We start from the raw sequence: 144,179 nt of genomic DNA, 5'->3' as shown, positions 1-144,179 counted from the left end.
GAAATAAATCATTCTCTCTAATATTATTCTGACATTTCACATTCTTAAAATAAAGTGGTGATCCTAACTGACCTAAAACAGGGAATTTTTACTAGGATTAAATGTCAGGAGTTGTGAAAAACTGAGTTTAAATGTATTTGGCTAAGGTGTATGTAAACTTCCGACTTCAACTGTATAATCTATGGTGTGTACCTTCTTGCTGACTCCATCCTGTATAACAGTGGTTCTGAACAGTGTGTGTGTCCAGTGTGTGTACCTTCTTGCTGACTCCATCCTGTATAACAGTGGTTCTGAACAGTGTGTGTGTCCAGTGGTTCTGAACAGTGTGTGTGTCCAGTGTGTGTACCTTCTTGCTGACTCCGTCCTGTATAACAGTGGTTCTGAACAGTTTGAGCATTCCCTCTTTAGACAGAGATCTGATGAGACGCAGGATAGACTTCTTACAACACTTAGTGTTGACACCATCTAACTTCTCCTCATCCTGGACCAACCTCTGGAGTCTGGAGGGAGGGAGGGAGAGGAAGAGAGAGGGGGGGACAGAGAGAGAGGGGGGGGACAGAGAGAAAGAGAGGGGCGAGAGAGAGGGAGGGACAGAGAGAGGGGGGCGAGAGGGAGGGACAGAGAGAGAGAGGAGGGCGAGAGAGGGGGGAGAGAGAGGGGGGAGAGAGAGAGAGGGGCGAGAGAGAGGGAGGGAGAGAGAGAGGGGGCGAGAGGGAGGGACAGAGAGAGGGGGGCGAGACGGAGGGGGGAGAGAGAGGGGGGAAGAGGGAGAGAGGGGGAGGAAGAGGGAGAGGGGGGAAGAGGGAGAGAGGGGGGAAGAGGGAGGAAGAGGGAGAGGGGGGCGAGAGAGGGAGAGAGAGAGAGAGAGGAGGGCGAGAGATAGGGAGAGAGAGAGGGGGGAAGAGAGATGGGGGAAGAGAGAGGGGGAAGAGAGATGGGGGAGAGAGAGGGGGGAAGAGGGAGGGGGGAGAGAGAGGGGGGAAGAGGGAGGGGGGAGGGAGAGAGGGGGGAAGAGAGAGGGGAGAGAGAGGGGGGAGAGAGAGAGGGGGGAAGAGGGAGGAAGAGGGAGAGCGAGGAGGGAGAGAAGGACAATAGAATCAGATTGAGAATTTAATTCTTTTAAACTACAAATCCCAGTGATAGTGTAGCAGGAAGTGAGACAGGAAGTGATGTAACTGACGTGAAGAGGCCCTCGATGATCTTGAGGCTCCGGACAGCTTCCACAATCATGTTCTTCCTTTTCAGCAGGCGGTACGTCTGGCGGGTACACTCCTGACCAAACAGAGACCAGGGGGGAGAGAGAGAGAGAGATTCAGACATGGAATTCATGTACTAGATCTGCAGAGATCTTACATAATCATTTTTGTTTGAGACACACAGCCACACCTTTTGACTGGGGATCTCCTCGATGACCGTGACGCTGTCCTCTGGTTGGCTGTTGCCTACTAACATACTCTCCGTCTGGTCCAATGAAACGTCAGGACTGAATTTAGACTCCTGCCCCTCACCAGTGCTGAGCCGAGATTCCAGCTCTAGCTCTTGATTGGCTCCCCCTTCGGTAGGGGGCGTGGTCTCACCTGAGAGGCAAGTGAACCAAGGTAAAGCAGGGGCATATTCAGGGTCTTGAAACGCTCAACGTTGCAGATAGAAATAGAATGAATAGAGCTGACACGATTCCCTTTTCTACCTGACAGCCAATCATATCTGTGCTACAACAAACATTTCAGTCTGAATGTTCTGAACAGGTTCAGTGCATTCAGAAAGTATTCAGACCCCTTCACTTTCTCCACATTCTGTTACGTTACAGCCTTATTCTAAAAAGGATTAAATAAAAAACACAACACCCCATAATGACAAAGCGAAAACAGGTTTTTATTTACATATACATTCAGACATTTGCTATGAGACTCGAAAATTGAGCTCAGGTGCATCCTGTTTCCATTGATCATCCTTGAAAGGTTTCTACAAGTTGATTAGTGTCCACCTGTGGTAAATTAAATTGATTGGACATGATTTGGAAAGGCAAAGACCTTTCTATATAAGGTCCTACAGTTGACAGTGCAAGTCAGAGCAAAAACCAAGCCATGACGTCTAAGGAATAGTCCGTAGAGCTCAGAGACATGATTGTGTCGTGGCACAGATCTGGGGAAGGGTACCAAAACATGTCTGCAGCATTGAAGGTCCCCAAGAAGGTCTCCATCATTCTTAAATGCAACAAATTTGGAACCACCAAGACTCTTTCTAGAGCTGGCCGCCCGGCCAAACTGAGCAATCGGGGGAGAAGGGCCTTGGTCAGGCAGGTGACCAAGAACCCGATGGTCAGAGCTCCAGAGTTCCTCTGTGGAGATGGGAGAACCTTCCAGAAGGACAACCATCTCTGCAGCACTCCACCAATCAGGCCTTTATGGTAGAGTGGCCAGACGGAAGCCACTCTTCAGTAAAAGGCACATGACAGCCCGCTTGGAGTTTACCAAAAGGCACCTAAAGGACTATCAGACCATGAGAAACAAGATTCTCTGGCCTGATGAAACCAAGATTGAACTCTTTGGCCTGAATGCCAAGCATCACCTCTGGAGGAAACCTGGCACCATCCCTACGGTGAAGCATGGTGGTGGCAGCATCATGATGTGGGGATGTCTTTCAGCGGCAGGGACTGGGAGACTAGTCAGGATCGAGGGAAAGATGAACGGAGCAAAGTACAGATAGATCATTGATGAAAACCTGCTCCAGAGCGCTCAGGACCCAGACTGGGGCAAAGGTTCACCTTCCAACAGGACAACGACCCTAAGCACACAGCCAAGACAACGCAGGAGTGGCTTCGGTACAAGTCTCTGAATGTCCTTGAGTGGCCCAGCCAGAGCCCGGACTTGAACCCGATCAAACATCTCTGGAGAGAACTGAAAATAGCTGTGCAGCGACGCTCCCCATCTAACCTGACAGAGCTTGAGAGGATCTGCAGAGAAGAATGGGAGAAACTCCCCAAATACAGATGTGCCAAGCTTGTAGCGTCATACCCAAGAAGACTCGAGGCTGTAATCGCTGCCAAAGGTGCTTCAACAAAGTACTGAGTAAAGGGTCTGAATACGTATGTAAATGTGATATTTAATTTTTTTAAATCTAAAAACCTGTTTTGGATTTGTCATTATGGGGTATTGTGTGTAGATTGATGAAAAAACAAACAATTTAATCCATTTTAGAATAAGGCTGTAACGTAACAAAATGTGGAAAAAGTGAAGGGGTCTGAATACTTTCCGAATGCACTGTAAATGGAGGTTAAATCTTAAGTGCGCATTAGTTAAGAGTGTACCCTTACAGGATGCCAGGGAATTGGGTGTTAGGGTGTAGGTTGCATATTTAGTATGCATACTCACTGTTGACGGGTGTAGAGTGAGTAGGTACCAGGAAGTAGAGTTAGGTCAGTATTTAGGGTGTAGGGTACTCACTGTTGACGGGTGTAGAGTGAGTAGGTACCAGGAAGTAGAGTTAGGTCAGTATTTAGGGTGTAGGGTACTCACTGCTGACGGGTGTAGAGTGAGTTGGTACCAGGAAGTAGAGTTAGGTCAGTATTTAGGGTGTAGGGTACTCACTGCTGACGGGTGTAGAGTGAGTAGGTACCAGGAAGTAGAGTTAGGTCAGTATTTAGGGTGTAGGGTACTCACTGCTGACGGGTGTAGAGTGAGTAGGTACCAGGAAGTAGAGTTAGGTCAGTATTTAGGGTGTAGGGTACTCACTGCTGACGGGTGTAGAGTGAGTAGGTACCAGGAAGTAGAGTTAGGTCAGTATTTAGGGTGTAGGGTACTCACTGCTGACGGGTGTAGAGTGAGTAGGTACCAGGAAGTAGAGTTAGGTCAGTATTTAGGGTGTAGGGTACTCACTGTTGACGGGTGTAGAGTGAGTAGGTACCAGGAAGTTGAGTTTCTCGCCCACTTTTTCCTTCTTCTTTTTCTTCTTTGCTCCCTTCTTCCCTTTCTTCTTGACTTCCCAGTCTCCCTCTTCCTCACCCCTCTCTCCATCCTTCTCTTCCTCAGTGTTTCCCAGAGGTTCCAGAAGCCATGGTGTTTTTGGGGTGGTCTGTGCTGGGGTTTTGGGGCCCCCTACAGTGCGAAGCTTGTCTGATCGGTTCTGCTCTTTGACTAGATGTTGAAGCAGGTCACACTGGTCTACATGCAGATGGCTGACGTACTTGGTGGTCCTCTGACGACCCTCGTCTTCCATGAAACCCTGAGGGACGGACGGACACAAGGATAACACACACACACACACACACACACAAGGATAACACACACACACACACACACACACACAAGGATAACACACACACACACACACACACACACACACACAAGGATAACACACAACACACACACACACACAAGGATAACACACAACACACACACGGACAACACACACACACACACACTTGTCTATTTCATAAAGAAATATGGGAAAACGTCATTTCCAAGGCAAACAGACACCGCTCAATAAGCTTTGCCATGACAACAAGAGAAAAGTGATAGATCAATGATGACTATGATAAACCAATGGTGACATCACAGTAGATGACATAGTCCTGTATATATATATTTATTTGACGTGTATACACTCTCTTTACCCTGATCATGTCCGTCCTCTCCAGCACACGGCAGATCATGCGAGACTCCAGCTTGCCGATGCACATCCTCGCACGCATTGCACTCTGGGAGATGCCCTTGGTCCCACTGGACACGACTAGATCAGCCAATCACAAGGCAGAGAGTAAGACATTCGACCAATCAGAAATGGAACCGTTTCCTGCCTAAAAATGGAAAAAGAGATCCATTTCTACACCAATATTCTGGCCAATAAGAACAGAGCAAACCAGAACGTACAGATCCCATAGGCCTGTGAGAGGAGGTCTCTCTCCATGACCCGCCCCTCTGTGGGGACGGACTTCCTGTTTGCTCCTCCCCCATCTTCATCGTCGTTATCATCATCATCATCCTCAGCCTCGACCACCTCCTTCCTAACGTAGGGTTTGATGAGCTTCAGACAGCGAGCCACCACCTTGGTCCCTAGAGGAGAGGAGACGACAGGAGAGGAGACAGGGGGTTAGGGAACAGGGCTTCAGACAGCGAGCCACCACCTTGGTCCCTAGAGGAGAGGAGGAGAGGAGACGACAGGAGAGGAGACAGGGGGTTAGGGAACAGGGCTTCAGACAGCGAGCCACCACCTTGGTCCCTAGAGGAGAGGAGACGACAGGAGAGGAGACAGGGGGTTAGGGAACAGGGCTTCAGACAGCGAGCCACCACCTTGGTCCCTAGAGGAGAGGAGGAGAGGAGACGACAGGAGAGGAGACAGGGGGTTAGGGAACAGGGCTTCAGACAGCGAGCCACCACCTTGGTCCCTAGAGGAGAGGAGGAGAGGAGACGACAGGAGAGGAGACAGGGGGTTAGGGAACAGGGCTTCAGACAGCGAGCCACCACCTTGGTCCCTAGAGGAGAGGAGGAGAGGAGACGACAGGAGAGGAGACAGGGGGTTAGGGAACAGGGCTTCAGACAGCGAGCCACCACCTTGGTCCCTAGAGGAGAGGAGGAGAGGAGACGACAGGAGAGGAGACAGGGGGTTAGGGAACAGGGCTTCAGACAGCGAGCCACCACCTTGGTCCCTAGAGGAGAGGAGACGACAGGAGAGGAGACAGGGGGTTAGGGAACAGGGCTTCAGACAGCGAGCCACCACCTTGGTCCCTAGAGGAGAGGAGGAGAGGAGACGACAGGAGAGGAGACAGGGGGTTAGGGAACAGGGCTTCAGACAGCGAGCCACCACCTTGGTCCCTAGAGGAGAGGAGGAGAGGAGACGACAGGAGAGGAGACAGGGGGTTAGGGAACAGGGCTTCAGACAGCGAGCCACCACCTTGGTCCCTGGAGGAGAGGAGGAGAGGAGACGACAGGAGAGGAGACAGGGGGTTAGGGAACAGGGCTTCAGACAGCGAGCCACCACCTTGGTCCCTAGAGGAGAGGAGGAGAGGAGACGACAGGAGAGGAGACAGGGGGTTAGGGAACAGGGCTTCAGACAGCGAGCCACCACCTTGGTCCCTAGAGGAGAGGAGGAGAGGAGACGACAGGAGAGGAGACAGGGGGTTAGGGAACAGGGCTTCAGACAGCGAGCCACCACCTTGGTCCCTAGAGGAGAGGAGACGACAGGAGAGGAGACAGGGGGTTAGGGAACAGGGCTTCAGACAGCGAGCCACCACCTTGGTCCATAGAGGAGAGGAGGAGAGGAGACGACAGGAGAGGAGACAGGGGGTTAGGGAACAGGGCTTCAGACAGCGAGCCACCACCTTGGTCCCTAGAGGAGAGGAGACGACAGGAGAGGAGACAGGGGGTTAGGGAACAGGGCTTCAGACAGCGAGCCACCACCTTGGTCCCTAGAGGAGAGGAGGAGAGGAGACGACAGGAGAGGAGACAGGGGGTTAGGGAACAGGGCTTCAGACAGCGAGCCACCACCTTGGTCCCTAGAGGAGAGGAGGAGAGGAGACGACAGGAGAGGAGACAGGGGGTTAGGGAACAGGGCTTCAGACAGCGAGCCACCACCTTGGTCCCTAGAGGAGAGGAGGAGAGGAGACGACAGGAGAGGAGACAGGGGGTTAGGGAACAGGGCTTCAGACAGCGAGCCACCACCTTGGTCCCTAGAGGAGAGGAGGAGAGGAGACGACAGGAGAGGAGACAGGGGGTTAGGGAACAGGGCTTCAGACAGCGAGCCACCACCTTGGTCCCTAGAGGAGAGGAGACGACAGGAGAGGAGACAGGGGGTTAGGGAACAGGGCTTCAGACAGCGAGCCACCACCTTGGTCCCTAGAGGAGAGGAGGAGAGGAGACGACAGGAGAGGAGACAGGGGGTTAGGGAACAGGGCTTCAGACAGCGAGCCACCACCTTGGTCCCTAGAGGAGAGGAGGAGAGGAGACGACAGGAGAGGAGACAGGGGGTTAGGGAACAGGGCTTCAGACAGCGAGCCACCACCTTGGTCCCTAGAGGAGAGGAGGAGAGGAGACGACAGGAGAGGAGACAGGGGGTTAGGGAACAGGGCTTCAGACAGCGAGCCACCACCTTGGTCCCTAGAGGAGAGGAGACGACAGGAGAGGAGACAGGGGGTTAGGGAACAGGGCTTCAGACAGCGAGCCACCACCTTGGTCCCTAGAGGAGAGGAGACGACAGGAGAGGAGACAGGGGGTTAGGGAACAGGGCGGACTCAACTATCAATAGAGGAAAGAAGACGGGTAGGGAGTAAGGAAACAGGATTTCAGACAGAACAGACAAGGAGACGGGTAGGGAGTAAGGAAACAGGGTTTCAGACAGAACAGACAAGGAGGCAGGTAGGGAGTAAGGAAACAGGGTTTCAGACAGAACAGACAAGGAGACAGGTAGGGAGTAAGGAAACAAGGTTTCAGACAGAACAGACAAGGAGACAGGTAGGGAGTAAGGAAACAGGGTTTCAGACAGAACAGACAAGGAGACGGGTAGGGAGTAAGGAAACAGGGTTTCAGACAGAACAGACAAGGGGGCAGGTAGGGAGTAAGGAAACAGGGTTTCAGACAGAACAGACAAGGAGACAGGTAGGGAGTAAGGAAACAAGGTTTCAGACAGAACAGACAAGGAGACAGGTAGGGAGTAAGGAAACAGGGTTTCAGACAGAACAGACAAGGAGACGGGTAGGGAGTAAGGAAACAGGGTTTCAGACAGAACAGACAAGGGGGCAGGTAGGGAGTAAGGAAACAGGGTTTCAGACAGAACAGACAAGGAGGCAGGTAGGGAGTAAGGAAACAGGGTTTCAGACAGAACAGACAAGGAGGCAGGTAGTGAGTAAGTTATATATTTTTTACTTAACACTTATTTTTTCTTAAAACGTAATTGTTGGTTAAGGGCTTGTAATTAACCATTTCACTGTAAGGTCTACACCTGTTGTATTCGGCGCATGTGGCAAACTAAATTTGATTTGAAGTGCAGAGATGACATGTATTTTTTCCCCTTCCCCTGTTGAGACAGGAGCAGGGGAAAAATCTAAACACATTTTTTCCCCCTCATCAATCTACACACCAGACCTCAAAATGACAAAGCAAAAACAGGTTTTTAGAAATTTGTGCAAATGTATAAAATAAAAAAAACTGAAATATCTATTTACATAACTATTCAGACCCGTTACTCAGTACTTTGTCGAAGCACCTTTGGCAGCGATTACAGCCTCGAGTCTTCTTGGGTATGACTCTACAAGCTTGCACACCTGTATTTGGGGAGTTTCTCCCATTCTTCTCTGCAGATCCTCTCAAGCTCTGTCAGGTTAGATGGGGAGCGTCACTGCACAGCTATTTTCAGGTCTCTCCAGAGATGTTCGATCGGGTTCAAGTCCAAGCTCTGGCTGGGCCACTCAAGGACATTCAGAGACTTGTTCCGAAGCCAATCCTGCGTTGTCTTGGCTGTGTGCTTAGGGTCGTTGTCCTGTTGGAAGGTGAACCTTCGCCCCAGTCTGAGGTCCTGAGCACTCTGGAGCAGGTTTTCATCAAGGATCTCTGTACTTTGCTCCGTTCATCTTTCCCTCGATCCGGACTAGTCTCCCAGACCCCGCCGCTGAAAGACATCCGCACAGCATGATGCTGCCACCCCCATGCTTCACCGTAGGGAGGGTGCCAGGTTTTCTCCAGACGTGACGCTTGGCATTCAGGCCAAAGAGTTCAATCTTGGTTTCATCAGCCCAGAGAATGTTGTTTCTCATGGTCTGAGAGTCTTTAGGTGCCTTTTGGTTAACTCCAAGCCGGCTATCATGTGCCTTTTACTGAGGAGTGGCTTCCGTCTGGCCACTCTACCATAAAGGCCTGATTGGTGGAGTGCTGCAGAGATGGTTGTCCTTCTGGAAGGTTCTCCCATCTCCAGAGTAACAATCAGGTTCTTGGTCACCTCCCTGACCAAGGCCCTTCTTCCCCGATTGCTCAGTTTGGCCGGGCGGACAGCTCTAGGAAGAGTCTTGGTGGTTCCAAACTTCTTCCATTTAAGAATGATGGAGGACACTGTGTTCTTGGGGACCTTCAATTCTGCAGATATTTTTTGGTACTCTTCCCCATATCTGTGCCACGACACAATCCTGTCTCTGAGCTCTACGGACAATTCCTTCGACCTCATGGCTTGGTTTTTGCTCTGATATGCACTGTCAACTGTGGGACCTTATATAGACAGGTGTGTGCCTTTCCAAATCATGTCCAATCAATTTAATGTACCACAGGTGGACTCCAATCAAGTTGTAGAAACATCAAGGATGATCAATGGAAACAGGATGCACCTGAGCACAATTTCGAGTCTCATAGCAAAGGGTCTAAATACTTATGTAAATAAGGTATTTCTGATTTTTATTCTTAAAAATGTGAAAAAATTTCTAAAAACCTGTTTTCGCTTTGTCATTATGGGGTATTGTGTGTAGATTGATGAGGGAGAAAAAAGTATTTAATCCATTTTAGAATAAGGCTGTAACGTAACAAAATGTGGAAAAAGTCAAGGGGTGTGAATATGAGGTTGTAAGGTAGTGTGTAGAATACATACCTTTCCTGGTATTGAAGGGGCCAACTGTAGGGTTGAGCTGTTCAACTGGTTTAATGACCACTTGGACCAGTTTGGCTGCTTGCATGTACTGACACACACGCTTAAAGGTCCTCTCATTGACACACTGCAGAGAGAACACACTACACGTACTGACACACACGCTTTAACCTGCATGTAACATGTACTGATACACACGCATACGTCCGCTCAATGATGCACTGCAGAAAGAACACACACACTGGAACACGCTGATCTCACCAGTTGGTCTCGTAGTGTGATTACGGAGGCCATGTGGTTGGACGTCTCTGACAGGAGGTTAGAGGTCGTCTCCATCAGGATATCATACTTACTACGCCTAGAGAGAGAGAGAGAGAGAGAGAGAGCGAGAGAGAGAGAGAGGGAGAAAGAGAGGGAGAGAGAGGGAGAAAGAGAGGGAGAGAGAGAGAGAGAGTGAGAGAGACAGAGACAGAGACAGAGACAGAGACAGAGACAGAGAGAGAGAGAGAGAGAGAGAGAGAGAGAGAGAGAGAGAGAGGGAGAGAGAGAGGGAGAGAGAGAGAGAGAGTGAGTGAGTGAGAGTGAGGCAAATGCACCGCCCTTGACCGCAAAGCGCTACAAAGGGTGGTGCGGAGAGCCCAGTACATCACTGGGGCCGAGCTCCCTGCCATCCAGGACCTCTATACCAGGCGGTGTCAGAGGAAGACCCGAAAAACTGCCAAAGACTCCAGCCACCCTAGTCATAGACTGTTCACTCTGCTATCGTCCGGAAGACGGTACCGGAGCATCGGCTCTTGGACCGACAGGCTCCGAGACAGCTTCTACCCCGAAGCCATAAGACTGATAAATAGCCAGACTGCTAAATAGTAAATGAATGGTACCTGAACTATATGCACTGACTCTATCTTGCATTGACCCTATGCACACTCACAATACTATATATACACACACACACACACACACTACATTGACACTCCCACACAAAACAATATCCCACACACATACATCATATGCTGCTGCTACTCTGTTCTTTAATTTACTCTTATTATTATTATATATCCTGATGACTCCTTTACCCTGCCTTCATGTAGCAGCAAAGCATCCCCAAACCATCACACCACCACCACCACGCTTGACCTTTGGTATGATGTTCTTACTGTGGAATGCAGTGTCTGGTTTTCGCCAGGCATTACTGGAACCATGTCGTCCAAAAAATTATACTATCTGTCCATAGAACGTTCTTTCAAGAGTCTTGATGATCATCCAGGTGCTTTTTGGCAAATTTGAGTCAACTTTTTGGACGAGATGGGTCCCATTATGCCTGGCGAAACCCAAACACTGCATTCCACAGTAAGAACATCATACCAAAGGTCAAGCATGGTGGTGGTGGTGTGATGGTTTGGGGATGCTTTGCTGCCTCAGGACCTGGACGACTTGCCTTAATAGAAGGAACCATGAATTCTGCTCTGTATCAGAGAATTCTACAGGAGAATGTCAGACCATCCGTCTGTGAGCTGAAGCTGAAGCGCAGCTGGGTCATGCAGCAAGACAATGATCCAAAACACACAATCAAGTCTACATGAAAATTGCTAAAAAGCAACAAATTGGAAGTTTTGGAATGGCCTAGTCAAAGTCCAAACCTAATCCCAATTGAGATGTTGTGGCAGGACTTGAAACGAGCAGTTCATGCTTGAAAACCCACACGTCACTGAGTTAAAGCAGTTCTGCATGGAAGAGTGGGCCAAAATTCCTCCACAGCGACGTGAGACTGATCAACAACTACAGGAAGCATTTGGTTGGAGTCATTGCAGCTAAAGGTGGCACAACCAATTATTGAGTGTAAGGGGGCAATTACTTTTTCACACAGGGGAATTGGGTGTTGCATAACTTTGTTTATGAAATAAATTAAATAAAATATGTAATTGTTGGGTTATTTGTTCACTTATGTTCCCTTGATCTAATATTAGGTTTTGGTTGAAGATCTGATAACATTTAGTATCACAAATATGCAAAAGTAGAGAAAATTAGAAAGGGGGCAAATACTTTTTCATAGCACTGTAGCAGCACATGGATCTGGTACTGGTACTCCCTGTATATAGCAGCACATTGATCTGGTACTGGTACTTCCTGTATATAGCAGCACATTGATCTGGTACTGGTACTCCCTGTATATAGCAGCACATTGATCTGGTACTGGTACTCCCTGTATATAGCTCCATATTGATCTGGTACTGGTACTCCCTGTATATAGCTCCATATTGATCTGGTACTGGTACTTCCTGTATATAGCTCCACATTGATCTGGTACTGGTACTCCCTGTATATAGCAGCACATTGATCTGGTACTCCCTGTATATAGCAGCACATTGATCTGGTACTGGTACTCCCTGTATATAGCTCCATATTGATCTGGTACTGGTACTTCCTGTATATAGCTCCATATTGATCTGGTACTGGTACTTCCTGTATATAGCTCCACATTGATCTGGTACTGGTACTCCCTGTATATAGCTCCACATTGATCTGGTACTGGTACTCCCTGTATATAGCAGCACATTGATCTGGTACTGGTACTTCCTGTATATAGCTGCACATTGATCTGGTACTGGTACTCCCTGTATATAGCTCCACATTGATCTGGTACTCCCTGTATATAGCTCCATATTGATCTGGTACTGGTACTCCCTGTATATAGCTCCATATTGATCTGGTACTGGTACTCCCTGTATATAGCAGCACATTGATCTGGTACTTCCTGTATATAGCAGCACATTGATCTGGTACTGGTACTTCCTGTATATAGCAGCACATTGATCTGGTACTGGTACTCCCTGTATATAGCTCCACATTGATCTGGTACTTCCTGTATATAGCAGCACATTGATCTGGTACTGGTACTCCCTGTATATAGCTCCACATTGATCTGGTACTGGTACTCCCTGTATATAGCTCCACATTGATCTGGTACTGGTACTCCCTGTATATAGCTCCACATTGATCTGGTACTGGTACTCCCTGTATATAGCAGCACATTAATCTGGTACTGGTACTCCCTGTATATAGATCCACATTGATCTGGTACCTGTACTCCCTGTATATAGCTCCACATTGATCTGGTACTGGTACTCCCTGTATATAGCGCCATATTGATCTGGTACTGGTACTCCCTGTATATAGCAGCACATTGATCTGGTACTGGTACTCCCTGTGTATGGCGCCATATTGATCTGGTACTGGTACTTCCTGTATATAGCTCCATATTGATCTGGTACTGGTACTCCCTGTATATAGCGCCATATTGATCTGGTACTGGTACTTCCTGTATATAGCTCCATATTGATCTGGTACTGGTACTTCCTGTATATAGCTCCATATTGATCTGGTACTGGTACTTCCTGTATATAGCGCCATATTGATCTGGTACTGGTACTCCCTGTATATAGCAGCACATTGATCTGGTACTGGTACTCCCTGTATATGGCGCCATATTGATCTGGTACTGGTACTCCCTGTATATAGCAGCACATTGATCTGGTACTGGTACTCCCTGTATATGGTGCCATATTGATCTGGTACTGGTACTTCCTGTATATAGCTCCATATTGATCTGGTACTGGTACTCCCTGTATATAGCGCCATATTGATCTGGTACTGGTACTCCCTGTATATAGCTCCATATTGATCTGGTACGGGTACTTCCTGTATATAGCTCCATATTGATCTGGTACTGGTACTTCCTGTATATAGCGCCATTCTTTTATTTTGTACTATTATATTTAAACTCTGCATCGTTGGGTAAGGTTCGTAAGTGGTGAGTGGGTGTTCTGACTGGTCTATGTGGAAGCGTTTGGTGAGTGAGTGATTGTTCTGACCGGTCTATGTGGAAGCGTTTGGTGAGTGAGTGAGTGTTCTGACCGGTCTATGTGGAAGCGTTTGGTGAGTGAGTGAGTGTTCTGACTGGTCTATGTGGAAGCGTTTGGTGAGTGAGTGAGTGAGTATACTGACCGGTCTATGTGGAAGCGTTTGGTGAGTGAGTGAGTGATTGTACTGACCGGTCTATGTGGAAGCGTTTGGTGAGTGAGTGATTGTACTGACCGGTCTATGTGGAAGCGTTTGGTGAGTGAGTGAGTGCACTGACCGGTCTATGTGGAAGCGTTTGGTGAGTGAGTGAGGGTTCTGACCGGTCTATGTGGAAGCGTTTGGTGAGTGAGTGAGGGTTCTGACCGGTCTATGTGGAAGCGTTTGGTGAGTGAGTGAACTGACCGGTCTATGTGGAAGGGTTTGGTGAGTGAGTGATTGTACTGACCGGTCTATGTGGAAGCGTTTGGTGAGTGAGTGAGGGTTCTGACCGGTCTATGTGGAAGCGTTTGGTGAGTGAGTGAGTGTACTGACCGGTCTATGTGGAAGCGTTTGGTGAGTGAGTGATTGTTCTGACCGGTCTATGTGGAAGCGTTTGGTGAGTGAGTGAGTGCACTGACCGGTCTATGTGGAAGCGTTTGGTGAGTGAGTGAGTGCACTGACCGGTCTATGTGGAAGCGTTTGGTGAGTGAGTGAGTGATTGTACTGACCGGTCTATGTGGAAGCGTTTGGTGAGTGAGTGATTGTACTGACCAGTCTATGTGGAAGCGTTTGGTGAGTGAGTGAGTGATTGTACTGACCGGTCTATGTGGAAGCGTTTGGTGAGTGAGTGAGTGATTGTACTGACCGGTCTATGTGGAAGTGTTTGGTGAGTGAGTGAGGGTTCTGACCGGTCTATGTGGAAGCGTTTGGTGAGTGAGTGAGGGTTCTGACCGGTCTATGTGGAAGCGTTTGGTGAGTGAGTGAGGGTTCTGACCGGTCTATGTGGAAGCGTTTGGTGAGTGAGTGAGGGTTCTGACCGGTCTATGTGGAAGCGTTTGGTGAGTGAGTGAGGGTTCTGACCGGTCTATGTGGAAGCGTTTGGTGAGTGAGTGAGTGCACTGACCGGTCTATGTGGAAGCGTTTGGTGAGTGAGTGAGGGTTCTGACCGGTCTATGTGGAAGCGTTTGGTGAGTGAGTGAGTGAGTGAGGGTTCTGACCGGTCTATGTGGAAGCGTTTGGTGAGTGAGTGAGTGCACTGACCGGTCTATGTGGAAGCGTTTGGTGAGTGAGTGAGGGTTCTGACCGGTCTATGTGGAAGCGTTTGGTGAGTGAGTGAGTGCACTGACCGGTCTATGTGGAAGCGTTTGGTGAGTGAGTGAGGGTTCTGACCGGTCTATGTGGAAGCGTTTGGTGAGTGAGTGAGGGTTCTGACCGGTCTATGTGGAAGCGTTTGAGCAGCAGTAGTATGGAGTGTTGCTGTGCTCCGCTGGCCAGTCTGATGACATGAGACTGCATGGTGATCAGATCATTCTGCTTCAGAGACTTCCTCATGTAGTGCATCCTCCTCGGGTCCGTCCTGCACCAATCACAACACAGCTTATTACATAGTGGACTGAGTCCTGACCAATCAGAGCAGACTATAGTGGTATATAGTACTAAAGAGTTTCCTGTCTAGCCACCTACTTGAATGAGCAGGAGTGCAGGTCTCTCTGTAACTCTCCCTGCCAGCGGGCCCTCCCCAGCCTCTCCAGGATACAGTAGGAGTGGTCAGTCAGCTTCACGTCCGGGTCGCCTCCGTCACCTATCAACACCCTGAACCTTACCCTCTGGGAGGCCACCATTACCAGCTTCCTACCCCACCTGGAGGAGAGGAGGAGAGGTTATCATGGGAGGCCACCATTACCAGCTTCCTACCCCACCTGGAGGAGAGGAGAGAGGTTATCATGGGAGGCCACCATTACCAGCTTCCTACCCCACCTGGAGGAGAGGAGAGAGGTTATCATGGGAGGCCACCATTACCAGCTTCCTACCCCACCTGGAGGAGAGGAGAGAGGTTATCATGGGTTAGGGGTTGTTTTAGGACCTTACCCTCTGGGAGGCCACCATTACCAGCTTCCTACCCCACCTGGAGGAGAGGAGGAGAGGTTATCATGGGTTAGGGGTTGTTTTAGGACCTTACCCTCTGGGAGGCCACCATTACCAGCTTCCTACCCCACCTGGAGGAGAGGAGGAGAGGTTATCATGGGTTAGGGGTTGTTTTAGGACCATCCTTAGTTAAGATCTACCTGACCAGTTCATGACAAGTTGTGGATTGATTCTACCTGGAGGAGAAGTTTCCATTTGGTGCTTTGACTGTCTGTAGTCGGCCCCTCCCATTTCACTCCCCATCTCTCCCCCTTGATGTTAGCATCTCTACAGGGTCTCAATAGGTAAGCAGTGGAGTAGAGGACTGAAGGGTCTGGATAGGTAAGCAGTAGAGTAGAGGACTGAAGGGTCTGGATAGGTAAGCAGTAGAGGACTGAAGGGTCTGGATAGGTAAGCAGTAGAGTAGAGGACTGAAGGGTCTGGATAGGTAAGCAGTAGAGTAGAGGACTGAAGGGTCTGGATAGGTAAGCAGTAGAGTAGAGGACTGAAGGGTCTGGATAGGTAAGCAGTAGAGTAGAGGACTGAAGGGTCTGGATAGGTAAGCAGTAGAGTAGAGGACTGAAGGGTCTGGATAGGTAAGCAGTAGAGGACTGAAGGGTCTGGATAGGTAAGCAGTAGAGGACTGAAGGGTCTGGATAGGTAAGCAGTGGAGTAGAGGACTGAAGGGTCTGGATAGGTAAGCAGTGGAGTAGAGGACTGAAGGGTCTGAATAGGTAAGCAGTAGAGTAGAGGACTGAAGGGTCTGGATAGGTAAGCAGTAGAGGACTGAAGGGTCTGGATAGGTAAGCAGTAGAGTAGAGGACTGAAGGGTCTGGATAGGTAAGCAGTAGAGTAGAGGACTGAAGGGTCTGGATAGGTAAGCAGTAGAGTAGAGGACTGAAGGGTCTGGATAGGTAAGCAGTAGAGTAGAGGACTGAAGGGTCTGGATAGGTAAGCAGTAGAGTAGAGGACTGAAGGGTCTGGATAGGTAAGCAGTAGAGGACTGAAGGGTCTGGATAGGTAAGCAGTGGAGTAGAGGACTGAAGGGTCTGGATAGGTAAGCAGTGGAGTAGAGGACTGAAGGGTCTGGATAGGTACGCAGTAGTGTAGAGGACTGAAGGGTCTGGATAGGTAAGCAGTAGAGTAGAGGACTGAAGGGTCTGGATAGGTAAGCAGTGGAGTAGAGGACTGAAGGGTCTGGATAGGTAAGCAGTAGAGTAGAGGACTGAAGGGTCTGGATAGGTAAGCAGTAGAGTAGAGGACTGAAGGGTCTGGATAGGTAAGCAGTAGAGGACTGAAGGGTCTGGATAGGTAAGCAGTGGAGTAGAGGACTGAAGGGTCTGAATAGGTAAGCAGTAGAGTAGAGGACTGAAGGGTCTGGATAGGTAAGCAGTAGAGGACTGAAGGGTCTGGATAGGTAAGCAGTAGAGTAGAGGACTGAAGGGTCTGGATAGGTAAGCAGTAGAGTAGAGGACTGAAGGGTCTGGATAGGTAAGCAGTAGAGTAGAGGACTGAAGGGTCTGGATAGGTAAGCAGTAGAGTAGAGGACTGAAGGGTCTGGATAGGTAAGCAGTAGAGTAGAGGACTGAAGGGTCTGGATAGGTAAGCAGTAGAGGACTGAAGGGTCTGGATAGGTAAGCAGTGGAGTAGAGGACTGAAGGGTCTGGATAGGTAAGCAGTGGAGTAGAGGACTGAAGGGTCTGGATAGGTAAGCAGTGGAGTAGAGGACTGAAGGGTCTGGATAGGTAAGCAGTGGAGTAGAGGACTGAAGGGTCTGGATAGGTAAGCAGTAGTGTAGAGGACTGAAGGGTCTGGATAGGTAAGCAGTAGAGTAGAGGACTGAAGGGTCTGGATAGGTAAGCAGTGGAGTAGAGGACTGAAGGGTCTGGATAGGTAAGCAGTAGAGTAGAGGACTGAAGGGTCTGGATAGGTAAGCAGTAGAGGACTGAAGGGTCTGGATAGGTAAGCAGTAGAGTAGAGGACTGAAGGGTCTGGATAGGTAAGCAGTAGAGGACTGAAGGGTCTGGATAGGTAAGCAGTAGAGTAGAGGACTGAAGGGTCTGGATAGGTAAGCAGTAGAGTAGAGGACTGAAGGGTCTGGATAGGTAAGCAGTAGAGTAGAGGACTGAAGGGTCTGGATAGGTAAGCAGTAGAGTAGAGGACTGAAGGGTCTGGATAGGTAAGCAGTAGAGTAGAGGACTGAAGGGTCTGGATAGGTAAGCAGTAGAGTAGAGGACTGAAGGGTCTGGATAGGTAAGCAGTAGAGGAGAGGACTGAAGGGTCTGGATAGGTAAGCAGTAGAGTAGAGGACTGAAGGGTCTGGATAGGTAAGCAGTAGAGTAGAGGACTGAAGGGTCTGGATAGGTAAGCAGTGGAGTAGAGGACTGAAGGGTCTGGATAGGTAAGCAGTGGAGTAGAGGACTGAAGGGTCTGGATAGGTAGGCAGTAGAGGACTGAAGGGTCTGGATAGGTAAGCAGTAGAGTAGAGGACTGAAGGGTCTGGATAGGTAAGCAGTAGAGTAGAGGACTGAAGGGTCTGGATAGGTAAGCAGTAGAGTAGAGGACTGAAGGGTCTGGATAGGTAAGCAGTAGAGTAGAGGACTGAAGGGTCTGGATAGGTAAGCAGTAGAGTAGAGGACTGAAGGGTCTGGATAGGTAAGCAGTAGAGGACTGAAGGGTCTGGATAGGTAAGCAGTGGAGTAGAGGACTGAAGGGTCTGGATAGGTAAGCAGTGGAGTAGAGGACTGAAGGGTCTGGATAGGTACGCAGTAGTGTAGAGGACTGAAGGGTCTGGATAGGTAAGCAGTAGAGTAGAGGACTGAAGGGTCTGGATAGGTAAGCAGTGGAGTAGAGGACTGAAGGGTCTGGATAGGTAAGCAGTAGAGTAGAGGACTGAAGGGTCTGGATAGGTAAGCAGTAGAGTAGAGGACTGAAGGGTCTGGATAGGTAAGCAGTAGAGGACTGAAGGGTCTGGATAGGTAAGCAGTGGAGTAGAGGACTGAAGGGTCTGAATAGGTAAGCAGTAGAGTAGAGGACTGAAGGGTCTGGATAGGTAAGCAGTAGAGGACTGAAGGGTCTGGATAGGTAAGCAGTAGAGTAGAGGACTGAAGGGTCTGGATAGGTAAGCAGTAGAGTAGAGGACTGAAGGGTCTGGATAGGTAAGCAGTAGAGTAGAGGACTGAAGGGTCTGGATAGGTAAGCAGTAGAGTAGAGGACTGAAGGGTCTGGATAGGTAAGCAGTAGAGTAGAGGACTGAAGGGTCTGGATAGGTAAGCAGTAGAGGACTGAAGGGTCTGGATAGGTAAGCAGTGGAGTAGAGGACTGAAGGGTCTGGATAGGTAAGCAGTGGAGTAGAGGACTGAAGGGTCTGGATAGGTAAGCAGTGGAGTAGAGGACTGAAGGGTCTGGATAGGTAAGCAGTGGAGTAGAGGACTGAAGGGTCTGGATAGGTAAGCAGTAGTGTAGAGGACTGAAGGGTCTGGATAGGTAAGCAGTAGAGTAGAGGACTGAAGGGTCTGGATAGGTAAGCAGTGGAGTAGAGGACTGAAGGGTCTGGATAGGTAAGCAGTAGAGTAGAGGACTGAAGGGTCTGGATAGGTAAGCAGTAGAGGACTGAAGGGTCTGGATAGGTAAGCAGTAGAGTAGAGGACTGAAGGGTCTGGATAGGTAAGCAGTAGAGGACTGAAGGGTCTGGATAGGTAAGCAGTAGAGTAGAGGACTGAAGGGTCTGGATAGGTAAGCAGTAGAGTAGAGGACTGAAGGGTCTGGATAGGTAAGCAGTAGAGTAGAGGACTGAAGGGTCTGGATAGGTAAGCAGTAGAGTAGAGGACTGAAGGGTCTGGATAGGTAAGCAGTAGAGTAGAGGACTGAAGGGTCTGGATAGGTAAGCAGTAGAGTAGAGGACTGAAGGGTCTGGATAGGTAAGCAGTAGAGTAGAGGACTGAAGGGTCTGGATAGGTAAGCAGTAGAGTAGAGGACTGAAGGGTCTGGATAGGTAAGCAGTAGAGTAGAGGACTGAAGGGTCTGGATAGGTAAGCAGTGGAGTAGAGGACTGAAGGGTCTGGATAGGTAAGCAGTGGAGTAGAGGACTGAAGGGTCTGGATAGGTAAGCAGTAGAGTAGAGGACTGAAGGGTCTGGATAGGTAAGCAGTGGAGTAGAGGACTGAAGGGTCTGGATAGGTAAGCAGTAGAGTAGAGGACTGAAGGGTCTGGATAGGTAAGCAGTAGAGGACTGAAGGGTCTGGATAGGTAAGCAGTAGAGTAGAGGACTGAAGGGTCTGGATAGGTAAGCAGTAGAGGACTGAAGGGTCTGGATAGGTAAGCAGTAGAGTAGAGGACTGAAGGGTCTGGATAGGTAAGCAGTAGAGTAGAGGACTGAAGGGTCTGGATAGGTAAGCAGTAGAGTAGAGGACTGAAGGGTCTGGATAGGTAAGCAGTAGAGTAGAGGACTGAAGGGTCTGGATAGGTAAGCAGTAGAGTAGAGGACTGAAGGGTCTGGATAGGTAAGCAGTAGAGTAGAGGACTGAAGGGTCTGGATAGGTAAGCAGTAGAGTAGAGGACTGAAGGGTCTGGATAGGTAAGCAGTAGAGTAGAGGACTGAAGGGTCTGGATAGGTAAGCAGTAGAGTAGAGGACTGAAGGGTCTGGATAGGTAAGCAGTGGAGTAGAGGACTGAAGGGTCTGGATAGGTAAGCAGTGGAGTAGAGGACTGAAGGGTCTGGATAGGTAGGCAGTAGAGGACTGAAGGGTCTGGATAGGTAAGCAGTAGAGTAGAGGACTGAAGGGTCTGGATAGGTAAGCAGTAGAGTAGAGGACTGAAGGGTCTGGATAGGTAAGCAGTAGAGTAGAGGACTGAAGGGTCTGGATAGGTAAGCAGTAGAGTAGAGGACTGAAGGGTCTGGATAGGTAAGCAGTAGAGTAGAGGACTGAAGGGTCTGGATAGGTAAGCAGTAGAGGACTGAAGGGTCTGGATAGGTAAGCAGTGGAGTAGAGGACTGAAGGGTCTGGATAGGTAAGCAGTGGAGTAGAGGACTGAAGGGTCTGGATAGGTACGCAGTAGTGTAGAGGACTGAAGGGTCTGGATAGGTAAGCAGTAGAGTAGAGGACTGAAGGGTCTGGATAGGTAAGCAGTGGAGTAGAGGACTGAAGGGTCTGGATAGGTAAGCAGTAGAGTAGAGGACTGAAGGGTCTGGATAGGTAAGCAGTAGAGTAGAGGACTGAAGGGTCTGGATAGGTAAGCAGTAGAGGACTGAAGGGTCTGGATAGGTAAGCAGTGGAGTAGAGGACTGAAGGGTCTGAATAGGTAAGCAGTAGAGTAGAGGACTGAAGGGTCTGGATAGGTAAGCAGTAGAGGACTGAAGGGTCTGGATAGGTAAGCAGTAGAGTAGAGGACTGAAGGGTCTGGATAGGTAAGCAGTAGAGTAGAGGACTGAAGGGTCTGGATAGGTAAGCAGTAGAGTAGAGGACTGAAGGGTCTGGATAGGTAAGCAGTAGAGTAGAGGACTGAAGGGTCTGGATAGGTAAGCAGTAGAGTAGAGGACTGAAGGGTCTGGATAGGTAAGCAGTAGAGGACTGAAGGGTCTGGATAGGTAAGCAGTGGAGTAGAGGACTGAAGGGTCTGGATAGGTAAGCAGTGGAGTAGAGGACTGAAGGGTCTGGATAGGTAAGCAGTGGAGTAGAGGACTGAAGGGTCTGGATAGGTAAGCAGTGGAGTAGAGGACTGAAGGGTCTGGATAGGTAAGCAGTAGTGTAGAGGACTGAAGGGTCTGGATAGGTAAGCAGTAGAGTAGAGGACTGAAGGGTCTGGATAGGTAAGCAGTGGAGTAGAGGACTGAAGGGTCTGGATAGGTAAGCAGTAGAGTAGAGGACTGAAGGGTCTGGATAGGTAAGCAGTAGAGGACTGAAGGGTCTGGATAGGTAAGCAGTAGAGTAGAGGACTGAAGGGTCTGGATAGGTAAGCAGTAGAGGACTGAAGGGTCTGGATAGGTAAGCAGTAGAGTAGAGGACTGAAGGGTCTGGATAGGTAAGCAGTAGAGTAGAGGACTGAAGGGTCTGGATAGGTAAGCAGTAGAGTAGAGGACTGAAGGGTCTGGATAGGTAAGCAGTAGAGTAGAGGACTGAAGGGTCTGGATAGGTAAGCAGTAGAGTAGAGGACTGAAGGGTCTGGATAGGTAAGCAGTAGAGTAGAGGACTGAAGGGTCTGGATAGGTAAGCAGTAGAGTAGAGGACTGAAGGGTCTGGATAGGAAAGCAGTAGAGTAGAGGACTGAAGGGTCTGGATAGGTAAGCAGTAGAGTAGAGGACTGAAGGGTCTGGATAGGTAAGCAGTGGAGTAGAGGACTGAAGGGTCTGGATAGGTAAGCAGTGGAGTAGAGGACTGAAGGGTCTGGATAGGTAGGCAGTAGAGGACTGAAGGGTCTGGATAGGTAAGCAGTAGAGTAGAGGACTGAAGGGTCTGGATAGGTAAGCAGTAGAGTAGAGGACTGAAGGGTCTGGATAGGTAAGCAGTAGAGTAGAGGACTGAAGGGTCTGGATAGGTAAGCAGTGGAGGACTGAAGAGTCTGGATAGGTAAGCAGTAGAGGTCTGAAGGGTCTGGATAGGTAAGCAGTAGAGGACTGAAGGGTCTGGATAGGTAAGCAGTAGAGTAGAGGACTGAAGGGTCTGGATAGGTAAGCAGTAGAGTAGAGGACTGAAGGGTCTGGATAGGTAAGCAGTAGAGTAGAGGACTGAAGGGTCTGGATAGGTAAGCAGTAGAGTAGAGGACTGAAGGGTCTGGATAGGTAAGCAGTAGAGTAGAGGACTGAAGGGTCTGGATAGGTAAGCAGTAGAGGACTGAAGGGTCTGGATAGGTAAGCAGTAGAGTAGAGGACTGAAGGGTCTGGATAGGTAAGCAGTGGAGTAGAGGACTGAAGGGTCTGGATAGATAAGCAGTAGAGGACTGAAGGGTCTGGATAGGTAAGCAGTGGAGTAGAGGAGCTTCCCCCATATTGTAGAGATGGGTGTTATGGACAAAAATCCATACTGCGATAAATTACCTAAATTGATGCGACTATAAATAGAATTACAAGTTTAGAACATTCATGTGCACCACAGTTTAGAACATTCATGTGCACCACAGTTTAGAACATTCATGTGCACCACAGTTTAGAACATTCATGTGCACCACAGTTTAGAACATTCATGTGCACCACAGTTTAGAACATTCATGTGCACCACAGTTTAGAACATTCATGTGCACCATTTTTTGTGTATTTCTTATCCTTTAAACTACTACTACTAGTTTGATGATCAATTGTCCCATTAACAATCACCCACATTAGCAAACTTATTTCATTTCAAACTTGACATTTCTCTAGTATTGGCTACTTATCGTAATGAACGATATCAGCCAAATGCCTGCAATAAGTGTTGGGTGATTGTCGGTGTCGATCATTTTTAGTTTATCATCCCAGCTCTACCATATTGCTTCCACCTTACAGATCTGCAAACATTGAAGCCAGAAGCCAGTCTCTTTGGCAATGACAAGGAGTGGAATGTTAGCTAAAGAGACTGGTACCCAGACTAGAGGCATTCAATCCCCCCCTGTTGCCTGGTACCCAGACTAGAGGCATTCAATCCCCTCCTGTTGCCTGGTGCCCAGACTAGAGGCATTCAATCCCCCCTGTTGCCTGGTGCCCAGACTAGAGGCATTCAATCCCCTCCTGTTGCCTGGTACCCAGACTAGAGGCATTCAATCCCCTCCTGTTGCCTGGTGCCCAGACTAGAGGCATTCAATCCCCCCTGTTGCCTGGTGCCCAGACTAGAGGCATTCAATCCCCCCCTGTTGCCTGGTACCCAGACTAGAGGCATTCATCCCCCCCTGTTGCCTGGTACCCAGACTAGAGGCATTCAATCCCCTCCTGTTGCCTGGTGCCCAGACTAGAGGCATTCAATCCCCCCCTGTTGCCTGGTACCCAGACTAGAGGCATTCAATCCCCTCCTGTTGCCTGGTACCCAGACTAGAGGCATTCAATCCCCTCCTGTTGCATGGTACCCAGCCTAGAGGCATTCAATCCCCTCCTGTTGCCTGGTACCCAGACTAGAGGCATTCAATCCCCTCCTGTTGCCTGGTACCCAGACTAGAGGCATTCAATCCCCTCCTGTTGCCTGGTACCCAGACTAGAGGCATTCAATCCCCTCCTGTTGCCTGGTACCCAGACTAGAGGCATTCAATCCCCTCCTGTTGCCTGGTACCCAGACTAGAGGCATTCATCCCCCCCTGTTGCCTGGTACCCAGACTAGAGGCATTCAATCCCCCCCTGTTGCCTGGTACCCAGACTAGAGGCATTCAATCCCCTCCTGTTGCCTGGTACCCAGACTAGAGGCATTCAATCCCCTCCTGGATCAAGATCCCAGTTGCCTAAATTGTTTTGTGTGTCAAATAGCACCCTTTGTGTGCACTTCCAGTAATACCGTATACCCCAGTATGGTACAGAAACGGTCTGAAAATCTGGATACCGCCCCAAACCTACACTGAAGGGTTAAGGCCAAGGAGAGGTGGAGGAATTGGGACCAGCTGGATATGAATGTCTTAGAGATATCTTAAATCTTCAGACAGTTTATCCCCCCCCCCTCCACACAGATTAATCTTCACCCAGTTTCTCCCCACCTTTTGTAGGCGTCCTCTAACGTTAGACATGGCGTCAGGTCGGTGGTGCGGATGATTGGGGTGACGTTTTTCCTCTCCTTGAAGAAGACGCACGAGCCCTGGATTCCACTCTTATCATCCAATAAGATCTGGACAGGGTAGGAGTCCCCTCTGACGTCCCAACAGGCTACTTCCTGAATCCCTGTGTCTGGATCGATGTCTGCAAACCTGAAGAACAGACAGATGGCATGGAGAGGGATAGTGGCTTTGGTAACTTGGCATGCAGCTAACTGAACATTTGGCACGGAGCATGGCTAGATATTTAGCCACCGCGGTTAGCTAACTAGTTAGTAGTGTCAGCTTTGGTGTCAGGACTTCTGAATGGTTTTACTAGCTAGTTAGATAGTTTGTTTATAATTCAGAGAGTATCAACCAATGCAATAACGCTACAAATGTACGATATAGGGAAACAATTTAGCAGGATTGATGTTGCATTCAAAACAACTGGGAAGTCGGGGAAAAACGAGTTCAGAGTGGGAAAAATCGTGACTGCATGATGCCAGATTTTCCTAATTCTAATTCCGAGTTGAATGACTGTTCAAAACAAATTTTCCCAGTTGGAGCTAGTTTTTTCCCCACGTTCTCAGTTGTCTTTAACGCATTGTAATCGGAGTTCGGATATTTCCTTGTTCCGAGTCATCTCGAACGCATCATATGATGGCATTGCTAGACGAACCTCGATCACACCGACAGTGTCAATACATGTTGGTACACCTGAAGTACATTCATTTCCAATGGGACGCTGCGTTTGCCTTGCAGAGGCAGTGCGTTCTGTTTGGTGCATATGTTGAATTTATCGAACACATGCGTCAAACTGTATGCGTAGACGGCTTGACAGAAATGGTAGCAGAAGGTGAATGTTTAACTTTTGTTGCACACATATCCAGATGATGCTGCGTCCCATTTTTCGCAAAGACACTGTAGGTGTTGATCGAGGCGTAAGACAACTCCAACCTACCTGTCGACGAGCACGACATCCGCTCTCTCTTGCGGCAGCTCGTAGAAGTCGACTTCGTGGTTATATACCAAGGATTTCCAAATGAACTCTTTAGTATACGAGTCTAGATTCAGTGGGAAAGCAGGGTTCCTCTTTTCCAACCGAATCCACAGAGAGGTGATAGTAACCCCGTCCAGTCCCTCCAACGCCACTTCGTCCAGTAGTACGTCTAGCGGGTCCATGGCTAGCGCGCTAGCTCCGCTACGAATTCGTTACTCAAAGTTGTCAATAATGACCTACTACTGTACAGCTCGATATGCATTCAGAGTATCTGCATACTATTTCCTTAGCATAGTATCCTGTTCAATTAAAACCCGCAAAATTAAACGTTAAATCAAGCACATCTCACTCAGAAATGCATGTTTTCTTTGGCAGCTGAAGTTTCAACTGTGTGTTCCCTTCGTGGCGTTACACATGTCAACTTTGACCTTGTGTTGTACGTCATTCGCGTCACTCGAACGGTTGTTTCGTGAAGGACATTTCCCAATGTTCCACAGGGTGGCGTACTACTCACATTTACCTGTAAACATAAACGGAAACTGTATAATCGTCATCACAACGTTTAATTGAGGGCAATAAACTGAAATCATCACATTTTATTGCAACCGACTCCTGATATTAAAGGGCTGAGCTAGAATATGTGGTGGAATATCTTGGGACTGTCCTAAAACGGTGCACTAAACTGGAGGGTGTAAATAGTCAGCATGATTGCCTGCATACATTAGGGGCCAGTTTCCCAGACACAGATTAAGTCTTGGACATAAAAGCATGTTCAAGGGAATAGGGCAAAGATGTAGGTTTTGTAAAAATAAACAATTAGCCAAGATTGGTACCTTCTGCAGACTCAATGTATAGATTGGTACCTTAAGCAAACTCAACATATAGATTGGTACCTTTTGCAGACTCAATGAATAGATTGGTACCTTAAGCACACTCAACATATAGATTGGTACCTTTTGCAGACTCAACAAATAGATTGGTACCTTAAGCACACTCAACATATAGATTGGTACCTTTAGCGGACCCCATGTATAGATTGGTACCTTTAGCGGACTCCATGTATAGATTGGTACCTTTAGGAGACCCCATGTATAGATTGGTACCTTTAGCGGACTCCATGTATAGATTGGTACCTTTAGGAGACTAGTATAGATTGGTACCTTTAGGAGACTCCATGTATAGATTGGTACCTTTAGCGGACTCCATGTATAGATTGGTACCTTTAGCGGACTCCATGTATAGATTGGTACCTTTAGGAGACTAGTATAGATTGGTACCTTTAGGAGACTCCATGTATAGATTGGTACCTTTAGCGGACTCCATGTATAGATTGGTACCTTTAGGAGACCCCATGTATAGATTGGTACCTTTAGCGGACTCCATGTATAGATTGGTACCTTTAGGAGACTAGTATAGATTGGTACCTTTAGGAGACTCCATGTATAGATTGGTACCTTTAGCGGACTCCATGTATAGATTGGTACCTTTAGCGGACTCCATGTATAGATTGGTACCTTTAGGAGACTAGTATAGATTGGTACCTTTAGGAGACTCCATGTATAGATTGGTACCTTTAGGAGACTCCATGTATAGATTGGTACCTTTAGGAGACTCCATGTATAGATTGGTACCTTTAGCGGACTCCATGTATAGATTGGTACCTTTAGCGGACTCCATGTATAGATTGGTACCTTTAGGAGACTAGTATAGATTGGTACCTTTAGGAGACTCCATGTATAGATTGGTACCTTTAGGAGACTCCATGTATAGATTGGTACCTTTAGGAGACTCCATGTATAGATTGGTACCTTTAGGAGACTCCATGTATAGATTGGTACCTTTAGCGGACTCCATGTATAGATTGGTACCTTTAGGAGACTAGTATAGATTGGTACCTTTAGCAGACTCCATGTATAGATTGGTACCTTTAGCAGACTCCATGTATAGATTGGTACCTTTAGCGGACTCCATGTATAGATTGGTAGAACTGACTACACAGAAGCAGTCATCAACATTTAGGTTTTCTAGAGCATCAATGGATCCTTATCATATAGATCCTGATGGCTCATCAACATAATGTCTCTCATCAACATAGTGATGGCCCTCGTCAACATATTGATGGCCCTCATCTGGCTCTCATCATCAACATAGTGATGGCTCTCATCTGGCGCTCATCAAAATAACAGTGTCTCTCATCAACATAACGGTGTCTCATCAACATAACGGTGTCTCATCAACATAACGGTGGCGCTCATCCACAGAACGGTGGCGCTCATCCACATAACGGTGGCGCTCATCCACATAACGGTGGCGCTCATCAACATAACCGTGGCGCTCATCAACATAACATTGGCGCTCATCAACATAACAGTGTCTCTCATCAACATAACGGTGTCTTATCAACATAATGGTGTCTCATAACATAATGGTGTCTCTCATCAACATAACAGTGTCTCTCATCAACATAACGGTGTCTCATCAACATAACGGTGTCTCATCAACATAACGGTGTCTCATCAACAGAACGGTGTCTCATCAACAGAACGGTGTCTCTCATCAACATAACGGTGTCGCTCATCAACATAAGTGTCTCTCATCAACATAACGGTGTCTCTCAACATAACGGTGTCTCTCATCAACATAACGGTGGCGCTCATCAACATAACGGTGTCTCTCATCAACATAACGGTGGCGCTCATCAACTTAACGGTGGCGCTCATCAACATAACCGTGTCTCTCAACATAACGGTGGCGCTCATCAACATAACGGTGGCGCTCATCAACATAACGGTGGCACTCATCAACATAACGGTGTCTCATCTTCATAACGGTGTCTCATCAACACAACGGTGGCGCTCATCAACATAACGGTGGCGCTCATCAACATAACGGTGGCGCTCATCAACATAACGGTGGCGCTCATCAACATAACGGTGGCACTCATCAACATAACGGTGTCTCATCAACATAACGGTGTCTCATCAACATAACGGTGTCTCATCAACATAACGGTGTCTCATCAACATAACGGTGTCTCATCAACACAACGGTGTCTCTACTACTCCATCAACAAGGACAGGGGTCGTATTTATTCAATGTATTTATTAACGAAGTACCTTTTTAAAAAGAAATGTACAAGTGAATCCAGCGCTCTGCAGTCTCTGTGTAGTCTGTAGTCAATAAACCTCAGAGACCGGCTGTCTGTCAACGGGTGAGGACTGAAACATAGGAAATATGGCAATGTACATATTTACATAGTGAAGAGTAGGCTTGTCCAGACCGACACGGCGTAATGTTGGTTGAAAATAATAAACAAAATGATGTAATGTTGGTTGAAAATAATAAACAAAATGATGTAATGTTGGTTGAAAATAACAAACAAAACGACAGTAATTTAAAAACAGCACCACCTATAGGCTAAAACATGTACTGACAGGTTCTATGACAATCAGTGATCTAAAGTTACGCCGGTATTAAAAAGGCACTGTTTTCACACCACCACGACTGCGGTGTCTGGGCCTGTATTCAGAAAGCTTCTCATTGTAGATTGGCTGGATCTAGGATCCCCGTCCATGTAATGTTATTCATTACGATCTAAAAAAAAAAAGAGGTTAAAACTGATCCTAGATCAGCCCCCATACTCTGTAGTGACCCTGTAAGGACTTAGTTAAATTAAATGACAATAATAATGACCGTTATAAAAAAGGACCCTTACAGCTTTCCCATTCATTTATGAGAATTACAAGGAAATGTCTCAAATGGCACCCTATTCCCTATATAGTGCACTCCTTTCAACCAGAGGCCAGTAGTGTGCTATATAGGGAATAGTGTACCATTAGGGACATCCCCCAATACTTCCAATAACATAGCATTAAATACCATTCAAGGGGGGCAATGTAGTTTACTACAAATAAAACAAACTAAAATCATGTATAATCGTAAAAGACATTCAATATAAAATAAGAACATGCTTGGAGATTATTGGACAGATATTATTGTATAAACACATTTATTTTCATCTAAAATGTTATAGTTCAGAGGGGGGAGATATAGTGGGCCACCATCTTGGATTTATAGTGGGCCACAATCTTGGATTTATAGTGGGCTGCCATCTTGGATTTATAGTGGGCCACCATCTTGGATTTATAGTGGGCCACCATCTTGGATTTATAGTGGGGGCCACCATCTTGGATTTATAGTGGGCCGCCATCTTGGATTTGGGGATGAAGTATTCCTATTGTGTATTTTACCCTCTTTGACCAGATCGGAGTACAAGTCACCTGTAGGCACTGTTTCCCCAGAAGGTGATTTAAAACCCAATACATTTAACTCCACATTATAGACTGGACTATTGGGGGCAATAGGGATAACCATGTTAATTTCTGCCATGCAGACAGATACACAATAAAACAAGATATTTCACGACGGGGCTAACTCTACGGACAGAGACACAGACAGTGTACGGACACAGACAGGTTATGATGTTCTTTGGCTGTTTACATAGATCAACGCACCGTAGATCAGTTCATTGTAGAAATACAACGTACTACATAGAACATACAGTCCAGGAACCTTGACAGGGCTTGGGAGTAAAAACAGATGCTAAGACAGTTCCACCATTTTCCTCTCCTGAGAGTGTGTGTGTGGGGGGGGGTTTGCATCCCAAATGGCACCATATACCCATCTAGTGCACTACTTCATACCACAGCCCTATGAACACTGGTCAAAAGTAGTGCACTAGATAGGGAACAGGGTGTCATTTGAGACACAACCTGGATTAGGGCAAGCTGCTCCTAGATCTGTGCTGTGCTATGGGGCAGCTTTTGATCTGAAACAGATACAGGCCCGGCCCTGGGACTGAGGAGAAGTTAGGGAGAGTTGCAGTACATTCACGATCGACAAGACAGTTTTCTGAATTCCAAACCAATCCAGAGCCCCTACTCCCAACCTAGGGTGTAAGGGTTAGGGTTCAACCTAGGGTGTAAGGGTTAGGGTTCAACCTAGGGTGTAGGGGATAGGGTTCAACCTAGGGTGTAGGGGATAGGGTTCAACCTAGGGTGTAGGGGATAGGGTTCAACCTAAGGTGTAGGGGATAGGGTTCAACCTAGGGTGTAGGGGATAGGGATCAACCTAGGGTGTAGGGGATAGGGTTCAACCTAGGGTGTAGGGGATAGGGTTCAACCTAGGGTGTAGGGGATAGGGTTCAACCTAGGGTGTAGGGGATAGGGTTCAACCTAGGGTGTAGGGGATAGGGTTCAACCTAGGGTGTAGGGGATAGGGTTCAACCTAGGGTGTAGGGGATAGGGTTCAACCTAGGGTGTAGGGGATAGGGATCAACCTAGGGTGTAGGGGATAGGGTTCAACCTAGGGTGTAGGGGATAGGGTTCAACCTAGGGTGTAAGGGGATCGGTTTGGACAGAAGTCAGAGGATGTGTCCCAAATGGCATGCTGCGGCACTGGGTGGCCTTTGGGACACACAGCCAGGAGGCAGTTGAATGGGATAACAGACATGACGCGGCTCCTGGAGAAGAAGCATGGAGTGACTGAAAACAAAAATGGCGGCCCTGACAGGACTCAGCCAGCTAGCTTTAAAATATAAAACCTTTACATATGTAAAACACAAGGGATTGAGTCCCAAACCACACCCTAACCCCCACGTAGTGCACTAAATGAAATAGTGCACTACCTGGGGAATAGGGTGTAATTTTGGGACACGACCGAGCTTTGATCGTTTAGAAACACACAGGTCACATCCCAAACGGCACCCTATTTCCTAGAGCGCACTGCTACCCTATGGGCTCTGATCAAAAGCAGTGCACTATAGAGGGAACAGGATTCCATTTGGGATGCCGCCCTAGTCTGTACATGTGTTAAAACCTACTAGTCCCTGTACATTACACCCACCCAGAAATATACTAATAATGTCTACAGGTAAAAAGACTGTTGTTCCTTTTGTCCGTAGGCATAGCGTTGTATCAAAAATATACAGCTTTAGTAAAGGAGATTTATAGAACATGTTTGTTTGTTTGTTTGTTTGGGTGAACAGAATGCTTTGACATCGCTAGGTGACATCATCAGAGGACGGAGCATGAAGGTTCTTTATGATGTCATTATGATGTCCAGATGTCGAGGAGATGAAGGCTCTGCTCCGTTATGAAAAGCTCACCTCATTGCTGCACCCTATTCCCTATATTAGGGCACTACTTTTGACCAGGGCCCAAAGGGCTTCATTGGAATATAAAAGCTTGTAAAAACACCAGCTTTCAGCTCCAAGTGATTCGAATTTTGGATATCAGATTTCCAGAAGTTTGAAATGATTATGTTTTAGTCAAATATTATATCTGTTTGTGCTTCTTGTGGTCAATTTGCAGTCCACAAATTATTTGTAGTTATATACTCGGGCCACCTGACCATTCGCTCAAGAATAAAAATCAGCCCGTGGCCCGAATCTAGTTGATGATCACTGGGGTATAGGGTGCTATTTGGGACGCATACAGCCCCTCTGGCCCCTCAGTGACGAGCCCTGGGACTGAAGGGAAGGGAGTGAGATTCCGGAATGGAACTCAGCCGTCAACCTCTGTTGTTCCCAGCACCATGATGTCTCCATAGCAACTTAGCAGCAGCTGGTTCTGGAAGGAGAACAACAACTCCCCCAGAGCAGGAGTGGAAGACTGTTTAGGAATGGTCTTTTTCACCCTGTTCATCCCACTGTCTCATCCTCCTTTCCGAACGTGTGTTCCTCTACGCTTGATCCAGGCAGTGACATTCTGTTGACCATCCCATCCCTCATCCTTTCCTACCCTCCTTTACATTCCCTCCCTCCCTCCTCTTCCAAAAGCCCTCTCTCTCTCCACCTCCTCTTCCTCCGTTCCGGTTCAGTCTTTTCTCTGCGTCATCGTTCCTCCTCCACTTCCTACTGGCTCCATTTCCTGTTTCCTGGTTCAGTCCACCTTCTCTACCTTGCCGATGATCTTCTCCTCAAAGATGGGCAAGATGGCGTCGTCCTCTCTGACCTCCTCAAACACCACGCCACAGTCAAACTCATCACTCACCTTCTTAAAGTAGAACCTAGAGGACACACACACACAATGAATCAACACACATACACACACACACACACACAATGAATCAACACACAGAGCAAGTAAGGACAGAAGACAGAGAGAGCAGGGTTAGAAGAGAGTAGAATCAAACAGGACTTCATTGTCCACAGGTATTCACCCTGTTCCCTTTATAGGGCCCATAGGGTTCTGATCAACATTAGTGCACTATGTAGGGAACAGGGTGCCGTTTGGGACTCAGCCATGGTCTCCAGAGCTTGATCTCCGTGATGACGACCTCTCACCTGTAGAAGCCCTTCTTGGTGAGTAGCTCTTTGAACTGTCCCAGGGTCACCACGCAACCTTTGACCGTGGTGCGGTAGGGGATGGGCTCGCCACAGAAGTAGTACGCCACGGTTACGTTGTCACACTGTGACACCTGCTTCTTACTGCTTAAAGACTTCTGCCTGGAGGGGAGGAGAGACGGAGGCAGAGACAGTACACGGTGACACACAGAGTCTATGTCTGTCAGACTGACTGATCCATCAGCGTATTGGAGTCTCCCTCCTCTACCAATAACCTTACATCTTGTCGTGGATATTCTACACAGGGACACTCGAAGTCAAGCTTATGAAAAATGTATGCACTCACTAACTGTAAGTCGCTCTGGTTAAGAGCGTCTGCTAAATGACTAAAATGTAAAAATGTAAATGAATCATTGTTTATTATCAGCGTGCTGGAGAGGTTCCTACCAACTCAATGCACCAAGGACACATGTCGATCAGGAGCTCCACCGGGGCAGTCCCGTTAGTTCTCTTATATACAGACAAGCTATATTTGCATGATTTAGCTTATTCATCATTCATAAGTAATTCATCATTAACGTTTGCTTCATTAATGTGACCGACCAATCCCGGGTCATGCATGTGACAGACCAATACCTCACAAGGCTTCTTCTCCCTAAACTGAGACCTTGAAACTGAGATATCTTTCGTTCTCAAAACAAGAGTCTGGGCGTACTGCCAAATTGCAGATACTGATAGTGAGGATTTGTTAAATCACTTGCAATCTTAATCCCAACCTTAACCCCTCCTCCTCTCCAGCCTCCTGCTAGAACCCCTGATCCTAATCTCAACACTAACCCCTAGTTCCAACCTTAACGCCTGATCCTAATCTCAACACTAACCCCTAGTTCCAACCTTAACGCCTGATCCTAATCTCAACACTAACCCCTAGTTCCAACCTGAACCCCTGATCCTAATCTCAACACTAACCCCTAGTTCCAACCTTAACGCCTGATCCTAATCTCAACACTAACCCCTAGTTCCAACCTGAACCCCTGATCCTAATCTCAACACTAACCCCTAGTTCCAACCTGAACCCCTGATCCTAATCTCAACACTAACCCCTAGTTCCAACCTGAACCCCTGATCCTAATCTCAACACTAACCCCTAGTTCCAACCTGAACCCCTGATCCTAATCTCAACACTAACCCCTAGTTCCAACCTGAACCCCTGATCCTAATCTCAACACTAACCCCTAGTTCCAACCTTAACCCCTGATCCTAATCTCAACACTAACCCCTAGTTCCAACCTTAACCCCTGATCCTAATCTCAACACTAACCCCTAGTTCCAACCTTAACCCTTCCTCCTCTCACCTCTGCTTAGCCTGCAGCAGGGCGGACCTCCTCCTCTCCTCCTCCAGTCTCCTCCGGGCCTCCTCTAGTTGGGTGAGGGGGTTGGGTGCGGGGTTGGGGGGCATGGTGGGGTCCTGGATGAAGGGGTGGGAGGGCTGCACGTTGTTCCGCAGCTGGGCGCTCACCCAGGGGTGCACTGCCCCAGGACGCTCCACCGAGCTGGGCCTCGACACCTCCACACTCCCCTGGGTCTTCCTGGAGCCTGTAGTACTCCTAGAGGGGAGAGCGAGAGAGAGGAGGGGAGAGAGAGAGGAGAGGAGGGGAGAGAGAGAGAGAGAAAGAGAGAGGAGGGGAGGGAGAGAGAGTGGAGGGGAGGGAGAGAGAAGGGGAGAGAGGAGGAGAGAGGAGGGAGAGAGAGAGGAGGGGAGGGAGAGAGAAAGAGAGAGGAGGGGAGGGAGAGAGAGTGGAGGGGAGAGAGAGAAAGAGAGGAGGGAGAGAGAGAGAGAAAGAGAGAGGAGGGGAGGGAGAGAGTGGAGGGGAGAGAGAGAGAAGGGGAGAGAGGAGGAGAGAGCAAGAGAGGAGGGGCGAGAGAGAAAGAGAGGAGGGGAGAGAGAGGAGAGGGGAGAGAGGAGGAGAGAGCGAGAGAGGAGGGGAGGGAGAGAGGAGGAGAGAGCGAGAGAGGAGGGGAGAGAGGAGGAGAGAGAGTGGAGGGGAGAGAGAGAGAGAGGAGGAGAGAGCAAGAGAGGAGGGGAGAGAGAAAGAGAGGAGGGGAGAGAGAAAGAGGAGGGGAGAGAGGAGGAGAGAGAGAGAGAGAGAGAGAGAGAGAGAGGAGGGAGAGAGGAGGAGAGAGAGTGGAGGGGAGAGAGTGAGAAGGGGAGAGAGAGAGGAGGAGAGAGCAAGAGAGGAGGGGAGAGAGAGAGAGGTTAGTTAACATTGGAGTGAGTGAGGGATTGAGAGAGTGCGTCCTACCCATGTGTTTGTGTGTTACCTGTGTGTGTGTGTGTGTGTGCGCGTGTGTGTGTGTGTGTGTGTTACTCGTGTGTGCGCGTGTGTGTGTGTGTGTTACCCGTGTGTGTTCTTCTTGTGTCGTAGTGCCTCCCCCTCCATCATCCACTGCAGTATCTTGTGGTTTCTCTCCAGGTCCTCCAGCGGTACCTGGGCCTCCTGGACACGCCCCTCATCACCTTTACCTGCCGGCTCCGCCCCCTTCTTAGAGCCGCGCTTCGATAGGGTGCTGCCCTTACTGCTGGGGTACAGGGAACACACACGGGTCAGGATGAAGAGACACACGGGTCAGGATGAAGAGACACACGGGTCAGGATGAAGAGAGACACGGGTCAGGATGAAGAGACACACGGGTCAGGATGAAGAGAGACACGGGTCAGGATGAAGAGAGACACGGGTCAGGATGAAGAGAGACACGGGTCAGGATGAAGAGAGACACGGGTCAGGATAAAGAGAGACACGGGTCAGGATGAAGAGAGACACGGGTCAGGATGAAGAGACACACGGGTCAGGATGAAGAGACACACGGGTCAGGATGAAGAGACACACGGGTCAGGATGAAGAGAGACACGGGTCAGGATGAAGAGAGACACGGGTCAGGATGGTAAGACAGATGTGCTCAAGTCACTAAACATCCAAGTCTGGTCCCAAGTCCCTTGTAAGTGCGAAAGAATGCTCTCCAATTACCTTTCAAAGTGAATATGGTATCTTAGAAAGCAAGCTAGTTGACCGTGTTCCGCATTAGTAAGGCTAGCTAGTCTAAACCAATACAGACGCTATCCAACATTGGATCTTGTAGTGGGATGTAGAATTAATATGTAAGTCAGAGACTTTTTATAAGTCAAGTCTGTACTGGTCATGAAAAACCGTGACTGGAGTCCGAGTCTAGTTGGAGTCCTGTCCTGGAGTACTACAGCACTGATAACACATAACCCCCCTCCCCCCTGGTACTAACCTGATAACCCCCCTCCCCCCTGGTACTAACCTGATAACCCCCCTCCCCCCCTGGTACTAACCTGATAACCCCCCTCCCCCCTGGTACTAACCTGATAACCCCCCTCCCCCCTGGTACTAACCTGATAACCCCCCTCCCCCCTGGTACTAACCTGATAACACCCCTCCCCCCTGGTACTAACCTGATAACACCCCTCCCCCCTGGTACTAACCTGATAACCCCCCTCCCCCCTGGTACTAACCTATAGCCCAAGGCGTCCATGGTCCCAGCCCCGTCCGCGTAGTTGCGTCCCTTCCCGGTAGCGTAGTGGTGGGCCTCCCCGTTCCACAGGACGCTCCCCTGGGTCCTGGAGCCTCCACCTCCACCCAGCACCACCTCATCCATCTGGGGCTCTTTGGGCTTGGTGCCCCCTGGGGGGTGGTGGTATCCATGCTTGTGGTGGTACACACCTGAGGGAACAGAGACATATAACTAGCTAACTATAACTATAACTAACTATAACTAACTAACTATAACTAACTATAACTAACTAAGTATAACTCTACCTCCTAACCTAACAAAGATGGTGGTAACCATGCTTGTGATGGTACAGCCTTTACGGACACTTTCAAAAAGAGATACTCATAAAGCATGGAGGTAGCTGTGGTCTTTGATATTTCGCCTCTATACCTGGGCCCGTACTCATAAAGCATGGAGGAAGCTGTGGTCTTTGATATTTCACCTCTATACCTGGGCCCGTACTCATAAAGCATGGAGGTAGCTGTGGTCTTTGATATTTCGCCTCTATACCTGGGCCCGTACTCATAAAGCATGGAGGTAGCTGTGGTCTTTGATATTTCACCTCTATACCTGGGCCCGTACTCATAAAGCATGGAGGTAGCTGTGGTCTTTGATATTTCACCTCTATACCTGGGCCCGTACTCATAAAGCATGGAGGTAGCTGTGGTCTTTGATATTTCGCCTCTATACCTGGGCCCGTACTCATAAAGCATGGAGGTAGCTGTGGTCTTTGATATTTCACCTCTATACCTGGGCCCGTACTCATAAAGCATGGAGGTAGCTGTGGTCTTTGATATTTCACCTCTATACCTGGGCCCGTACTCATAAAGCATGGAGGTAGCTGTGGCCTTTGATATTTCACCTCTATACCTGGGCCCGTACTCATAAAGCATGGAGGTAGCTGTGGTCTTTGATATTTCACCTCTATACCTGGGCCCGTACTCATAAAGCATGGAGGTAGCTGTGGTCTTTGATATTTCGCCTCTATACCTGGGCCCGTACTCATAAAGCATGGAGGTAGCTGTGGTCTTTGATATTTCGCCTCTATACCTGGGCCCGTACTCATAAAGCATGGAGGTAGCTGTGGTCTTTGATATTTCGCCTCTATACCTGGGCCCGTACTCATAAAGCATGGAGGTAGCTGTGGTCTTTGATATTTCGCCTCTATACCTGGGCCTGTACTCATAAAGCATGGAGGTAGGAGCGCTGATCTAGGATCATAAAGAACATGATTATATGAAGAGCACTCCTACCTCGAGATGCTCTGTGTTCTGTTGGTTGAATACACACCATCACATTGATTATACAACATCAACACTAGAAGAGGTCTATCATTGAGACTAACCTGGATAAATAGAGACAACACTAGAAGAGGTTTATCATGGAGACTAACCTGGATAAATAAAGACAACACTAGAAGAGGTTTATCATGGAGACTAACCTGGATAAATAAAGACAACACTAGAAGAGGTTTATCATGGAGACTAACCTGGATAAATAAAGACAACACTAGAAGAGGTTTATCATGGAGACTAACCTGGATAAATAAAGACAACACTAGAAGAGGTTTATCATTGAGACTAACCTGGATAAATAGAGACAACACTAGAAGAGGTTTATCATGGAGACTAACCTGGATAAATAAAGACAACACTAGAAGAGGTTTATCATGGAGACTAACCTGGATAAATAAAGACAACACTAGAAGAGGTTTATCATGGAGACTAACCTGGATAAATAAAGACAACACTAGAAGAGGTTTATCATGGAGACTAACCTGGATAAATAAAGACAACACTAGAAGAGGTTTATCATGGAGACTAACCTGGATAAATAAAGACAACACTAGAAGAGGTTTATCATGGAGACTAACCTGGATAAATAAAGACAACACTAGAAGAGGTTTATCATGGAGACTAACCTGGATAAATAAAGACAACACTAGAAGAGGTTTATCATGGAGACTAACCTGGATAAATAAAGACAACACTAGAAGAGGTTTATCATGGAGACTAACCTGGATAAATAAAGACAACATACCTGCTCCCATCCCCGCCGGGTCCCCTCCTTTGGCTCCTGGCTTGTGACCTTTGGTCCCCGGAGGCCCCTGGGTTCTCCCAGAGTGGGGCGGAGGGTACACCCCTACCCCTCCGTCGGGGGAGCGGGTTTTGGGTGAGTGTCTCCCGGTGCCTGGTGACTGGCACCCCGGCGTCTTCATCACTCTCTGGACGTGCTCGTCCAAGATGGACTCCGGGTTCTCCTCGTGCGCGTCCTGTAGCGCCAGAACGCCATTGTACGAGGTCTCTGAATAACGGGACCCGTAGTGGGGATGGAGGGACGGGGTGGAGGGGGGGAGGGGCTTGTTGCCGTAGGAGGGGAGGGAGTTCACCATGGAGACGTCGGCGTCGTCGCCCTCCTCCTCCTATCACAGAGCAGGAGAGGAAAGAAGGGGGCAGGGTTAGAGGAGAAGCAGGAAGTGTGTGTGTGTGGGGTGATTACTGTCCAACACACACATGAAAGCACACACACGTCACAGACACGTCACACACACACACACACACACACACACCCCCCAGTACGTACCAGTCTGACTCTCTTCAGTCTCTCCTCCAGTCTCTCCTGTGCATCTCTCTCTCTCAGAACTCCCTCCAGTCGACTGATGAGGTCAGCAGCAAACCTCTCCGGCTCGACGTGGATGTCCTTCGGCATGCGGTACGTGCGCTATACACACAGAAGATATATCAGATATGATCTATATAAATGATTACCACAGCCGGCACCGGACAGAGGACACATTCATTCTACCGTTATTACCACAGCCGGCACCGGATAGAGGACACATTCATTCTACCGTTATTACCACAGCCGGTACCGGATAGAGGACACGTTCCCATTATTACCACAGCCGGTACCGGATAGAGGACACGTTCCCATTATTACCACAGCTGGTACCGGATAGAGGACACGTTCCCATTATTACCACAGCCGGTACCGGACAGAGGACACGTTCCCGTTATTACCACAGCCGGCACCGGACAGAGGACACGTTCCCGTTATTACCACAGCCGGCACCGGATAGAGGACACGTTCCCGTTATTACCACAGCCGGCACCGGATAGAGGACACGTTCCCGTTATTACCACAGCCGGCACCGGATAGAGGACACGTTCCCGTTATTACCACAGCCGGCACCGGATAGAGGACACGTTCCAGTTATTACCACAGCCGGCACCGGATAGAGGACACGTTCATTCTACTAGAACAGTGAAAGTATGTTGTATGTCAAATATTTAGTTCATAATTAAGTATTTTGATAGTGTATTCTTACAGGTATATGAGGTAGGGTATTTTGTATTTATTTAACTAGGCAAGTCAGTTAAGAACAAATTATTATTTACAATGACGGCCTACCAAAAGTAATACAAATATAGGACAAAACACACATCACGACAAGAGAGACGCCACAACACTACATAAAGAGAGACCTAAGACAACACAGCAAGGTAGCAACACCACATGACAACAACATCTCCACTTCGCAACAACATGTACGAAACAACATCTCCACTTCGCTGATCCTCAACACTGGGGCCCCACAAGGGTGCATGCTCAGCCCCCTCCTGTACTCCCTGTTCACCCATGACTGCGTGGCCAAGCACGCCTCCAACTTAATCATCAAGTTTGCAGATGACACAACAGTAGTAAGCTGGATTACCAACAATGACGAGACCGCCTACAGGGAGGAGGTGAGGGCTCTGGGAGTGTGGTGCCAGGAAAATAACCTCTCACTCAACGTCAACAAAACAAAAGGAGATGATCGTGGACTTCAGGAAACAGCAGAGGGTGCACCCCCTATCCACATCATCGGGACCGCAGTGGAGAAGGTGGAAAGCTTCAAGTTCCTTGGCGTACACATCACTGACAAACTGAAATGGTCCACCCACGCAGACAATATGGTGAAGAAGGCGCAACAGAGCCTCTTCAACCTCAGGAGGCTGAAGAAATTCAGCTTATCACCTAAAACCCTCACAAACGTTTACAGATTGAGAGCATCCTGTCGAGCTGTATCACTGCCTGGTACGGCAACTGCACCGCCCACAACCGCAGGGCTCTCCAGAGGGTGGTGCGGTCTGCCCAACGCATCACCGTGGGCAAACTACCCGCCCTCCAAGACACATACAGCACCCGATGTCACAGGAAGGCCAAAAAGATCATCAAGGACATCAACCACCCGAGCCACTGCCTGTTCACCCCGCTATCATCCAGAAGGTGAGGTCAGTACAGGTGCATCAAAGCTGGGACCGAGAGAATGAAAAACAGCTTCTATCTCAAGGCCATCAGACTGTTAAATAGCCATCACTAGCACATTAGAGGCTGCTGCTGCCTATTGAAATCACTGGCCACTTTAAGAAATTGAACACTAGTCACTTTAATAATGTTTACATATCTTGCACTACTCATCTCATATGTATATACTGCATTCTATAATATTATACTGTATCTTAGTCCATGCCGCTCTGTCATTGCTTGTCCATATATGTATATATTCTTCAATCCTATTCCCTACTAGTTTTGTGTGTATTGGGTATATGTTGTGAAATTGTTAGATATTACTGCACTGTCAGAGCTAGAAGCACAAGCATTTCGCTACACCCGCTATAACATCTGCTAAACACGTGTATGTGACAAAATACAATTTGATTTGATTTGACATGGTAGCAACACAACATGGCAGCAGCACAACACTGTAGCAGCACAAAACATGTTTCAAACATTACTGGGCACAGACAACAGCCAAGAGGGCAAGAAGGTAGAGACGACAGTGTGTGTCCTTACAGGTATATGAGGTAGGGGCACACGTCCGTTGGCTTTGGCACTGTCATGCATCTCTCTACGATGCTGTTTACGATACCGGTAGGGCGGAATAGCATCCCTGCAACACACACTAGTTAGTTATCAGAAGAACGTGTTTCGGTGTGTTGGTGCAAAAAGTCCATGGCTGTGTGTGTGTCAGTGTGTGTGTGTGTGTGTGAGACAGATAGGATATGTTGGTGTGTGTGTGTCAGTGTGTGTGTGTGTGTGAGACAGATAGGATATGTTGGTGTGTGTGTGTGTGTCAGTGTGTGTGTGTGTGTGTGTGTGTGTGTGAGAGACAGATAGGATATGTTGGTGTGTGTGTCAGTGTGTGTGTGTGTGTGTGTGTGTGTGAGACAGAGAGGATATGTTAGTGTGTGTGTCAGTGTGTGTGAGAGACAGATAGGATATGTTGGTGTGTGTGTGTGTGTGTGTGTGTGAGACAGATAGGATATGTTGGTGTGTGTGTGTGTATGTCAGTGTGTGTGTGTGTGTGTGTGTGTGTGAGACAGATAGGATATGTTGGTGTGTGTGTGTGTGTCAGTGTGTGTGTGTGTGTGTGTGAGACAGATAGGATATGTTGGTGTGTGTGTGTGCATCCATGTGTGTTTCAGCGTGTGTACTCACACACTGCTGTCGGTCAGTGAGAGTGTGTCAACGTCGGAGGCGCTGGACATGCTCTGCTGTTCACTGTCGTTAGCGCTGGTGGCAGGGGCGCGGGCGTAACCCATGTTTACGTAGTAGGGGTTAACTACCGGCTCTCTGCACGGTCTGAGAGGAGAGATGGTTACACACACACACACACGCATATATACACATACATGTACAGTGCATTCCAAAAGTATTCAGACCCCCTTGACTTTTCCCACATTTTGTTATGTTACAGCCTTATTCTAAAATGGACAGAAAAAAATAAAATATCTCATCAATCTACACACAATACCCCATAATGACAAAGCAAAAACTGGTTTTTATAAATTTTTGCTAATTAAATTGATTGGACATAAGGCCCCACAGTTGACGGTGCTTGTCAGAGCAAAAACCAAGCCATGAGGTCGAAGGAATTGTCCGTGGAGCTCAGAGACAGGATTGTGTCGAGGCACCGATCTGGGGAAGGGTACCAAAACATTTATTGAAGGTCCCCAAGAACACAGCGGCCTTTATCATTCTAAAATGGAAGAAGTTTGGAACCACCAAGACTCTTCCTAGAGCTGGCCGCCCAGCCAAACTGAGCAATCTGGGGAGAAGGGCCTTGTTCAGGGAGGTGACCAAGAACCTGATGGTCAGTTTGACAGAGCTCCAGAGTTCCTCTGTGGAGATGGGAGAACAACCATCTCTGCAGCACTCCACCAATCATGCCTTTATGGTAGAGTGGCCAGACGGAAGCCACTCCTCAGTAATGGCACATGACAGCCCACTTGGAGTTTGCCAAAAGGCACCTAAAGGACTCTCAGACCATGAGAAATAACATTCTCTGGTCTGATGAAACCAAGATTGAACTCTTTGGCCTGAAGGCCAAGCATCACCTCTGGAGGAAACCTGGCACCATCCCTACGGTGAAGCATGGTGGTGGCAGCATCATGCTGTGGGGATGTTTTTCAGCGGCGGGAACTGGGAGACTAGTCAGGATCGAGGGAAAGATGAACGGAGCAAAGTACAGAGAGATCCTTGATGAACACCTGCTCCAGAGCACTCAGGACCTCAGACTGGGGCGAAGGTTCACCTTCCAACAGGACAACGTCCCTAAGCACACAGCCAAGACAACGCAGGAGTGGCTTCGGGACAAGTCGGCAGGTAGCTTAGTGGTTAAGAGCGTTATGCCAGTAAACGAAAGGTCGCTGGTTCTAATCCCCGAGCCGACTAGGTGAAATATCTGTCGATGTGCCCTTGAGCAAGGCACTTAACCCTAATTGCTCCTGTAAGTCGCTCTGGATAAGAGCGTCTGCTAAATGACTAAAATGTAAATGTAAAATGTAAGTGTCTTAATGTCCATGAGTGGCCCAGCCAGAGCCAGGACTTGTTCCCGATCGAACATCTCTGGAGAGACCTGAAAATAACTGTGCAGCAACGCTCCCCATCCAACCTGACAGAGCATGAGAGGATCTGCAGAGAAGAATGGGAGAAACTCCCCAAATACAGGTGTGCCAAGCTTGTAGCATCATGGCAAAGAAGACTTGAGGCTGTAATCGCTGCCAACGACGCTTCAACAAAGTACTGAGTAAATGGTCTGAATACTTATGTAAATGTGATATTTCCATTTTTTATAAATAAGCACAAATGTCTAAAAACCTGTTTTTGCTTTGTCATTATGGGGTATTGTGTGTAGATTGATGAGGAAAAAAAAATATTTAATCAACTTTAGAATCAGGCTGTAACCTAACAAAATGAGGAAAAGGTGAAGGGGTCTGAATACTTTCCGAAGGCACTGAATACAACGATAAGGCACAGGGTGCCTTCATCTGCTCAAAGGCCAAATTACATCTCATAGGCAGACAAGGAATAGTATTTCATCCATTTATGTTAATGACATAGCTGATGAACTTGAAGTGATTTAATAAGGAAATACACTCTTTCTACGATACACTGCATCGGTCTCATCTATCGGACGGCGAATTGGATTCCTTTCTTGATTCAGTTAATAACTCTGTTAAGCCTATAGAAGAAAGGTTTAAAGAAACTCTGTGATTCTGATATAGATATTACTGAGTTGGACCAAGCCATTAAACAAATGGCTATAGTTAAATCTCCTGGCCCGGATGGCCTGACTCCTGAATTCTATTGACATTTTAGACCTGATATTTGAGAGTTATTGCTTTCGGTCTACAAACAGGGTATTGCTAATGCCATCTTACCACCTCCTTTGAGACAGGGACTAATAGTTATTATACCTAAACCAAAAGAAGGACTCTTTACTTGGACAACTGGAGACCAATCACGTGGTTGGCAACGGACTATAAAAATTACTAGCCCATGTCTATGCTTTTAGGCTGAAAAAAGGCCTTGATGTGGTCCTCTGGAGCTCAATTGGTAGAGCATGGCGCTTGTAACGCCAGAGTAGTGGGTTCGATCCCCGGGACCACCCATACGTACAAATGTATGCGCACGACTGTAAGTCGCTTTGGATAAAAGCGTCTGCTAAATGGCATATTATTATATTATTATTATGATATAATCAGTATAACTCCAATCAGCCTTCATTAAAGGAAGGAGTATTCATAACCATATACAATTGGTATTATATATTTTGGATTACAGGTAGTTCATAGAAGAACATGGCTTTATATCGCTTAGTAAAAATGTTTTAAGGCTTTTGACACTTTAGAGCACAACTATTTAGATCTCTACTTTTGGGTTCGGGGAGAATTTCTGTAAAGTGATAAGGATGATGTATAATGATACTAGCAGTTCGGTGGCTATGACTAATACATTTGCACAAATGTCTAAAAACCTGTTTTTGCTCTGTCATTACGGGGTATTGTGTATAGATTGATGAGGGGGGAAAAATAATTTAATCAATTTTAGAATAAGGCTGTAACGTAACAAAATGTGGAAAAGGTGAAGGGGTCTGAATACTTTCTGAATGCACTGTACAAACACATACATATATATATACACACAGACACATTCAAGACCAGGGCTATGATGATACCAGTATCGCAATATTTGGAATATATAAATGATATATATAAATGAAATATATATATATATTTTGAATATATAAATGAAAACAAGAAGCAGATCAAACTCTGTATGTAAATGATTGTGGCTATATCTTGGAAAATAAATAAATGTGGCTCTGGATGACAGCATGATGCTGTTGGTTTCCAACATCAGGGCTGTTCTCCTAAAGAAGGGACCTCCGCTTTGTGTTTTGTTTCCTTGCCACGGCGGTACTGGTATCATCCCGGCCCGGGACGCGTACAAACACACAGATTCTCTACAGGGACAACTACATAGCAACCACTCTGACAAATACTAAACACTGTCATCAATTTCACACAGACACACAGATTCTCTACAGGGACAACTACATAGCAACCACTCGGACAAATACTAAACACTGTCATGAATTTCACACAGACACACAAACACACAGATTCTCTACAGGGACAACTACATAGCAACCACTCGGACAAATACTAAACACTGTCATCAATTTCACACAGACACACAGATTCTCTACAGGGACAACTACATAGCAACCAGTCTGACAAATACTAAACACTGTCATCAATTTCACACAGACACATAAACACTCTCTCTGGTCTCCTACCTGTACTCTCTGCTATCCCCTGCCCTCCGATTGGTCGACACTCTGTGAGGAGCAGTCTCCATTAGCAACCTCTGAGTCAGCCTGCTGGCCTGCGTATCCCCGCCCTCCTCTTCCTCCTCCTCCTCCTCTCCCTCCTCCCGGCACCTGAATCACAACCCACCTTTATTCACCAAGTACATTTACATGGACCAGGCATTAGACCTGGTGACATGGTGCTGACAACAATAAACCCAATATACAGACAGAATACAGACAGAGGAATGTCCACATTATCTAGACACACACCTCCACTCTACGTCCTCCGTGAGGGTGGGCAGGTAGCCAGGCCCCGGTGGCCCAGGACCAGTACCCGATGAGGAGCTGTGGTCGCTGGGTGGTTTGGGGCTCTCCTCCCCTGTCTGGGTGTACTCCAGGTACAGGTCTGACTTGAGGAACAGAGGGTAGGTGTTCTCCTCCATGGTGCTCTGGATCTCTGTCTGGGCCTTGGGAGAGAGACAACATGGGTTCGGTACAAAGTTCCAAAAACATTAGCGTTCATTTAGGCTAGAAACAAAGAAAACGAAAAGTGAGATTTAAACAAGTCAACAACTGTATCGATCCCAGAGAGGGAAGCTGGGTTCTTCACCAGCAGCAAACGCAGTTGTTGGTTATGGCTTAGCTACCAGCATATCCACCCCTTGTCCACAACTGTTCTTGAAAATATGTTCGCAATGAAGCTCAATTAATTTTTTTCCAGATTCCTGTGTCTCCTGCCACTGAGAGGAGGATATTAAGAATGTCTTCTCAACAATCTACCTGGTCAATGAAAGGTCATTAATAAAACAACAGATACCTGTTCCAACATGGCGTAATGATTGATGTATTGATTAATTGATACTTGTTCCAACATGGCGTAATGATTGATTGATGTATTGATGTATTGATACTTGTTCCAACGTGGCATAATGATTGATTGCTGTATTGATACCTGCTCAAACATGGCAGGGTCCAGATGCAGTCTAACCACACAGTCTCTGATGAAGCTCTTGGTAGCTGGTTTAATCTGCCTCGACACGATCCCGTTACTATCCTGGATATACTTCCTGGAAAGACGGGGAGAGAGAGAGATAATGAGAGAGAAAGATGGAGAGAATAGAGAGATGAGAAAGAAAAGAGAGAGAGAACTCATCCCTACCTGTAAATGGCCTTGGCCAGCTTGGGCCTCTTCTCCTGGCTGCTCTTCCTGAAGCCGGAGCAGGCGAACCAGAAGTCAAGCTGGTCCCCACAGCCCTCCTGTCTCAGGAAGCCCTTGAACAGCTGGATGCCCTCCTGGTCATCCAGGAGAGAGTGGAGCGACTCGGCCCACTTCAGGTAGGGAGGCGTGGGGGAGGCGCTGCCCTCAGGCTCGTACCCTAGGTCCAGGTCCGGCCGCCTGGGAGTGGGGGTGGCCGAGGATGGGGGCTCGCTACTACGGAAGGAGGGGTCTGTTTTGGAGGGGGGGTAGTAGGTGGACTGGGTGGGGGGGCGGCCTCCATGGCTGGAGGGGAGGCGGTGGGGGTCACGGTCACCCCCCTCTTCTCCAGGCACGGGGGGCCGAGGGGCGTGCTCTGTGAAGTGGCTGTGGGGGTCCATCCCCACCCCTAGACCCCCCAGATGGTCGCCCCCCCCCACCCCCCTGTACCCCCCTTGTGGGTCTCCCACCCCCCTGTACGCCCCCTGTGGGTCACGGACCACACTCATGTCTCTGGTTGGGGACCACTGGGTTGGGCACCGGTCACAGCCACACCTCTAGAACAGCTGAAGATGAGCGATTCTCCCTGTGATAGAAGAGGAGAGAGGAGGGTCATGAGTGAAAGAGAGGAATGATCCTCCCTGACAGAAAGGAGAGGGTGGTGAGAGCTGAACTATAGGGTGAAGAAATGAGCTAAGGTTGGCGTGGTTAGACCCACACATACTGATCCCAGATAGACCCTGGGAGAAAAGAGGGGGATAGAGTAGAGAGAGAACGGTAGAGGTGAAACTGAAAGATGACTGATTATCTCTGAGTGAGAGAAAGAGAAGAGGATAAAAGAGGAGAACGGGGAACGAGAGAGCGATGTCCAGCGGTGCTCACGTGATTCAAGATGAGCTGATGATAGGCTGTAACATGGAACCACTGGTGTTCTTCTACAGACACTCTGAAGAACATCCATCACAACGAACGTGTTTTGAAGAGCTAACAAATAACTAGCTAACTAATCACAGAGGTTATACCTGGCACTAGCTAGCATAGCCATGGTGATTTCAACTTTCACCATGAAGGCTAACAGCAATGATCAACACAGACTAGTTAACAAATAAGGTCATTATAAACCATTGGTTAGCGTTAGTTGTTAGCCAGCTAGCTAGGTAGTGCCGTAATAGCTAATAAAACAGAAGTTATGGTTAAAGAAGGTAACGGTGGCTAACTAACGTTAGCTAATAGCTAGTTAGCTTTGTTACAATAACATCACCGGTAACGTTAGCTAGCTAGCTGCCTGGTTAACAAAACATAGCTAGCTACTTAGCTCTAGATTAGCTCTATAACTGTTAGTTAGCTAGCATCAGGTCAACAATAACAATGAGTTTGCACTTCATTACATTTTACTTCATGACATGTGTACTGTAGCTAGCTATGTAGGTAGCAACTAAACAATGCATTTCAAAGATGGCTACACTAACTAGCCAACGTAAGTTCTACCCTCTCGCTCCTTCTACTCCGGCTAGGTAGCTAGCCTCTCCCTCTCATTGCTTTGAAGTGGGATCCCATTCATCTTGGCCTCTTGCAAAGACGGTGGGGGAGGGGTAACAGGCAACAAACTCCACAACCACACAAGACGGGCCTGCTGCCTTCTCTTTCCTCCACCAAACCACTTGAGGTAGCCCGCTACACTAACTTCACATAGTCAACATTAGCCAGATTGCTAACTAACTCGGACGGCGAACACAGTTGAGCGTTCTCGAACGGGATACGAACATTCCAGAGCCGTTAGATCGATCAACGCGCAACAGTTCCAATCATTCGATCAAGGATCAAACACACAAGAAGAAAGCGAAGGCACGTTTCACCCCGCCGCTTGCCTTAGCGCTAGCTAGCTACCTAAACCCCAAAACATCCCGTATTTAGTGGCTTAAAGTATACAACCTACCGTATCTGAAAGCCCGCACCCCGTTTTCCACCGCATCGGGGATAGTGGCGAGAACAGTAGTGTGTGAAACGCGGCATAACTTGGCAGTATTCAATTGTTAAAGAAAACAACCCTTCTGTCTTGCCCTCTCAACTCCCCAATGGCCATGGTGGTCTCCAATACACTCCAAGCAGAGAGAGAATGCGTGTGTGAGTATGTGACGGTCGGTGTGTGCTAGTACAGAGTGTATGTTTAACAGCGCCTCGTCCGTTCTGAACGACACACTACACCCGGAACGAGGAGAACGTTGGAATGTCCCGTGGAGCGAATGTTCAGAACATTGCCAATAAAAAAACAATAAGAAACCAAATATTATGTAGGTATTGAATTGACTCAATTAAGAAAAACATGATGGGTAATGGTACAGAATATTGGTTAAACTGTTGGGTTATTCAGGAAAGATTAAGAAGACAAATTATATCTCAATCATGAAAAATAACGTGTCTGTCCTCGTGCAGGAAAGGGCTATAAGGTACTTTTAAGAAATTATCAATTTGGCTACACAATGAATACATTACATTCACATTTACATTTACGTCATTTAGCAGACGCTCTTATCCAGAGCGACATTGATGACACCCGTTGCATTACATATGAGATAGAATGGCTAGAAAATAATAATAATTACAAACGACTGATCAATAAGCAGAATCAGAATCAATACTTTTCTTGCAATGTGAACAGAATGGCAAAATAATAGAATGATGTAGCCTAACGTGCAGCTTTGAACGATTATAGGGTCCAACGTCCGCTACAAAAAAAAAATAAGAAAAAAATCCTAAATGACAGCATGCGCTCAGTAAAAAACAGCCAGGTAGACTAACCTAAAGCAAAATTAGCCTATTGTCTTCGATTCAAAAAAATAAAATAAAGAGAATCCCTAAAATTAAATAGACAAAAGAAAACCAGAAACAACAGCCCAAAACACAGACATTATATAAACGAAGAAATCTGTATCTATCTACCTTCCTGCTGTTGCTGCTCTGGTCGCCTCGCGCAGAACCCATCTCCAGAGTGACTGACAGCAGGACAGCGCGAGAGCATGCTGCCGACAGCCGAGCTGTCAGTCACGCGCCTGTAGTCAGTAAGTCAGGCATCGACCTGTGGAGAGAAGGGAGGGAGAGGAGGGAGAGAGAGGAGAGAGAGAGAGACCGAAAAGGAAGGAGGGAGACTCAATAGTAAAACCAAGTCATTATACTCATAGTTACTATTCCAGTGCAATCAACCATAGACTATGTATTCAAACATATAAATAGAATAGAATTCTAGTTAACTATAGCCTATGTATTCAAAATATAGAAATATCATAGAATTCTAGTTATATGTATTCAAATAGGTCTATGTTTGACAAATTCCTATTATAGCAAAAAAGTCAATCATTCTCACCTTGAAACAGCTACACCCAAGTATCCTGTATGATCTGCCACTCCTCTCCAGTGGCTGCTGTTCATCCCATTCCCAGACCTGCAGGTGGACCACCAGGCCAGCAGGGGGGGCGCTGCTCTGTCCATACAGGTAACAGAGGAGGGGTTCCACACCTGGCTGCTGCTAGGTCCTCTCTCCATACCGCCCTGGAGAGAGAAAGAGAGTTTATTTCACTTTTGTTTACTATCTACTTCACTTGCTTTGGCAATGTTAACATGTTTCCCATGCCAATAAAGCCCTTACATTGAATTGAATTGAGAGAGAGAGAGAGATAGAGAGAGGGGGGTTCAAACAGGTGTCTCTATTGGGGAGGGAGGAGAGAGAAGGGGGGAGAGAGGAGGGAGGGAGAGAGAGGGGGTAGAGAGAGACAGAGAGAGAGGGCGGTCAAGCAGGTAGCTTAACTATTGGGGAAGGAGATCGATAGGGAGAGAGAATTGGGATTGGAATTTCGTATTGGGGAAGGGAGAGAACAGCGGAGAGAGACCGACAGACTCCAACTTCTGTAGTCCAGACTAGAGTCATATCTCTGTCTGGGTAAAGTCTATATAACTCTACTGTAGTCCAGACTAGAGCCATATCTCTGTCTGGGTAAAGTATATATAACTCTACTGTAGTCCAGACTAGAGCCATATCTCTGTCTAGGTAAAGTCTATATAACTCTGCTGTAGTCCAGACTAGAGCCATATCTCTGTCTGGGTAAAGTCTATATAACTCTGCTTTAGTCCAGACTAGAGCCATATCTCTGTCTAGGTAAACTCTATATAACTCTGCTGTAGTCCAGACTAGAGCAATATCTCTGTCTAGGTAAAGTCTATATAACTCTACTGTAGTCCAGACTAGAGCCATATCTCTGTCTAGGTAAAGTCTATATAACTCTACTGTAGTCCAGACTAGAGCCATATCTCTGTCTAGGTAAAGTCTATATAACTCTACTGTAGTCCAGACTAGAGCCATATCTCTGTCTAGGTAAAGTCTATATAACTCTGCCGTAGTCCAGACTAGAGCCATATCTCTGTCTAGGTAAAGTCTATATAACTCTACTGTAGTCCAGACTAGAGCCATATCTCTGTCTAGGTAAAGTCTATATAACTCTGCTGTAGTCCAGACTAGAGCCATATCTCTGTCTAGGTAAAGTCTATATAACTCTGCTGTAGTCCAGACTAGAGCCATATCTCTGTCTAGGTAAAGTCTATATAACTCTACTGTAGTCCAGACTAGAGCCATATCTCTGTCTAGGTAAAGTCTATATAACTCTGCTGTAGTCCAGACTAGAGCCATATCTCTGTCTAGGTAAAGTCTATATAACTCTGCTGTAGTCCAGACTAGATCCATATCTCTGTCTAGGTAAAGTCTATATAACCCTGCTGTAGTCCAGACTAGAGCCATATCTCTGTCTAGGTAAAGTATATATAACTCTGCTGTAGTCCAGACTAGAGCCATATTTCTGTCTAGGTAAAGTATATATAACTCTGCTGTAGTCCAGACTAGAGCCATATCTCTGTCTAGGTAAAGTCTATATAACTCTGCTGTAGTCCAGACTAGATCCATATCTCTGTCTAGGTAAAGTCTATATAACCCTGCTGTAGTCCAGACTAGAGCCATATCTCTGTCTAGGTAAAGTATATATAACTCTGCTGTAGTCCAGACTAGATCCATATCTCTGTCTGGGTAAAGTCTATATAACTCTGCTGTAGTCCAGAACTGAGCCATATCTCTGTCTGGGTAAAGTCTATATAACTCTGCTGTAGTCCAGACTAGAGCCATATCTCTGTCTGGGTAAAGTCTATATAACTCTGCTGTAGTCCAGACTAGAGCCATATCTCTGTCTGGGTAAAGTCTATATAACTCTGCTGTAGTCCAGACTAGAGCCATATCTCTGTCTGGGTAAAGTCTATATAACTCTGCTGTAGTCCAGAATAGAGCCATATCTCTGTCTAGGTAAAGTCTATATAACTCTGCTGTAGTCGAGACTAGAGCCATATCTCTGTCTGGGTAAAGTCTATATAACTCTGCTGTAGTCCAGACTAGAGCCATATCTCTGTCTAGGTAAAGTCTATATAACTCTGCTGTAGTCCAGACTAGAGCCATATCTCTGTCTAGGTAAAGTCTATATAACTCTGCTGTAGTCCAGACTAGAGCCATATCTCTGTCTAGGTAAAGTCTATATAACCCTGCTGTAGTCCAGACTAGAGCCATATCTCTGTCTAGGTAAAGTCTATATAACTCTGCTGTAGTCGAGACTAGAGCCATATCTCTGTCTGGGTAAAGTCTATATAACTCTGCTGTAGTCCAGACTAGAGCCATATCTCTGTCTAGGTAAAGTCTATATAACTCTGCAGTAGTTCAGACTAGAGCCATATCTCTGTCTAGGTAAAGTCTATATAACTCTGCTGTAGTCCAGACTAGAGCCATATCTCTGTCTAGGTAAAGTCTATATAACTCTGCTGTAGTCCAGACCAGAGCCATATCACTGTCTAGGTAAACTCTATATAACTCTGCTGTAGTCAAGACTAGAGCCATATCTCTGTCTGGGTAAAGTCTATATAACTCTGCTGTAGTCCAGACTAGAGCCATATCACTGTCTAGGTAAACTCTATATAACTCTGCTGTAGTCCAGACTAGAGCCATATCTCTGTCTGGGTAAAGTCTATATAACTCTGCTGTAGTCCAGACTAGAGCCATATCTCTGTCTGGGTAAAGTCTATATAACTCTGCTGTAGTCCAGACTAGAGCCATATCTCTGTCTAGGTAAAGTCTATATAACTCTGCTGTAGTCCAGACTAGAGCCATATCTCTGTCTAGGTAAAGTCTATATAACTCTGCTGTAGTCCAGACTAGAGCCATATCTCTGTCTGGGTAAAGTCTATATAACTCTTCTGTAGTCCAGACTAGAGCCATATCTCTGTCTGGGTAAAGTCTATATAACTCTGCTGTAGTCCAGACTAGAGCCATATCTCTGTCTGGGTAAAGTCTTTATCACTCTGCTGTAGTACAGACTAGAGACATATCTCAGTCTGGGTAAAGTCTATATAACTCTGCTGTAGTCCAGACTAGACCCATATCTCTGTCTAGGTAAAGTCTATATAACTCTGCTGTAGTCCAGACTAGAGCCATATCTCTGTCTGGGTAAAGTCTATATAACTCTGCTGTAGTCCAGACTAGAGCCATATCTCAGTCTGGGTAAAGTCTATATAACTCTGCTGTAGTCCAGACTAGAGCCATATCTCTGTCTAGGTAAAGTCTATAACTCTGCTGTAGTCCAGACTAGAGCCATATATCTGTCTGGGTAAAGTCTATATAACTCTGCTGTAGTCCAGACTAGAGCCATAACTCTGTCTGGGTAAAATATATATAACTCTGCTGTAGTCCAGACTAGAGCCATATCTCTGTCTAGGTAAAGTCTATATAACTCTGCTGTAGTCCAGACTAGAGCCATATCTCTGTCTAGGTAAAGTCTATATAACTCTGCTGTAGTCCAGACTAGAGCCATATCTCTGTCTGGGTAAAGTCTATATAACTCTTCTGTAGTCCAGACTAGAGCCATATCTCTGTCTGGGTAAAGTCTATATAACTCTGCTGTAGTCCAGACTAGAGCTATATCTCTGTCTGGGTAAAGTCTTTATCACTCTGCTGTAGTACAGACTAGAGACATATCTCAGTCTGGGTAAAGTCTATATAACTCTGCTGTAGTCCAGACTAGACCCATATCTCTGTCTAGGTAAAATCTATATAACTCTGCTGTAGTCCAGACTAGAGCCATATCTCTGTCTGGGTAAAGTCTATATAACTCTGCTGTAGTCCAGACTAGAGCCATATCTCAGTCTGGGTAAAGTCTATATAACTCTGCTGTAGTCCAGACTAGAGCCATATCTCTGTCTAGGTAAAGTCTATATAACTCTGCTGTAGTCCAGACTAGAGCCATATATCTGTCTGGGTAAAGTCTATATAACTCTGCTGTAGTCCAGACTAGAGCCATAACTCTGTCTGGGTAAAATATATATAACTCTGCTGTAGTCCAGACTAGAGCCATATCTCTGTCTAGGTAAAGTCTATATAACTCTGCTGTAGTCCAGACTAGAGCCATATCTCTGTCTGGGTAAAGTCTATATAACTCTGCTGTAGTCCAGACTAGAGCCATATCTCTGTCTAGGTAAAGTCTATATAACTCTGCTGTAGTCGAGACTAGAGCCATATCTCTGTCTGGGTAAAGTCTATATAACTCTGCTGTAGTCCAGACAAGAGCCATATTTCTGTCTAGGTAAAGTCTATATAACTCTGCTGTAGTCCAGACTAGAGCCATATCACTGTCTAGGTAAACTCTATATAACTCTGCTGTAGTCCAGACTAGAGCCATATCTCTGTCTGGGTAAAGTCTATATAACTCTGCTGTAGTCCAGACTAGAGCCATATCTCTGTCTGGGTAAAGTCTATATAACTCTGCTGTAGTCCAGACTAGAGCCATATCTCTGTCTGGGTAAAGTCTGTATAACTCTGCTGTAGTCCAGACTAGAGCCATATCTCTGTCTAGGTAAAGTCTATATAACTCTGCTGTAGTCCAGACTAGAGCCATATCTCTGTCTGGGTAAAGTCTATATAACTCTGCTGTAGTCCAGACTAGAGCCATATCTCTGTCTGGGTAAAATATATATAACTCTGCTGTAGTCCAGACTAGAGCCATATCTCAGTCTGGGTAAAGTCTATATAACTTTGCTGTTGTCCAGACTAGAGCCATATCTCTGTCAGGGTAAAGTCTATATAACTCTGCTGTAGTCGAGACTAGAGCCATATCTCTGTCTGGGTAAAGTCTATATAACTCTGCTGTAGTCCAGACTAGAGCCATATCTCTGTCTGGGTAAAGTCTATATATCTCTGCTGTAGTCCAGACTAGAGCCATATCTCTGTCTGGGTAAAGTCTATATATCTCTGCTGTAGTCCAGACTAGAGCCATATCTCTGTCTGGGTAAAGTCTATATAACTCTGCTGTAGTCCAGACTAGAGCCATATCTCTGTCTGGGTAAAGTCTATATAACTCTGCTGTAGTCCAGACTAGAGCCATATCTCTGTCTGGGTAAAGTCTATATAACTCTGCTGTAGTCCAGACTAGAGCCATATCTCTGTCTGGGTAAAGTCTATATAACTCTGCTGTAGTCCAGACTAGAGCCATATCTCTGTCTGGGTAAAGTCTATATAACTCTGCTGTAGCTGCTGTCTGACTGTTGTTCATCCTCCAGGGTCTCCTGTTCTGCCCTTCCTCTCAGGGTAGGAGGCTACATGGCGGGCAGGTCAAACCTATCACCATCACCACAGATTTAATGTATCGCTATGCGTTCACAATACACACACACACACACTTTGACGCACACACACACGCACACTCACACTTGCGCACACACACACACACACACACACACACACACACACACACACACACACACACACACCACAGTGGAGACAGTAGAGTAGCAGGACATAGGGAGTATATGATCAGTCTGACCTTTTATCATATCTAGTGGGGATGTTGCTACTTATTAATCAGTAATGACCCCAGTGTGTGTGTGTGTGTGTGTGTGTGTGTGTGTGTGTGTGTGTGTGTGTGTGTGTGTGTGTGTGTGTGTGTGTGTGTGTGTGTGTGTGTGTGTGTGTGTGTGTGTGTGTGTGTGTGTGTGTGTGTGTGTGTATGTGTGTGTGTGTGTGTGTGTGTGTGTGTGTGTGTGTGCAAGTGTGTGTGTGTGTGTGTCTGTGTCCTAAGGGAACTTCGGTTCAGCTGAACAAAAGGTCACCTCACTGGGGAGCCAAAGACACAACTGCCCCCCCCCCCCCCCTTCCCCTGCTCCTTAAGCATGTGTATGTGTTTAATCCCCCTCAATCCTCCCACCACCTCCTCTGCTCTGCATGTGACCCACCGACACACACACACACTCTCTCTCTCTCTCTCTGCCATTGTCTTGTGTAATCTTTAGCCAGCTGAATGCTACTATGTAGTCTACAATGTAATAATGTCTATGGCTGGATTGTTTTAGAGCTGCTGCACATGATCAGGTGGACTACATGATGGTGATTACGTAAGCATGCAGTAAAATACATTATAGAACACACACCAATGATGCAATAACGATCCAATCAGAACCATTATAATAACCAAGCCAGATAATCATCGCAATGTAGATCCACATATCCCAGACTGTCTGGCACTAGGTGTGTTTGTCTGTGTGTGTGTGTGTGTGTGTGTGTGTTTGTCTGTGTGTGTTTGTCTGTGTGTGTGTGTGTGTGTGTGTGTGTGTGTGTGTGTGTGTGTGTGTTTGTCTGTGTGTGTGTGGAGTAAAAGTGGTATTGTAAAAACTGACTCAAGGACAGTTTCTTGTCATAAAGCCTCCTGGCTCGGTAACCGTGGCGACTCAGGGACATGCGACGTGGACCCATTGAATGCGGTCGCCATGAGAGATGATGCTGAACAATCTATGAGGTATCGTCTCCTCCTCCAGTCAAGACTATTGAGATACACCCTTTATCTGTGGGTCCTAGACTAGGGTCCAGTCAAGACTATTGAGATACACCCTTTATCTGTGGGTCCTAGACTAGGGTCCAGTCAAGACTATTGAGATACACCCTTTATCTGTGGGTCCTAGACTAGGGGTCCAGTCAAGACTATTGAGATACACCCTTTATCTGTGGGTCCTAGACTAGGGGTCCAGTCAAGACTATTGAGATACACCCTTTATCTGTTTGTCCTAGACTAGGGTCCAGTCAAGACTATTGAGATACACCCTTTATCTGTGGGTCCTAGACTAGGGGTCCAGTCAAGACTATTGAGATACACCCTTTATCTGTGGGTCCTAGACTAGGGTCCAATCAAGACTATTGTCAAAACAATGTTTAGCTACCCAGGAAAGGGCTAGGAATAGCCCATATTAATATATGTAGCTTTAGAAACGAGGTTCAATCAATCACTTGCTAACATTGGATAACATTCATATACTGGCCATCTGACACTCATTTAGATAATTCCTTTATGATACAGCAGCAGCAATACAGGGAAATAACATCTACAGAAGAGACAGGAATGGTGGAGGTGGAGCTGTTTATATTCCGAGACATATTCCTGTAAAGCTTAGAGAGGATAATAATAATAATAATAATAATAATAATAATAATAATAATAATAAGCCATTTAGCAGACGCTTTTATCCAAAGCGACTTACAGTCATGTGTGCATACATTTTTACGTATGGGTGGTCCCGGGGATCGAACCCACTACCCTGGTGTTACAAGCGCCATGCTCTACCAGTTGAGCTACAGAGGACGACACCACCTTATTAATCACAGTATCCTCCCTTGCCAGGTAAGGATCTCATGTCAAATGCTGTTGAAGTAATATGGCTACAGGTTCACCTGCCTCATCTAAAGACTTATTTTGGGGTGCTGCTATTTGCCAAGTGCTAGCAGTCAGTATTTGGATAATATGTGTGCAATGCTTGATAGTGTGTGTGTGATGTTAACAGAGAGGTCTTCTTTCTGGGTTAGCAACTATCTGTTCTGTCAAGAGGACGCTTCTAACTGTGACTAATGCCTGTAATATGACCTAGGTTATCACTCAACCAACTAGAGTGCATTACCTATAGTGTTGGATCTGTGAGCTTCTAACTGTGACTAATGCCTGTAATATGACCTAGGTTATCACTCAGCCAACTAGAGTGCATTACCTATAGTGTTGGATCTGTGAGCTTCTAACTGTGACTAATGCCTGTAATATGACCTAGGTTATCGCTCAGCCAACTAGAGTGCATTACCTATAGTGTTGGATCTGTGAGCTTCTAACTGTGACTAATGCCTGTAATATGACCTAGGTTATCGCTCAGCCAACTAGAGTGCATTACCTATAGTGTTGGATCTGTGAGCTTCTAACTGTGACTAATGCCTGTAATATGACCCAGGTTATCGCTCAGCCAACTAGAGTGCACACCAATAGTGTTGGATCTGTGAGCTTCTAACTGTGACTAATGCCTGTAATATGACCCAGGTTATCGCTCAACCAACTAGAGTGCATTACCTATAGTGTTGGATCTGTGAGCTTCTAACTGTGACTAATGCCTGTAATATGACCCAGGTTATCGCTCAGCCAACTAGAGTGCATTACCTATAGTGTTGGATCTGTGAGCTTCTAACTGTGACTAATGCCTGTAATATGACCCAGGTTATCACTCAACCAACTAGAGTGCATTACCTATAGTGTTGGATCTGTGAGCTTCTAACTGTGACTAATGCCTGTAATATGACCCAGGTTATCGCTCAGCCAACTAGAGTGCATTACCTATAGTGTTGGATCTGTGAGCTTCTAACTGTGACTAATGCCTGTAATATGACCCAGGTTATCGCTCAGCCAACTAGAGTGCATTACCTATAGTGTTGGATCTGTGAGCTTCTAACTGTGACTAATGCCTGTAATATGACCTAGGTTATCGCTCAGCCAACTAGAGTGCATTACCTATAGTGTTGGATCTGTGAGCTTCTAACTGTGACTAATGCCTGTAATATGACCTAGGTTATCGCTCAGCCAACTAGAGTGCATTACCTATAGTGTTGGATCTGTGAGCTTCTAACTGTGACTAATGCCTGTAATATGACCTAGGTTATCGCTCAGCCAACTAGAGTGCATACCTATAGTGTTGGATCTGTGAGCTTCTAACTGTGACTAATGCCTGTAATATGACCCAGGTTATCGCTCAGCCAACTAGAGTGCATACCTATAGTGTTGGATCTGTGAGCTTCTAACTGTGACTAATGCCTGTAATATGACCCAGGTTATCGCTCAGCCAACTAGAGTGCATTACCTATAGTGTTGGATCTGTGAGCTTCTAACTGTGACTAATGCCTGTAATATGACCCAGGTTATCGCTCAGCCAACTAGAGTGCATTACCTATAGTGTTGGATCTGTGAGCTTCTAACTGTGACTAATGCCTGTAATATGACCCAGGTTATCGCTCAGCCAACTAGAGTGCATACCTATAGTGTTGGATCTGTGAGCTTCTAACTGTGACTAATGCCTGTAATATGACCTAGGTTATCGCTCAGCCAACTAGAGTGCATACCTATAGTGTTGGATCTGTGAGCTTCTAACTGTGACTAATGCCTGTAATATGACCTAGGTTATCGCTCAGCCAACTAGAGTGCATACCTATAGTGTTGGATCTGTGAGCTTCTAACTGTGACTAATGCCTGTAATATGACCTAGGTTATCGCTCAGCCAACTAGAGTGCATACCTATAGTGTTGGATCTGTGAGCTTCTAACTGTGACTAATGCCTGTAATATGACCTAGGTTATCGCTCAGCCAACTAGAGTGCATACCTATAGTGTTGGATCTGTGAGCTTCTAACTGTGACTAATGCCTGTAATATGACCTAGGTTATCGCTCAGCCAACTAGAGTGCATACCTATAGTGTTGGATCTGTGAGCTTCTAACTGTGACTAATGCCTGTAATATGACCTAGGTTATCGCTCAGCCAACTAGAGTGCATTACCTATAGTGTTGGATCTGTGAGCTTCTAACTGTGACTAATGCCTGTAATATGACCTAGGTTATCACTCAGCCAACTAGAGTGCATACCTATAGTGTTGGATCTGTGAGCTTCTAACTGTGACTAATGCCTGTAATATGACCTAGGTTATCGCTCAGCCAACTAGAGTGCATTACCTATAGTGTTGGATCTGTGAGCTTCTAACTGTGACTAATGCCTGTAATATGACCTAGGTTATCGCTCAGCCAACTAGAGTGCATACCTATAGTGTTGGATCTGTGAGCTTCTAACTGTGACTAATGCCTGTAATATGACCTAGGTTATCGCTCAGCCAACTAGAGTGCATACCTATAGTGTTGGATCTGTGAGCTTCTAACTGTGACTAATGCCTGTAATATGACCCAGGTTATCGCTCAGCCAACTAGAGTGCATACCTATAGTGTTGGATCTGTGAGCTTCTAACTGTGACTAATGCCTGTAATATGACCTAGGTTATCGCTCAGCCAACTAGAGTGCATACCTATAGTGTTGGATCTGTGAGCTTCTAACTGTGACTAATGCCTGTAATATGACCCAGGTTATCGCTCAGCCAACTAGAGTGCATACCTATAGTGTTGGATCTGTGAGCTTCTAACTGTGACTAATGCCTGTAATATGACCTAGGTTATCGCTCAGCCAACTAGAGTGCATTACCTATAGTGTTGGATCTGTGAGCTTCTAACTGTGACTAATGCCTGTAATATGACCTAGGTTATCGCTCAGCCAACTAGAGTGCATTACCTATAGTGTTGGATCTGTGAGCTTCTAACTGTGACTAATGCCTGTAATATGACCTAGGTTATCGCTCAGCCAACTAGAGTGCATTACCTATAGTGTTGGATCTGTGAGCTTCTAACTGTGACTAATGCCTGTAATATGACCCAGGTTATCGCTCAGCCAACTAGAGTGCATTACCTATAGTGTTGGATCTGTGAGCTTCTAACTGTGACTAATGCCTGTAATATGACCTAGGTTATCACTCAGCCAACTAGAGTGCATTACCTATAGTGTTGGATCTGTGAGCTTCTAACTGTGACTAATGCCTGTAATATGACCTAGGTTATCGCTCAGCCAACTAGAGTGCATACCTATAGTGTTGGATCTGTGAGCTTCTAACTGTGACTAATGCCTGTAATATGACCTAGGTTATCGCTCAGCCAACTAGAGTGCATACCTATAGTGTTGGATCTGTGAGCTTCTAACTGTGACTAATGCCTGTAATATGACCTAGGTTATCGCTCAGCCAACTAGAGTGCATTACCTATAGTGTTGGATCTGTGAGCTTCTAACTGTGACTAATGCCTGTAATATGACCTAGGTTATCACTCAGCCAACTAGAGTGCATACCTATAGTGTTGGATCTGTGAGCTTCTAACTGTGACTAATGCCTGTAATATGACCTAGGTTATCGCTCAGCCAACTAGAGTGCATTACCTATAGTGTTGGATCTGTGAGCTTCTAACTGTGACTAATGCCTGTAATATGACCTAGGTTATCGCTCAGCCAACTAGAGTGCATACCTATAGTGTTGGATCTGTGAGCTTCTAACTGTGACTAATGCCTGTAATATGACCTAGGTTATCGCTCAGCCAACTAGAGTGCATACCTATAGTGTTGGATCTGTGAGCTTCTAACTGTGACTAATGCCTGTAATATGACCCAGGTTATCGCTCAGCCAACTAGAGTGCATACCTATAGTGTTGGATCTGTGAGCTTCTAACTGTGACTAATGCCTGTAATATGACCTAGGTTATCGCTCAGCCAACTAGAGTGCATACCTATAGTGTTGGATCTGTGAGCTTCTAACTGTGACTAATGCCTGTAATATGACCCAGGTTATCGCTCAGCCAACTAGAGTGCATACCTATAGTGTTGGATCTGTGAGCTTCTAACTGTGACTAATGCCTGTAATATGACCTAGGTTATCGCTCAGCCAACTAGAGTGCATTACCTATAGTGTTGGATCTGTGAGCTTCTAACTGTGACTAATGCCTGTAATATGACCTAGGTTATCGCTCAGCCAACTAGAGTGCATTACCTATAGTGTTGGATCTGTGAGCTTCTAACTGTGACTAATGCCTGTAATATGACCTAGGTTATCGCTCAGCCAACTAGAGTGCATTACCTATAGTGTTGGATCTGTGAGCTTCTAACTGTGACTAATGCCTGTAATATGACCCAGGTTATCGCTCAGCCAACTAGAGTGCATTACCTATAGTGTTGGATCTGTGAGCTTCTAACTGTGACTAATGCCTGTAATATGACCTAGGTTATCACTCAGCCAACTAGAGTGCATTACCTATAGTGTTGGATCTGTGAGCTTCTAACTGTGACTAATGCCTGTAATATGACCCAGGTTATCGCTCAGCCAACTAGAGTGCATTACCTATAGTGTTGGATCTGTGAGCTTCTAACTGTGACTAATGCCTGTAATATGACCCAGGTTATCGCTCAGCCAACTAGAGTGCATTACCTATAGTGTTGGATCTGTGAGCTTCTAACTGTGACTAATGCCTGTAATATGACCTAGGTTATCGCTCAGCCAACTAGAGTGCATACCTATAGTGTTGGATCTGTGAGCTTCTAACTGTGACTAATGCCTGTAATATGACCTAGGTTATCGCTCAGCCAACTAGAGTGCATACCTATAGTGTTGGATCTGTGAGCTTCTAACTGTGACTAATGCCTGTAATATGACCCAGGTTATCGCTCAGCCAACTAGAGTGCATACCTATAGTGTTGGATCTGTGAGCTTCTAACTGTGACTAATGCCTGTAATATGACCCAGGTTATCGCTCAGCCAACTAGAGTGCATACTTATAGTGTTGGATCTGTGAGCTTCTAACTGTGACTAATGCCTGTAATATGACCTAGGTTATCACTCAGCCAACTAGAGTGCATTACCTATAGTGTTGGATCTGTGAGCTTCTAACTGTGACTAATGCCTGTAATATGACCCAGGTTATCGCTCAGCCAACTAGAGTGCATTACCTATAGTGTTGGATCTGTGAGCTTCTAACTGTGACTAATGCCTGTAATATGACCCAGGTTATCGCTCAGCCAACTAGAGTGCATTACCTATAGTGTTGGATCTGTGAGCTTCTAACTGTGACTAATGCCTGTAATATGACCTAGGTTATCGCTCAGCCAACTAGAGTGCATACCTATAGTGTTGGATCTGTGAGCTTCTAACTGTGACTAATGCCTGTAATATGACCTAGGTTATCGCTCAGCCAACTAGAGTGCATACCTATAGTGTTGGATCTGTGAGCTTCTAACTGTGACTAATGCCTGTAATATGACCCAGGTTATCGCTCAGCCAACTAGAGTGCATACCTATAGTGTTGGATCTGTGACATCTACTTGTATTGATCATATATTCACTAATGCTGCATAGCTTTGCTCCAACGTAATATCAGTTCCCATTGGCTGCAGTGACCATAACATCGTGGCAATAACAAGGAAAGCCAAAGTGCCAAAGGTTGGGCCTAAAGTAATGTAATAAGAGATCATACAATATGTTTTCTCAGGAATCTTTTGTTGAAGATGTAAAACATTTATGTTGGTCTGATGTGTGTGAGGAAGTGAATCCAGACGCAGCACTTGGAAGTATTTGTAAAACTATTCGTGCCAGTTGTTGACAAGCGCGTCCCTGTTAATAAACTAACTGTGAGAACTGTAAGAGCCCTCTGGTTTTATGAGGAATTGAACAAGTTTATGGTTCAAAGACATGACGCAAAAGAGTCCGGCTGCTCAGCTGATTGGTTGACATACTGTCAATTGAGACATTTTGTGAATAAACTTAACAAAAAATAAGAAGAAATTATATTACCAAACCAAAATAAATGACATAAAACACAGTGGGAAAATACGTTGAGTACCTTAAATCTCCATTCGTTCATTGAAGTTGATGGGTCATTTATAACAAAACCTTTCCATATTGCCAATCATTTCAAATGACTATTTCAAGTGGGAAAACCCAAGTGAAACGACGATATTGAACAGTGAACCATCATATTTTTGAATAAAAGATCTAATAGTGAAAGAGAAGGATTGCTGTTTTGAATTTGGTCAAGTAAATGTGGGAGAGGTGGACAAACTATTGTTATCCATCAGTAATGATGAGCCACCATGTATAGACAACCTTGATGGCAAACTATTGAGAATGGTAGCAGACTGTACTGCCACCCCTTAGTTTCTATATCTTTAATCAAAGCTTAATGGAGTGTGTGTCCCCAGGCGTGAAAGGAAGCTAGAGTAATTCCACTGCCTGAAAATAGGAAAGCACCCTTTTGCTGGCTCTAACTGCCGCACAATCAGTTTGCTGCCTGTTTCCGACCAAACACAATGCTATTTCTCAGAGAACAAGTCAACTGCTGACTTTCAGCGTGCATATAGAGAAAGGGGTACTCGACGTGTACTGCACTGGCTTCAGATGACAGATGATTGTTTAAAATAAATAGGGGATAATAGGAAGATATTGGAGCTGTATTGTTAGATCTCAGTGCAGCCTTTGATGTTTATTGATCATAAATTGTTATTGAAGAATTGATCATAAATTGTTATTGAAGAAACTCACTTGCTTTGGCTTCACATCACCTGCCATCACATGGTTGGAGAGTGATTTATCCAATAGAACCCAGAGAGTGTTCTTCAATGGGAGCTTCTCTAACATGAGATATGTACAGTGCGGCGTCCCTCAGGGCAGTAGCCTTGGGCCGTTACTCTTCTCTATTTTTACAAATGATTTGCTACTGGTCTCACACGAAGCTAGAATGACTATGTATGAGGATGATTCCACCTCTACATGTCAACACCCAAAGCCAGTGAGCTCACTGATATTCTAAATAAGGAGTTATAGTCAGTATCAGAATGGGTGATTAATAATTAACAGGTCTTAAATATATCTAAAACTAAAAGCATTGTATTTGGTTCAAAACATTCTCTAAGACCTAAACCTCAACTGGAGTTGGGCATGAAGGGTGTGACCATTGAGCAAGTTGAGGAAGCTGAACTCCTAGGAGTAACATTGGATGGTCAGTTATCATGGGATGGTCAAGTCATATTGACAAAGTTGTTGTGAAGATGGGGAGGGGTATGTCTGTTATAAAAATATGTTCTGCGTTTTTGACACAAAGATCAACTGTACTAGTTGTTCAGGCTCTGGTCTTGTCCCGTCTTGATTACTGTCTGGTAATATGGTCAAGTGCATCAAAGAAAGACCTAGCAAAGCTGCAGCTGGCTCGAAACAGAGCAGGACAACTTGACCTTAACTGCACATACAGAACTAACAACAACATGCATGCCAGTCTTTCCTGGTTGAGGGTTGACGAGAGATTAACTGCTTCTCTTCTAGTTTTTATGAGAAAAATTACTGTGATGAAAATTCCCAAATTGTCTGCATAATTAAATAACATTCAGCTCAGACACCCATACATACCAATCAAGACATGCCACCAGGTGTCTCTTCCCCAAATCCAAAACGAATTCACGGCAACGCACAGTGTTATACAGAGCCATGATCGCATGGAACTCCCTTCCATCTCCAATTACTCAAGCAAACAGCAAAATTACCTTTAAAAAACGGATTAAACAACATCTCATGGAACAGCAGGGACCGTGAGGGGACACACACACAGACACACACATTATTTTTTAGTTGTATTTTTTGTATAATTTTTAAGTTGAATTGTTTGTATATGGTTGTATTTTACATTGTGTGACTGTCCTTGTCTATCAGTGTATCAGTGTTTTGTTACTTGCCATGTGTTGTGTTTTTTGTGGACCCCAGGAAGAGCAGCTTCTGCTTCTGCAAATGGTCATGGGGATCCAAATAAACAAATAGACACACCCTTTGTCTGTTTGTCCTAGACTAGGGGTCCAGTCAAGACTATTGAGATACACCCTTTGTCTGTTTGTCCAAGACTAGGGGTCCAGTCAAGACTATTGAGATACACCCTTTGTCAGTGTGTCCTGGTCTAGGGGTCCAGTCAAGACTATTGAGATACACCCTTTGTCAGTGTGTCCTGGTCTAGGGGTCCTTTGTTGCAGCTGCCAGGGCAGATTTAGGCGTCCGCACGGGCCTGACTGAAACAGGCTTACCTCCTCTCACACAAAGAGACATTTAGACGCTGAAAGGATGAGTGAAATCTTCATTATCTACGTCCCAGAGAAAGAGAGAGGAACCTCGGAGCTGGCCCCAAATGACACTCTATTCACAATACACTGAGTGGACAAATCATTAGGAACACCTGCTCTTTCCATGACATAGACTGACCAGGTGAATCCAGGTGAAAGCTATGATCCCTTATTGATGTCACCTGTTAAATCCACTTCAGTCAGTGTAGATGAAGGGGAGGAGACAGGTTAAAGAAGGATTTTTAAGCCTTGAGACAATTGAGACATGGATTGTGTGTGTGTGTGCCATTCAGAGGGTGAATGGGCAAGACAGAATATTTAAGTGACTTTGAACGGGGTACCGGTTTGAGTGTGTCAAGAACTGCCACGCTGCTGGGTTATTCACGCTCAACAGTTTCCCGTGTGTATCAAGAACGGTCCACCGCCCAAAGGACATCCAGACAACTTGCAAGCGTTGGAGTCAACATGGGCCCAGCATCCCTGTGGAACGCTTTCGACACCTTGTGGAGTCCATGCCCCGACGACTTGAGGCTGTTCCTAATGTTTTGTACACTCAGTGTATAGTGCACTATTTTTGACCAGAGCCAATAGGGTAGTAGTGCACTAATGTAGGGAGTAAGGGTCCTATTTGGGCCGAAGCCACGGAGGACGGCTGTTTGGAGAGGGTTGGTTCATAGCTAAAACAGCCCACAATGTGAGTTAAGAGACAAGACGCGTCAAACTGAGGAGATGAGCCACTCCTTATTGGTTTATTGTCTTGAGATTGTAGAATACTAGCTGTCACCCGTATCCTGTGGGTTCTATAGTACACAGACAACCCTAACAGCCGATGGGAGAAAGGCTCACATCTCTTCTCAGAGCTCCAAACAGGCTCATTACCCAGTAATAACCAGAAAAAGGGAAAAAAAAAAAAAAAGCAAAGAAACCACAACGTCTGAGAGGTGTATAAACCCATTAATTCATCCCCTGTTCTTTTTCAGCCCGGCTTGGGCCCAGAAAGAGGAGTGTCAGTGTGTCTGCCATGGCTTCCTGCTGATGTGTATTGAGACGATGTGACTATAGAGAGACCAAAATGGCCTCCTCCTCCTCCTGCAAGGCTGGATTAGCCACACTGGATTAAAAGATTTACCTCCTGCTGCTTATTCAAATATTGTTTCACGTATTGTCATCAAGAGTCATAGAGACTCAACCTACTGATCCAGTAGAGAGAAAAAAAAGTACCCTACATGAAACGTATTTTAGAAATCGGGAATATTTCCTCTCTACAAGAATCTACAAAGGCGTTGTATTTGATTGGGGAATGAGAATGTGGAATCGGAACGTTGTGGGTTAGTAAGACAATGGTGGAGAGTTCTGAGGCATTCCGCAGCCAAGGAAGAGCGGATGGGATGGAGGGTAGAGATGGAGAGAGCAGGATGGATGGGGAGAAAAACCCCAGCAAGGCCAAGATGGAAATAAATGGTCATGAAAGCGTGTGGTGATCTTTGCTACGAGGTCTTTTTTTCTGGAGGCTCTCCTGGCAGTCAAACCAATTGATGTGGTTCCTTTGATGTTGATAAAGGCCTGGGCTACTGGTGGGTCATGAGGACCGTGATGAAAGGAGCAATAGAAAGAGAAGGGGAAAAAAACCTGTTATTAGATTAGAAAAAGAAGAACACGACAACAAACGGGTCGGACGACGACGACGGCGCCGCGGGGCGAGACGCGGCGAGATGTTACGGACAACGGGCTTTGTTGTTGAAGGTTCCGTGGCATACGGAAAAGGTGGGAGGGCGGTGGCAGTAATATGATAAATGGTGATTCTTACCGTGGCGATGATGTGGCGGGGGTCGGTGGTGGTCTTGTCGTGGTGTCAGGCCGGTCGTCGTCCCGTTATAACGGTTGTAACGGACACGGTTCCGGTACTCCGCAGGATGGTCCGTTAATCTGGACTCCCGTTGGCGTCCCGAGGTGGAATCTGTCGCCATCTTTGTGTGGTTGTCTTGGTTATCAGCCCTTCTCTCTCTCTCTCGCCTCCTCTCTACCTCATCCCTCCTCTCTCCTCCTATCACTCCACCCCTCCCTCCCTCTCTTGTTTCCGTGTTGTGATGTCATCACGCTGCAGCAATATCGAGGAGCAACGAAGGCCTTCTCCGTTCTGCAGGGGGCCCCGCCGCCAACACACACACCAGACAGACCCTCAGTAGAAAGGACGTCAGACTGATGGAAGACCCCCTGCTGGGCTTGCCTTGTGTTTGATGTTGTATATAACAGCTTCATTCATATCTCTCTCTCTCTCTCTCTCTCTCTCTCTCTCTCTCTCTCTCTCTCTCGCCCCTTCTCTCTTTCGCCCCCTCTCTCTCTCCCTCTGTCCCTCTCTTTCTCTCTCTCTATGTTCAATACCTTCTCAAATCCTGTTAATGCTGCATGGTGCTGTGTGTGTGTGTGTGTGTGTGTGTTGGAGAGCACTTCTGTCTAGATCATCAACCATGGCAGCTGCTTCTCTTTGAAGTCTTCATATATAATCACTATTCATGTTCCTCCTTTGAACATGTTTTTTTAAAATCCCTATTGAGTTCTGTTGACATGTTACCTGTGTGTGTGTGTGTGTGTGTATTTAATCTATATAGTTTGATGTGCTGCTTTAGCGAGGGTAACTTGGAAAGGGGAAAGCAGAAGATGACGCTGCAGAAAGCAGCCATATTGTAACGTTTGTCTGATCCATTCACTGGAAGCAGACATGATGGGACATATCTCAATACTCTGAAGCAGACATGATGGGACATATCTCAATACTCTGAAGCAGACAGGATGGGACATATCTCAATACTCTGAAGCAGACATGATGGGACATATCTCAATACTCTGAAGCAGACATGATGGGACATATCTCAATAATCTGAAGCAGCTTCCTCCCCGCTTCTACATCTCTCTCTCTCCACAGTCCACAATAGACTAGCCCATGCCTTCCTCTCTCCTCTCCTCCCCTCTCCTCCACTCCTCATAGACATTACCATTTGAATATGTCTGCTGCTGTCGAGCCCACCTGTCCTCCAGAGTCCAGTCAGTCATGTGACCTCTGTAGTGATATGGTAATCAGGCATGTAGAACCACCAACAGCAGAATAACAGTGAACTGCTGTCGGGGTCATGTAGTCCAGACCAGGGTGTGTGTGTGCATGTACAGTGGGGAAAAAAAGTATTTAGTCAACCACCAATTGTGCAAGTTCTCCCACTTAAAAAGATGAGGGAGGCCTGTAATTTTCATCATAGGTACACGTCAACTATGACAGACAAATGGAGAGAAAAAAAATCCAGAAAATCACATTGTAGGATTTTTTATGAATTTATTTGCAAATTATGGTGGAAAATAAGTATTTGGTCACCTACAAACAAGCAAGATTTCTGGCTCTCACAGACCTGTATCTTCTTCTTTAAGAGGCTCCTCTGTCCTCCACTTGTTACCTGTATTAATGGCACCTGTTTGAACTTGTTATCAGTATAAAAGACACCTGTCCACAATCTCAAACAGTCACACTCCAAACTCCACTATGGCCAAGACCAAAGAGCTGTCAAAGGACACCAGAAACAAAATGGTAGACTTGCACCAGGCTGGGAAGACTGAATCTGCAATAGGTAAGCAGATTGGTTTGAAGAAATCAACTGTGGGAGCAATTATTAGGAAATGGAAGAAATACAAGACCACTGATAATCTCCCTCGATCTGGGGCTCCACGCAAGATCTCACCCCGTGGGGTCAAAATGATCACAAGAACGGTGAGCAAAAATCCCAGAACCACACGGGGGGGACCTAGTGAATGACCTGCAGAGAGCTGGGACCAAAGTAACAAAGCCTACCATCAGTAACACATTACGCCGCCAGGGACTCAAATCCTGCAGTTCCAGACGTGTCCCCCTGCTTAAGCCAGTACATGTCCAGGCCCGTCTGAAGTTTGCTAGAGTGCATTTGGATGATCCAGAAGAGGATTGGGAGAATGTCAGATGAAACCAAAATATAACTTTTTGGTAAAAACTCAACTCGTCGTGTTTGGAGGACAAAGAATGCTGAGTTGCATCCAAAGAACATCATACCTACTGTGAAGCATGGGGGTGGAAACATCATGCTTTGGGGCTGTTTTTCTGCAAAGGGACCAGGACGACTGATCCGTGTAAAGGAAAGAATGAATGGGGCCATGTATCGTGAGATTTTGAGTGAAAACCTCCTTCCATCAGCAAGGGCATTGAAGATGAAACGTGGCTGGGTCTTTCAGCATGACAATGATCCCAAACACACCGCCCGGGCAACGAAGGAGTGGCTTCGTAAGAAGCATTTCAAGGTCCTGGAGTGGCCTAGCCAGTCTCCAGATCTCAACCCCATAGAAAATCTTTGGAGGGAGTTGAAAGTCTGTGTTGCCCAGCGACAGCCCCAAAACATCACTGCTCTAGAGGAGATCTGCATGGAGGAATGGGCCAAAATACCAGCAACAGTGTGTGAAAACCTTGTGAAGACTTACAGAAAACGTTTGTCCTGTGTCATTGCCAACAAAGGGTATATAACAAAGTATTGAGAAACTTTTGTTATTGACCAAATACTTATTTTCCACCATAATTTGCAAATAAATTCATTAAAAATCCTACAATGTGATTTTCAGATTTTTTTTCTTCTCATTTTGTCTGTCATAGTTGACGTGTACCTATGATAAAAATTACAGGCCTCTCTCATCTTTTTAAGTGGGAGAACTTGCACAATTGGTGGCTGACTAAATACTAAATACCAAATGGAACCCTATTCCCTATGGGCCCTGGTCGGAAGTAGTGCACTATATATAGGGGGGATAGGGTGCCATTTGAGGCACAACTTCATCATTCTGATGACTTTACATTCCCACAGAAAGCACTGGGGTTCCGAGGGGACCAACGGATGCTCAGAGTCGATACCAGGCCACTGCTGTGTTGCCATGGTTACAGCTAATAGCAGCCATCTGACAGGCTGCTGAGTGGTGATAAGAGTTTCTCATTATAAGACTCATTCACACAGTGGGCGACTGACTGTACACCGTACACACACACACACACGCTCGCGCACACACACACAATCGCGCACACACAGACACACACACACTGGCACACACACATAGGGAAGGGTGTTGAGAGTCATTATGGGGTAATCTCACCAGTAAATGGATGTAACTACATCTCCCAACAAGGTGTGTGTAACAAGTAGGACTTTATATTACCCGTGGTGAGTGATGCAGAGACGAGTTCAGGAAGTGTGTGTGTCATGTGACTGTGGGAAGTGTGTGTGGCATGAGAATCACAAAACAACAGTCTAGAGAATCACACCCTGAAATATCACTTCTTCAGTCTTCCTGTTCAACTCTTACCTCTGTAGCAGTCTAACTCACGCCCTGTTCAACTCTTACCTCTGTAGCAGTCTAACTCAAGTCCTGTTCAACTCTTATCTCTGTAGCAGTCTAACTCACATCCTGTTCAACTCTTACCTCTCTAGCAGTCTAACTCAAGTCCTGTTCAACTCTTACCTCTGTAACAGTCTAACTCACGTCCTGTTCAACTCTTACCTCTTACCGTTGTAACAGTCTAACTCACGTCCTGTTCAACTCTTACCTCTCTAGCAGTCTAACTCAAGTCCTGTTCAACTCTTACCTCTGTAACAGTCTAACTCACGCCCTGTTCAACTCTTACCTCTGTAGGAGTCTAACTCACGTCCTGTTCAACTCTTACCTCTGTAACAGTCTAACTCACATCCTGTTCAACTCTTACCTCTTACCTCTGTAGGAATCTAACTCACATCCTGTTCAACTCTTACCTCTGTAGCAGTCTAACTGACTTCCTGTTCAACTCTTACCTCTGTAGCAGTCTCTCACATCCTGTTCAACTCTTACTTCTGTAGCAGCAGTCTGACGTCCTTTAAATGCTGAATTGAATGGCAGAACTCAATAATTAGCTAGCTAACTCTTCAGCAGAGACCAGTGTGATGCATACATGCACAGTACGTGTGTGTGTATGTGTGTGTATACATACATCTGTGTGTGTGTGTGTGTGTCTGGGCCAGATGTCTGGGAGGAGGCCCAGGAGACAGATAAGTTAGCGTCTCACAGTGAAGGTCAGATATGGCTTGCGTCCCAAATGGCACCCCATTCCCTATGTAGTGCATAACTTTTGAGCAGGGCCCATAGGGCTCTATATAGGGAATAGGGTTCCATTTGGAACACGGCCTTGGAGCTACGCTAGTGGATGATAATCCCCATGTCCTCAGGGATAACGTGCACAGGAGTGTGTGTGTGTGTAGCAGTGTGTGTCGGAGTGTGTGTGTGTTGTAGTAGTGTGTGTGTGTGTGTGTGTTGTAGGAGTGTGTGTGTGTGTGTTGTAGGAGTGTGTTTGTGTGTGTGTGTTGTAGGAGTGTGTGTGTGTGTGTTCCATTGTTTCCGGGGCCTGTGACCTTTACACTCAAACGAGAGGGGTTCGGACAATCCTGAGTGACAGGTGTGTGTGTGTGTGTGGCGGGGCTTAGTCTGTGTGTGTGTGTTTGTGTGATTGTGTGTGTGTGGCAGAGCTTAGTGTGTGTTTATGTGTGGCAGGTCTGAGTGGCAGGGGGCTCAGGTCCCACAGAGAAATTAGACAGGGCCAGAGGGCCAATTAAAACAACAGAGGCAGGAAGAGTGTGTGTGTTGGGGTTGTGTGTGTCTGGGTTCTTAGAGACGACCAAGTACAAAATGCATTCATGGATAATATAGTAGGCCTTAACCGCTTTAAATGGCTACAATGTTTATCCACTGTAGCCTGATGCAGGCGAAACATTGAAATGTTACATAATTAAAATATTATTCTAGCAATACTAAATGATTAATTCATTCCCATTAGGTGTAGGTCAGGTTAGACTGACAGGCAGACCGTATTCTGATGACTCATATTCTTTAAATTGGTCATTATAACATTAGATAACTAATGGGCAAAACTTTAACGGCAGTCGTATTTCTATGCTTTAAAACTAACTCCAATCATCCTTTACTCGGGCAGCGTTGAGATTCTCACCTTGTCTAGTAAAATGTCAAACCGGGGCGCTCGAGACGAACCGGTAGCAGATAATTTTCCAACGAGGAGGAACGGAGTGCACCGGCTGTCGGGACTAACGATCGGCGGGGTCGCTAGGAACACTCGCTGCCCAGGTAATTAGATTTAATAAGGGAGATGTGTGTGTCAGAGAGAGAGAGAGGACAATATGGCATACAAATGAGAGTGAGGGGAGAGAGAGGGGGAGGGAGAGAGGGGGGAGGGAGAGAGGAGGGGGAGGGAGAGAGAGAGAGGGGGGAGGGAGGGAGAGAGAGAGAGGGGGGAGGGAGGGAGAGAGGAGGGGGAGGGAGAGAGAGAGGAGGGGGAGGGAGAGAGAGGGGGAAGGGAGAGAGAGAGGGGGAGGGAGAAAGAGAGGGGGGAGAGAGAGAGGGGGGAGGGAGGGAATGGAGAGAGAGAGGGGGGAGGGGGAGAGTGAGAGAGAGAGAGAGAGAGGGGAGGGAGAGAGAGAGGGGGGGAGGGAGAGAGAGAGGAGGGGGAGGGAGGGAATGGAGAGAGAGAGGGGGGAGGGGGAGAGTGAGAGAGAGGGGAGGGAGAGAGAAGGGGGAGGGAGAGAGAGGGGGGAGAGAGAGAGGGGGAGGGAGAGAGAGGGGGGAGGGAGAGAGAGAGGGGGAGAGAGAGAGAGGGGAGGGAGAAAGAGGGGGGAGAGAGAGAGAGGGGGGAGGGAGAGAGGGAGAGGGGGGAGGGGGAGAGAGGGGGGAGGGAGAGAGAGAGAGAGGAGGGAGGGAGGGAGGGAGGGAGAGAGAGAGAGAGAGGGGAGGGAGAGAGAGGGGGAGGGAGAGAGGGGGGAGGGGGAGAGAGAGAGGGGAGGGGGAGAGAGAGAGGGGAGGGAGAGAGAGGGGGGAGGGAGAGAGAGAGAGGGGGGGAGAGAGAGGCAGGGAGAGAGAGAGGGGGAGGGAGAGAGAGGTGTTCTAAATTAGCTCTACAAATGAGTGAGCTGTTCCTAAGTGCAGCTCCTCCTAAATGGAAGACGTAATTCAATATGAAAAGATTCTGTTCTTTCTGTTCTTTTCAAATGGAAGCCTCCGTCTCCACATTGACAACGTCTCTCCTGTCTGTCTGTCTGTCAATATCACTGGCAGTCTATGAGCCAATTAGTACAACCCATTCCCCCTGTCTGTCTGTCATTTCACTCTGCCTACAGATCTATAATGGATGTCAATGAGTTGTTGCTCAAATTACACTCGGGCCAAGTCCCAAATGTTACCCTATTCCCTATCCTATACACCCAGGTCAAAAGTAGTGCACTATATAGGTACCATTTGGGAAGCATTCTAACTTTAGACTCCTGAGATGGTGAGTGGTCAATGCTTCAATGATCCTAACATGCTCATTAAGGAGAGTTATGAAGAGACTAATGGCTGATGTACTGAACACGGCCATCTTCAGTTTTTGCAGTGAATAGTTACTGCAGTCAATAACAGGTGTGAAACAGGGAGGGACTACCTGTACTTGATCAATAACACTTGTTTTCCTTTTTCCATTGCAAAATGTTTCGCTACGGTGTGCCCTAATGAATTCCACCCAGGAGTCGGGGCGTGGCCAGAGCTACGGACCAGAAGCAGGGTTTTGTTTCAGCCTTACTGTAACACACCTGATTTGACTAATCAGCTGATACTCACAACCTTGATTAGCTGAACCAGGTGTGTGGTGTAAAATAGGGCTGGAGCAAAAGCCTGTCAGTAGCTCTCTAGGAAGAGGATTTGGTAACCCCTTGTCAGTGGCGGCTCCTGAAAAAATTCTCAGGAGGGGCAATTTTTCTGATGATTTAGGTGACCTACACACATTTTTAAAAAGATATGTCCAGCAACAACATGAAGACAGGGGCAGCATATAAGTCAATACCAGAAGCATTTATTGACTGATCTCAAAAGTGTTGGCTTACAAAAGCAAAATAAGTTATCACAGTAAAAATAATCAAGGGTGTTCTTTCACATTCCTCAACACTGCATAAACAATATGTATGGCTTTGTAAAAATGAACAACCATATTCTGGCCAATTGTATAGATTTGTAAATATGAACAACCATATTCTGGCCAATTGTATAGATTTGTAAAAATGAACATGAACAGATTTTTTATTTTTTTGAATGGCAGTACCTTTCAAACATGTCTGCTTGCACTAAGGTAGCACTCACAAGGTGGCCAGAGAAAGAGAACCTTTCTTTGGTGTGATCCAGGATGGTGTTGCAGACCTCTTCAGACATCCTCTGCTTCTCCTCTTCTCTCAAAGCTGTTCTGGGTCTTTTGGCTCCTGTTGCTTCTTGCAGCTGCTGTTGAGAGGAGTCCCTGAAGGCAAACAGACCAATGTGTTTGTTGGCTTTGTACAGTATTGTTGTCTATGTGATGCACAGGTATATGCAATGTATCCATGTATAGTACAAATACTTAAGTTCCACTTAAAATGGGCAGGGATGCATAAAGTCTTTAGTGTTTAAGTTAGCCTTTGTGTCTCACATAGCCTGGATGTTCAGCACAGTATACAGTGGTGCTCATAAGCTTATGATCCCATGCTAAAGTTGACTAAAAAGAGGAATAAAAAAGAAAAGAAAATTGGTGTCCTTAAAGGTTGGATTTTCCAACTTTTTTAATTAAGTCATTAAGATCAATTTCCAAAAGATGATTTTTTTATTTTTTTATTCCTCTTTTTAGTCAGCTTTAGAATGTGTTCATACACTTATGAGCACCACTGTACAGTACACATAGTATATAAAATAAGATAGATTACACCACTGGCCATATATAATGACAATAATGTAATTTCAAACACAAATGCAGTCTCCTTTCATGCATACATTTTCAAATAAAGCTCTGCTTTGAGAAAGATCGAATGATATTGTTTAATCTTTATCTTACCTTATGGCCTGCACACTGCTTGCGAAGCTGTCGAGGGCACGTTTGATAAAGACAGCATCGATGTCCTTATTCTGTAGCTTCTGGTACGGTGGGCTGGTCAAATGAACCCAATGAACCCGTCCGGATGGCTTCAAAACATTCTATGAGGTCGTCTCGATTCTCGTAGACAGTGTTCACGACTCTGCTGTTGCTAACCTCATCGTTGTGGCGGCGGACAGCTAGCCTGTATCCCTCATCCAGTTGAGTGGCAATATTCACTCTCACCAAAGCAGACAATCTCAAACAGCTATCAATGTGGGTCTTTGACAGCTCATTTTTCTTAATCTTTTCTGAAAGATGGTGCATGTCGGTTACACCAGTCGCTGTCCAAGCGTTGCTGTCTGCCGTTCATGGTTACGTTACGTTACGTATGACGAAAGCGCGTAAGTGCAAGCCCTCAGACACCCATAGAGAATGTATTGAAAGCTCAGAAATTAGAAAAAAAAATATTTTACATTAGAGGCTATGAGAGACTTCTGGGCGATTTTCAACCTGACTGAAATCGCCCCAAAACGGGCGGGGACATTTGAAGCACGACTTTAGCCTGATTGGACATTTAGTGGCTGGCAGATCAGACGTGAACACTGAACTACTGTTGCCATGATATAATTGATTAGAAAAAAAATCCCTTCCTTTTCCCGTTTGGCAGTGCGTCGCCCATATCGCCCTATTGAACACACCGCCCATGCCCCTTGTGCTCTTCAATTCACAGTGGCAACATGGAAGACTTGGCTAGGTTTACAGTGCAATACAGCGCCACCTTGTGTTACAGAGCGGTAGTGAAACACGTCAAAATGAAATTGGAATCAGTATCTGTAACCAGGTTTCGATCCAACTTTTTTTTCATCTGAGTAAAGTACATGTCGGGATAAAAACATGTCATGACAGGCCTGATGGAAACATAATTTGTTTTCGGTAAACTTTCCAAATGTCGACAAAGCAAAATACTCTATAGACATGGTGTGTTCTTTTTGTGTCGGTAAAATTAATTACGCGAGGAATGTCAGTGGAAACGCTTTTATGCGCAAATATTGATATAGTAACCATCATTTCGAAGTAAACTTGGAGTTAAGCGATGACGTGTGATCCTCCCACTACGACTCGTCGGGAAAGCATGCAGATTATTAGGCCACAGATGAAATACATTATGAGGAACTTCACAGGGTGGTGAAAGCGCAAGGTGATGAGCTTGATGCTCCTTTACAATAAATATCAAGGGTCTTATTCTGGTGACATGATCTTCGATGCTTGGTAAATATATATATATATATATATATATATATATATATATATATATATATATATATATATCTCTTTGACAAATATTAATTTCTCTCTTTTGTACATAATAATCTCAGCATGTAGGGTAAACGTGCCAATACCGGAGTGGCCACTTGCTATATAACGTAACGTTTTTTGTGAGAAACCCATCAGTAGAGTTGAAAATGCGATAGAAACCCATTTCCTCCGTACGTGGGAATTTAACTCTAAAAGGGATTTTATGTGCACAACATCATGCATAGCCTTTTATCTGTAACAAGTCAATTGGATGGAAACATCTCTCGTTGGAAAACTTGCATATTGTTTTTAATGCAGATTTTACAATATTCGCATGAAAATCTCCCGCCAATTGGATGGAAACCTAGCAACGGAGTTACTTTGAAAACAAAGTGGAAGGTAAACGAGAATTTAAAACACACCAACAACAACAAAAATCACACTTTATTTCAAGGAGTTGTTTTGGGAAGTTACTCTGTTCTACAAAACAAAAGGTATATTACAGTATACCTCCATTATCGGACTGTATATGGGTCTAAGTCCTGCACCCAGATCAGACTTACATTCCTGGGGCCATATCTATGTCTCAGAGTAGGGGTGCCGATTTAGGATCAGTTTTGTCTTTAAGATTACAACGAATACAATTATATGGACCGGGAGGGGACCCGATCCCTGACCAGTACTCCTACTCTGAGACGGTTCCTGGACTAGAAGCCCTTTCAATGGAGATTCTCAATGAAAGTGTTTTTTTTAGCCCATGAGTATGCTTCATCTGGGTCCGACAAACTAGCCCTGTAAGAACTGGGTCAATTTACAAGACTCCAGAGAGATTTCATTCATTTACAGAGGAAAAATTCAGTGAACTTTTAATAAATTCCCTGGTTTTACAGAAATCCCGGTTGTAGGATTCCCCGAATAAGCAGGAAATCCGGAACCCTACAACCAGGATTTCTGGAAAACGAGGGAATTTATATTTTTAAAAATGCATGACACCTTTTAAGTAAAAAAATAAAAATGCATATTTTTAAACATTTAATGAAATTTAAAATGTACCCATCAGCTTTCAGTGAGGGCTGTGTGATGGTAAGGAGAGGAGACCAATGGACTGTCAGTGATGAAGAGGACATATTGGAATTAATACAAAATGGAGGACCAAGGATTTTGTAGTAGTCAGGGTTGGGGTCAATACCATTTCAATTCAGAAAGTAACCCAAATTCCAATTCCAAATGTTCCACATTGAAGAGAAATGGAATTTCAGTTTACTTTCTGAATTGACTGGAATTTAAATGGAATTGACCCCAACCCTGGTAGTAGGTAACTATGGAGGTACAAGAAAGAAATAACACACTGGGATCGTCCCAAATGGAACCCTATTCCCTTTATAGTGCACTACTTTTGTCCAGGGCTCAGGTCAACATTAGTGCACTATATAGGGATTAGGGTGCCATTTGGAACGCACAATAGGAATAGGACCTGTTCTACAGTAAAGCTACCTAAAACACATTGACTGCATCACCTGCACTGTGCTGCCAGTTGCCTTTTGAGTTGTTTATCAGTTCTATTTCACTTCCTCCCTCATACTCTCCCTCTTCGCCTCTCCCTCCTGTTACAGGGATCTACTTCTCCTCCTCCGCATCCCCCTCTCCTTCCCCGTCCGCTTTTGGGGCATTCTTTCCCTCTTCCTGCTTTCCATCCTTCTCTCCCTGGTTCGACTTGATCTCTTCCTGGTTTGTGGTGACCACTTCCTGTTTCCCGTCCTTAGGCCCCTCCTCCTTGACGACCTCCTGCAGGTTGTACTTCCTGTATAGAGCGTAGTCCCTGACAACGCTGACGCAGCACACACTCTTGATGACCTCGACGATGATGGTGAGCTCAGGGGTGGTCAGGTCAACCTTGTTCTTAGGATTCATCTTCCCCACCAGGCCTGCAGGGGGAGATACATACAGTTGAAGTCGGAAGTTTACATACACCTTAGCCAAATACATTTAAACTCAGTTTTTCACAATTCCTGACATTTAATCCTAGTAAAAATTCCCTGTCTTAGGTCAGTTATGATCACCACTTTATTTTAAGAATGTGAAATGTCAGAATAATAGTAGAGAATTATTTATTTAGTGGTTGAAAAACAAGTTTTAATGACTCCAACCTAAGTGTATGTAAACTTCCGACTTCAACTGTATATAAGCTTTGCCAGGTACAGAGTTGATATGAGCTAACGCAGTATACGCACAAGGGTTGTCCCATGGAGACAGGAGAGGTGTGAGATATGAACACACTAGGAACATACAGAGCCAGTTTAAGACTGTTGGAAAAGGCATTCCAGGTGAAGCTGGTTGAGAGAATGCCAAGAGTGTGCAAAGCTGTCATCAAGGCAAAGGGTGGCTATTTGAAGGGTGGTCCTCATGAGAGCCAGTTTCATCATAGCGCTTGATGGTTTTTGCGACTGCACTTTCTAAAGAAACTTTCAAAGTTCTTGAAATGTTTCGTATTGACTGACCTTCATGTCTTGAAGTAATGATGGGCTGTCGTTTCTCTTTGCTTAATTGAGCTGTTCTTGCCATAATATGGACTTGGTATTTTACTAAATAGGGCTATCTTCTGTATACCCCCCTTACCTTGTCACAACACAACTGATTGGCTCAAACACATTAAGAAGGAAAGAAATTAAAGAAATTAACTTTTAGGAAGGCACACCTGTTAATTGAATTCATTCCAGGTGACTACCTCATGAAGCTGGTTGAGAGAATGCCAAGAGTGTGCAAAGCTGTCATCAAGGCAAATGGTGGCTATTTTAAAGAATCTCAAATATAAAATATATTTTGATTTGTTTAACACTTTTTTTGGTTACTACATGATTCCATATGTGTTATTTCATAGTTTTGATGTCTTCACTATTATTCTACAATGTAGAAAATAGTAAAAAATAAAGAAGAACCCTTGAATGAGTAGGTGTTCTAAAACTTTTGACCGGTAGTGTATAGAGCCAGTTTCCTGGACATGATCTCTATTCAGCATGCTTCTCAGTCCAGGCCTAAGCTTAATCTGTGTCTTGGAAACTGGCCACATGAGATATACAGAGATATCTAGGATGGAGGTGGTCTGAGATATACAGAGATATCTAGGATGGAGGTGGTCTGAGATATACAGAGATATCTAGGATGGAGGTGGTCTGAGATATACAGAGATATCTAGGATGGAGGTGGTCTGAGATATACAGAGATATCTAGGATGGAGGTGGTCTGAGATATACAGAGATATCTAGGATGGAGGTGATCGGCCGAAGCAGACACGAGGCTACAAGTCTGTTTCGCTAGTACAAACTGGGATGTTCCAGGATTCATCCCATAGCATTGAGGAGTTTACCACAACAGTCACGGGCTTCATCAACAAACTGGGATATGTTCCAGGATTCATCCCATAGCATTGAGGAGTTTACCACAGCAGTCAAGGGCTTCATCAACAAGTGTTTTTCAGAGTCAGTAGAAAGGCCTCTTTAGTGTCCTAAGTTTTCATAACTGTGACCTTAATTGCCTACCGTCTGTAAGCTGTCAGTGTCTTAAACGACCGTTCCACAGGTGCATGTTCATTAATTGTTTATGGTTCATTGAACAAGCATGGGAAACAGTGTTTAAACCCTTTACAATGAAGATCTGTGAAGTTATTTGGATTTTTACGAATTATCTTTGAAAGACAGGGTCCTGAAAATGGGACGTTTCTTTTTTTGCTGAGTTTATATATATATATACACACACTCTACACTCCCACATAAAACCCTCACATGTTCACACCGACACAACACAAACACACGCACAAACTTTTACACTCATCCACACTGCTGCTACTCTGTTCTTTAATTTACTATTATTATTATCTATCCTGATGCCTCCTTTACCCTGCCTTCATGTACATATCTACCTCAAATACCTTATTATTATCTATCCTGATGCCTAGTCACTTTACCCTGCCTTCATGTACATATCTACCTCAAATACCTTATTATTATCTATCCTAATGCCTAGTCACTTTACCCTGCCTTCATGTACATACAGTGGGGAGAACAAGTATTTGATACACTGCCGATTTTGCAGGTTTTCCTACTTACAAAGCATGTAGAGGTCTGTAATTTTTATCATAGGTACACTTCAACTGTGAGAGACGGAATCTAAAACAAAAATCCAGAAAATCACATTGTATGATTTTTAAGTAATTAATTTGCATTTTATTGCATGACATAAGTATTTGATATATCAGAAAAGCAGAACTTAATATTTGGTACAGAAACCTTTGTTTGCAATTACAGAGATCATACGTTTCCTGTAGGTCTTGACCAGGTTTGCACAGGGATTTTGGCCCACTCCTCCATACAGACCTTCTCCAGATCCTTCAGGTTTCGGGGCTGTCGCTGGGCAATACGGACTTTCAGCTCCCTCCAAAGATTTTCTATTGGGTTCAGGTCTGGAGACTGGCTAGGCCACTCCAGGACCTTGAGATGCTTCTTACGGAGCCACTCCTTAGTTGCCCTGGCTGTGTGTTTCAGGTCGTTGTCATGCTGGAAGACCCAGCCACGACCCATCTTCGATGCTCTTACTGAGGGAAGGAGGTTGTTGGCCAAGATCTCGCGATACATGGCCCCTTCCATCCTCCCCTCAATAAGGTGCAGTCGTCCTGTCCCCTTTGCAGAAAAGCATCCCCAAATAATGATTTTTCCACCTCCATGCTTCACAGTTGGGATGGTGTTCTTGGGGTTGTACTCATCCTTCTTCTTCCTCCAAACACGGCGAGTGGAGTTTAGACAACAAAGCTCTATTTTTGTCTCATCAGACCACATGACCTTCTCCCATTCCTCCTCTGGATCATCCAGATGGTCATTGGCAAACTTCAGACGGGCCTGGACATGCGCTGGCTTGAGCAGGGGGACCTTGCGTGCGCTGCAGGATTTTAATCCATGACGGCGTAGTGTGTTACTAATGGTTTTCTTTGAGACTGTGGTCCCAGCTCTCTTCAGGTCATTGACCAGGTCCTGCCGTGTAGTTCTGGGCTGATCCCTCACCTTCCTCATGATCATTGATGCCCCACGAGGTGAGATCTTGCATGGAGCCCCAGACCGAGGGTGATTGACCGTCATCTTGAACTTCTTCCATTTTCTAATAATTGCGCCAACAGTTGTTGCCTTCTCACCAAGCTGCTTGCCTATTGTCCTGCAGCCCATCCCAGCCTTGTGCAGGTCTACAATTTTAACCCTGATGTCCTTACACAGCGCTCTGGTCTTGGCCATTGTGGAGAGGTTGGAGTCTGTTTGATTGAGTGTGTGGACATGTGTCTTTTATACAGGTAACGAGTTCAAACAGGTGCAGTTAATACAGGTAATGAGTGGAGAACAGAAGGGCTTCTTAAAGAAAAACTAACAGGTCTGTGAGAGCCGGAATTCTTACTGGTTGGTAGGTGATCAAATACTTATGTCATGCAATAAAATGCAAATTAATTACTTAAAAATCATACAATGTGATTTTCTGGATTTTTGTTTTAGATTCCATCTCTCACAGTTGAAGTGTACCTATGATAAAAATTACAGACCTCTACATGCTTTGTAAGTAGGAAAACCTGCAAAATCGGCAGTGTATCAAATAATTGTTCTCCCCACTGTATCTACCTCAAATACCTTATTATTATCTATCCTAATGCCTAGTCACTTTACCCTGCCTTCATGTACATACCTACCTCAAATACCTTATTATCTATCCTGATGCCTAGTCACTTTACCCTGCCTTCATGTACACAACTACCTCAAATACATTGTACCTCTGCACATTGATCTGGTACTGGTACTCCCTGTATATAGCTCCACATTGATCTGGTACTGGTACTCCCTGTATATAGCTCCACATTGATCTGGTACTGGTACTTCCTGTATATAGCTCCATATTGATCTGGTACTGGTACTTCCTGTATATAGCTCCACATTGATCTGGTACTAGTACTTCCTGTATATAGCTCCACATTGATCTGGTACTGGTACTTCCTGTATATAGCTCCACATTGATCTGGTACTGGTACTTCCTGTATATAGCTCCATTCTTGTGTGTTTTATTTTATTCCTCGTGTTAGTTACTATTTTATTTTGCATCGTTGGGTAAGGTTCGTAAGCGAGCATTTCAATGTAAAGTCTACACTAGTTGTATTTGGCGCATGTGATAAATACAATGTAATTCTGGTCTCTGAACATTACTGTATCTAGAGACGTGTTTCCCTACTGTGTCCATGTAGCCTACCTGCCAGGGCCTTGATGATGTCATCCCTCTTGTTGTGGGAGCTGTTCCGGGCCTTGAAGGCGATCTGGTAGCTGCCCTGGTTGGGGGCTTTAAACCACGGCTCTAAGAACACACTCAGGTACTTATCCATGTCCTCCTGGAACGCCTTGCATGTTCCACTCACCTAGAACACACAGAGAACCATCAGAACCATACGGAGAACCCCCCCCCACAAAAAAAACACACACATTCTAGAAAAAAGAAATGATTCCTGCTAGTCCCGAGTCTCTCCCTTTCTCTTCTGGTTGTACGGTCAGGAAACCTCCGTGCCATTTGACACTCAGCCCATGCCATTACATGTGCTCACCGGCAGCATTCTGAGGATGACTCGTGACTTGTTCTTCTTGGTGAGGTGGAGGTCTGACAGGATGTGATGCACCAGCTTATCAGGGTCTGGAGAGAGAGAGAGAGAGTGAGTGAGAGAGATCGAGAGCGTGAGAGAGAGCGAGTGAGTGAGAGAGGATGGGGAGTATAAAAGGACACAAGTTCGTTATAAACAAACAGACTATTTTGAGGACTTCTGAATAGGTGTAACTGTCACAATGTTGGCAGTTCTTTATTTAACTAAGGATAAAACTAGCCTGGTCCCAGATCTGTTTATGCTATCATGTCAACTCCTTGTCATGCCAAGGAGTGGCGTGACGGCACAAACAGACTGGTACCCAGGCTAGGATAAAACTAAGGATGATTGAAATTAGCTAAAGAACTATGATAAAAGTGTCTGCTAAATTAGTCTTCTCAGATAAGTCACACTCTTCTCACTCTCCACTCAGTGCCCTGATCAAAAGTAGTGCACTATATAGGGAATAAGGTGCCTTTTAAGACATGCTCCATCTCCGTCTAAGGAGCTGGGATGCTGTCACTGTGTGTGTGTGGGGGGGGGGGGGATGCCGTCTGTCAAACTCTTCCTCACCGAGGTTCTTCGTCTTGATGAAGATGACGTTGTTGGCCCCGCTGTCCATGGCCTGGAAGCGCCGCTCCCGTTTCCCTGACGATGCTTTGAGCTGCGTCACCTCCTTCTTCAGAGCTGCCTCCACATCTTCATCCTCCTCTTCCTCACTACCGCTCTCCTCAGGTTCCTTAAACTGGGTTGTCAGGAGTTTAGAGACGTTAGTAAACAAAAAGACAGATTTATAACTATTAACAAAGATCACTACCGATGAAGATGTAGAAATAATAATCTACTAACAATAAACACTTCAGGATTTCGTAAAGTTGGCTCGGCTCAGTTACTTTAGAAATGACTCCTTCCGCCTAGCTACATTCAGTTGATCCCTGATTTGAATAACATTATTGGACAGGTATCGGTTCCACTCAACGGCTTTTCACCAGTCCATTTAGGCCAGATCAGTGAAGGAATGAAGGGAAGCACCTCTTAACGTGTTCGTACATGGCCTAGCTAAATGTGCTGCTTACATTCTCAGGTCCGTAGAGTTGGTCGGCGTATTCGTTTAGCAGGTTGAAGGCTTCCGCCGTGCATTTCCTCTCGTTCATATTACAGGTCATGAGAATACCTTGCATGCCCACCTCGAGCTCCCGGGAACCCTTGTACTTCTTACTCCGGTGTCCGCCGCCATAGTGTTTCTTGCTGCGCTTTCTCAAGTCTTGTGCTTCAGACATATTTGATCATATACAGGACTGCTGGCTAATAGTTTGTTAACTGTTAGAAAAAATACATTTACCTGGATAATGTTCTCTATCTAGCTAGTTTCTTGTTTAGCAGTAGCAAGGATAGCAGAGTTGGCTAGCTAGCTAACATGCAAGCTAGCACAACAAACGACACGAGCCGGGATTGCTTACGTTAGCTACCAAACCTCAATCAGTGATCGTACACGTTGGATGAAATGCTAACAATATATCGATTAATTTGCTGAAATACTAGTAAACTTTTATCGTACTGTTCTCAAGTTGAGTCTGAAGGTTTTCGTGGGCTCATTCGTTCATTCAAACACGCGAGTGTCGCGAAAAACAAGCGTGAGCGACAATAGTGGAATCGGCGTTTTGCCTTCAAAATAAAAGTCCCCCATTGAAACATGCAAACTGATGAAAATATTGGAATCATGCCACAATTAGACTAGAAATGCTAAACAAGGTTGGAATGTTATATAAATTCAACAAAATACAATTTGACAACAAAAATGTAAAATCCGTTGAAATCGCACTGTGGATGTGTAAACTTCAGAATTGCATTGAGGGCATGCTTATCTTGCAGTGTACATCCATACCCATGTATCTTGGGTCCATGAAATTGGCAGCCTACTCAGTGACACAAACAGATTACAATTCTGAAGAGTTTACACAAATATTAGCATCGTAGCTCAAGGGGTGCCAATAATTAGGGACGTGACTGAGTCATTGTTTGACACTTTCCTACTATTGTATGGGAAACCTTTATTTTGAAATTTCCCCAATTCGGTGACCCGGATTTGACTTGTTAGTGCTACTAGCTAACAAAACTCGAAATGCAACATCTCAAGGAAAAGGGTAACTAAATTAGTAGCTAACTGTCGTTGCAGTGTGGTAGCATCTGCCGAGAAATGTTCCTAAAGTTTTTCACTCGTTGGCCTCTGTCTCATAGCTAACTAACTAGCCTCTAGCTATTTATTTAAGTTGCCATCAAGTGATAGCTAGGCTAGCGAACTATATAAACTAGCCTGTATTCGGCAGAAAAACGTTTATCTTGTCATTTGCCGTGGTAGCCTAACGTTGTATCAAGAACAGTAGTGATACTTAGAACAGTGAATAAGTATTTTTGCGGGTCAATATAACACAATTCTCACCAATTGCTTAAGTAAAAGTCTAAAGAATAACTACAACGTCTGAAGAATACAAGAAAAGGTACATAATTTGGTGAATGCACTCTTTTGAAGCTGATATGATGCATTCATATAAATCACATCCACAACCATTATGGATGTGATGGATATAATAACGCTGAAAATGGATACTGACAGCGAAAAGAGAAATCAATTATAGATCATATAACCTTAAGGAAAGTTAGTTTTGCAGAGAAAGTAAGGTGTAGGGCGTTCAAGTCACTGCTGTAGTCTAGAATGTAGAGGAAAAACAGGGCAATTCAAGAGGGTGCTACGAAATTAATATCAAAACGTAGTTTTCTTTGCCCTATGTCATTAGACATTATATAAATGTATCATTAGATTGTTCTCAACAATATTATAACCTTAATGTACTTGACAGTGTTGATTAAATAAGAACGTTAATTTGCTGTGACCGTTGCTAGTTTAAACGGCACGGCTCTTGCTTGTATCTCTTTCATATTTGGTGTTTCCGCTGGTTGGACCAATCAAAATCAACTTGATACCATCGTCATTTTCACCTTCAGATACTTCGCTTTATTGCCTATAACCGCGGTCAATCTACGTTGAGAGGGGCCATCGCTATGGCGATTTAAAGGCAAAGACACGATACACAATGAAAACAGGAACAGCTTGTCTTCGCGGAGGGTGGATATTGAAATTCAGTCTGTTAGCTTTGTAAATACATAATAATATAATAAATTATATTATTATTATAAATACATATATATTTAGTCCCCATTTTTAGTTTTGTATTCAGCGGATTTCATTTAGAAAAATACCATGTTTTCACTCAGGAACCTGCAGCCGCTAGCTAGCTAGCTTGTCAGTTGACGTTCGAAGTTAGCGCCGTTCTGCCGCGGAGCAGCGTCACAGAGTTCTATTGAGCAGTGACCTCTTTTTCATCGTGCCTGTGATGACATTCCATTCACTCTAAACCTGCTAAATTCTCAGAGTAAATCGTCGGAAACTTTTGAACCATATATGGTAGAGACATGTGGTTTGGACTATTGTTTTTCTGACTGAATTGAATGGACATATTTGTATACACCTTGAATGAAATAATCATTGTATGGGTAAACACCCTATAAGGTGCATGTTTTACAAGAATGTTACATTGCCTGTCCCAGTCACCCTCTACCATTACAAGGCTATAACACTCGCAAATAAAACTCAAGACTTCAATTTGATCTATTGCTTCATTAACATGTCAACTTCATAACAAACACCGTGGGGCAGCTGTGAGTGGAAAAACAAGCTCTGTGAGCCTGTTACAAAAGCCACGGAATATGACTGTCTGAAATGCCTGATTTAAGACGTGCAAATTCATGCAATTTCTTACATACACTGGTAAAATACAGTCTACACTCCAACATATAGACCTCAGGGATAATTAGCAACATGGTGTCATTTGGAAATTACTAACTTTATTTCTGTACGCTCGGGTTGACTTCCCCAGGGACTTGGCCACAGACGATGTCTCCTTTTCTGAATGTGTTCCTGTTTGGTCCCGTTCTTCCCCCAGCGTCGCTGCGTCTTTTGGTTCCTCCACTGCGGCTGGTGTCTGCAGCTCTATGGCAGGTTGTTCAGCGGAGAGACGTCATGGACTACGGCTTGGTGGAGGAGTTTGTCACCACCACCTGTTGTGTTGGACATAGTCCCAGATCTGATGAGTTCCAGAGAGAAAGTCCAACTCATCATGGGTCTGAGAGCACAGGTGAGAGATGGGGGCTGATGGGTGGAGAGTGTAAAGGAGGAACGGGACTCAGGAGAACCCCTTGTTTCAACACCGGGGGTGAGGTAACTTCATTAGATGCATGTAGTTGTTTGGTTATAATCTGGGTAATTCTATATGAAATAATTAACCTGTGAACTAGGCTGTACCACATTGTATTGCTATAGAAATTGGTATAGTCCCATTAAAAAGTATTACCCCACTTGCACAGTTTTCATATTTTCTGAAACATGATGCATCCACCGCCATGCTTGAAATGGCTCCATAGGAAAAGGCTAATCTCAGCTGCAGTCAATACGCTGGTTTTGTTTGCTGGCGCATCCACCAGTACAATTTGATTGAATTCTTTTAAAAAATCCAACTTTTACTCCATCAGCTGGTTCTGGAGTTGTGTCGCTCAGAACACCTAGCCGACTCTGATACCATCCAGCCACGCTCAGAACACCTAGCCGACTCTGATACCATCCAGCCACGCTCAGAACACCGACTCTGATACCATCCAGCCACGCTCAGAACACCTAGCCGACTCTGATACCATCCAGCCACGCTCAGAACACCTAGCCGACTCTGATACCATCCAGCCACGCTCAGAACACCTAGCCGACTCTGATACCATCCAGCCACGCTCAGAACACCTAGCCGACTCTGATACCATCCAGCCACGCTCAGAACAGGATGAGGACCTGTATCATCACTCGTAGAGACAACAAGGTGAGTGCCGCTCAGTGACATTGTAACTCTGCTGGTATTATTTGTAGTGGTTGATAGAGATAGAAAGACGGCTCGTCTTTGCTTCTGTGACAGCATGGGCAGCGCCATTGAGGGCTATCTCCATTTTAAAGTAGTCAATTTTCTTCTTAGTACAAAGCTAATATTGGTGATTTACCTCCTCCTGCAGTGCTGGAGTCCTGAACCAAATTGTGTGTCAGAGTGCCCACAAGATGGCAGTAATATATGCTTAAGCCATTGACAAACCATAGGCAACCCATTTAGAAGAAGAAGACAACGCTCTGATCATTGGCTGAACCCATAGGAATCCCCACCCAGTGGACAACTTTATAATGGTGGAAGCCCTCAATGGTATTTATCCATGATGAAAATGGGTTAGTCCCGTGTAGCTCAGTTGGTAGAGCATGGCGGTTGCAACGCCAGGGTTGTGGGTTCGATTCCCACGGGGGACTAGTATGAAAATGTATGCACTCACTTAACTGTAAGTCGCTCTGGATTAGAGCATCTGCTAAACGACTGAAATGTTATATCCATCCAGAGCCTTCTTTTTACCTCTATGGTTTTCAAATCATTACAGCAGTCTCAACCCCTCGGGGGAAAAAAGGTTTGTGATAACCAGTGATGTAGTGGTAATAAATAGGTGGGGAAACGCTGATCCCCGTTCACAGTGAGTAAGGTAACTACACTTTCAATGCATTTTCCGACAAAAGTTGGGTAAACGCTGGCGCAAAATAAGAAAGGTACGTCAATGGCGTTCACACAGCTTCCGTTGTCACGTGCTCTGGTTAACCAGGCAAGGTGTTATAGATGCTGGCTCTTTTGATTTATTCACTGTGCTATCCTCCATACTTGCTGTAGATTTCTGATCCTGAGGTGGAGGCATCAGAATCCCAACTTCCTGAAGCTGATTCAAACACGGCTGGAAGACCCAGTTGAGAAAGAGAGAGAGAAGGCTTCTTTCAGGTCAGTGACTAAGCAGCTGCTGGTGACGAGGAGGTGGTGAACAAGAGGAGGATAATAACTCCAAGGGGTTGAATGCTTTGACAAGGTAGTATTCAATGTTTACATTCAAAAGCATCTCTACTTGTTTGGTTGTTTCTTAGAAGGTTTTTCTGGAGGAATTCGGCCCAAAGTATCACTCCGCACTGCAGACTCTGGTGTGGGAGTTCCTCCAGGCTGGAGAAGCTGCTTCCAACACCAACCCTTCAACAGGTACCACCATAACGTCTTACTACCTTCATCAAATCAATTCGAATTGTATTTGTCACCTGCGCCGAATACAACAGGTGTAGACCTTACCGTGAAATGCTTACTTACAAGCCCTAAACCAACAATGCAGTTTTAAGAAAATAGAGTTAAGAAAATATTTACTAAATAAACTAAAGTTATATATTTTTTAATTACACAATAAAATAACAATACGTTTTGGAGGCAATATTGCCAGCAATGGTTGCTGCAAAACCTTTCCATTGAAAATGAGCAACTTTTTATAATCTGGGGAATCTGGCCAATTTCTAGGAATCCTCCAATCAGAGCGCAGATATTGGTCATGTGATCAGCCTGACATTGTAAAATATTTTGGAAAGCATGTTGGAGGTTTTTGAGCTGAATGAGAGAAAAACAACTCCCATTTTGGAGTGAAATGTTGACTATTCACGTCTCAAATGTTTCCTCACTACAATATTTGATCATGATACGTTAATACAGATATACTGTTTTTAGTTTGTCATGTTTCACTGACAAAAATGTCCACGCTAGGGCGCATGCTAATCGATTAGCATGCTAATTGAATCCCATGTATAGTCAATAGTACAAACTGGCTCAATTAGCCAGCTAACTAGCCACATAGATTGTTAGCTAGCTATATCCATTTACATTTAGTTTTAGTGTACACTACCAGTCAAAAGTTTGGACACACCTACTCATTCAAGGGTTTTTCTTTATTTTTACTATTTTCTACATTGTAGAATAATAGTGAAGAGATCAAACTATGAAATAACACATATGGAATTATGTATTAACAAAAAAAGTGTTAAACAAATCAAAATATATTTTATATTTGAGATTCTTCAAAGTAGCCACCCTTTGCCTTGATGACAGCTTTGCACACTCTTGGCAAAAACGTTTAATAGTTTAAAAAGTTGTATATAAGCACACTATTCCAGACCAGTCTACACGTTTTAAAGTTTGAATGGCCTTTCTAGCTTAAACGGTGTAAGAGGAGTAGTGATCCAAAGAACAATTACAAGGCAGAAATAAGTTGTACATTATTTAGACACATTAATACAACCGTGTTTCTCCAGGACGCTGACAATGTGCCTGAACAGTATAAAACGCATAATGGTATAGAATAAAATATATCTTTATGCATCTATTCATCCAATGAATGGACATTTTGCATATCCTACAATGTAAAAAAAAATAGTAAAAATAAAGAATGAGTAGGTGTGTCCAAACTTTTGACTGGTAGTGTACACTAAAACTAAATGTAAATGGATATAGCTAGCTAACAATCTATGGGGCTAGTTAGCTGGCTAATTGAGACAGTTTGTACCATTGACTATACATGGGATTCGATAAGCTTGCTAATCGATTAGCATTCGCCCCAGCGTGGACATTTTTGTCAGTTAAACATGACAAACTGAAAACAGTATATATGTGTTAACGTATCATGATCAAATATTGTAGTGAGGAAACATTTGAGACGTGAATAGTCAACATTTCCCTCCAAAATTTGAGTTGTTTTTTTCTCACTTCAGCTCAAAAACCTCCGCCATGTTTTCCAAAATATTTTACAACATCAGGCTGATCTCATGACCAATATCTGCGCTCTGATTGGAGGATTCCTAGAAATTGTCCAGATTCCCCAGATTATAAAAAGATGCTCATTTTCAATGGAAAGGTTTTGCAGCAACCATTGCTGGCAATATTGCCTCCAAAAATTGCTAGTGTATCATCAGCTAAATCGTCTCTGCTATTTAAATCTGAAATCAGAACACAAATAACTTCTACCAATCAAGAGGTACTGCTGTTTTAGTAACTGCATCAACTACATTTCCTCTGACGGCCTCCCGAGTGGCGCAACGGTCTAAGGTACTGCGCTGCAGTGTTGCGGCGTCACTACAGCCTGGGTTCGATCCCAGGCTGTGTCACAACCGACCGGGAGTCCCATAGGGCGTCGTCCAGGTTAGGGAAGGGTTTGGCCGGGGGGGGGGGGGGGGGACTTTACTTGGCTCATCGCGCTCTAGCGACTCCTTGTGGCGGGCCGGGCGCCTGCAGGCTGACTTCGGTCGTCAGTTGAACAGTGTTTCCTCCGACACATTGATGCGGCTGGCTTCTGGGTTAAGAGAGTGGGTGTTAAGAAGCGCGGTTTGGCGGGTCGTGTTTCGGAGGACACATTACTCGACCTTCGGCTCTCCCGAGCCCGTTGGGGAGTTGCAGCGATGTGACAAGATTGTAATAACGAAATTGGGGAGAAAAAGGGGGTACAAATTACACACAAAAAATAAAAATAAATAACTGAAATGTTTACCACTTTCTCAACAAGTTAGAAAAAAACTTAGAGGGTATGAAATAGTGGTGTACTTCTCTGCAATTCAAGTCTGAAATCAGAACAGAAATATCTACTACCAATCAAGTCTCTCCTCACCCTTTCATCCCTTCATCCATTAGGCAGGCATCTATCCATTTACTTATCCATTCTATTTATTTATCTAGCTTCCAGTCATAACTTTAAAAACCTGTCTATCCCCTAGCATATGTCATATTTCATATAATACTACTGCTACTTTCTTTTGTTCTTTATTTCTGTCTTTCGTTTATCCAATAAAATATATATATATATTTATTTATTTATTATCGGCTAAAATCTGTCTAACCCTGCAGCTTTATTAGGCCATCTTTTTTGACAACATTGAATTATCAAAAGCCAGATGCACCATCAATCATGTTTTTCTCCCTAAATAATAGTTTAACTTTAAAACGTGTAGACTGGTCTGGAATAGTTTGATAACATTTACACTTTTTGAACTATTAAACCTTTTGTCCTTAAAAAAACCTCATCCACTTTAATGGGATTTCTTCAACATTCTAATGTAAATGTCTCATTGTTGAAAACTCCCAGACTTCCAACATTCTATTCACTGTAAACAATGTAACTTTTGCCACTAATCAGCTACTTTCACCACTTTCCCAACAAGTTAGCCAAAAACTTAGCGCGTACAACATCTTAAGGCTGGTTTATACTTGGTCTAACAACGTGTTTGTAGACAATTAGAATTCGACAAGTGTCGTTGGTCAAAACAACATTTAATTTATACTCCAGTGGAATGTCTGTAGACCGTCGCTGCGACTGTCGGTTTCCATGTTCATGTTGCAGACAGAAAATTGAACTTTCACCCTGTTTCAGCATCTGTTGTCATGGTTACCAGAAACGAGAGTGCACACGTTCTAAAAATCTCTGTTAGAATGCCCTGCTTTTATTTCGTCACATTATTTTGTTGTAATTTATCTTCCTGTAATAATGAATACAAATTAGCTAATGTTAAGATGTTGTCAGCTATGCTCTGGTCATTATTTTAACTGGCTAGTCAGCTAGCTAACAAGCTAGAAACGAACCAAAACATTGCTTTTAGTTGCCTGGCTTGCTAGATTGACATATACTAAATTCATTTTTAGACGGATGGGTGTATTGGTGTTAAAATACCGCAGTTATGCTATTTGGACCACCATGCTGTTGATGTCATGCAGCCTGACGTTTTTGTGTTTATATTTTTTCAAAACGACAAGTTTGATGTCAGATGACAATAGAATGTTCATGATGTCACTGAGACAACTGTCTACAGACACGTCGATAGACCAACTGTAAACAAGCCTTAAGTCTACTTCTCCGCTATTCAAATCGGAAATCAGAACAGAAATCTCTTCTTCCAATCCATCAAAAGTTTCAGCTGTTTCAACTATACTGAACAAAAATATAAACGCAACATGTAAAAGTGTTGGTCCCATGTTTCATGAGCTGAAATAAAAGATCCCAGAAATGTTCCATATGCACAAAAAGCGTATTTCTCTCAAATTTTGCGCACTAATTTGTTTACATCCCTGTTAGCGTTTCTTCTTTGCCAAGATAATCCATCCACCTGACAGGTGTGCCATATCAAGAAGCTGATTAAACAGCAGGATCATTACACAGGTGCACCTTGTGCTTGGGACAATAAAAGGCCAACCTAAAATGTGCAGTTTTGTCACACAACACAATGCCACATATGTCTCAAGTTTTGAGGGAGCGTGCAATTGGAGTGCTGACTGCAGGAATGTCCACCAGAGCTGTTGCCAGATAATTGAATGTTAATTTCTCTACCAAAAGCGTAGTTTTAGAGAATTTGGCAGTATGTCCAACCGGCCTCACAACCGCAGACCATGTGTAACCACACCAGCCCAGGACCTCCACATCCAGCTTCTTCACCTGTCTGACACCAGCCACCCAAACAGCTGATGAAACTGAGGAGTATTTATGTGTATAATAAAGCTCTTTTGTGGGGAAAAACTCATTCTCATTGGCTGGGCCTGGCTCCCAAGTGGGTGGGCCTATGCCCTCCCAGGCCCACCTATGGCTGCGCCCCTGCCCAGTCATGTGAAATCCATAGATTAGGGCATAATTAATTTATTTCAATTGACTGATTTCCTTTTATGAACTCTAACTCAGTAAAATCGTTGAAATTGTTGCATGTTGCGTTTATATTTTTGTTCAGTGTACATTTTCTCTTTTAGTTATCTTTATAACTGGCAGTTTGACCACTTTCTCAACAAGTTAGACAAAAACGTAGTGTATGAAATCTTAGTCTTACTTCTCTGCTTTTCAAATCTAAAATCAGAACACTTCTTCCACCACCACAAAAATACTTTCAAAGAGCTCAAGCAAGTCACACAATTTTGGACAATTACCATCTAGTTGGACAATTACCATCTAGTTGCTTGTATTAAAAGTTCACAAGGTAATTTGAATTACTTGTATTAGTTCTACTACAGTCATTGAACTTTTACAGGACATGGATGGCAATAACTGCTTTTTTTGTGTGTAAAAAACCACAAATAATAGTAAAAGAAATTTAAATCACCAAAAAGTGAGTTTTTGAGGGCAACAAGGTTATGATATTTTAGAACTTCATCTATTGTCATTGTCAAGCCATTCTCTTTCCATTATACTGCATCTTGGTTTCTACCTGACCCCTCTGTCCTGGAGGAGTGTGTGCAGACTGTGTGTCACCCTCAACCTTTGAGAACCCTTCTCCAGTCCCACACCAACCCTTCTCCGGTCCCACACCAATCCTTCTCCGGTCCCACACCAACCCTTCTCCGGTCCCACACCAACCCTTCTCCAGTCCCACACCAACCCTTCTCCAGTCCCACACCAACCCTTCTCCAGTCCCACACCAACCCTTCTCCAGTCCCACACCAACCCTTCTCCAGTCCCACATGTTGAGGCCAATGGTAGGAGGAGAAGACTTTTGAAAATGAAGGAATGATAATGTAATGTTTTACGGTTTGACTTTCATGTTTTGATATTGGCTTTTCTTCTTCTCTTGTCCTCAGCTCTGTCATCTGGAGACAATCACATCCTCGCCTCGCTGTCTCCATCTCCCCTAGAATCATTCACAGACCCAGACATCCAATCAGAACCCATCCATGCATGTATGACTAAAAAGTATTTAGTCAGCCACCAATTGTGCAAGTTCTCCCACTTAAAAAGATGAGAGAGGCCTGTAATTTTCATCATAGGTACGTCAACTATGACAAACAAAATTAGGAAAAAAAATCCAGAAAATCACATTGTAGGATTTGTAATGAATTTATTTGCAAATTATGGTGGAAAATAAGTATTTGGTCAATAACAAAAGTTTCTCAATACTTTGTTATATACCCTTTGTTGGCAATGACACAGGTCAAATGTTTTCTGTAAGTCTTCACAAGGTTTTCACACACTGTTGCTGGTATTTTGGCCCATTCCTCCATGCAGATCTCCTCTAGAGCAGTGATGTTTTGGGGCTGTCGCTGGGCAACACAGACTTTCAACTCCCTCCAATGATTTTCCATGGGGTTGAGATCTGGAGGCTGGCTAGGCCACTCCAGGACCTTGAAATGCTTATTACGACGCCACTCCTTCGTTGTCCGGGCGGTGTGTTTGGGATCATTGTCATGCTGAAAGACCCAGCCACGTTTCATCTTCAATGCCCTTGCTGATGGAAGGAGGTTTTCACTCAAAATCTCACGATATACGGCCCCATTCATTCTTTCCTTTACACGGATCAGTCGTCCTGATCCGTGCTTCACAGTAGGTATGGTGTTCTTTGGATGCAACTCAGCATTCTTTGTCCTCCAAACAAGACGAGTTGAGTTTTTACCAAAAAGTTCTATTTTGGTTTCATCTGACCATATGACATTCTCCCAATCCTCTTCTGGATCATCCAAATGCACTCTAGCAAACTTCAGACGGGCCTGGACATGTACTGGCTTAAGCAGGGGGACACGTCTGGCACTGCAGGATTTGAGTCCTTGGCGGCGTAGTGTGTTACTGATGGTAGGCTTTGTTACTTTGGTCCCAGCTCTCTGCAGGTCATTCACTAGGTCCTCCTGTGTGGTTCTGGGATTTTTGCTCACCGTTCTTGTGATCATTTTGACCCCACGGGGTGAGATCTTGCGTGGAGCCCCAGATCGAGGGAGATTATCAGTGGTCTTGTATGTCTTCCATTTCCTAATAATTGCTCCCACAGTTGATTTCTTCAAACCAAGCTGCTTACCTATTGCAGATGCAGTCTTCCCAGCCTGGTGCAGGTCTACAATTTTGTTTCTGGTGTCCTTTGACAGCTCTTTGGTCTTGGCCATAGTGGAGTTTGGAGTGTGACTGTTTGAGGTTGTGGACAGGTGTCTTTTATACTGATAACAAGTTCAAACAGGTGCCATTAATTCAGGTAACGAGTGGAGGACAGAGGAGCCTCTTAAAGAAGTAGTTACAGGTTTGTGAGAGCCATAAATCTTGCTTGTTTGTAGGTGACCAAATACTTATTTTCCACCATAATTTGCAAATAAATTCATAAAAAATCCTACAATGTGATTTTCTGGATTTTTTTTTCTCATTTTGTCTGTCATAGTTGACGTGTACCTATGATGACAATTACAGGCCTCTCTCATCTTTTTAAGTGGGAGAACTTGCACAATTGGTGGCTGACTAAATACTTTTTTCCCCACTGTACATGATGGATCATTAGCTTATACACTAACTTTCACACATCTAGATGGCCGAGTGGGGTGGTTGTGGAGCCAGAGACAGCAAGGGTTCAAACTGTAGAACCCAGTTCCTATATTTGAATATAAAAATGGATTTTATCAAACAAAACTATGCTACATTTTATCTCTGGGACCCTCAGGATGACAAATCAGAGCAAGATTACTGAATGTACATTATTTACCTTCAGAGGTGAATGTACCAGTTGCCGTGATACGTTTTTTGTTGTTGTGCACTCTCCTCAAACAATAGCATGGTATTTTTTGACTGTAATAGCTACTGTAAATTGGACAGTGCAGTTAGATTAACAAGAACTGAAGCTTTCTGCCCATATAAGACACGTCTATGTTCTGGAAAGTTTGCTGTTACTTACAACAGTCATGCTAATCACATTAGCGCACATTAGCTCAACCGTCCCGTATACGAGACACTGATCCCGTAGAGGTTAACAGTAGCAACCAATAGTTAGTGTAATATCAACATGTACCTGGTGGTAATTGCGGTCTGTAATTACAAAGGTGTAACAACGAATGCTTGTTACAAATGGGTTTCCACTAAATTCACCAACTTTTGTTTGTTCTCAGCTGATTCAGTAACAACTGTCACAAAGGTCGTGACCCCTCGTGGACGCTCTGGGTGTCCGAGAGATTTTGTTCAATGGGCTCTAATTACTTACCCATGAAATGTGCACTGTTGAAAATAGATCTCCACTCAATGTTAATGCTAGCACTCGCCACCAAAATAAAGTGTACCATCTGGGTTAATTTGGTCATCCCAGATCAGGAAAAACACACTGTTTCAAAGCATAGTACATGTCATGTTTGCTTAAGTACAATGTAATTACTAGTTGTTACACAGGATTTAGCTAGTTAAAATGAAGTGTATCTTGAGGGGTACTTACTTGTAACTAATGTGTACTTCACATACAGTACATTACCCATCCTGACAACCTGGCCCTCATTTTAAAGCTTCTGGAAGTTTCCTTTCTGTACCTTATTGTGAAATTAAGTGAAACTTCCAGAAGCTTAATAATGAGGGCCAGGTTGGATTTTTTTTGTTTGTTGTTGACACATTTAACCCCTTATTTTTGTCGGCACAAAACTACCTCCATACATCCATTCATTTGTATGGGTTACCTTCAGACGAGTCCCTTGACACTTGTGGGGTTCGTAGAGCAGAACGGAGAACACTATCGTCTTCGAGAGAGTCTAATCTTTCCATATTAGTTTGTAGGCCAAACCGTTCGACGCTACAGACGGGGAAGCTTGCATTCAATTGCCCCTCCCTGTTTAACACAACAAGCTTCCATTACCCCTGTCAGGAGGGGATTTATGGCTGATTTAAGATGAAATCATCAACCCTGTTACTTTATTTGGCACTTATTTTTTTATTTAACCTCTTGAGATGGGAAAACGTGTTTTTTTATTAAGTTGAACATGTGCTCTTTATGACTTTGCTTTATCTTGGCCAGGTCGCAGTTGTAAATGAGAACTTGTTCTCAACTGGCTTACCTGGTTAAAATTAGGTGAAATCTAGTTTTTTCCCCAGCAAGTTACACATCTCAAAAGGCACCAAATTGGTGGAACGACCCTTATGAGTTTATTTCAGAAATGTTTCAGGACCTCTGTGACACGAGATGGCGACACGGACCTAAAATAACTTTCGCATTGCAGATAGATGGACTATCGAAGAAGAAGCTACGCGGAGTCCGGAACGGGACAGCTAAGGTAGCATGCATTTACAGGTATCTAAATTTCACATTCCTCTATACCTACCGATTGAATACATTATAAAGTCAGGTTATTGTATTGTTCCCAAACAGATCGTTGAAACATGGTGTTGAAGCGTCTTCTATCCGCTATGCTCAACAAAGCGCAAGTGGTGGAAAAACTGGCCGAGTTGCGACCTATACGACGGGCCGCACAGCTCACCGTTTATGCCTTGATGAAGGCAAAAATGGCCGGAAAAGATGCGACAACCAAACTGCTGAAGTTCAAAACAGTTCGCCAGATACAACATGAGGCGTCGGGACTGCCTAAAAACGCCGGGGAGATGGGGAGAAAAGCCGGAAGACTCCGGGATTCTTTAGTAAAGGATGTGAAAGACGGGATAAGGGACGCTTCGAAACAAGTTAAAGACAAGGACAAATGATGCTGTGTTAAAGAACTGAAACCTACAATTAGGCCTTAAAATATACTGTCATACCTGTCTCCTTTAGCTCTCAAAAACGCTATTCTGACTAGTATTCTGCCAGAAGCAGAAACGATGACGTCACGTGCGCATGGTAATAGCGAACCTTCAAAATAAAAGGCCGCAATTTCAAAACATTGCAACTGGGATAATTAATTCAAAAATATATTACAAGATATTACATTTTAATCAATGTCAATTTTTTGTGATTATAAGTAAATGCAAGGAGTACTTTATGGAAACAATTACAAACATGCTTCAAAAACATTTAAGACCACTATCGAAAAATACAATGTCCAGATTGGTATATTCACAATATTGGGCTGTAGAAAAAAAAACGATTCTATGTGTCGAAGTTCAGGTGGGGTTGGGATTACTCAATAGGGTCTGTAGAATCTATATATGGTTTTATTTGTTGGGGGACTGGGGTCTAAATACCCAGCAGCACTTTCTACTCCACCCACTTGGTTCCAATGCAGGCCTAGACCATATATCATATACATTTGTCATTTAGCAGTTGCTCTTATCCAGAGAGACTTACAGTAGTGAGTGCATTCGTTTCCATAGGCTACATGTGGGAATCGAACCCACAACCCTGGCGTTGCAAGCGCCATGCTCTACCAACTGAGCCACACGTATTAGATTCTACAGACCCTACTAAGTGATTCCAACCGCACTTTTGACTTCGCCACATGGAATATTTTTTTCCCTCTAGAAGCCAATATGTAGTTTCTAGTCCTAATAGTCTATTAAATTGGGACCAATGGAGCAGAAAGGGCTTCTGGGTATTTAGTCCTCAGTCCCCCATGAAGTAACGCCATATATACCAGTGGGGTGCGAAATTATTGACACCCTTGTTAAAGATGAGCAATGATGACTGTATAAAATAAATAATTCAAATACTGAGCTGTATTGTATACTTAAAACATTTGGGAAATGATATTATGTTATACTAATACAATTGCTCAGGAGAAAGAGATTTTCATTTAACAAGTAATCATTAAAAAAAAAATTTGGACACCCCTAAAGATTCTTATAAAGTAGTCAAAAGTTTAGTATTTGGTCCCATATTCCTAGCGCGCAATGACTACATCAAGCGTGTGACTCTACAAACTTGTTGGGATGCATTTGCAGTTCGTTTTGGTTGTGTTTGAGATGATGTTGTGCCCAATAGAAATGAATGGTAAATAAGTGTCATTTTGGAGTAACAAAAACAAAAAAATCCTAAACACTTTCACATGAATGTGGACGCTACCATGATTACGGATAATCCTGAATGAATTATGAGAGTCAAAGATCATACCCCCAAAACATGGTTACCTCTCACCATTACCAAAAACAGGAGGTTAGCATGTCTTGGGGGTATGATCTTTGACCCACTAACTTTCTCACTCATTATTCACAGTTCATTTTGAAGGAGAACCGCCGATTCCACTATTGTTGCGCATGCAAATGTTGGCGGCTCTAGTACAGGGTGCCAAGAGGGACAATTTGCAATATGTGCAATTCCGTCCTTATGTTAGAACATAAAACATTTATAATTTCCATTTTTGGTCCGACTCCAACTGTTACTATTTACAACAATAGAACCCATGTAATAAAATTCATCACATCTTTAATTGTAACTGCTGACCTAAAAAGTATTTTACATTTCATCATGACATCTCACATTATGAGGATCAATTCTATTTAGAAACCGTATAGGGGATTGGTCAATGAATGCACCAGATTTAGTATGTGGACATAATAAATCACATACTCAAATAACACGCATCATACATATTCATAAAGTACAGTTTCAATATGACACCTTTGTTAGGAGAATCTAGAGGAGAATCTCAATTGTATTTCCTAGATTCCTCGTGTCCGCTCTCCTCGCCACCTCAAAACCCATTGGATGAGAAGTCCAATGGGTCCTGAGGAATGAAGTCCAATGGGAACTGAGGAATGAAGTCCAATGGGAACTGAGGAATGAAGTCCAATGGGAACTGAGGAATGAAGTCCAATGGGTCCTGAGGAATGAAGTCCAATGGGAACTGAGGAATGAAGTCCAATGGGAACTGAGGAATGAAGGAAACGCTATTGAGATTCTCCAGCTAACTAATAGCTCGTCCTAGATGATGACAGGGGACGAACAACACTGGAGTTGAGACCAAAACACAGAGCGATGGAGGCGGCAGCGGAGGCTGGTGACTTAGCCTGGAGGAGAGCAGACTCCCACTTAAAGAACTCACATCCCTTCCTGGTCCCCCCGACGCCGGGTTTACGCACCGCACAGCAGTAGAACGCTCGGCCGTGGTTCGGACCGCCGTTACACACCGTTAGACGCTTGGCTCGCCGCCCGCAGTCGCACAGCGGGGCCGTGATCTTGGTGCTGCGGGTCAGCGGGAACGAGGACCGGTTAACGGACGAGGAGAGGATGGAGAACGATCCACCGACAGAAGGACGAGAGACGGAGGAGGAGAGGCAAGAGGAGGCCTTGTGGATCGTGAAAGATGCGTTTGGCGTCTCTGTGTGCAGCCTTGAACGTGAGGTCGATGGGTTAGGGTTATGGACGACAGGTCTGGGCCTGGCAAAGGAATAATTGGATGCAGAGCCGTTTGGTGTCTGCGTGTGTGAAGCAGAGAGGTTAGAGTCACTGCTGGTGGTAACTGGTTTGGGTCTAGTGAAGGAAGGATTGGGAAGGGTTGTAGTAGAGGACCTGGATGTGAAGGCGTCAGCAGGGTTTTTTGTTGTGAGCGGTCTTGACCGTGTAGCATGGAGGTTGGAGTTCTGGATGACTGTTCTGGGTTTGGCAAAGGAAGGATGGGATGCTGTTGAGGTATTGGATGTGATATAAATGCTGGATGTAGAAGAGGTATTTGAGGCTCTTGGCTTGTCCTTGTAGATCACAAAGGAGTTGTTTGATGTTGCCTTTTGCAGTCTTGACCGTGTATCTGAGCGGTTGGAATCATGGGTAACAGGTCTGGGTTTGTTAAAGGAGGAACTGCATGAACTATTGGACCCAGAGGTGTTGTAGATCCTTGTCGTCTCAGTTTTTGCAGAACTGGAGGATGTTCTTAATTCGTCCTTGTAGATCACAAAGGACTTTTTTGACGTTTCCGTGTTCAGTCTTGACCGCGTATCTGAGAGGTTTGAGCCATGGGTAACCGGTCTGGGTTTGGCAAAAGAAAAACTGGACAAACTATTGGGTGCAGAGGTGTTGTGGGTCCTCGTTGTCTTAGCTTTCAAAGACACCGAGCTACTGGAGGATGTTGTGGTATCGGTGTTGTGTACCAGGCTGGTCAGATGTTGGCAGGGTGTGTTGGTGGTCTTGGAACTAGGCCCACTGTTGGTTGGACCTCTACCAGGATTTGAATGTACTGGGCTCGGACACAGCAAGGTCCTCCCATAGACCGAGGTATCGTCCACCTCAAACCTCTCGTTCTCTGTGTACACGTCAGCAACAGAAGCCTCGTCACCAACCATGACATCCCAGTCCTCCTCCAACGCCACGTCGTCATACGAACCGCACGACTCCGTTTCCACCAAGATGGGCACTTCCTCCTCCATGCTTCCTGTTTCCGGGTCAAGGGTCGGGTCTGGCTGGGGTAGATATGTATTGCAATTCACAGTGGTGGAGACCAGAACGAGGCTGTTGATGTTGTGGTGAGGAGAGGGGATATTGAAAGTCATAGGAGAGGAGACGGACCGTATCGTTCCTATTCGAACTGTTCTGCTGCTACTACCACACATTGGAGTGGTCAGGCCATTTAGAAGGGTATTTGGTGAAACAATACTCTGATACTGAACAGGTTCAGCGGTTAAGTTGGAATTCACCTCTGTGTTGGGAACCATGTTGTCTGAAGGCTTGGGTCGTGTTTCAACAACGTCTGTGTTGCTAACTGGCTTGCTGTTGGGATGATTTTCCAGATGGCCGCCGATCTCTGTCGTCTTGGAGGGGTTTTTGATAGAGGTGTTGTTATCCCTCTTGTTGCCAGGACAACCATTCCCTGGCGCGTTCCCATTTCCAAACAGGGGTTTGGTTTTCAAAGGCGCCTAAGAGGTAAACAAATAAAATAAATCAATACATTTTTGTTGTTGTATTTTTTTGACCCCCTTTTTCTATCTTATCTCATCGCTGCAACTCCCCAACGGGCTCGGGAGGTTGAGTCATGAGTCCTCCGAAACATGACCCGCCAAACTGCGCTTCTTAACACCCGCCCGGTTAACCCGGAAGCCAGCCGCACCAATGTGTCGGAGGAAACACTGTTCAACTGATGACCAAGGTCAGCCTGCAGGCGCCCGGCCCGCCACAAGGAGTCGCTAGAGCGCAATGAGCCAAGTAAAGCCCCGGCCAAACCCTCCCCTAACCCGTACGACCCTGGGCCAATTGTGCGCTGCCTTATGGGACTCCCGATCACGGCTGGTTGTGATACAGCCTGGGATCGAACCCAAGTCTGTAGTGACGCCTCTAGCACTGCGATGCAGTGCCTTAGACCGCTGCGCCACTCGGGAAGCCCAAGTCAAAACATTTTGGACAAACTTTATTGATAGTCAGTCTAGTAAACAGAGGAGACGAGTCATATTCACTAGAAACCAATTGGAAGAAAACTGACCCGAAACAAGGAGTGACTTCCTGAACTCCAATAAGAAACGAATGTTCATTGCAAAACCTTTTACATTTGCACTAATGTATACGACCCAGGTGTGTATGGAATGGGGGAGAGTCACCTGCATGAGTCTTTACGGGAGGAGGAGTGGGTATTCTGGGGCGTTGACAGAAATCCAAGGGTTCGATGTAGGTTGCCCCTGTGTTAGTCTTTAGGGGCGTAGTACAGTAGGCCGGGGGTCGTCAGCATGGTGGGGTCGTTAGAACTGGGGGTTGGTCAGGAAGCCACTCACCCGCTCCAGACGGCGCGTAATCTTCATCACACAGCCATCCCTCATCATTCTCCAGGCCAGGTGGGCCGTGTTGCGGGCGTCGTCCAGACCTGCAAATAACATTCAACAACTATTTCTGTGCCTAGATTTTCAAAAATGCTGAAGAGAAATATTAATGTTGTTTTATATTAATGTTATTCATTGTAACTGTGTTATGGTCGTCGTCCAGACCTTCAAACAATATTTTTTTATTATTCACAGTAACTGACAAGGATGACTGGAGTCTTGTGTGTATGTTTTGATCATAATGTTATTAAATGACTAGTGCTAAGTGATTAGTGCTTTTTGAGGATGGTTCGGTTTCGGTTCGATTATTAAAAAATAATCACGGTTTTCGATTATTTGGGTTGAATGCTGTAACAACACAGAATAAAACTATTAAGAAAAGTCCCATGATGGTAGTGACTGACCATTACTGCTTATCACTTATTAACCATTTATTCACATTACTTTAATAAAATATTCCAGTTGTTGTGTATATTACATTAGTTTTATTTGATGACTATCATTTCATTCCAAGTCATCATCTCATCTCTACAGAGCTGCTGTCTGACAAAATCACTATTTTAGTAGTTCTTCAAAGTAAATAAGGCAGACTTTTATGACTGCTGAACACCGACTATCAATCACTTAGATCATGTATTTTCAGGTAGAGAAACCTCACGAAGCAACAGCTGTGCTCTTCTGCCTCTTCCGTAGCAGGCATAAAATAAACACAGACTGGACAAGTAGATGAGCAATGGACTATGGTTATTGTAGTTATTTACCAAATGTTATGCGCTAAACTATGTAGATTACTGGCCTGTTGGAAACTACAATTCCCTACTACATTGCACAGTTTAGGCTGGATCCGATTTATTGCATTTGAACTGCAACGTGCGCATTGAGCTCACAGAAGGGAAAAAATGAACTAAATGGAATTCTAATAATTGAACCGACGTTGGTCAATTAGTTGCTTAAAAACAGCAAAATAACCAACATTTCTGTTAATCGCTCAGCACTATAAATGCAATTAGAGATGTGCCTTTGGTTTGTGTGTGTGTTTGTTTGTACCTGAGTGCTCCCGTCCAGAGAACTGAATCCCCAGATCCTGTAAAGCTCCATTCAGTCCCTTGGGTTTTCTGTTGTAGAACAGCTGAGACAGACACAAGTTAGACTGGGATACCATTAACACACACACACAACACCAACACCAACACCAACACACAACACCAACACCTACCCTGTACGTAGCTCTCAGGTCTATCCAGCTGTTCAGAACATCAGGTTTGTGGAGCTGCTTCCGTTTACACTCATACAGCAGACACACCGCCAGGTCCCAGTCTGGAACAATAGAACACAGATAATCCATCCATCAGTCATACAGCAGACACACCCCCAGGTCCCAGTCTGGAACAATAGAACACAGATAATCCATCCATCAGTCATACAGCAGACACACCCCCAGGTCCCAGTCTGGAACAATAGAACACAGATAATCCATCCATCAGTCATACAGCAGACACACCCCCAGGTCCCAGTCTGGAACAATAGAACACAGATAATCCATCCATCAGTCATACAGCAGACACACCGCCAGGTCCCAGTCTGGAACAATAGAACACAGATAATCCATCCATCAGTCATACAGCAGACACACCCCCAGGTCCCAGTCTGGAACAATAGAACACAGATAATCCATCCATCAGTCATACAGCAGACACACCCCCAGGTCCCAGTCTGGAACAATAGAACACAGATAATCCATCCATCAGTCATACAGCAGACACACCGCCAGGTCCCAGTCTGGAACAATAGAACACAGATAATCCATCCATCAGTCATACAGCAGACACACCCCCAGGTCCCAGTCTGGAACAATAGAACACAGATAATCCATCCATCAGTCATACAGCAGACACACCGCTAGGTCCCAGTCTGGAACAATAGAACACAGATAATCCATCCATCAGTCATACAGCAGACACACCCCCAGGTCCCAGTCTGGAACAATAGAACACAGATAATCCATCCATCAGTCATACAGCAGACACACCGCCAGGTCCCAGTCTGGAACAATAGAACACAGATAATCCATCCATCAGTCATACAGCAGACACACCGCCAGGTCCCAGTCTGGAACAATAGAACACAGATAATCCATCCATCAGTCATACAGCAGACACACCCCCAGGTCCCAGTCTGGAACAATAGAACACAGATAATCCATCCATCAGTCATACAGCAGACACACCCCCAGGTCCCAGTCTGGAACAATAGAACACAGATAATCCATCCATCCATCATACAGCAGACACACCGCCAGGTCCCAGTCTGGAACAATAGAACACAGATAATCCATCCATCAATCATACAGCAGACACACCGCCAGGTCCCAGTCTGGAACAATAGAACACAGATAATCCATCCATCAGTCATACAGCAGACACACCGCCAGGTCCCAGTCTGGAACAATAGAACACAGATAATCCATCCATCAGTCATACAGCAGACACACCGCCAGGTCCCAGTCTGGAACAATAGAACACAGATAATCCATCCATCAGTCATACAGCAGACACACCGCCAGGTCCCAGTCTGGAACAATAGAACACAGATAATCCATCCATCAATCATACAGCAGACACACCGCCAGGTCCCAGTCTGGAACAATAGAACACAGATAATCCATCCATCAGTCATACAGCAGACACACCCCCAGGTCCCAGTCTGGAACAATAGAACACAGATAATCCATCCATCAGTCATACAGCAGACACACCCCCAGGTCCCAGTCTGGAACAATAGAACACAGATAATCCATCCATCAATCATACAGCAGACACACCCCCAGGTCCCAGTCTGGAACAATAGAACACAGATAATCCATCCATCATACAGCAGACACACCCCCAGGTCCCAGTCTGGAACAATAGAACACAGATAATCCATCCATCATACAGCAGACACACCCCCAGGTCCCAGTCTGGAACAATAGAACACAGATAATCCATCCATCAGTCATACAGCAGACACACCCCCAGGTCCTAGTCTGGAACAATAGAACACAGATAATCCATCCATCAGTCATACAGCAGACACACCCCCAGGTCCCAGTCTGGAACAATAGAACACAGATAATCCATCCATCAATCATACAGCAGACACACCCCCAGGTCCCAGTCTGGAACAATAGAACACAGATAATCCATCCATCAATCATACAGCAGACACACCCCCAGGTCCTAGTCTGGAACAATAGAACACAGATAATCCATCCATCAGTCATACAGCAGACACACCCCCAGGTCCCAGTCTGGAACAATAGAACACAGATAATCCATCCATCAATCATACAGCAGACACACCCCCAGGTCCCAGTCTGGAACAATAGAACACAGATAATCCATCCATCAATCATACAGCAGACACACCCCCAGGTCCTAGTCGGGAACAATAGAACACAGATAATCCATCCATCAGTCATACAGCAGACACACCCCCAGGTCCCAGTCGGGAACAATAGAACACAGATAATCCATCCATCAGTCATACAGCAGACACACCCCCAGGTCCCAGTCTGGAACAATAGAACACAGATAATCCATCCATCAATCATACAGCAGACACACCCCCAGGTCCCAGTCTGGAACAATAGAACACAGATAATCCATCCATCAGTCATACAGCAGACACACCCCCAGGTCCCAGTCTGGAACAATAGAACACAGATAATCCATCCATCAGTCATACAGCAGACACACCCCCAGGTCCCAGTCTGGAACAACAGAACACAGATAATCCATCCATCAGTCATACAGCAGACACACCGCCAGGTCCCAGTCTGGAACAATAGAACACAGATAATCCATCCATCAGTCATACAGCAGACACACCGCCAGGTCCCAGTCTGGAACAATAGAACACAGATAATCCATCCATCAGTCATACAGCAGACACACCCCCAGGTCCCAGTCTGGAACAATAGAACACAGATAATCCATCCATCAGTCATACAGCAGACACACCCCCAGGTCCCAGTCTGGAACAATAGAACACAGATAATCCATCCATCAGTCATACAGCAGACACACCCCCAGGTCCCAGTCTGGAACAATAGAACACAGATAATCCATCCATCAGTCATACAGCAGACACACCCCCAGGTCCCAGTCTGGAACAATAGAACACAGATAATCCATCCATCAGTCATACAGCAGACACACCGCCAGGTCCCAGTCTGGAACAATAGAACACAGATAATCCATCCATCAGTCATACAGCAGACACACCGCCAGGTCCCAGTCTGGAACAATACAAGACAGAATCAACCAACCAATCCAGTTGAACAAGGTTATCCCCATTAAATGTTTGAGACTGTACTAAAGTGTGAACATTTCCTTATTTTATCTCAATTTTAACAAAGAATACACTGGAAAGGCAACAATATTCTACTGTATCTTAGTCCATGCGGCTCTGTCATTGCTCGTCCATATATGTATATATTCTGAAATTCCTTACTAGATTTGTGTGTATTGGGTATATGTTGTGAAATTGTTAGATATTACTGCACTGTCGGAGCTAGAAGCACAAGCATTTCGCTACACCCGCAATAACATCTGCTAAACACGTGTATGTGACAAATAAAATTTGATTGTTTTTTTTGGTCAGATATGAGTACTGGACCTACAGAGGAAAGGAGGGAAATAAGAATTTCAAAACGTTTCCTCCTATTTGAAGGTGACCCTGGTAACCTTTCCTATCTAAGCTACTATACCTGACCAGGTGACGAAGGCACAGGGGCGCTGCTCCACGGCTGGAGCCCTCTGGTCCCTGGGGAAGACCACACCCCTCTGGTGCTCCAGAGTCGACAGCCACCGGGAGAACCGGGACAGACAGATGTGGAGGGGAACCCCGGCCTCCACCTGTTGCTGGAAACAAAATTAATAACAAACATTAGTGTGTGTGAGAGTGTGTGTGTGTGTGAGAAGTGGGACAGATGTGGAGTGGCCTGTAGAAGAGAAGAGAAACATGGATGTTTTCTAACACTAAAAATACTGTTGTTGTCATGTTTAAACCAGAAGAAAAACACACACACACGGATGTTTGCTAATGCTTAAAATATTCTGACTGTACCATCCTGTTGAACTGGCCACAGGGGAGAAGGGCATATATGTCTGCATGGAGAGGGTGCATCTGTGTGTGTGTGTATACCTGTGTGATTCCAGTGAGCTCGGTGCAGAAGTCAGACAGTATGGGGTGCTCCTGCGGCTGAACGTACGTATGGAACTCTGACTCCACCTCACCTGTAGAGGTGTTCAGGAGAACAGCAGGAAACTCAACTAGATGGGGGAGGGGATTTGGGGAGGGGAGATGGAGAGAGGTAGGAGGTGGGAGGGGGAGAGAGGTAGGAGGTGGGAGGGGGAGAGAGGGGAGGTAGGAGGGGACAAAAAAAAAGGAGTGATGTTTCAGTATGTAGGTATGATATTACCACATATTGTCATCAAAGTACTGTATACTTACTAATCTCCTGCCCATAGCTGTTCCTCGCTCTCCAACATGTGGATTCGAAGTCAATGACAATCAGATATGGGAATATTTGATCTGGAAAGTAGAAAGTCAAAAGTGATGGAAGTTGAATGAGATGCCATTGATTCAAGCAGAAATCAAAAAATGTAGGGCGTTTTAAAAGACTCTTACTAGATGTTAGTAGTTTCTTCTGTCCAGTTGATGACTGGCTGCGTTTCCTCACGAACCCTAGTTGTCTGTTTTGTTATGGAAGACATCATCCCATCAGTTTTGTCACCCCCTGCTACTGTGAATATTAATCTTTGTACTTTCATGTTCATGGAAGCGCTAAAAACTATATTTTCATGAGAATCATGGCAAGTCGGCATTTGAATTACATTGTTTCTCGGCTAGTATGCCTGGCTGTCTGGATATCTTTTAGCTACAAAGCTAGCTAACGTTACTTACTTCGCCAGTTTCTTTGTAGACATGTCGTTTTCTTCAGGCCACGGACTCAACTTCGTTACGAATAGTGTACATTAAATGTTAACAATGTAACAACCAAAGTATGACTTCAAATATAAAGTATCAAGTAAAATATCGCATAAAACTTCATAACAAAGCAGTGTTGGATTCGCGGTTAACTTTTTGAATCCTCGGCTCGTCACATCTGTTACTCTGCTGCGCTCGACTGGTTTGGGCTGAAAGGAAAAATAATCGTTTTCGAGCAGGACGCGATGATCGACCAGCAGCATGGAAACCTTGAAACGTGTGAGGCGAAGCCGGAAAACTTCACGACACAGATTGACCCACTACGAGGTATTGATCTTTATTTGCACTAGTCACACTGTAACGTGTTAGTGGACTTCGGACATGCTACTTTATTTACTTATTGTTCGCGTTATGTATGATTGTTGTGGTTGTGTAAATAAACAAGTCACGATCACTTCAACGTGATGTCGAGATGCAGTAGTGTGTACACATCTGGAGTTCGATCAGTATCAACGACATAACACAGAATTAATCAATTAGGAAATAACATTTAACGGAATTTTGTCACAGTTGGGACTGTTGCTAGGATATGATCTAGCTAGCTAGATTTCTCTTCTGAAAACTCCTTTGGGTGATCCAGGGTCTGTTCCATAAAACCAGGATTAATAAATTAGCCAGCTAAACTAACTGTCCTAAATATTCTAATATAACGTAATATTTTCGAGAAATATTGACTTGAAGCTAGGATGGCATAATTGACTCAACAATAATTTACTTTCTTCACTCAGATCCATGTCCAGTTTGAGTCACTACAACTAGCCAACCAACACAGTTCATGAGGACTTGATCTCGGAGCAACAACCTTCCTTCATCAAACCTGGGACTCCCCTAAGCATGGCGTCACCAGTCTGTCTCAAGAGAAAGAGGGAACCTTCCCCAACACCAGAGAGCAGTAAACGAGTGAAAGAGATAGACCGTAACGGAGTTCCAGAGTCTGAGCACCGTTCCCGTCCCCCACGGCTCACGCTGCCGTTTGACCGTCTCCAGGAACCTGTCACGTTGAAAGATCTGACGGAACTGCTTCAGTTTGCTGCTCTGGGGAAAACCGGTGGGCTGAAACAACCCAGGTATGTTAGCTAGCTACTACAACAACAAAAAAAGACATAAAAACGTATCTTAGATCAGAGTCTAGACTCTCAAGGCAACAACACTACTCCATAGGGATGGACATCACGACAGGAACGGAAGCAAACATTCTGCCACAACAATAACATGATAGATAGGTATGTATGTTGATTGATAAGTGATAACATGTTATTGTCTTGTACCCGTCTCAGTTGGTGTCACCTCCACCACCAGAGAAAGGTATCAGGGGTGAGCGTGGTGGTTCTAGAAGGACTGAGCCAGGCCCACTTCTACAGACACTACCTGTACTTCAAACACCTCCGCACCAAGTACACCTCTGTAAGTCTATGCCCAAATGGCACCCTATTCCCTATATAGTGCCCTACTTTTGAACAGAACCGTATAGGTCAAAAGTAGTGCACTATATAGGGAATAGGGTGACATTTGGGACACACACTGTCAGTCATATTGCATAAGATTCCGCCATTTATATGAATCCTGACTCCTCTGACCTCAGAGACACAGTTACACTCCATCGCCTGGCAACGGGATTTCTGGAATATTCAGCAGTGAAGTTGTTGGCAACAGTAGTCCCGCTGGTGCGCTAGGAGACCAGACGAGTGCTCAGCCAGAGGGAGGTGTGTATGAGTAGCCCTGCCTGCCACTTAATATCAGTCACCCTCGGCCCAAGGGGGAATTTCCTCTTGGTCTAATGGTGAAGATGTTGATTTCCGGAGTGGGAGACAGGGTTTCAGATCCCACCCATGACGTGTGTGTGTGTGTAGGTCTGCGGTGGCACCCAGTGATCAGGAAGTTTGGTCTGGAGAGCAGAGGGCTGACTGGATACCTCCTCACCCAGGAGGAGATGATCAAGAAACACTTCCCTGTCCACGGTGAGACACACACACTGGACACACACTCACACACACACACTCACACACACACTCACACACACACTCACACACACACACACACACACACACACACACACACACACACACACACTGGACACACACACACACACACACACACTCACACACACACACACTGGACACACACTCACACACACTCACACACACACACTGGACACACACTGGACACACACTGGACACACACACACACACACACACACACACACACACACACACACACACACACACACACACACACACACACACACACACACACACACACACACACACACACACACACACACACACACACACACACACACACACACACACACACTCACACACACACACACACACACACTCACACACACACACACACACACACACACACACACACACACACACACACACACACACACACACACACACACACACACACACACACACACTGGACACACACACACACACACTCACACACACACACACACACACACACACACTCACAGGTCCCACTCTCTCTCTGATGTCTGTCTTGTGTTTTCCAGGTATGCCTGGCAGTGAGGGCTTTGTGTGTACAGACAGTGATGACTGTGTGACTGACAGTAGTCCTCTCTATGGGCTGGACTGTGAGATGGTGAGAACATGTCTGTATCCCAAATGGCACCCTATTCCGGCCCCATAGGGCCCTGGTTAAAAGTAGTGCACTATATAGGGAATAGGGTGCTATTTGGGACACATCCCATATTCATATCATTCATAGATTTTATTAACAGTAGATGAAACCTCCATTTTGTTCTCTAGTTATTGCTCGGTGTCTAACGTGTGTGTGTGGTTCGGTGTGTGTAGTGTCTGACAGAGCGGGGCAACGAGCTGACGCGTATCTCTCTAGTAGACAGCAGAGGGAGCTGTGTTCTGGACGAGCTGGTCAAACCTCCCAACCGCATCTTAAACTACCTTACACAGTAAGCTGAGTGTGTGTGTGTGTGTTTACGTGTGTCTCTGAGTGTGTGTGTGTCTCTGTGTGTTTACGTGTGTGTGGTGTGTGTCTGCTTCTCCATATCTGTACATAACATCTCCTCTCCCCTGATAGGTTCTCTGGTATCACCTGTGCAATGTTGCAGCCAATCACCACCACCCTAAGGGAAGTCCAATCAAAGCTCAAGAAGGTGTTGCCGCGGGACGCGGTCCTGGTTGGCCACTCCCTTGACAACGACCTCAGGGCCCTGAATGTGAGTCGCCGTGGTTTACCAATGTAGCCATGACGATAGTGGTTGCAATTGCGGCTAGCAGCAATGCCCGAGGCCTGTTCAGGAGAATATAATAGAAATGTATGGTGTAGAACAGATATGATAGGGAATCATGTCATCTCTATTCATTTCTATCTGCAACGCTCAGACAGTTTCACTTTCCTGAAGACACACCTGGGTCGTATTCACAAGGAACCAAACGGGCCAAAACGGGGAGGGACCTTGTTTTTTGTTTTCCATTGCAAAAGGTTTTCGACCCCGTCTCCTCTCAGCTGACCCCTGACCTGTTGTGTTGTCTCCTCCCAGCTGACCCCTGACCTGTTGTGTTGTCTCCTCCCAGCTGACCCCTGACCTGTTGTGTTGTCTCCTCCCAGCTGACCCCTGACCTGTTGTGTTGTCTCCTCCCAGCTGACCCCTGACCTGTTGTGTTGTCTCCTCCCAGCTGATCCACCCCCATGTGATTGACACCTCCCTGCTGTACAGGAGAGAGTTTGGACAGAGGTTTAAACTCAAGGTGCTGGCTGAGACCGTGCTCAAGTGAGTTCACACTCACAACACACACAGACACACACACACACTGCTGCGCTCTATAATAGGTAGGAATTGCAGCACGCTTGTGTGTATTTCTGCTCTGGCGTGAAGTGTCCTCAGGTACAGATCTAGGATCAGCTTCTTCGCCCCCAATCTTAACCTGAACCATTAAGTGGGGAAAATGCTAAACTGACCCAAGATCAATGTCTAGGGGCAACTTCACCCTACTCATATGTTTGTGCCCCACAGGAAGCAGATCCAGACAGAGGAGAGGAGGGGTCATGACCCCACAGAGGACGCCCAGGCTGCCCTGGAACTGGCCCAGTACTTCATACACACTGGACCACGACAGGTACACACACTGGACCACGACAGGTACACACACTGGACCACCACAGGTACACACACTGGACCACCACAGGTACACACAGACTCCCAGGCTGTATAACCAGGCTGTGTAGCCAGACTCCCAGGCTGTATAACCAGACTCCCAGGCTGTATAACCAGACTCCCAGGCTGTATAACCAGACTGTATAACCAGACTCCCAGGCTGTATAACCAGACTCCCAGGCTGTATAACCAGGCTGTATAACCAGACTCCCAGGCTGTATAACCAGACTCCCAGGCTGTATAACCAGACTCCCAGACTGTATAACCAGACTCCCAGGCTGTATAACCAGGCTGTGTAACCAGACTCCCAGACTGTATAACCAGACTCCCAGGCTGTATAACCAGGCTGTATAACCAGACTCCCAGGCTGTATAACCAGACTCCCAGGCTGTATAACCAGACTCCCAGGCTGTATAACCAGACTCCCAGGCTGTATAACCAGACTCCCAGGCTGTATAACCAGACTCCCAGGCTGTATAACCAGACTCCCAGGCTGTATAACCAGACTCCCAGGCTGTATAACCAGGCTGTATAACCAGACTCCCAGGCTGTATAACCAGACTCCCAGGCTGTATAACCAGACTCCCAGGCTGTATAACCAGACTCCCAGGCTGTATAACCAGACTCCCAGGCTGTATAACCAGACTCCCAGGCTGTATAACCAGACTCCCAGGCTGTATAACCAGACTCCCAGGCTGTATAACCAGGCTGTATAACCAGACTCCCAGGCTGTATAACCAGGCTGTATAACCAGACTCCCAGGCTGTATAACCAGACTCCCAGGCTGTATAACCAGGCTGTATAACCAGACTCCCAGGCTGTATAACCAGACTCCCAGGCTGTATAACCAGGCTGTATAACCAGACTCCCAGGCTGTATAACCAGACTCCCAGGCTGTATAACCAGGCTGTATAACCAGACTCCCAGGCTGTATAACCAGACTCCCAGGCTGTATAACCAGACTCCCAGGCTGTATAACCAGGCTGTATAACCAGACTCCCAGGCTGTATAACCAGACTCCCAGGCTGTATAACCAGACTCCCAGGCTGTATAACCAGACTCCCAGGCTGTATAACCAGACTCCCAGGCTGTATAACCAGACTCCCAGGCTGTATAACCAGACTCCCAGGCTGTATAACCAGACTGTGTTCTCTATCAGATAGTGGAGCTGTATTGTGAAGAGCTGTGGGGTGGGAGTCCTGCTATGTACCAGCCTCCTGTCAACAGATCAACATCTACACACAAACACAACAACAACAGGTGTGACCAACAAACCCTTCCTCTCTCTCCCATATCTGGTTCCTCTTGTATTAGCAACACTACTGCGTCTGTATTATCTGCACCGAATCTCCTCTCCCCCTCTCTCTCAGGTTTGCCGAGGCCCTGAAGAGTTCTGGCCAATCAGCCCTGTTTATAGGGAAGCGTGCTGAAATCACCCTGGCTCTATCCAATCAGCAGTGGCACAGCTCAGACAGAGAGGTGAGAAGTGTAATGGGTCACTTGTAGGTTGTGGGTTCGATTCCCATGGGGACCAGTACGATAAAGTACTCTCCACCCTACCTCCCTCCTAACCTCTAACCCTCCCTCTATCCTTCCACCCTACCTCCCTCCTAACCTCTAACCCTCCCTCTATCCTTCCACCCTACCTCCCTCCTAACCTCTAACCCTCCCTCTATTCTTCCACCCTACCTCCCTCCTAACCTCTAACCTTCCACCCTACCTCCCTCCTAACCCTCCCTCCTAACCATCCCACCCTACCTCCCTCCTAACCTCTATCCCTCTACCCTACCTCCCTCCTAACCCTCCCTCCTAACCATCCCACCTCCCTCCTAACCTCTATCCCTCCCTCTATCCTTCCACCCTACCTCCCTCCTAACCTCTATCCCTCCCTCTATCCCCTAACCTCTATCCCTCCCTCTATCCTTCCACCCTACCTCCCTCCTAACCTCTAACCCTCCCTCTATCCTTCCACCCTACCTCCCTCCTAACCTCTAACCCTCTATCCTTCCACCCTACCTCCCTCCTAACCCTCCCTCCTAACCATCCCACCCTACCTCCCTCCTAACCTCTATCCTTCCACCCTACCTCCCTCCTAACCTCTATCCCTCCCTCTATCCTTCCACTCTACCTCCTAACCTCTATCCCTCCCTCTATCCTTCCACCCTACCTCCCTCCTAACCTCTAACCCTCCCTCTATCCTTCCACCCTACCTCCCTCCTAACCTCTATCCCTCCCTCTATCCTTCCACCCTACCTCCCTCCTAACCTCTAACCCTCCCTCTATCCTTCCACTCTACCTCCTAACCTCTATCCCTCCCTCTATCCTTCCACCCTACCTCCCTCCTAACCTCTAACCCTCCCTCTATCCTTCCACCCTACCTCCCTCCTAACCTCTATCCCTCCCTCTATCCTTCCACCCTACCTCCCTCCTAACCTCTAACCCTCCCTCTATCCTTCCACTCTACCTCCTAACCTCTATCCCTCCCTCTATCCTTCCACCCTACCTCCCTCCTAACCTCTATCCCTCCCTCTGTCCTTCCACCCTACCTCCCTCCTAACCTCTATCCTTCCACCCTACCTCCCTCCTAACCACTAACCCTCCCTCTATCCTTCCACCCTACCTCCTAACCTCTATCCTTCCACCCTACCTCCCTCCTAACCTCTATCCCTCCCTCTATCCTCCCACCCTACCTCCCTCCTAACCTCTATCCCTCCTTCTCTCCTCCAGGTCCTGTCTTCCTTTAAAAGAGGACTAGAGTCTCACTCGTTCAGCGTTGTCCAGTTGTCTTCCTTCTCTGACCATCTGAAGTCTATGATCTCTACTGACCAGCACTACCACACGGTATCTATCTCTCTCTCATATCTATCACTACCACACAGTATCTATCTCTCTCTCATATCTATCACTACCACACGGTTTCTATCTCTCTCTCTCTCATATCTATCACACGGTATCTATCTCTCATATCTATCACTACCATACGGTATCTCTCTCTCTATCACTACCACACAGTATCTCTCTCTCTCATATCTATCACTACCACACGGTATCTATCTCTCTCTCTCTCATATCAATCACTACCACACAGTATCTATCTCTCTCTCATATCTATCACTACCACACAGTATCTATCTCTCTCTCTCATATCTATCACTACCACACAGTATCTATCTCTCTCTCTCATATCTATCACTACCACACAGTATCTATCTCTCTCTCTCTCATATCAATCACTACCACACAGTATCTATCTCTCTCTCATATCTATCACTACCACACAGTATCTATCTCTCTCTCATATCTATCACTACCACACAGTATCTATCTCTCTCTCATATCTATCACTACCACACGGTATGGACATCACTATATATATATATTTTGTGTGCAAGTATTTGATGATTAGTGTAAGCACATATAGGGCTGGGCACCAAATGGTGTATGTCATTAAAATAATATCAATCAATCGGATAAATAATAATTATATAGTACTACTGAATTAGTACTGCTGTCAGATGTAATGACTTTAAATTCCAATGGGGGGGGCTAACTGTATACTGAACTAGTACTGCTATCACTGTCAGATGTAATGACTTTATATTCCAATAGGGGGGGCTAACTGTATACTGACCTAGTACTGCTATCACTGTCAGATGTAATGACTTTATATTCCAATAGGGGGGGCTAACTGTATACTGAACTAGTACTGCTATCACTGTCAGATGTAATGACTTTATATTCCAATAGGGGGGGCTAACTGTATACTGAACTAGTACTGCTATCACTGTCAGATGTAATGACTTTATATTCCAATAGGGGGAGCTAACTGTATACGCGTTGATTTCATATCTGTCTAAATGAACTTTGTATGTGTGTGTGTCGTGCGTGGTGTGTGTTCCAGATGTCTCAGCGTCTGAGAGAGATGTGTGTGGTGTTCGCAGGGCCGTTGCCTAGCGACTACACAGAGAGGGATGTGAGGAGGCTGTTCAGTAGCTGTGGAACCGTACGAGCTGTCAGGCTGCTGAACGCTACACAGCGGGTACGTGACCTGAAAATACGATCGCTAGTCCAGGGCCCGTATCCATAAAGCGTCTCACAGTAGTGCTGATCTAGGATCAGGCCCCCCCTTGTCCATTCATTACAATCTAAAAGGCTAAACTGATCCTAGATCATCACTCCTACTCCGAGAGGCTTTATGAATACTGGCCCAGGGATCTCCAATGGGTGCAGGCTTTTGTTCCATACAAATCATATTTTATTTGTCACATGCTTCGTAAACAACAGGTGTAGACTGACAGTGAAACACTTACTTATGGGTCCTTTTCCAACAATGCAGAGTTAAAGATATATATATATATATATATAGGAAGTGACACAAGGAATAAATACACAGTGAATAACGAATAACATAGCATGGCTATATATAGGGAGTACCAGTACTGAGTCGATGTACAGGGGTACGAGGTAATTGAGGTAGATATGTACATATAGGTAGGGGTAAAGTGACTAGGCAACAGGATAGATAAAACAGTAGCAGCAGCGTATGTGGAGAGTGTGTGTGTGGCATCAGCATGCGTGTGTGTGTGTGGGCGTATGTAGTGTGTGTGCTAGGGTGTAAGTATGTGTGAGTGTGTAAGTAGAGTTCAGTGTGTGTGCATAGAGTCAGTGCAAGAGAGTTAGTGCGGGTAGCAATTTGATTAGCTATTTAGCAGTCTTATGGCTTGGGGGTAGACGCTGTTCAGGGACCTGTTGGTTCCAGACTTGGTGCATCGGTACCGCCTGCTGTGCGGTAGCAGAGAGAACACTCTATGGCATGTGTGGCCTGGGAGTCTTCCTCTGACACCGCCTGGTATAAAAGGTCCTGGATGGAAGGGAGCTCGGCCCTATGATGTACTGGGCCGTACTCACCACCCTCTGTAGTGCCTTGCAGTCGGGTGCCTTGCAGTTGCCATACCAAGCGGTGATGCAGCCAGTCAAGATGCTCTCGATGGTGCAGCTTTAGAACTTTGAGGATCTGAGGCCAAAATCTTTTTTGCCTCCTGATGGGGAAAGAGGCGCTGTCGTGCCCTCGTCACAACTGTGTGGGTGTGTGTGGACCATGTTAATTCCTTAGTAATGTGGACACCGAGAAACTTGAAGTTCTCGACCCGCTCCACTACAGCCCCGTGGATGGGGGTGTGTTCACCCCTCCGTTTCCTGTTGTCCACGATCAGCTCTTTGGTCTTGCTGACGTTGAGGGCGAGGTTGTTGTCCTGTCACCACACTGCCAGGCCTCTGACCTCCTCCCTATAGGCTGCTTCAGCGTCGTTGGTGATCAGCCCTACCCCCGTCGTGTCGTCAACAAACTTGATGATGGTGTTGGAGTAGTGAGCGGCCACACAGTCGTGGGTGAACAGGGAGTACAGGGGGGGACTAAGCACACACCCCTGAGGGACCCCTGTGTTGATGGTCGGCGTGGCGGATGTGTTGTTGCCTACCCTCACCGCCTGGAGCCGGCCCGTCAACCTGCTTGAAACAAGTTGGTATTACAGACCGGCTTAGGTTGAAAATGTCAGTGAAGACACTTGGCTGCCGGTCAGCACAGTCAATTTAGCTCGTTTGGTAAGTTTGTGTTGCTGGGTAGCTCGTGGCTGGATTTGGCTTTGTAGTCTGTGATAGTTTTGCAAGCCCTGCCACATCCCTCAAGCATCAGAGTCGGCGTAGTAGGATTCGATCTTAGTCCTGTATTGACACTTTGCCTGTTTGATGGCTAGTCGGAGCGCCATTTCTTATAAGCCTCCGGATTAATGTCCCGCTCATTGAAAGCGGCAGCTCTAGCCTTTAGCTCAATGCGGATGTTGCCTGTAATCCATGGTTTCTGGTTGGAGTACGTACGGTCACTGTGGGGACGACGTCGTCGATGCACTTATTAATGAAGCCGGTGACTGATGTGCTAAACTCCTCAATGTTATCATATGAATCCTGGAACAGATTCCAGTCTGTGCTTAGTATCCGCTTCATCGGACCAGCACGAACACCTGATTCCACTCATCAAAGTCTTGATGAGGACCAGAGTTGTCGACCAGTGATCAAAATTACTTTCCTATGAGTATAAGTGCCTCATAAATTCGAGTTTGACCTTTCACCTGTGACCCTGTGATGCCTCTTCAGATGCATGCAGAGGTAGAGTTTGAGCTGCTGGAGGGAGCTGTGCTGGCTGTAGAGATGCTCAACGGAACACTGCTACACAACGGACACATCATCAAGGTCTGGATCGATCCCGCTCTCTCTCTCGTTTTCTGTTTATTTGACTCTCTTACTCTGTCTATGTTTCTCTCTCGTAACCCCCTCTCTATGCATCTCTGTCTGGTTTAACTGACTCTTTCTTCGCTTTGTCTCTCTCAATCGCTATCGCTTTCTACCCTGCCTCTCTGTCTGTGTCTCTTTCCCCACTCTCTCTCCCTTTCCTTTTCTCATATACTCGTTCTAATTTCTCCCTCTTCGACCTCTGACCTTTGCTCCCAGTAATTCACCCTTCTGTCTTGTTGCTCATGCTCTTTCTGAATGTAAATCTAATGTGTGTTATATCTCTCGCCTGCCTGTTAGGTCCAAAGACCTGTAAAGGAGTCCACGCTGGATCTGGACGTCTTTCTGAGTTGCCTGCAGGACGACCCGCTAAATGCTAACGTCATCTACGCCGCAGGGCTAAAGGCTAACGCTAAAACAGCACGGCTTGCAGCCAAAGTCAATGGGACTGGGCTAAATGCTGAAGCAGCAGCTAAAGTCAATGAGACTTGGCTAAATGCTAACGCAGCAGCTAAATTCAATGGCACTGGGCTAAATGCTAACGTAGCAGCACTCCCAGATAAGGTCAATAGAGCTAGGCTACACGCTAAAGCGAACCATTCAGGGCTCTTAGAGAAAGTCAATGGAACTTTGCTAAATGCTAAAGCTAAGCTAGCAGAAGCGAATGGACCCGGGCTACATGCTAAAGCAAAATTTGCTAAGCTAGCAGAGCTCTCAGCTGAAGTCAATGGAACTCTGCTCAAAGCGAAAGCTATGCTAGCAGAGATAGCAGCCGAAGCCAAGGTTGGAGCGAGGCTACAGGCTAAGACTGCCGGACTCTGTGAAGAGGACCTCCGTGAGGCCTTCGGACGGTACGGAGCGGTCAAGGGCGTAATTCTACCTGCAAAGCACTCTGGGAAACAGAAACGTAGGAGACATGCTTTCTTAAGTGAGTCAATGCTTCACATGTACCAATATCATTAATTTTTTACATTTTAGTCATTTAGCAGACGCTCTTATCCAGAGCAATTTACAGGAGCAATTAGGGTTAAGTGCCTTGCTCAAGGGCACAGACAGAGCCTTGTCGGCTCGGGGGATTCGAACCAGCAACCTTTTAGTCACTGGCCCAACGCTCTAACCGCTAGGCTACTTGCCGCCCATCATCAATGACCTGTGTGTAATTTTAGCTGTTGAATTTTAGTTGTATGATTTCCAAACACGATATGCAATTTGTTAATAATCATATTAAAGTGTGTGTGTACAATATGTGTATATTTTTCAGAGTATGATAGTCCTGACACAGTGGACGCGGTCCTTAGCTCACCTGTGGAACTCTGGGACAGGAAGGTGAGCACCCGCAGAGCCCTGACTCCGCCCCACCTGTGCTCCTGGGTTACTATGATGACGACGACTGGGTCCGACAGAGAGACGCCGGACGAGTCCTCACAGGAAACTGGAAGAGAGGAACAGGAAGTGGCGTGTGTGATGAGGAAGTTGGACCGGCGCGTGGGGAAGCTGTTCAGATCTCTACCTGACAACACCCTCAGCATCGTACTGCTGCCTGGGCACAACAGGTGAGGAAAGACACTGACCCAATCCCAAATCATCACCTACGCACTTGTGGAGATCTGAGAGGCTTGAATTGGTATGAGCAATATGGTGATATCACCTAGCCTATCAGAGGTCAATGTGGAGCTATTACCAGATCTCTTACACCTGTCAACTCATCTCAGATCTCCACAAGTGCTTAGGGGTTGATTTGGGATTGGGGCAAAGTCATGTTAGACACACCAGAAGTGTATGTATCCATTAGTGCACACCGTAGCAAAACGTTTTGCTAAAACAAAAATGAGTATCCTTTTGGACGATGTTTAGTTACGGTAGTCCCTCCCTGTTTTGTCCCTTTGCTTCCACTGGGTTCCTAGTGAATACACACCCCTGATGAGGAAAGGGGTTTTCACAGGATGGGCTGTTGTTTTTCTAAACGGAGAGGGGTGGATTCTAATACGCTGTCGGTTTGCTTTTTCAGTTCCCATGGCGATGGTCTGTGTTTCCTGGAGGTCAAACAGGGGTCAGCAGCACTCAGTGACCACGCTCACAATCTGAACACGGACCAATTCCCTGACACGTGAACACGCTGCCGTGCTTCTACCTGCATAGGATTGCAAAAATACGGCAACTTCCCAAGATTCCCAGAAATCCTGGTTGGAGGATTCTGGATTTCCTGCTTATTCCCTCCTGATTTCGTGAATCTTCCAACTGAGATTTCTGGGAAACCGGGACATTTTGGGTTAACAGTTAATATATTTTTGCAACCCTGCGATACCGTGTTTTACCATCTTTGTGTGCTGTAGCCCAGGAGTGATGCAACTTTTGTAACAAAGACAGCTATAGGCTACGAGAATATGAAGTTATTTTTAAATATAGAGATGAGTCTACTTGCGAGTACTCGATATGTTTTGTTCAGTACAGGCTGGACAGGAGTTTTGTACAGAGGCAAGGAACTGAAGGAAAAACACAGGAGGTGCCTGAAACGGCACCCTATTCCCTATGTAGTGTGCACTATGGGCACCCTATGGGTCCTGGCAAAACACTATATAGGGATTATTAGGGTGCCATTTCGGACATAAACTCACTGTGTTTGACCTGTATTTTATGCTTCTGATCTGAATCACGTGATGCCTTGTATTGTCTTTGTCACGTCCATCTAATAAACAGGTGATTGTTGTTTAATGGGGAGCTTCCTTCTACTGTCTGCTACATGTATAACTCATCCTATCATCGAGTAGAACGTAGAACTCATTCTAGTCTTATTTTGAAGGCTTCCTCGGAAGGAAGATGGCGGAAACGGATGTTCTGTTTGAAACTGATGGTGTGTCAGGTGAAGACGAGGGCACAGAGTGAAAACGAGTGGGTCACAGTGGAAGGATCGAGTGGCGTTGAAGACGCGATGGTAGTAGAGCCTGCACCAGAATGTTTCTCGGTAACCAAGAGATCCTGATATATTGCATGTTAAAAAGGTGGACTTTTGTAGTATTTATTGCAATGGTCATAAACTGCACATCACAAATGGAGAAGAAATCAGAGAAAATTGGCATCATTGTAAGTGCAGCTGAACGCTCTTTGGGACTCAGTGATTTTACAGCCGAGGCCTTGCAAGGAATCATGTTGAAGAATGTTCCGCCCTGGACTATGACTGGATGGGGTTTTTAATGTGTCTGTTTTTGTATAGTGCCCTCAAACTCAACTCTGGACCTTGAAGCGAGTTCCACTGCATTTTTTCATTGTTCCCCTCTAATCAGGGACTGATTTAGACCTGGGACACCAGGTGTGTGCAATTAATTATCAGGTGGAACAAAAACCCAGCAGGCTCCGGACCTCGTAGGCTAAGAGTTTAGTACCCCTGGAATAGCGTATGATATCGTTTCCTCCACCCCCTCTCCAATAGATTTTTTTCATATCGTTCACGACCCTGTACAGTATGTGGCGGCAATACACATTAAAGTCTAGCAATAAACCTAAAAAAAGAAGGCTTCCTTCTTGCCATACCGGAAATGACGGTATCAAGCTGCTGCCAGCAAAACAGTGGTCAAAACAGACAAGAGTTGAACGCAAGACTATCTAAACCATCTTTAGTCAAAAGGTAAACATGAGAACACATCGGAGGGAAAAAATAGGTAAAAATCACAGACGATATGATTAAAGTTGATTAAAAACAACCAGGTAGATCATAAATGCGCATCTAGACAAATTATAATCGCTTTGTAGCTAGGTCCACATGGATCGCTAGCTGATATGTCGTTAACTTCAAACGTTAGTTGGTTTAGCTATATCAGAACGGTTTATATAGACCTTTAAAAAGGCCAAATCATACGCTAAGTATTTCTTTAAGCACGTGAATGAGCGTGCTCACGCTGGAAATATAATGCTTAATGAGAGAAGACGGGCTGCGAGCGTCAGATTGTATTTTTCTCGCATCTATGCGGAGCAATGCTGGTAAAATTAGCGGTTAAATTGCCAGAAAGAAGTATTTGTGCATTATGTCTGGAATTGTGACATGTATAGTTAGTGTCCATTTAGTGTTGATAAGTTTAACTACGGTATAGTAATGCATGAATGCAACATTATACATTTATCAACTGGATTGTGTTTCGGAATTATATTACGGGTTGTCAATGTCATTTCTTGACAGTAGGCTATCACTGTGGTAGATTAGACGATTTGATTGATAAAGTTCAAACAAAGTGCATGGTAAAGTGTAGCTTTGGGACACAGCATCGGGAGTCTGTATTGGACTGCCTGAGTTGGGCATAGTTCTGGTGGCTGGCGACGGAAAATAACCCTACCACAATAAATAGATCTCAGGCAGCTGCATAGCCATAGCAGGAGATTTGTCCACCAACCTTTTCTTGGCGATACTTTCTTCGTTCTCGATGATGAGAGGCACCATTGTCTTAAACTTATGTGTCCAGTTGCAGGGGGAACGATTGAATATATAAACTGCTCCGTTATTAAATACATGTTTTGCTCCATTAAGTAATCCAACAATGTGTACACTGCCATCTTGTCTATTTCTCCTCTCTCATTGATCGAGCCAGGTGAGTGCCATTCAAAGTGACGCTTGATTGGTGGATTCATTGACGAGCCAGGTGGGTGTCCACCAATCAAGCCTACACTCACCTGACTCCAATCAATGAGATAGGAGAAATAGACAAGATGGCGACGTTTAAATAATTGTTGGATTACTTCATGGAGCAAAACATTGATTTAATTTAATAACAAAGCATTTTCTAAATTCAAACATTCCCCCTGCAACTGTGCACTTAAGTTTATATGACAATGGTGCCTCTCCTAATAGAGAACAAATAAAGTTTATGCCCAAAAAGGTTGGTGGAAAAATCTGCAATGGCTATAGAGCTGCCTAATATCAAGGGTTATCACAGCTAATGAGTATAAACCGTTTGATTCCATTAGCTAGGTTAGTGAGTGCCTTGGATCAAATTAATCAAATCTGGTCTAGAGATTGAGTAGGTCCTTTGTAGATTAAGGAGTTAGAGGAATTGTTATGATTTCGATCATAAGAATGACTGGAAGTCTACAGGAACAGTTTGGAAGTCTATGGAAACAGCTAACATGCTGTAGATGTCATCATTGCGCTAACGCTAGTTAGCATTTGCTCGCAAAACTAACTCTAACTTCCTTCATACTGGACACAGAGACATAAAAATGGTATCCACAAGTTCATCTAATTCTAGGGAATTATATCAAATCATTGCCAAAATCCTGAACTATCCCTTTAAATATCAGCTAATAATGACATGAAATTACAGATGCAAGTGTTTTGACATAAACATCTTTTTTTTACAGGTAGTCTAAAGTCCTGCCATTGACTGCATTGTTGTTGTTGCCACACAAACAGGACAATATGAATCCACTCAGTTCAGAGAAGGAAATGTTGATTGATGAAATCGAACAGAGTTTATTTACTTTAACTGTGGACAATTTACGTTACCTGTGTGAACGTCATAGACAAGATGGCAAAGATGGATCTGAAATTAAAGGGATGAATCATCGCTTATTAAGGCGTAAAATCATGGAGGAAATGTGGGACAATACGGATTCAATGAAATCGGAGGAGCAGGGAATGTCTTGGTTACTCCAACTGAAAGAGGACATCAGAAGGATACAGGAGGATGCTAGGGGTGCACTAATGAGTCCCAGCCAGTCCGATGATGATGATGTAGACTATGACGAAGAATGCGAAGAGGAGGACAGCGATTGGTTGCCTAGCAATGGACTGAAGGTGGAGCACTTGAGTTCCAGCCAATCCGATGATGATGCTGCAGACTGCGACGAAGAATGGGACGTGGAGGACAAGGATTGGTTGGCTAGCGATGGGCTGGGGGTGGAGTTGGATCCAGAGAGGTGCACACCAGAGCGGAGTGTGAGAGGCGTGAGTATTTCTTTTTCCAGTCATAAAGTGTGTTTCTCAGTATTTCCTTGATAAATCTCATCCTTGATTCCTTGACCTCAAATCAGTTTGTTGGTGGCATATACAAATATGCAGATGTTATCGCAGGTGCAGCTAAATACTTATTGTTCCAACAGTAATATCTAAAAACAATACACAACAATACACACATAATAAAAAAGAAATAAATTAAGAAATATCAGAATGCGCAATGTCAGGAATATATAATACATACATAATAATAATAATAATAATATGCCATTTAGCAGACGCTTTTATCCAAAGCGACTTACAGTCATGCGTGCATAATTTTTTTTGTGTATGGGTGGTCCCGAGGATCGAACCCACCACCTTGGCGTTACAAGCGCCGTGCTCTACCAGCTGAGCTACAGAGGACTGTACATACATACAGTTATAGTCAAAAGTTTGGACACCTACTCATTCAAGGGTTTTTCTTAATTTTTACTATTTTCTACATTGTAGAATAATAGTGAATACATCACAACTATGAAATAACATATATGGAATCATGTAGTAACCAAAAAAGTGTTAAACAAATCAAAATATATTTTATATTCTTCAAAGTAGCCACCCTTTGCCTTGATGACAGCTTTGCACACTCTTGGCATTCTCTCAACCAGCTTCACCTGGAATGCTTTTCCAACAGTCTTGAAGGAGTTCCTACATATGCTGAGCACTTGTTGGCTGCTTTTCCTTCACTTTGCGGTCCAACTCATCCCAAACCATCTCAATTGGATTGAGGTCGGGTGATTGTGGAGGCCAGGTCATCTGATGCAGCTCTCCTTCTTGGTCAAATAGCCCTTACACAGCCTGGAGGTGTGTTGGGTCATTATCCTGTTGAAAAACAAATTATAGTCCCACTAAGCGCAAACCAGATGGGATGGCGTATTGCTGCAGAATGCTGTGGTAGCCATGCTGGTTAAGTGTGCCTTGAATTCTAAATAAATCACAGACAGTGTCACCAGCAAAGCACCATCACACCTCCTCCATGCTTCACGGTGGGAACCACACATGCGGAGATCATCCGTTCATCTACTCTGCATCTCACAAAGACACAGCGGTTGGAACCAAAAATCTCAAATTTGGACTCATCAGACCAAAGGACAGATTTCCACCGGTCTAATGTCCATTGCTCGTGTTTCTTGGCCCAAGCAGGTCTCTTCTTCTTTTTGGTGTCCTTTAGTAATGGCTTCTTTGCAGCAATTAGACCATGAAGGCCTGATTCACGCAGTCTCCCCTGAACAGTTGATGTTAAGATGTGTCTGTTACTTGAACTCTGAAGCATTTATTTGGGCTGCAATCTGAGGTGCAGTTAACTCTAATGAACGTATCCTCTGCAGCAGAGGTAACTCTGGGTCTTCCTTTCCTGTGGTGGTCCTCATGAGAGCCAGTTTCATCATAGCGCTTGATGGTTTTTGCGACTGCACTTGAAGAAACTTTAAAAGTTCTTCAAATGTTCCGTATTGACTGACCTTCATGTCTTAAAGTAATGATGGACTGTTGTTTCTCTTTGCTTATTTGAGCTGTTCTTGCATAATATGGACTTGGTCTTTTACCAAATAGGGCTATCTTCTGTATACCCCCCTACCTTGTCACGACACAACTGATTGGCTCAAACGCATTAAGAAGGAAAGAAATTCCACAAATTAACTTTTAAGAAGGCACACCTGTTAATTGAAATGCATTCCAGGTGACTACCTCATGAAGCTGGTTGAGAGAATGCCAAGCGTGTGCAAAGCTGTCAAAGGCAAAGGGTGGCTACTTTGAAGAATCTCAAATATAAAATATATATTTTGATTTGTTTACTACATGATTACATATGTGTTATTTCATAGTTTTGATGTCTTCACTATTATTCTACAATGTAGAAAATAGTAAAAATGAAGAAAAACCCTGGAATGAGTAGGTGTGTCCAAACTTTTGACTGGTACTGTACATACATAAACTCATACACTGAGTATACAACATATTAAGAACACCTGCTCTTTCCATGACAGACTGACCAGGTGAATCCAGGTGAAAGCTATGATCACTTGTTAAATCCACTTCAGTCAGTGTAGATGAAGGGGAGGAGACAGGTTAAAGAAGGATTTTTAAGCCTTGAGACAAAGCTGAAATGTCTTGAGTCAATACGTATTCAAACCATTTTTTTTTATGGCAAGCCTAAATAAGTTCAGCAGTAAAAATGTACTTAACAAATCACATAAGTTACATGGACTCATTCTGTTTTCAAGAATAGTGTTTAACATGATTTTTGAATGACTACCTCATCTCTGTAGACCACACATACAATTATCTATAAGGTCAATCAATCAAGCAGTGAATTTCAAACAACGACTGAACCACAAAGACCAGGTAGGTTTTCCAATGCCTTGTAAAGAAGGGCACCTATTGGTAGATGAGTAAAAAGCAGACGTTGAATATCCGTTTGAGCATGGGGAAGTTATTAATTACACTTTGGATGGTGGATCAATACATCCAGTCACTACAAAGATACAGGCATCCTTCCTAACTCGGTTGCAGAAGAGGAAGGAAACCGCTCAGGGATTTCACCATGAGGACAATGGGGACTTTAAAACAGTTACGGAGTTTAATGGCTGTGATAGGAGAGAACTGTATGTATGGACTGTATGGTGGTATACAGTATCAATATTTGGCATGTCATTAAGTCAACCATCAATCCTGTCTAACAGAATATCGAATAAAGCCAAAGTGACAATATTGCAATTTATTAAAGCACTGTGATCCTTCTCTGTAATCATCCTAACCTGCCACACTGATTCCAGACCTGCTCTCTTATTTGTACTGGAGGGCCAGTGGGGTATGTAACTGATCTTGAGGGCATCCACCGACAAAGTGCTCGGAGCCCTCAAAAAAAGTTTTTGAACATGCCTGAACCAAGGCGCATTTGGTGGCAGCAAGCCTTGTAGACAAGGCTAAAGAAGACACCCAGGTTAACACTCCAAATGAAAAAAGAGAAACAGACCCTACAGCCAGAGTCTTCAGAACAGCCTTTGGAGGCTACACATCACAGCCACAGGCCCTCTCATGGCTTGGAGCAAGAAGTTGACTCTCAGGAGTTAAATGGACTTGACATGGGGAGAGTCATTGTGGGAGGTTTTGAAAACTAAGGTAGGAAAAAAAAAAAAATCCTTTACCTTCACAGCACAGAACAAGTTTAATCTGAATATGTGCTTCATAATATTACATAGGCAGGAGGCCTATATATTCTCATATGTGTGTTCTGCTGTAGCCTACATTGATTTATTTTATTTGAAGTTATATTCCGATATTTGTTCTACTGCTACATTGATTTCTTGTAAGCCCCACAGCTGAGTATGTGTGCATATGGTGCAATGTCTAAAAATGTTGCTGTACATTGATGTCTAGAAAATTAGGCTATAAGAAATTGGGCCTTGTAAGCCCCGCAGCTATACTCAAGTCCGTGGCCAAACTGCAGTGACGTCTAAAATGCTTTGAATTAATCAGCACCTTGGAGAGTGCTGTCAGTTTCACCACCATAGATAGTAGGCTACTTGGCTGCTACGTTGGGTCAGTCAATGTAAATAGTCCGGGTGGCCATTTGATTAATTGTTCAGCAGTCTTATGGCTTGGGGATAGAAGCTGTTAAGGAGACTTTTGGTCCTAGACTTGGCGCTCCAGTACCGCTTGCATTGTGGTAGCAGAGAGAACAGTCTATGACTTGGGTGACTGGAGTCTTTGACAATTTTTTGGGCTTTCCTCTGACACCGCCTAGTATATAGGTCCTGGATGGCAGGAAGCAGTGATGTACTGGGCCGTACACACTACCCTCTGTTGCGCCTTACGGTCAGATGCTGAGCAGTTGCCATACCAGGCGGTGATGCCAACCGGTCAGGATGCTCTCGATGGTGCAGCTGTATAACTTTGTGAGGATCTGGGGACCCATGCATTTTCAGTCTCCTGAGGGGGAAAGGTGTTGTCGTGCCCTCTTCACGACTGTCTTGGTGTGTTTGGACCATGATAGTTCGTTGGTGATGTGGACACCAAGGAACTTAATTCTCGACCCGCTCCACTACAGCCCTGTCGATGTTAATGGGGGCCTGTTTGGCCCGCCTTTTCCTGTAGTCCACGATCAGCTCCTATGTCTTGCTCACATTGAGGGAGAGGTTGTTGTCCTGGCACCACCCTGCCAGGTCTCTGACCTCCTCCCTATAGGCTGTCCCATCGTTGTCGGTGATCATGCCTACCACTGTTGTGTTGTCAGCAAACTTAATGATGGTGTTGGAGTTGTTTGGCCATGCAGTCATAGGTGAACTGGGAGTACAGGAGGGGACTAAGCATTCACCCCTGAGGGGACCCAGTGTTGAGAATCAGCGTGGCAGATGTGTTGTTGCCTACCCTTACCACCTGGGGGCGGCCCGTCAGGAAGTCCAGGATCCAGTTGCAAAGGGAGGTGTTTAGTCCCAGGGGTCCTCACCTTAGTGATGAGCTTTGTGGTCACTATGGTGTTGAACGCTGAGCTGTAGTCAATGAACAGCATTCTCACATAGGTGTTCCTTTTGTCCAGGTGGGAAAGGGCAGTGTGGAGCGCAATAGAGATTGCATCATCTGTGGATCTGTTGGGGCGGTATGCGAATTGGAGTGGGTCTAGGGTATCCGGGATGATGCTGTTGATGTGAGCCATGACCAGCCTTTCAAAGCACTTCATGGCTACCGACGTGAGTGCTGTGGGGCGGTAATCATTTAGGCAGGTTACCTTCACTTCCTTGGGCACAGGGACTATGGTGGTCTGCTTGAAACATGTAGGTATTACAGACTCGGTCAGGGAGAGGTTGAAAATGTCAGTGGAGAGACTTGCCAGTGGTGTAAAGCCCCGCAGCTATACTCCAGTATGTGGGAATACTGCGGTGACGTCTAAAATGCTGCGTGCTCTATCTCTGTCTTTCTATCTAAACAATCAGGGTTTCCGTTAGCCGGTCATAGCCGGCTTTTGGCCGTTTTTATTTATTTTATTTTTAAGCTGATAACTGTCAGGGAGGAAAAAAAGAAACATTTATTGCGAAATAAATAAATAAATAATGCTTTTCATTGGTTGAAATACCAGTTGATGGAAATACATTTGACCGGTCATGCTTATCGGTCTATAGGGTAATTTAGTGGAATTAAATTGGTGCTTGTGTATATTCGTTATGTATCCTATTTATCACACAGCATACAGAGCGGAAAATCTGTCACAGTGATTTTATAAGCCCAATCATTGCGCAACAATTCTAAATGCAATCGTGTGTTAAAAGTTTTTGGGCCACGATTTAATTATTATTATATATATATATTTTTTTCTCAACTGGTAATTGATGCACGCTTCCCATTCGCCATTAAAATGCATAGGCAATGGAAGGGCAGGCTTCATCCGCGCGTCACACACCACTTTACAATGAGCTGGAGGCAGTACTATGCATTTTGAACAACGTATAGCTACTTAATTGTTTGAAACCTGAACGTTTTAGTACATATTATGAGGCATGTTTTACCTTAAAAGTAGGCTAGCCTAGGCTAAATCCAACCATATCCGTGGAGGCAATTATCTTTGAAAGACTTCCATATGCCATTGAAACCAGTAGCCTATTCCTCTCATGTTCTATTGTTTTTTTTAACTGTCTTTAATTGTTTAGTAGCCAAATGCACATTCATGCGTAGCCTACTGCCTTGTGCGCATTGCTGCGCTAAACAATGTTATGAAATAATAGTTTATCAACATTTTAAGCTAAACGTTACAACCTGTTGCATCAGATTTAATTGCTTTAAAAAAAATGTTTTATGTAGACTAGGCCTACTGGTTGTATGAATTTGGGATCTATCGTCCCACAACTGTCCCAGAGTCAGTTTGGGCTATTTCTTTCTCGACAAGCTGACCATTAGAATAGGTCAACTTTTCTACTATGGGGGATAGAAGATTGACATAGGCTCATAAGCGGCGCGTCAATAATGCTCGGGGAAGCTAAGCTTTCCTTAAGTAAATTCAATTAAAAAGCCAAAATGATTATAGCCTAATTAAGGGTAGGCATTGTCAAAGAGGCGGGGCTTCAGGAGTGACTGAAAGATAGTGATGGACTCCCGAGTCACGAATGGCTGGAGGGAGTTCCAGAGCCCAGGAGCAACCCTGGAGAAGGCCCTGTGGGAGTTCCAGAGCCCAGGAGCAACCCTGGAGAAGGCCCTGTGGGAGTTCCAGAGCCCAGGAGCAACCCTGGAGAAGGCCCTGTGGGAGTTCCAGAGCCTTGGAGCAACCCTGGAGAAGGCCCTGAGGGAGTTCCAGAGCCCAGGAGCAACCCTGGAGAAGGCCCTGTGGGAGTTCCAGAGCCCAGGAGCAACCCTGGAGAAGGTCCTGAGGGAGTTCCAGAGCCTTGGAGCAACCCTGGAGAAGGCCCTGTGGGAGTTCCAGAGCCCAGGAGCAACCCTGGAGAAGGCCCTGTGGGAGTTCCAGAGCCCAGGAGCAACCCTGGAGAAGGCCCTGTGGGAGTTCCAGAGCCCAGGAGCAACCCTGGAGAAGGCCCTGTGGGAGTTCCAGAGCCCAGGAGCAACCCTGGAGAAGGCCCTGTGGGAGTTCCAGAGCCTTGGAGCAACCCTGGAGAAGGCCCTGTGGGAGTTCCAGAGCCTAGAAGCAACCCTGGAGAAGGCCCTGTGGCCAAAGCTCTGGAGCTCGGACCTGGGGATGACAAGGTGGTCTGCTGTGGTGGAACGGAGTGCGCCTGTGGGTTGGTAGGGGAGAAGAAGGTCTGAGAGGTAAGGGGGGGGGGCAAGGTGGTGACAGGCTTTGTTGGTCAGAAGGAGAATCTTGTAATCAATGCGTTGGGAGACAGTGGAGTTCACGGAGGAATGGGGTGATGTGCTGCCACGACTTAGTGTGGGTGAGTCGGGCTGCAGAGTGTTTTAACCATTTTGAGCTTACAGAGGGAGCTTGAATTGATGCCGTAAGAGTAGTGAGTTGCAGTAGCCAAGACGGGAGGAGATGAACGCATGTATGAGGGTTTCAGCGGCAGGACGGGAGAGGGAGGACCTGACTTTGGCAATGTTGCGGAGGTGGAAGAATGAGAATTTGACAGTCTGTCCCTTCTAGATGTGTGGGTCCCTCCTCTCCACTGCGGCCCCGTCGTGTGCTCTCTGTGTCCTGTAGTCTACGATCAGCTCCTTTGTTTTGTTTAGGGAGAGGTTATTTTCCTGGCACCACTCCGCCAGGGCTCTCACCTCCTCCCTGTAGGCTGTCTCGTCATTGTTTGTAATCAGGCCTACCACTGCTGTGTCGTCAGCAAACTTAATGATGGTGTTGGAGACGTGCGTGGCCGCGCAGTCATGGGTGAACAGATAGTACAGGAGGGGGCTGAGCACACACCCTTGTGGGGCTCCAGTGTTGAGGATCAGCGTGGCGGAGGTGTTGTTGCCTACCCACTTGGGATCGGCCCGTCAAGAAGTCCAGTTGCACAGAGAGGAGTTCAGACCCAGGGCCCTGAGATTAGTGATGAGCTTGGAGGGCACTAGGGTGTTGAAGGCTGAGCTGTAGTCGATGAACAGCATTATTACATAGGTATTTATCTTGTCCATGTGGGATAGGGCAGTGTCCGTGGATCTGTTGGGCGGTATGCGAATTGTAGTGGATCTAGGTTGTCGTGTAAGGTGGAGGTGATATGATCCTTGACTAGCCTCTCAAAGCACTTGATGATAACAGAAGTGAGTGCTTCGGGGCGTGTTACGAACCCTGTGGCTTTAAACGTTTAGGGTGGATGGACAAGAGACCCGTAACATAATTCATGCAAATTAGAATCGTGACATGAAACAGTGAGAACAAAAACTACACGACAACCATAAACTACAGTCAAACATAAAAGGTTTATTTTTGAACACACGGTAAAGGTTTGGGGAAAAGGGGCTGAGCAGGACCCAAGAAATGAAACAATAGTGTAAAACACCCCTAAACTGATCTTGCCTGCCTCAAGAACCGCTAAGCTACTGATAATCATACAAAAATACAGTGGGTGGTCCGCTCAGGTCTAACTAGTGTTTTTAGACAGTTTTCTTCCTACGGGTAATGTATGCCCAAGGGCAACTTGCTTAAATTCCCAGAAACACACAACAACGTTACCAAACAGAGTAACCAGCAAATGAGTGAGTACACAAAACACAGGACACCACAGTATCCATACTCACATACGGAGAATAGTCTCTAACAAAGTTACCAAACAGAGTAACCAGCAAATGAGTGAGTACACAGGACACCACAGTATCTATACTCACATACGGAAATAGTCTCTAACAACAAACACAACTGACCGGCTTTTAAACAATAGGAGGTGTGATTGAAAAACCAGAAACAGGTGGTGCAATGCAGAGGAATGTCCACTGATTGGTCCACCTCAGCAATCAGCAGACACCCCAACGACCACCAACCAGGAACATACAGGACACCTGTGATTAGGGCAGAAGGAGAGGAAAAACACAAAAAGACACAGGATACCTGTATCCGTAACAGGGCGATAGTTATTTAGTTCAGTGACCTTCGTTTTCTTGGGTACAGGAACAATGGTGGACATCTTGAAGCAAGTAGGGACAACAGACTGGGATATGGAGAGATTGAATATGTCCGCAAACACTCCAGCCAGCTGGTCTGCTCTGAGGACGCGGCTTGGGATGCCGTCTGGGCCAGCAGCCTTGTGAGGGTTAACACGCTTACATGACTTACTCACGTCGGCCAAGGAGAATGAGAGCACACAGTCCTCGTGAGCGGAGGGGGCCTCGTCGGCGGCTCTATTTTCCTCGAAGTGGGAGAAGGTGTTTAGCTTATCCGGGAGCGAGGCGTCGGTGTCCGCGACGTGGCTGGCTTTCCCTTTATAGTCTGTGATTGTCTGGAGTCCCTGCCACATACATCTTGTGTCTGAGCCATTGAATTGTGACTTCACTTTGTCCCTGTACTGTCGTTTTGCCTGTTTGATTGCCTTACGAAGGTCATAGCTGGTCATAGCTGTTTGTACATGTCCATGTTCCCAGTCACCTTGCCATAGTTAAATGCGGTGGTTCGCGCTTTCAGTTTTGCGTGAATATTGCCATCTCTATCCACGGTTTTTGGTTTGGATAAGTTCTAATCGTCACAGTGGGAACAACATCCTCTATGCACTTCCTGATGAACCCAGTCACCGAGTCAGTGTGTACGTCGATACTATTCTGAGGCGACCCGGAACATTTCCCAGTCCGCGTGATCAAAACCATCTTGAAGCATATATTCCGATTGGTCAGGCCAACCTTGACCAGTACTTACCACGATAGCTTCCTGTTTAAGTTTCTTCCTACAGGTGGGGAGGCGCAGAATGGAGGCGTGATCTGATTTGCTGAAGGGAGGGCAGTGTAGGGCCTTGTAGCCATCCCAGAAGGGAGAGTAGCAATCATCCAGGGTACGTGATGCGCCTGTAGTACAGGAGATGTTTTGATAAGAATTTCAGTAGCATTTTTCTCAGATTTCCTTTATTGAAGTCCCCAGCTACAATAAATGCAGCCTCAGGATATGCGGTTTCCAGTTTACACATAGTCGCGGTGTCGGCTTGGGGGGGAATATACACGGCAGTGACGATGACCGAAGAAAAGTCTCTTGGGAGGTAATGCGGCTGGCGTTTGGTGAGGTATTCCAGATGGGGAGCACAAAAGGACTTGACTTCCTGTTCCTGTTCCACAATCACACCATGAGTTGTTAATCTTGAAACAAATCCCTCCGCCTTTCTTTTTCCCTGAGAGTGCTTTCTTCCTGTCCACGTGATGGTCGAAGGATCCCGCTGGCTGAATGGACGGGGACAATATATCCGGAGAGAGCCATGATTCCGTAAAACAGAGTATGTTACAGTCCCTGATGTCTCTTTTTGAAGGAGATTCTCGCCTTGAGCTTGTCTACTTTATTGTCCAGGGACTGAACGTTAGCGAGTAGTATACTCAGAAGCGGTGGATGGTATGAACGCCTCCTGAGTCGGACTAGGACCCCACTTCTTCTTCCTCTTCTCAGGCGTCAGTGTTTTGGTACAGCCCCCCGGGATGAATAGAGCTGCCTTGGGAAGTTCAAACAAAAGATCCAGGTCAGGGAAGTCGAATTTCTGCTCGAATTTCTGGTGAGTGACTGCCGATCAAGTGTCAAAGGTTATTTTCAGCTGTAGGTAATAATACAAGAAACGTTCTGAGCAAATAATGTCAGAAATACACCCCCCCAAAAAAATACTGCGAAGTTGGCTAGTAGCTAGAAACAAGGCGACCGTGTCTGTCGGCGCCATATTGTTATCCTCCTTCTATAAATGTAGATTCAAGGTTTCTCCTCTTGGACTTTATCCTCCTATGTTTTTAATCAAGAATGAGCGGAGTCAAGGAAAGACTTTTGAGAGTGTTTCCCATCCTGATTTATTCTGTCTCTGTTTTATGATTTCCAGAACAAGCTTCCCACGTCCCCCTCTGCCCTACCGAAGTCCCCAGGTCCTGCCTCTCCCGGTAATGCATTACTGCTGGGTCTGAAGAGGGTGTCTGTGCGGCTGGACGACTGCAGGAAAACACCGGGGCAGAGTGGCCATATAATACACAAGACAACACAGACAGGAGAGAAACCCCACAGCTCGTCTAATGCTGAACAAAACAAGACCCTCTCAGGAGACAGGCCTAGCTCCCATATATGTGATCACTGTGGGAAGAATTTTGTCACAGCCAGAAGTCTAAAACTACACTTACAGTACCTGAAGAGATACAGAGATAACTTGACTGGAGAGAAACCACACGTGTGCTCTACATGCGGAAAGGGATTCAGTGAGGCTGGCAGTCTTAAGAGACACCTGAGAACTCATACTGGGGAGAAACCGTACGTCTGCCCTCGTTGTGGGAAGGCTTGGAGTGATTCTGGAAACTTAAGGAGACACATGAGAAAAACTCACCCAGGAGAGAAGTTTGTTGTGAAGAGCATCCTTACAGGAGAGAAACCTTACCATTGCTCCTCTGACGACTGTGGGATGAGCTTCGGTACGTCACGCGAACGCAGAGTACACCAGAGAAAACACACAAGAGAGAAGCTTCGCAGCACGCCTAATGCTAAACAATGTAAGGAACCCCTCTCAGGAGATGGCTCCCATATATGTGATCACTGTGGGAAGTGTTTTATCACAGCAAGGAGTCTAAAACGACACTTACAGTACCTGAAGAGATACAGAGATAACTTGACAGGAGAGAAACCACACGTGTGCTCTACATGCGGAAAGCGATTCAGTGAGGCTGGCAGTCTTAAGAGACACCTGAGAACTCATACTGGGGAGAAACCGTACGTCTGCCATCATTGTGGGAAGAACTACAATGATTCTGGAAACTTAAGGAGACACATCAGAACTCACACAGGTGAGAAACCTTACCACTGCTCGGAATGTGGTAAGAATTTTCGTGAAAAAATAAGCCTTGAACATCACCGGGAAGTGGTTCACACAGAACACCCTCACCGCTGTGCTCACTGTATGAAGAGCTTCGTAAGTGCATCTAAACTGGAATCACACATACAAAACCGACATCCACCAAATGATCCTCTGAAAAACCCACACGTGTGCTCTGAATGTGGAAGGGGATTCAGTGAGGCCGGTAGTCTTAAAAGACACCTGAGAATCCATACTGGGGAGAAACCATACGTCTGCCCTCGTTGCGGTAAGGATTTTACTCAATCTGGACTCTTACAGAGACACATGAGAACTCACACGGGAGAGACACCTTACCACTGCTTGGTGTGCGGGATTAAGTTTCGTCATACAATCTCGTTAAAGCAGCACCACCTGAAGAACCACAAGGGGGAGACACTGGGTCCCGTCCGTATGCACCAAGGCCCTCTTCCATGCCCCCACTGCGGGGAGAAGTTCTCTACCAAGGCTCTTCTAAAGGATCACCTGCAAAAGACCCACAAAAGTAGAGTCCACTGCCTACAGTGCAGCAAGACCTTCTCCACTAAAGGTAGTTTACTAGTCCACCAGAGGAAACACACTGGAGAGAGGCCTTACCTTTGCCCTCAGTGTGGGAAGTGTTTCTCTCTGGCAGGGAGTTTAAAACTTCATCTCCGGATTCATGCGGGTGAGAAACCTTACTGCTGTACTTACTGTGACAAGAGATTCACAAGTAAGAGCCACTGCAATCTACACCTGCGAATCCACACCGGAGAGAAGCCATACCAATGCCCTGACTGCGGGAGGAGGTTTCGTGACGGGAATGTCCTGAAAAACCACCGGCGGACCCACACAGGAGAGAAACCGTTCCAGTGCCACCTGTGTGATAAAGCCTTTGCCCAGTGGAGCAGTCTGAAGAAACATCAGGAGACACATAGGCTAACTCAGCCTGTCTCTGTCCCAAGACTCCCTAATCCCTATCTACCACACAATCAGCATGTACCTTATCCCTACCCACCACAGACTCAATGGTAACTTTATCACCTGTCCAATCCCTTATAGCGTGATTCCTCATGATACCCAGACCAAAAAATACCATGATTTGGGGGATTTTCACAAAATGTAATCCATAGAATAGTACAAAACTTTTTCACCTTCCTAATATTGAGTTGCACCCCATTTTGCCCTAGAACAGCCTCAATTTGTTGGGGCTTGGAGTCTACAAGGTGTCGAAAGCATTCCACAGGGATGCTTGCCCATATTGACTCCAATGCTTCCCAGTTGTGTCAGGTTGGTTGGATGTCCTTTGGGTGGTGGACCATTCTTGATACACACAGGAAACTGTTGAGCATGAAAAACCCAGCAGCATTGCAGTTCTTGACACAAACCGGTGTGCCTGGCACCTACTACCTACCATACCCTGTTCAAAGGCACTTCAATATTATGTCTTGCCCATTCACCTTCTGAATGGCACACATACCACACATACATACAATCCATGTCTCAATTGTCTCAAGGCTTTAACAAGTGACATCAACAAGGGATCAACAAGGGATCAACAAGGGATCAACAATGGATCAATGATCAATTATGCTTTTATTTATGACATTTTGGCCTTACCCAGGCCTCCTTTAAAACTCCATCATGTTTCCTCTGTAGGCTCATGAAAGCAAAAAATGGTTTCATACCTAGCTTTACCGCTGGATCTGTAATGAGTAGTATATTGATTTCAATAAAAACAATTTTTACATAAATGTTTGAATATTGAAAAAATAAACATGAATGTTGAAAATATACCTTTTTTTTTTTTGGACTAACTTTTTAATATTTTAAGCACAATATACTCAATGGGCATATCAAAGTTCTAGAGTGGGATCTCTGCTACTTTTAGATTTATGATCCCATTTGTAAGCATTACCTTCAGAGTAAATGTGAAAACTGATTCAAAATGGTCGCCCTCTGCTGGTGATTTGCAGGGTGTGCAATGACAAGTAAAAGGAGTGCTGTGATTGGTTACATTGCCTACTATGCCAATTTCTCTTTATGAAATAGGCCATAACTTTAACACTAGCAGAGATTCCACACTGGAACTTTGATATGCCTATAGAGTATATTATGTTCAACAATATATATTTTAAAAACTGCCAAATCAAAAATGGTATATTTTCAATATTCATGTTTATTTTTCAATATTAAGAAATGAATACCTTTTAAAAAATTGAAATAAATAATAGTACTAATTTAACAGAGCCAGCGGTAAAGCTTCATATGACACACATTTTTGCTTTGTAGCACCTACAGATGAAACATGGAGTTTTAAGTTAGCTAATAACTTTGAGGGGGAGTGGGTCTGGGCAGGTGTGATGTCATTGATGTTTGTGTGCATCTGCATGCTGTCATATGTATGTGTATGTTTTATTGTTTGACAAAAAAAAAAAAAAGTTTGATAAAAAAAAAATACATTTGCTTAAATGGTTGTTAACTGTTTCTCTTTGGCAACTTCCTACATAGTAGATGTCAGGTTGGATACTGGAGCACCGAAGCATGCGTCGAAATTGCTAGGCAACGAACTTGGAAGCAGTGTGCTGCTAGGCAACGAACTTGGAAGCAGTGTGCCAAAGCGGCTATCATCAATGACGTCTGAAGCTTCCTTTGATTCATGTGCTTTTTCAAACTGTGTTGCAAAATGCGAGATCCTACAGATTTCACTTTGGTTCAAGGGATTTCTTCGATTAAGCTGCTTTCAAACACCGACCTCTACTGGATACCATACTTATAAATATAGTTACGATTATGTACATGTAATTTCACCTGACTGGTAGTTTAGCAGGTGGATTAGGGAACATTGAGGGTATGAGGTCGAATCCTGTTGGAGGCAGACTATTTAGAAAATTGTTTTATGTGAAACCACACTTTCTGCACTGTTGGTAAAATAATTAGTTTTACTTAGTATAGTATAAGCTTCTGTGTTATGCATCCTAAATAATGCCAGATTCACTTTTAGAACAATAGTAAACTTGAAGGCAAAAAAAGGAAGCATGACGTAAGATACGAACCTGGTAATCCAACTGATTGTAGGCTATTAAAGCCGATGATTTAATGCTGCACCGCGGAGTTTTGATAAAATCAGTGGAGAGAAAGAAAACTATCTGATAATCACCTTATTGCTATTTATTGCCAACCAGCAGATGTCATTAATGTGCAGTGTGAACGGATAATGAAGCTCCGAGTAGTGAACCTACAGTATTTTGGACACAATTGGCTGGAAAGCCTGAATGCTTCAGGAAGCTTTGTTTACCCATCACTACTACACAGGCTTCCAACACCTGTTTTCAATTATTTATACCGCCATCTTCTTCTTTCCTATCATGTCATTCGCACAATTTGTTTGTGCGTGCTGCCACCGACTGTGCGGGAGTGTGTGGTTGATCACGATACATTTTGTGGTACAACATTTTAAAAAATGCACCACCAACTATCCCTACACCATACCACTACTTCATAAAAAAATGTCTAATCAAATACACCACCCCATTCAACTACTCTGACCCTACCTGATCCTACACGGGACACTTTCGTTCAACACACCCTGTAACTCTTCAGCAGTAAAACCTCGTACACCCAAGTACTTCTCTGCAGCTGCCACCACAACATCTATTTTCTGTGATTTGATGTTCCATTTCTGCGGTACAGTTGGTAACCATGGCAATGAATGCTATGAAGAAGCCAACCTTACTGAAGCACAAATTGGTATCACTCTGTATTGGCCTAGACCTACTACTCCCCCTTGACCCATCATCCTCTGCTCTCTTCACTGCCTCAGCATAAGACACTTGTTCTACTCTGATTCTGGCCACCTCAACCTGTCTCTCTCGCTCTGGACTCTTCTGATCTCCAGCAACATTGGCACCCCCACAATTGACATGCACAGTTTTTTTCCCACCGATACTTCACATTCCTTTGTCCCTCCTGCACACTTCTCACTTCTCACATCTCGGGATCTCCTTCCTACACACTGCTGCAACATGACCATGAGCTTGGCATCTGAAACACATTAACGGGTTCGGCACAAAAGGTCTCACGGGATAACTGGAATGTCCTCACATGACTGTCAGGTAAAGACCGCTTCAAAACTCAAAAGGGCAGACAGTGTCTTCTCAGTTTCACCATGCTCGCCACCGGGGTCTGTGTCACACCAAATGATGGGCGTCACAGACACAGGGAAGCTTTCATTTCAGTTGCTCCACCTCAACACTTAACGCCACCCCCAGTAATCACTCCTTTCAAAGATGCCCTGCTCCGGAGAGCAAAGTAAGTCACAGGTCTTTCTCCCGAGCGCGTGACGCAGAGCACCCTTTCCTTCTGGGCAGAAGAAACACAGAAAATCATCATCAACTTCTAGCTGCCCTCATCGATTTTAACCCAAATTATTGTAATGCGTTTTGCGTGTTTTGCACCCCTCCCCCATTGTCGATGATGTCATCATTTCTCAATGATGCCTATTGAATATCATTTTAGAATAAATGCATCCTCCAACGTCTGCCTATGCTCACACACGAAATGATCTCAAGGAACACCAAATTAGAGCCACCTCATTTCAAAACAGGCCGTCGTCACTGATGTCAATCGGGAATGATCATTCTTCACATTTTACCGGTAAAACATCTTCAGGCCAATCAGTTTCGTGGGAATATGGATTTATATCTTGTATTGTGTAGATCTACAGTCTAACTATTGTTTTCGTGAGCGAATTAGAGCAGATACCCACTGCGCACACAAGGTTGAATCAACGTTGTTTCCACTTCATTTCAATGAAATGACTTTGAACCAATGTGGAATAGAGGTTGAATTGACGTCTGTGCCCAGTGGGTAGTGCCTGCCTGTATTTTTTTTATTTTAATCAAAGCACAACTCGCTCTCCCTTTGATCAGGCCTACAGTTTGAAATATTGTGCAATCAGAAAGCATTTCACAGAGGAGAGAGCGAGAGAGAGAAACTGCACTGCTTCAAATACCTCTACTGAACCATCTTTGTGTGCCAGTATAAAAAAAAAAAGATTTTTTTAAAAAAAAAGACAAAAATAAATAAATAAAAAAACAATAAAAAAAAGGGTTTCACTAACTGTAAGTCGCTCTGGATAAGAGCGTCTGCTAAATGACTAAAATGTAAATGTAAATGTAAGAATGAAAACACAAAATGGCACCCTATTTCCTATGTAAGGCACTGCTTTTGACCAGAGACCTATGAGCCCTGGCCACCATATAGGGATTAGGTCGCCATTTCGTACAGACTCCCATATTGTATATTAATTGTTTTACTGGTGTTGACTTGAATCACATGATGCCACGTGATGCCTTGTATTGTCTTTGTCACGTCCACCTAATAAACAGGTGATTGTTGTTAACATGGTTCTGTCATTTAATGGGGAGCTACCTTCTACTGTCTGCTACATGTATAACTCATCCTATCATTCCTCGGAAGAGAGAGAGAGATGGGATGGAGCTGGTGGAATTTCAAGTCTTGGAATAAAGGGGCTGTGGTAACTAGTGACGACCCTTTTATTTTTAAGGTGTTCTTATTGCTATAACGTTAGTGACGTCATCGACTGTGTTTCGTGGGCGTGTCCCGTCCTCCCAGGCCGTTGGCATGGTGCCGGAGCAGATAGGGTCAAAGTAGTGGAATGGGGGTAGTGGGTTTTTAATGAGTGTAGGGTTACTCGGAAGTTTTTATTTTTTTTATTTTATTATTATTATAATTTTTTTTTTCCTTTTCCCCTTTTGAATCACAAAGTTATATGGATTTATATTAAAGTCCCGTTGGGGTCGGTAATGCAACATTTTGGATGCCAACCGCCGTTAAACCCCAAAGAAGAAGAAGAAGAAGAATACGACGTCATCGATCTGATGCCAGTACAACCGTGGTCAAAATGTAAACATCAGAACACATCGGAAGGAAAATCAGACTATATGGTCAGAGTTATTAAAAGCAGCCAGGTATATTGTAAATGCATATCTAGACAATTTATAGTCGCTTTCTAGATCGGCATAGTCAGAGCCATATAGTTGCTAGATAGCTAGGTCCACATGGATAGCTAGGTAGCTAGCTAGGTTAGCACATGCTGATCTTGCTACGCTAACGTGTAGCTGCTTTGTACACCGCTATCGAGATATATCTGTTGTAGTGTTTATTTTATTCTGTAAAATAGGGTTTATAATCCCAACTTTCTACACGTTCAAACCGTGAATGTGTATTTCCAGGATCTGTAAATCGATTGAATTGATTTGGGTCCCCTACACAACGTGAATAGAATAGCTAGCTAAGCTAAGTAGCCAGCTAACTAGCTAGACAGCTAACAGATGCGATGGCCACGTTCCAGGCTACTTTGTAGACGGCTGCCAGATCTTACAATACCCGGTGACGTGTTTTAAATATCAGCTAATAATGACATGAAATTACAGATGCGAGTGTTTTGACATGGTACTCTAAAGTCCTGCCATTGACTGCATTGTTGTTGTTGCCACACAAGCAGGACAATATGAATCCACTCAGTTCAGAGAAGGAA

General features: G+C 45.3%; 6 protein-coding genes and 1 long non-coding RNA gene across 7 annotated transcripts in view; 3 read left to right on the top strand and 4 right to left on the bottom strand.

Annotated features, from left to right (window-relative positions):
* The window catches only part of LOC311119257 (general transcription factor 3C polypeptide 1-like), a 78,467-nt gene extending 52,844 nt beyond the window's left edge, over positions 1 to 25,623 (bottom strand). The window contains exons 1-12 of the mRNA XM_084193978.1: positions 25,166 to 25,623; positions 24,169 to 24,375; positions 15,082 to 15,258; positions 14,831 to 14,974; positions 9,820 to 9,916; positions 9,562 to 9,685; positions 4,869 to 5,051; positions 4,613 to 4,728; positions 3,876 to 4,221; positions 1,387 to 1,577; positions 1,181 to 1,272; positions 347 to 500 (exon numbers count right to left, since the gene is read on the bottom strand). Of these exons, the coding sequence (XP_084050104.1) occupies positions 347 to 500; positions 1,181 to 1,272; positions 1,387 to 1,577; positions 3,876 to 4,221; positions 4,613 to 4,728; positions 4,869 to 5,051; positions 9,562 to 9,685; positions 9,820 to 9,916; positions 14,831 to 14,974; positions 15,082 to 15,258; positions 24,169 to 24,375; positions 25,166 to 25,386 (2,052 nt within the window). The 5' untranslated portion in view covers positions 25,387 to 25,623. The remainder of the gene's footprint in view (positions 1 to 346; positions 501 to 1,180; positions 1,273 to 1,386; positions 1,578 to 3,875; positions 4,222 to 4,612; positions 4,729 to 4,868; positions 5,052 to 9,561; positions 9,686 to 9,819; positions 9,917 to 14,830; positions 14,975 to 15,081; positions 15,259 to 24,168; positions 24,376 to 25,165) is intronic.
* A 4,171-nt stretch (positions 25,624 to 29,794) lies between these two features.
* Positions 29,795 to 48,551, bottom strand: LOC311119245 (axin-1-like). Its single transcript, XM_084193970.1, has 14 exons — positions 48,396 to 48,551; positions 46,424 to 47,045; positions 46,217 to 46,331; positions 45,535 to 45,731; positions 45,250 to 45,393; positions 41,604 to 41,747; positions 40,959 to 41,055; positions 38,706 to 38,843; positions 38,163 to 38,544; positions 36,085 to 36,292; positions 34,950 to 35,129; positions 33,905 to 34,156; positions 32,550 to 32,711; positions 29,795 to 32,272 (listed from the first exon to the last, which is right to left on the bottom strand). The coding sequence occupies exons 2-14, from the start codon at positions 46,966 to 46,968 to the stop codon at positions 32,146 to 32,148; spliced, it is 2,691 nt and encodes an 896-aa protein (XP_084050096.1). The 5' UTR covers positions 46,969 to 47,045; positions 48,396 to 48,551; the 3' UTR covers positions 29,795 to 32,145.
* Positions 48,552 to 77,222: 28,671 nt separating this feature from the next.
* Positions 77,223 to 85,083, bottom strand: LOC311119248 (THUMP domain-containing protein 1-like). The gene is made up of 5 exons (XM_084193972.1): positions 84,516 to 85,083; positions 84,013 to 84,184; positions 83,407 to 83,492; positions 83,061 to 83,223; positions 77,223 to 78,715 (listed from the first exon to the last, which is right to left on the bottom strand). Exons 1-5 carry the CDS (start codon positions 84,717 to 84,719, stop codon positions 78,408 to 78,410), a joined length of 933 nt encoding a protein of 310 aa, XP_084050098.1. The 5' UTR covers positions 84,720 to 85,083; the 3' UTR covers positions 77,223 to 78,407.
* A 13,247-nt stretch (positions 85,084 to 98,330) lies between these two features.
* On the top strand, positions 98,331 to 99,754 carry LOC311119251. The gene is made up of 2 exons (XR_014611929.1): positions 98,331 to 98,387; positions 98,483 to 99,754. It is a non-coding gene; the product is annotated as an uncharacterized lncRNA (long non-coding RNA).
* A 972-nt stretch (positions 99,755 to 100,726) lies between these two features.
* On the bottom strand, positions 100,727 to 109,799 carry LOC311119250 (uncharacterized protein). The gene is made up of 9 exons (XM_084193974.1): positions 109,729 to 109,799; positions 109,453 to 109,517; positions 109,276 to 109,356; positions 108,967 to 109,094; positions 108,530 to 108,683; positions 104,996 to 105,096; positions 104,827 to 104,908; positions 103,735 to 103,823; positions 100,727 to 102,888 (listed from the first exon to the last, which is right to left on the bottom strand). The coding sequence occupies exons 1-9, from the start codon at positions 109,749 to 109,751 to the stop codon at positions 100,951 to 100,953; spliced, it is 2,661 nt and encodes an 886-aa protein (XP_084050100.1). The 5' UTR covers positions 109,752 to 109,799; the 3' UTR covers positions 100,727 to 100,950.
* A 747-nt stretch (positions 109,800 to 110,546) lies between these two features.
* On the top strand, positions 110,547 to 122,951 carry LOC311119249 (RNA exonuclease 5-like). The gene is made up of 17 exons (XM_084193973.1): positions 110,547 to 110,879; positions 111,090 to 111,216; positions 111,395 to 111,515; positions 111,663 to 111,770; positions 112,334 to 112,422; positions 112,635 to 112,750; positions 112,879 to 113,017; positions 113,478 to 113,572; positions 113,816 to 113,918; positions 115,116 to 115,216; positions 115,327 to 115,435; positions 116,684 to 116,797; positions 117,858 to 117,995; positions 120,107 to 120,202; positions 120,542 to 121,169; positions 121,503 to 121,794; positions 122,250 to 122,951. The coding sequence occupies exons 1-17, from the start codon at positions 110,647 to 110,649 to the stop codon at positions 122,350 to 122,352; spliced, it is 2,712 nt and encodes a 903-aa protein (XP_084050099.1). The 5' UTR covers positions 110,547 to 110,646; the 3' UTR covers positions 122,353 to 122,951.
* A 2,979-nt stretch (positions 122,952 to 125,930) lies between these two features.
* On the top strand, positions 125,931 to 139,284 carry LOC311119256 (uncharacterized protein; the record flags this gene model as incomplete). The annotated part of the gene is made up of 4 exons (XM_084193977.1): positions 125,931 to 126,173; positions 136,646 to 136,938; positions 137,410 to 138,188; positions 139,277 to 139,284. The coding sequence occupies 4 exons, from the start codon at positions 125,931 to 125,933 to the stop codon at positions 139,282 to 139,284; spliced, it is 1,323 nt and encodes a 440-aa protein (XP_084050103.1).
* Between the last annotated feature and the right edge of the window lie 4,895 nt (positions 139,285 to 144,179).

Source organism: Coregonus lavaretus (assembly GCF_964263955.1).
Source record: "Coregonus lavaretus genome assembly, contig: HAP1_SCAFFOLD_429, whole genome shotgun sequence".
Lineage (NCBI taxonomy): Eukaryota > Metazoa > Chordata > Actinopteri > Salmoniformes > Salmonidae > Coregonus > Coregonus lavaretus.
This window is presented reverse-complemented; position numbering and strand designations above follow the sequence as displayed.

Coding starts and splice junctions, on each gene's coding strand:
- LOC311119245 (XM_084193970.1), bottom strand. CDS start 46,968: ATGAGTGTGGTCCGTGACCCACAGGGGGCGTACAGGGGGGTGGGAGAC. Junction 41,748..45,249: donor GGGGATAGCAGAGAGTACAG/GTAGGAGACCAG, acceptor CTCTCCTCTCAG/ACCGTGCAGAGAGCCGGTAG. Junction 38,844..40,958: donor TGCCCCTACCTCATATACCT/GTAAGGACACAC, acceptor CTGTGTGTATAG/CGCACGTACCGCATGCCGAA.
- LOC311119250 (XM_084193974.1), bottom strand. CDS start 109,751: ATGTCTACAAAGAAACTGGCGAA. Junction 109,357..109,452: donor GAAGAAACTACTAACATCTA/GTAAGAGTCTTT, acceptor TCTACTTTCCAG/ATCAAATATTCCCATATCTG. Junction 103,824..104,826: donor CTCTGGACGGGAGCACTCAG/GTACAAACAAAC, acceptor TGTTATTTGCAG/GTCTGGACGACGCCCGCAAC.
- LOC311119248 (XM_084193972.1), bottom strand. CDS start 84,719: ATGTCTGAAGCACAAGACTTGAGAAAGCGCAGCAAGAAACACTATGGC. Junction 84,185..84,515: donor AACTCTACGGACCTGAGAAT/GTAAGCAGCACA, acceptor CTGACAACCCAG/TTTAAGGAACCTGAGGAGAG. Junction 83,224..83,406: donor TCATCCTCAGAATGCTGCCG/GTGAGCACATGT, acceptor TGTGTGTTCTAG/GTGAGTGGAACATGCAAGGC.
- LOC311119249 (XM_084193973.1), top strand. CDS start 110,647: ATGGCGTCACCAGTCTGTCTCAAGAGAAAGAGGGAACCTTCCCCAACA. Junction 111,771..112,333: donor GAAACACTTCCCTGTCCACG/GTGAGACACACA, acceptor TGTGTTTTCCAG/GTATGCCTGGCAGTGAGGGC. Junction 121,795..122,249: donor CTGCTGCCTGGGCACAACAG/GTGAGGAAAGAC, acceptor TTGCTTTTTCAG/TTCCCATGGCGATGGTCTGT.